The sequence below is a fragment of the Rhinoderma darwinii genome, chromosome 5, assembly GCF_050947455.1.
Source record: "Rhinoderma darwinii isolate aRhiDar2 chromosome 5, aRhiDar2.hap1, whole genome shotgun sequence".
Taxonomy (NCBI): Eukaryota; Metazoa; Chordata; class Amphibia; order Anura; family Rhinodermatidae; genus Rhinoderma; species Rhinoderma darwinii.
The window spans coordinates 286,558,720-286,702,898 of NC_134691.1; the positions used below are offsets into that span (position 1 = coordinate 286,558,720).

At 42.1% G+C, this 144,179-nt stretch overlaps 3 protein-coding genes and 1 long non-coding RNA gene across 6 annotated transcripts; 2 read left to right on the forward strand and 2 right to left on the reverse strand.

Annotated features, from left to right (window-relative positions):
* Positions 1-26,621: 26,621 nt before the first annotated feature.
* PLEKHA8 (pleckstrin homology domain containing A8) lies at positions 26,622-73,594 on the reverse strand. The gene is made up of 14 exons (XM_075827243.1): positions 73,409-73,594; positions 63,757-63,873; positions 61,456-61,611; positions 56,369-56,493; positions 55,460-55,621; positions 54,912-54,952; positions 54,128-54,288; positions 52,263-52,458; positions 51,790-51,875; positions 46,463-46,521; positions 44,103-44,233; positions 43,004-43,074; positions 29,735-29,796; positions 26,622-29,114 (listed from the first exon to the last, which is right to left on the reverse strand). The coding sequence occupies exons 1-14, from the start codon at positions 73,494-73,496 to the stop codon at positions 28,917-28,919; spliced, it is 1,653 nt and encodes a 550-aa protein (XP_075683358.1). The 5' UTR covers positions 73,497-73,594; the 3' UTR covers positions 26,622-28,916.
* Positions 47,964-61,693, forward strand: LOC142651946 (uncharacterized). Its single transcript, XR_012847741.1, has 3 exons — positions 47,964-48,464; positions 56,334-56,519; positions 61,491-61,693. It is a non-coding gene; the product is annotated as an uncharacterized LOC142651946 (long non-coding RNA).
* Positions 73,595-73,828: 234 nt separating the features above from the next.
* On the forward strand, positions 73,829-93,842 carry FKBP14 (FKBP prolyl isomerase 14). Of its 2 annotated transcripts, XM_075827245.1 has the most exons (5): positions 73,829-74,116; positions 77,078-77,229; positions 81,846-81,973; positions 91,143-91,341; positions 92,556-93,842. In XM_075827245.1, exons 1-4 carry the CDS (start codon positions 73,935-73,937, stop codon positions 91,299-91,301), a joined length of 621 nt encoding a protein of 206 aa, XP_075683360.1. In that variant the 5' UTR covers positions 73,829-73,934; the 3' UTR covers positions 91,302-91,341; positions 92,556-93,842. The 2 variants fall into 2 exon arrangements, with proteins under 2 accessions (XP_075683360.1, XP_075683359.1); XM_075827244.1 differs by lacking the exon at positions 92,556-93,842 and having other exon boundaries at positions 91,143-92,527.
* A 6,702-nt stretch (positions 93,843-100,544) lies between these two features.
* WIPF3 (WAS/WASL interacting protein family member 3) lies at positions 100,545-142,048 on the reverse strand. 2 transcript variants are annotated; one of them, XM_075827246.1, is made up of 8 exons: positions 141,830-142,048; positions 121,850-121,960; positions 111,289-111,424; positions 109,829-109,945; positions 107,723-108,427; positions 106,680-106,838; positions 106,058-106,159; positions 100,545-104,329 (listed from the first exon to the last, which is right to left on the reverse strand). In XM_075827246.1, the coding sequence occupies exons 2-8, from the start codon at positions 121,934-121,936 to the stop codon at positions 104,289-104,291; spliced, it is 1,347 nt and encodes a 448-aa protein (XP_075683361.1). In that variant the 5' UTR covers positions 121,937-121,960; positions 141,830-142,048; the 3' UTR covers positions 100,545-104,288. The 2 variants fall into 2 exon arrangements, with proteins under 2 accessions (XP_075683361.1, XP_075683362.1); XM_075827247.1 differs by lacking the exon at positions 141,830-142,048 and adding an exon at positions 141,544-141,716.
* Between the last annotated feature and the right edge of the window lie 2,131 nt (positions 142,049-144,179).

A 144,179-nucleotide genomic window follows, 5' to 3' on the forward strand; every position in this document is an offset into this window, starting at 1 on the left:
CACTGCCCCCACACTGTATGACTATCCTATCGAGCTGATCCCTGGTGTATCCCTTCCCCGTGGTAGCTTATATCCTCTCTCATTACCAGAGACTCTGTCCATGTCCGCCTATCTTAAAGAGAACTTGGAGAGGGGCTTCATACGGAAGTTTTCCTCCCCGGCAGGAGCCGGGTTCTTCTTCGCCAAAAAGAAGGATGGCTCCCTGCATCCTTGTATTGACTACCGGAGTCTTAACCAAATCACGGTGAAAATTAAGTATCTGTTGTCACTGATCTCCGAATTGTTCGATCGTATACGTGGTGCCAAGATTTTTGGGACTAGTGACCATTTTTTGGTTCACATAAAAGATGTGATCAGCAGCTGAACGAGTGTTTGCTTGTTCATTGGCTGATTTTTCCTCTGTTTAACCCTTTGAAGACCGAGCTCATTTTGGCCTTTAGGACCAGCCCCATTTTTTAAAATCTGACATGTGTTACTTTATGTGGTAATAACTCCGAAATGCTTTTGCCTATCCAAGCGATTCTGAGATTGTTTTCTTGTGACATATTGTACTTTATATTACTGGAAAAATTTAGTCAATAAATTCATTGCTTATTTGTGCAAAACACCAAAATTTAGAGAAAATTTGCAAAAATTTGGATTTTTCTCATTTTAAATGTATCTGCTTGTAAAACAGATAGTAATACCACACAAAATAGTTACTATTTCACATATTCCATATGTCTACTTTATATTTGCATCGTTTTTTGAACATTATTTTATTTTTCTAGGACGTTACAAGGCTTAGTACTTTACCATCAATTTCTCACATTTTCAAGAAAATTTCAAAAGGCGATTTTTACAGGGACCAGTTCAGTTCTAAAGCGGCTTTGAGGGCCTTATGTACTAGATAGACCCCATAAATCACCCCATATTAAAAACTGCACCCCTCAAAGTATTCAAAACAGCATTCAGAAAGTTTCTTAACCCTTTAGGCGTTTCACAGGAATTAAAGCAATGTAGAGGGGAAATTGACAAATTTTATTTTTTTTGCTGCAATTCATTTGTAATACATTTTTTTCTGTAACACAGAAGGTTTTACCAGAGAAACGCAACACAATATTTATTGCCCAGATTCTGCCGTTTTTAGAAATATCCCACATGTGGCCCTAGTGTGATAATGGACTGAAATACCGGCCTCAGAAGAAAAGGTGCACCTAGTGGATTTTGTGGCCTCCTTTTTTTAGAATATATTTTAGGCACCATGTCGGGTTTGAAGAGGTCTTGTAGTGCCAAAACAGTGGAAATCCCCCAAAAGTGACACGGTTTTGGAAACTAAACCCCTCAAGGAATTTATCTAGGGGTATAGACCCCACAGGTCTTCTGCTATATTTATTGGAGTTTGCCTGTGAAAGTGAAAATCTACTTTTTTTCTGAAAAAAATATATAAAAAAAAGATATTTGCAAGGAATAAAGAATAAAAAGCACCCCAAAACTTGTAAAGCTACTTATCCCGATTACAGCAATACCCCATATGTGGTACTTAACTGCTGTTTGGACCCACGGCAGAGCTCAGAAGGGAAGGAGCACCATTTGGATTTTGAAGCGCCGATTTTGCTGGATTGGTTTTCAGTGCCATGTTGAGTTTGCAACGCCTTGGAGGGAGCAAAACGGTGGAAACCCCCCAAAAGTGACCCAATTTTGTAGACTACACCCCTCAAGGAATTTTTCTAGGGGTATAGTTAGCATTTTGACCCCACAGTTTTTTTGCTGAATTTAGTGGAATTAGGTCGTGAAAATGAAAATCTACTTTTTTCTGAAAAAACATAGAAATGTTTAATTTTTACAATGAATAAAGGAGAAAAATCACCCCAAAATTTGTAAAGCAATTTGTCCTGATTACAGCAATACACCATATGTGGTAATAAACTGCTGTTTGGACCCACGGCAAGACTCAGAAGGGAAGGACCAATATTTGGCTTTTGGAGCTCAAATTTAGCTGGAATGGTTTTCGGGTGTCATGTCGCATTTGCAAAGCCCCTGAGGTACCAAAACAGTGGAAACGAGCGATCATTAGGTCGCTGGTACAATACACTGCAGTACTAATGTATTGCAGTATAATATCATTTTTACAGGCTCCTGTAACAGCGCGATCGCTGTTCCTGTCCATTAGTCCCGGGTGTCAGCTGTAATACACAGCGGACACCTGCAGAATATGGCGCGGGCGCAGCGCATGAGCCCACTCCATATATAACCCCCCGCACCACGACATGCTATTAAGTCGTGGTGCGCGAAGGCGTTAATACGCAGCGGATAGTGCAAAGTGAAAATTACAATTTTCCACTGATATGCCATTTTAACGCACAATATGTTGTGCCCAGTTTGTGCCACTGAAGACAAATACCTCATACAATGTTGAGCGGGTTCTCCCGGATATAAAATATCATATATGTGGACGTAAGCTGGTGTTTGGGCACGCTGTGGGGCTCAGAAGGGAGGGAGCGCCATTTGGCTTTTGGAGCGCAGAGTTTGCTTGGTAACTGTTCTGTTTGGGGTTTTGCTGGTATTTCAGTTTATGATGTGGGGGTATGTGTAAATTGGGCAGAGTACATCAGGACATAAGAGGGTATAATAATTCGGTAAATAAATAATAATCCGCAGATATGTGGCCAATGTCGCACTGATAAATGGCGCCCGATCATATCAGCTTTTGGTACACTGCACAATATCTGTCGCTATATTCTGAGAGCAAGAACTTTTTTTATTTTTTCTTCACCGGAGCCGTGCGAGGACTTATTTGTTGCGGGAAAATCTGTAGTTTTCATTGGTACCATTTTAGGGTACATGTGATTTTTTTTATCACTTTTTATTAGATTTTTTTTGGCAAGCAAAGTGACAAAAAAACAAATTCTGACAATGTTTTTTTTTACACTTTTCACTGTGCGCTATAAATTACATTTTACTTTATTCTGCGGGTCGATACGATTACGGCGATACCAGATGTATATAGTTTTTTTATGTTTTGTGGCATTTGCGCAATAAAATCACTTTTCGATAAAATTATTTATTTTTTGTGTCACCATATTCTGAGAGCCATAATTTTTTTATTTTTCAGTCAAAAAAGCTGTGTAACATTTTTATTACTTTATTTTTTACTTTTTACTTGTTTTACTTGAAGACTGGCAGCACTGATCGCTGCTATAATACATTACACTACCTAGGTAGTGTAACGTATTATAAACTGTCAGTGTGACGCTGAGAGTCACACTGACAGGAAGCTTATGAGGACCAGCCTCCGGTTGGTTCTCATAGGCTGCCGTGCATGGCAGACCAGGGGGCTGTTATATGGCTTCCGGTTCTGCCTTATAACCGACTGCAGCACCCGCAATCGGTCCCCGGGAAAGTTTGTTGTAGCAACAAACTTTCCAGTTTGTTGTAGTAACAAACTTTCCAGTTCGTTGCTACAACAAGCTTTCCCTGCGATCACATGACCGGGACCTGAACCAATTAGGTCCCGGTCATGTCTCCGGGACCAGAGGCAGGGGTTAACAGCGCAATCCGGGTGTCAGCGCTACTCTGAGACACCCGGATCGTGCTTTTAACACCCACCGTGAATTCACATCGGCGCTGCACAGAGCCCAGCAAATGCCGACGTGAATTTACTGTGGGCGGTCGGGAAGCAGTTAAGCATGGCAATGATCGGGAGCGAGCGTTCGTTCAACCGATCATTGGCCCATGTGAAAGAGCCTTTAGTGGTTGCGGCAGCTATGCAGATTTGGAGCTCTGTCAGAAAGAGATTCTATGTCCATGAAGGGTATTTGGAGCTCTGTTTCAGAAAAACAGGGGTCTGACCCCTGAGGTTTTTAAGCAGGTAAACAAATAGTTAAAGTGAAACCTCTATGAGATGATTACACAAAATTGCCGTGAAAAATGGTCCTCTTCAAGAACAAAGTATACAGAATCAGTGTAAAGGCTTTGGTATAGTAAGAATACACATACACTACATAAATACACATGCAATGATGAAACACAGAAAAATCCTGTCTCTTCTCATGTCTGTAATGATGTACAGTTTACATCCAGTATTGTATTGTATTATGCTAATACCCACAATTCCCTGCATCTGTGTGACACCGTACAACCACACCTAATCCTGTATCATATAATAATAATAATAATAATAATAATAATAATAATAATTATTATTATTATTATTATTATTTAAAAAAAAGCCAATATTTCAACAACAAACAAACAAAGTAACTGCTATTTGTTAAAAAAATTAAATCAAAATAAAAGCCATATTTGCCACAAAAAATTATGCAAATATCACTTTATTAACCTAAAAAAAGTTATAGACACGTGACTATTACGTGTGAATAATCAGAAAAATTGTTCTGGTCATTAAGGCCCAAAATTGCATGGATCTTTAGGTGTTAACAAGAAAATACTGTCTGCCTGAGGCCACCACAAGGAGGCGCTCAATGAAGATGGATTTAGCTGCATAAATCTGTCTTCAGTAAACTCCCCCTAGTGGCAGTGGCAGGCAGACAGTCAGCCAAAATTAATTATATGGCTGTGTGTATCTATCTACAGTTAGGTCCAGAATTATTTGAACAGTGACACAATCTTCATGATTTTGGCTCTACGTGTCACCACATTGGATTTGAAATGAAACAACTGAGATGCAGTTGAAGTGTAGACTTTCAGGCTTAAAGAGGCTCTGTCACCAGATTTTGCAACCCCTATCTGCTATTGCAGCAGATCGGCGCTGCAATGTAGATTACAGTAACGTTTTTATTTTTAAAAAACAAGCATTTTTGGCCAAGTTATGACCATTTTTGTAGTTATGCAAATGAGGCTTGCAAAAGTCCAAGTGGGTGTGTTTAAAAGTAAAAGTCCAAGTGGGCGTGTATTATGTGCGTACATCGGGGCGTTTTTAATACTTTTACTAGCTGGGCGTTCTGATGAGAAGTATCATCCACTTCTCTTCAGAACGCCCAGCTTCTGCAAGATCACGCTGTGACGTCACTCACAGGTCCTACATCGTGTCAGACGAGCGAGGACACATCGGCACCAGAGGCTTCAGTTGATTCTGCAGCAGCATCGGCGTTAGCAGGTAAGTCGATGTAGCTACTTACCTGCAAACGCTGATGCTGCTGCAGAATCAACTGTAGCCTCTGGTGCCGATGTGTCCTCGCTCGTCTGACACGATGAAGGACCTGTGAGTGACGTCACAGCGTGATCTGGCAGAAGCTGGGCGTTCTGAAGAGAAGTGGATGATACTTCTCATCAGAACGCCCAGCTAGTAAAAGTATTAAAAACGCCCCGATGTACGCACATAATACACGCCCAGTTGTACTTTTACTTTAAACACATCCACTTGGACTTTTGCAAGCCTCATTTGCATAACTACAAAAATGGTCATAACTTGGCCAAAAATGCTCGTTTTTTAAAAAATAAAAACGTTACTGTAATCTACATTGCAGCGCCTATCTGCTGCAATAGCAGATAGGGGTTGCAAAATCTGGTGACAGAGCCTCTTTAATTCAAGGGGTTGATCAGAAATATCCTGTGAAACGTTTAGGAGTTACAACCATTTTTCTACACAGCCTCCTCATTTCAGGGTCTCACAAGTAATTGGACAAATTAACATTAATCACAAATAAAATGTTTTTTTTTAATACTTTGTAGAGAATCCTTTGCAGGCAATAACTGCCTGAAGTCTGGAACTCATGGACATCACCAAACGCTGGGTTTCCTCCTTTGTGATGCTTTGCCAGGACTTTACTGCAGCCGTCTTCAGTTGTTGCTCGTTTGTGGGTCTTTCTGCCTTAAGTTTTGTCTTAGAGGGGTTATCCGGGGATCACAAAAAAATAAATAAAAACCCCACAAATATGTATAAGCACATTTCTACACTACTGCAACTACTCTGCCTGCACAAAATCACACTTCTGCAATGCTCACCACTTCTGAAGTAAGCGCTCACAAAAGTTTCAGGTAGGCGCGATAAGCAGTTTCAGCAAGCTCTGAAACTACAGTTCCTGTCATGCCCTTCTTTTCCTTATAGGCCCGTTCACTGATAAAGTGCGCATGCGCCGGGAAATGCCAGCCAGAGATAGGGCTGAGGAAGAAGGGGATTGGCTTACTTCCTCTGTATCGTCACAGTGCCAGCCCCCTAGCTGGCACATGCTTTGATGACGCGCCGACATCATGGAAGAGGGAGACCGCTATTTGTCACGTGGGTATGTGGTGGAGCGGCATCAAAGCAGAATGAACTACAGGACTTATAGACACATGACTGCGTTCCCAAACGGGGCATCGGCACAATATTGGAACTAAATGTTTATTAGTAAGTGTCTTTATTTTATGCATTTATAGCACTGAAATAAAATTTTCTGGCCTGTATAACTCCTTTAAGCAATTGAAATGCAGCTCGATCGGGTTGAGATTTGGTGATTGACTTGGCCATCGCAGAATATTCAATTTCTTTGCCTTAAAAAACTCCTGGGTTGCTTTCGCAGTATGTTTTGGGTCATTGTCCATCTGTACTGTACATCCAATCAACCTTGCTGCATTTGGTTGAATCTGAGCAGAAAGTATATCCCTGAACACTTCAGAATTCATCCGGCTGCTTCTCTCTTCAGTCACATCGTCAATAAGCACTAGTGACCCAGTGCCTTTGGCAGCCCTGCATGCCCATGCCACCACACTGCCTCCACCATGTTTTACAGAGGATGTGGTGTGCTTTGGATCATGAGCCGTTCCAAGCCTTCTCCATACTTTCTTCTTCCCATCATTCTGGTACAAGTTGATCTTAGTTTCATGCTGTTCCAGAACTGGGCGGCTTCTTTAGATGTTGTTTGGCAAAGTCTAATCTGGCCTTTCTATTTTTGAGGCTGATTAATGGTTTGCACCTTGTGTTGAACCCTCTGCATTTGCTCTCTTGAAGTCTTCTCTTTATGGTAGACTTAGATACTGATTCACCTACTTCCAGGAGTGTTCTTCGCTTGGTTAGATCATGTGAAGGGTTTTTTCTTCACCATGGAAAGGATTCTGCGATCATCCACCACTGTTATCTTCCGTGGACGTACAGGCCTTTTGGAGTTCACAAGATCACCAGTGCGCTCTTTTTTTTTTTTTTCAAGAATCTACCAAACTGTTGAATTGGCCACTCCTAACATTTGTGATATCTCTCTGATGGATTTCTTAATTTTTTTCAGCCTAATGATTGTCTGTTTCACTTGCATTGAGAGTTCCTTTGACCTCATGTTGTGGGTTCACAGCAACAGCTTCCAAATGCAAATGACAGGCCTAGAATCAACTGCAGACCTTTTACCTGATTAATTGATGATGGATTAACGAGGGAATAGCCCATGCAGCCCATTAAATAGCTTTTGAGATAATTATCCAATTACCTTTGGTCCCTTGAAAAAGAGGCAGCTACATATTATAGAGCTGTAATTCCTAAAACCTTCCTCAAATTAGGATGTGAATACCCTTAAATTAAATCTGAGAGTTTGCACTTTAAGCCCATATTGATTATATAACTGTATATTCAATATGTTTTGGTAAAGAGCTAAAATGCCAAAACTTGTGTCATTGTCCAAATAATTCTGGACCTATCTATCTATCTATCTATCTATCTATCTATCTATCTATCTATCTATCTATCTCTCTGTTATTGCTGTAACGTTTCTATTGATTGTAATAAGAGCCACACAGCAAATTCTCAAATAGTTAATACAAGAGCCTTTGGACTCAAAGTGAGACAGTCTGAAAATAGATGGTGAGAGCGATATGCTAAAATACATATACTGTATATATAAAAAGCCCAAAAAAAAAATAGATGATGTAAACTGAGATATTAACAAAGTTCTGCCTTCATTTTATTTTTTGTTTTCAAACATGAAGTACACATTGATTCTTAAGTCATTCATTTTCTTGAGATCTGTTGTACATGTGATATGAATGAGGAATAAGATACTATTGTACATGATAAGGAAATATTTCTTATCCCCAGGTTGTCAGCTACTACACATAGTATAAAGAATTATTCTCTCTGGCAGTGGCGTAGAGCAAAGATAAAAATTAGGTTACTTTCAGGTGCTGCTTGACGTCACCACACTCCGAACCACCCGCAATGGTTAGTCCATTACATTTACATAACTCCCAAAGACCAAGCTGGAATGGACCCCTTCTATGCCTCTGGTCTGCCTCTATGGAAGGTACACCCTTGTTTCAGGCTATTAAACTCAAGTTTTGTACACATACACTCCTCAACATTGAAATTTAAACACCAAGAAGAAAAAGTTTTGGAGTTGTGGAAATCACAGGATTGATAGACACATTATTGATATGCAAATGATAAAAAATGGAAACAAAATATTCCAAACATCTTGATTTATTCAGTATCGAGTATGAGCGCCACGTGCAGAAATACACGCACTTACAAGCCTTGACATGCTACCAATGAGGTAATTAATGGTTGTCTGAGGATTGTTATGCTACGCTAAATGCACTAGGGCACGCAAATCAAGATTGCCTGCTGGTGTCTCCCTTTGCATTTGCCAACAAATGACGTACCAGATGTGATCGATGGGAGACAAGTCTGGAGACGCTGCAGAACATGGTAGCACGTTTAGGCCTTGCAAGCTGCTCACAGTAGCATGAACAACATGTGGCATGGCGCTGTCCTATTAAAAAACAACTTCTGGGGTCCGCCACCTGGTGAACGCTGCCAGGGCCTGCATACCAGCGCTGTGGAGACAATCTGCTGCGCTGTCGCTCAGCATGTGGTTTAATAAGATACAGGAGATCATGAGGATGGAGGATCTCACGGCATCCATGAGAGGTACTCACGCCAAGTTCATGAAGACCTGGTATTACTGGGTCAGGTTTCAATCATCAGTGGAGTTCAGGAACATCGTGGCCTCCTGATTTGTACTCTTTGCAGGGCATATAACACCAGAATTCGTCCCTTACCCTCCCTCCCCTGTCTTTCCTTTTTTCTCCGCTCCTTGTTCTTTCCCCCTTTGATGTTATGCTTCACTGTGGGCCTAGTGCATGTCTGCAGGTTCGGGATGCAAGGGCCTAGCCCCAATTAATGTTGATATTTCTCTGTTTGCACACACATCATACAAGATGACCTCATTTTCCGGCCTGCGTGCCGAAGTGCTATATGCTTGCAGATTCTTTTTGCATCATCGTGTTATGTTTGGAAAATTTATAAATAAGAGAATTTATAAAAAAAACAAAACTTCTGGGACACTTTGGAGAAATAGCCGCACCACTGGTTCCATGATCAAATCAATGTAATGCCGACCTGTTAGTGTACCTGAAATGAAGACTAGAGCGGTCCGGCTACCGTACATTAATCCACCCCATGCCATAATCCCGGAAGTAGAACCGGTGTGACGTTCCCTTGTGAAGGCCTCTTCATGGCCTTGCCCACGTGGTCTCCAAACCAATCTCTGGCTATCATTGAGTCAGAGACAAAAGCGGGACTCATTGCTCAAGAGAATAGACCTGCATTCAAGCCTCCATTGCCATCTTGCTGTGCACCATGATAGCCTGATTGCCGCCCTAGGCTTGGGATGTGACGTCCAATTTTACTTGCAGTGCAGAATCAGATGATCTGTCCGTGCAAAGGTTCGCCTTTGTTCTTCCAACCTCCAGGACACGCAACGTTGGAGAGTGCTGACATCTCGGCCTAATCAAATAGCGATTTGCCAGAGAGATAAACCCCTCAGTTGGCGATAACTGGCACGGCGAAGAACAGGAGGCATCGCACAATCATCCCACACCACTTGATCCAATTTGTGAGGTTTCATATGTCTAAAAAACTTTGCTTTCAAGCTTGTTTTTCCCCCTCCCACGTACCACAGATTGGAGCTAGGTGCTTGAAAATTTGATAATTTGCAGATCTTAACGACACCTGGTACTTCCTAGATTTGCATAACCTTACTGTTAGGAAAAAACCTGTTCTCTTAAAGAGGCTCTGTCACCAGATTATAAGTGCCCTATCTCCTACATAATCTGATTGGCGCTGTAATGTAGATAACAGCAGTGGTTTTTATTTTGAAAAACGATAATTTTTGAGCAAGTTATGAGCTAGTTTAGATTTATGCTAATGAGTTTCTCAATGGACAACTGGGTGTGTTTTTACTTTTTACCACCTGGGTGTTGTACAGAGGAGTGTATGAGGCTGACCAATCAGTGACCAATCAGTGTCCTGCACTTCTCATTGTTCCAGCCCAGCTTCTTTCACTGCACAATCACACTGTGCTGTGGATCATGCTAGGCTGGAACAATGAGAAGTGTATGATGCTGATTGGTCACTGATTGGTCAGCCTCATACACTCCTCTGTACAACACCCAGGTGGTAAAAAGTAAAAACACACCCAGTTGTCTATTGAGAAACTCATTAGCATAAATCTAAACTAGCTCATAACTTGCTCAAAAATGATCGTTTTTCAAAATAAAAACCACTGCTGTTATCTACATTACAGCGTCAATCAGATTATGTAGGAGATAGGGCACTTATAATCTGGTGACAGAGCCTCTTTAAGGTCGCTACGACAGCCTGTCCAGCTTCTGGGTGGTTCTTCTTTTGCTTTGAGCCTATCTCTCTTCTCTGTCCTTCTGCCAATCTGCTGTGGGCTTGTATTTATACCTGTCTCTTCCTACCTGTCTTTGCTTGTGTATCTTCCTGTTTCCTGTTTCCTGGTTCCTGATCAAGCTACTGACAGCTCCTGCATTTCTGATTTCTGGACCTAATGTGTATACTGACCTCGGATTGTCTGTTGTTTACCCTCTGCTTACCGATTCTGATTATCCGCTCCCGACTGGTTTTTGACCGTGGCTTGTTTGATTACCTCTTTATTTTGTACGTCACTTATAATGAGTCTTTAAATCACGCTGTCTTGTTTAGGGTAGTTTGCCTTTTTTTAACTTGTAGACATTTTTTGTCCATTTGTGTAGAACATAATATAATTCATTGATAGATAACTATTAAGGCGAGAAGCATAAATTGAAGTTCCCAACTGCAAAACCTGTAACAAATTTTTTTCACCTAGTGCAAATTATATTACTGGTGCCTTCTTACGTGGCAGAGAGGGCCTTCACTTGAGATCCCCCTCTTTGAGGCAGAGAGGCGAGCCGTTGCAAAGAGTAGAGTCAACACAATCATCTACTACATAATCGTCCATTCATTTGACTTGGCTTTTTTTAATGCTATATTTCCTCTGCAGTGGCAGCCCGCAGTGTTTCACAGCGATAATCATTCAGTATAATGCACTGTAATGAATTTTGGATATTTAATAAGATAAACGCACAAAGTCTGATGTCAAGATGACACTTCCAAAATTACAAATCACCAAAGCGAATTCTGTGTAGATGTTGAGTCAGCATAGATATCTGAAAGATTTCAGCTCATGAGCCCGTAAGAGTTGTGAAAGCGACATAATATCAATATAAAAATTGTAAAATGGTGCTATATGGTGGATATACACTTTAAATGATCTAGGTACGACTATTCCATGGATTGCAATGAATGGCATATTGATATAGACTCTTTTATTAAGGGTAGCCAAGAGCCTAATTTGCATCTTGGGGGTTTTGATGTAGAAATCAATGTCTGAATCGATTGCTTCATTAGTATATATTTTCTTTTAATGCCAAAGGCACTTCCTATTGTAAATTCATTACTGGTTTCAAGGGTTTATCACAATGAAGTAACTCCCTTAGCTTTATTGGTATTCTTTGCTGCTTACGCTACATTTAGCAGCAATAATTGCTTACTAACAATTCCTAATGTTTCACATCAGTTTTCCTCAACAGCCTCGAGGTAATGTTTCAAGTTTAGGAGAAAAAAAAGCTCTACTGTAGAATATTAGAAAATGGTACAAAAGTCGCAATTTGAGCAAAAAAATTGCGACTTTTGTGCCATTTGCTCCGCTCATGCCCCTTTTCAAAAAGTAAGGGAGCTTGGCAGGAGTGGCTGGGCCCCAACAGGTTGACAGAAACTGACGTCAATTATAGCGCAAATCTACACCAGTTCATAGTCGGTGTAGATTTGACTTTCTAGCGCATGGACAGCCTGAGGTATAGCTAAATTAGTATTAGCATGTAGGCGGCGCCACTGGGCTCTGCCTTCTCTGTGCTCTGCTCTTAGTTACACACACGGAGTAAACAAGAGCCAATACAGAGGAGTGCAGTCCCTTCAAGAAGCCTTTGTGTATAGGTTCATATAGCACCAGATATGTGGAAGGATGGGTTTTTGCACGGATAGGGGCCCAACCCGAAGATGAGTATAAAAGAGTATCCGGCACACCAATTTCGAAACAAAAGGTAATTTTATTTTGTTTTTAATGCCAGTAGAAGAGTGCGACGTTTCGGTCTAAGCGACCTTCATCAGGCACTGAGCCGTGCTGGAAAAACTGCATAGACGAGCGCTTGCGGTACCGATAGCGGCAGGCCGCTGTGTCATGACAAAGGTCGCTTAGACCGAAACGTCTCACTCTGCTACTGGCATTAAGAACAAAATAAAATTACCTTTTGTTTCGAAATTGGTGTGCCGGATACTCTTTTATATTCAAGAAGCCTTGGCGCCTGTCAGCAAGGAGAGATGGTAAGTGCCTATGTGTGTCTATATGTCTGTGTATATATGTCTCTGTGTGCATATGTGTCTGTATGTGTATATGCTCCAGTATGTGTGTGTGTATATGTGTGCCTGTGTATCTATATATGTGTCTGCATGTGTATATATGTCTCTTTGTGTGTGTTCAGTGTTAGTAGAACAAATAAAATGAAGGTATCTGTGCTGCCCCTATACTATTCCGCCCCTTAAGGGAAACACCACACTGCCAAAGTGCCAATACCTAGTTTAATAACCACAGTATTACTGCGCTTAATTGGCCAGCAGACTCCCCCTGACCTAAACCCCATAGAGAATCTATGGGGTATTGTCAAGAGGAAGATGAGTCACCAGACCCAACAATGCAGACGAGCTGAAGGCCACTATCAAAGCAACCTGGGCTTCCATAACACCTCAGCAGTGCCACCGACTGATCGCCTCCATGCCGCACCGCATTGATGCAGTAACTCATGCAAAAGGAGTATTGAGTGCATATACTGTACATACTTTTCAGTAGGCCAACATATTGGTATTAAAAATAATTTTTGAAATTGGGCTTATATAATATTATAATTTTCTGAGACACTAAATTTTGGGTTTTAACTAACTGTTACCATAATCATCAACATTAAAAGAAAAAAATGCTGGCAATAGATCACTCTATGTGTAATGAATCTAGATAATATGAGTTTCACATTTTGAATTGAATTACTGAACTAAATTAACCTTTTGATGGTATTCTAATCCATTGAGAAGGACTGTGTGTGTGTGTGTGTGTGTGTGTGTGTGTGTGTGTGTGTGTGTGTGTGTGTGTGTGTGTGTGTGTGTGTGTGTGTCTGTGTATATATATATAGTTATCTGAGTGTGTTACCTGTGGTGTTACATAGGAGTTTTGGGTTTGTGGAGGGCAGCAATGTGGAGTCCCGTACAGGGTGCCAACCAACCTAAGGCCGGCCCTGCGCGTGAGCCAGTCTTAAAATAATCTCCCCAGTATCTCCATTGAAGAAGACCAGTGGTGAATGGCCATCCAATAATCCACGAGATCATAAAACATCCGAGAATGCCTTCCAAAGAACTACAGGCCTTTCAAACAGGTCAGTGCATAATACCACAATAAGGAGAGTAAACAGAAATTTATGGGAAGAGTAAAAAGGTGGTAAACACTGCCATATAAGAGTGCCGTCAATGCGTCAATCACATGTGCAAAAACAAAGAAAGTAATAACGTTCTATGGACAGATGAGCCAAGTAGAATTGTTTGGCTGACATGTCCTATCCAAAAGAAAGGACACACACCAACAATCAAACCTAGCAGTGGTACTATAATGGTAGTAGGAATGTTTTGCTAGGACCTAGACAACTCACCATTATAGAAGGAACCAGGATTTCTTCATTGTACCAGAAAATTCTTTAGGGGAATGTGCTATCATTGTATGCAAGCTGAAGCTCGAGTATCTCTGAGTTCTACAGCAAGAGTATACACGACACAAATTCAAGTCTACATCTGGATAACTAAGTAGAAGCACAACTAAGATTTTGTATTTGCCTAGTTGAAGCCTGACTAGAACCCATTGTAAATGTTGTGGTGGAACCTGCAACAGGCACTTCACGCAGGAAAGCCTACTAATCCATCTGAATAAAAGCAGTATACAAATAAGCTATAGATATTATTTTAATATGTCAATGTGAAAAAATGAAATAAAATTATAGGAAGCTTTTGGTTGCACTTATATCTGCTAATGGCGGCATAAACTTATATTGAGTTCAAGGAGGCCATTACTTTTTTATGTTGGTGTTGGATAACTTTTTTCTTGTCCCTCTCCTAAAAATTTTCTGCCCAAGGATAAGCATTGTTCCCTCTAAGTTCTGCGCTCTTGAAAATAATGAGTTAAAACAACTTTCTAGTTAAAGAGGCTCTGTCACCAGATTTTGCAACCCCTATCTGCTATTGCAGCAGATCGGCGCTGCAATGGAGATAAGAGTAACGTTTTTTTTTTTTTTAAAACGAGCATTTTTGGCCAAGTAATGACCATTTTTATATTTATGTAAATGAGGCTTTCTAAAGTCCAACTGGGCGTGTATTGTGTTCGTTACATCGGGGCGTTTTTACTTCTTTTACTAGCTGGGCGTTGTGTATAGAAGTATCATCCTCTTCTCTTCACAACGCCCAGCTTCTGGCAGTGCAGACACACAGCGTGTTCTCGAGAGATAACGCTGTGACGTCACTCACTTCCTGCCCCAGGTTCTGCATCGTGTCGGACGAGCGAGGACACATCGGCACCAGAGGCTACAGTTGATTCTGCAGCAGCATCGGCGTTTGCAGATAAGTCGATGTAGCTACTTACCTGCTAACGCCGATGCTGCTGCAGAATCAACTGTAGCCTCTGGTGCCGATGTGTCCTCGCTCGTCCGACACGATGCAGGACCTGGGGCAGGAAGTGAGTGACGTCACAGCGTGATCTCTCGAGAACACGCTGTGTCTGCACTGCCAGAAGCTGGGCGTTGTTTAGAGAAGTGGATGATACTTCTATACACAACGCCCAGCTAGTAAAAGAAGTAAAAACGCCCCGATGTAACGAACACAATACACGCCCAGTTGGACTTTAGAAAGCCTCATTTACATAAATATAAAAATGGTCATAACTTGGCCAAAAATGCTCGTTTTAAAAAAAAAAAAAATGTTACTCTTATCTCCATTGCAGCGCCGATCTGCTGCAATAGTAGATAGGGGTTGCAAAATCTGGTGACAGAGCCTCTTTAAGTTAACAAGCCGTTGGGCACAGTAGTCCAATTGCTTGTTAATGGCCGCTCGATGCTGCAGTTAATACTGCTAGTTACCTGCAGGGTCTATTTTTTAATGGTCGCATGATTTTGCAGGTAACCTGCAGTTTTACCTGCAACGCCGCACTGCCATTGACAAGTAATTTGAAAACTGCGCCGAACAGCGTGCTGGTGTGGAATTTTAGCCACATTGCGTTCAGGTCAGTGCTGCTCCGTGGGGCCTTACCCTAATAGCAGTTGTATTTGTCTGCAGGATTTTAAATAGTTAACTCCTCATTTGCAGTGCGCACAGCTTACAGGGAAGATTGACGGTGAGCATCCTAAAACATAAGTTACTCACCATTAAGGGATTGTTCGACGGCCCCAAATAAAAAGAAAAAAAATACACCTCAAACACAGACAAAATGCCTCACTAATGCTAATAGACCAATATCCAAAGAAAAAGTATATATTTGTGTCCGTATCCAAACCCCATTATCACGGCCCTAACGCTCACACATTTCTGGTTTGCAGGCATTACTTAGCGATTTACTGACGCTGCTTTACTACATGTCCCGTCATGCATTACTGCGCTATTGTTTGCGGCCCACAACCTTCCAAAGTACGGTCTCCCAAATATGTACTAGAGTCTTTGGAGGGATGTGTGAAGCGCAAAAAATTAGGACATGTCCTATTGTTTAACGGACCCTTCACACGGTCTGTTGAAACAACGTCCGTGTGAACGGCCCCATTGAATTACATAGGTCCGTGTTATGGCCACCGTTTTAATGGCCGTCATATGGACGTATTACACGTTCCTGTGAATAAGGCCTAATGCCGAATTCAGATGAACGTGGGGAAACTCGGTCGTGAAAAACTGTAGTTTTTCACTTCCGAGTTACCCCCGTGCGGGTCTCGTTTTCATAAATCCTCATAGACTTGAATCTATTGAGGGATCCGAGAAAAGGGAAGAAAATAGGACGTACTATTTTTCAACAGACCCTTCACCCAAACCATTGACACAACGGCCGTGTGAACGGCCGCATTGAAATACACGCGTCCGTGTGACGGCCGTTGTTTTAACGGACGTATATTACGGTCGTCTGAATTCGGACTAAGGCTGCTCAATACTTCTGAGAAATTAAAGCAGTGACAGCACTTCCCTAGAGTCATTATATAAAGTGATTCCGCGGTACCCAGAGATCCATTCAATTATGCTAATGACAGTGAGTTATGGTATATTGACTTATCTGCTCTTTGGCGATTTATGGCACTACTGATGATGCAAGATAATTAAATGAAGCTCAAGCCTGGAATGAATATATATATTATATATATATATATATATATATATATATATATATATATAACAAGATAGCAGTGCTCGCATCTGCTTCACTGACATTATACGGATGATATATAAATGGTGCAGTTGCTCACTGATATATCCTCCAAGGAATAATTCTTGTCTTTTCATTAGTGTATTGATGGCTGGCAGAAGGCCAGAGACTCATAGGCCAAAGCAAGAGCAAGTTTGCTGCATTGCCATTACATCTGCAGTTCCTGGGATCCAGAGAAGGATCAGCAGCCAATATGCAGAGAATAACAACCTGTGTAAATGATGTTAGAGGAAAGCACTCTTACATTAAACTAATTAGGCAATTCTGATGCTCCGTTATTTTCCATACTATTTAATGTGCACTGCAGCAAGAGAACATTAACTCCTTCATTGCTGGATGGAGAAGTACTGAATAAAACGGCAAAGTGACACTCCAGGCAAAAGCTGTATTTTCAGTTCTTGCCCACAGAAGAAGAAGCCTCTACTGCAAAGTCTCATCTACGCAGTGCCAAATTATAATAAATGGGGCCCTGGGTTCTCCCACTTGCAGTTTTGAGACAGTTGTTCTTTTTGTTAACTAAACATGTAGTTAGGAGATAGAAAGATTTTTTTATTAATATAAGTAAAATAAAGAAATTAGGAAACTTTGCTCTAAGACAGGGTTGCAAAAATAAGTACACCCTTGATTGAATGCAACAAATCAGTCACATTCTAGTACTTAATACATCCTCTGTTACTTTTAGGTACTTCCGTGCATTTTTCGTGACTTTTTCATGGCGTTTTGAACTGGGTGTTTTTTTTAGTGCAACCAGACGTTACATTAAAGGGGTTTCCCAGTCCCTAAAAATTGATATCCTCAGGATAGGCCATCGATAGCTGATGGGTCGGGGTGCCAACTCCCGGGACCCCCGCCGATCAGATGTTTTGAAGGGTGTGCAGTGCTCGTACAAGCGATGCTTCCCATTCATTTCTTCTTGCTCACTGTGAGTCGTCGACACGCATTTAGCGGCGATTCACAGGTAATGCAGCCTTCTTCTCCCATTGTAGTGAATGCGAGAAGACTGCAAGACTGTGAATCGTTGCTGCATGTGTATCAACGACTCACATTGAGCAAGAAGAAATGAAGGGGAAGTATCGCTCGTACGAGCACTGCACACCCTTCAATTTTTCATGCAGTTTATGTTCACACAGATTTTTTTGAAGGCAGAAAATTCTGCCTGGATAAGAGGTTTTGCACCACAGGCATTTATTGACGAGTTGTTTTCACCTATTTCTTCAACAGGCAAAAACCACGTCGGCCGTTCGCAGCGTTTTTCCCTTATCCTATTGTTTTCAATGGTGTTTTTGAGGCGGAAAACGCCCTAAGATAGGGCATGTCGCTTCTTTTTCCCACGAGCGTGTTTTTCTGCTTGGGGGAAAAAACACCACCACCGCCCATTGAAAACAATGGGAGGCAATTTCGGCAAAAAACTGTGAACAGGGCCTAAAATGCAATAAAAAAAATCTATGTGTGAAGGAGGCCTATGAATGAAGCAGTAGCCTTGGAAGAATGTTTGGGTCCTGAATGCTACAGGGAGCTTGTCATAAGACCATCTTTTTTTTACTTTCTATATTAGTTTTGCTACTGTGTTCCAGCTTAATAACAGTGATTTGGTACTATTCATGTACCCTTCTCCTCTTTTGTGCGATGAAATAATTTTCTTTCTCAAGTCTCCAGACAATTGTCTCCCATGTGGTGCCATGTTGTCAGCATTAAGTCTGAAAGTGATTCAGTGGATTAAGTGAAAGGGATATTCCCATCTCGTACATTTATGGCATATTCCCAGGATATGGCATAAACGCATGAAAGATGCAGCTCCACCTCTGGAACCCGAACCTATCTTTAGAACGGGGCCAATTACCTTTAATCACGTTTTTTTGGTCTTCATTTAGAATATATACCAGGAAAAGCTCCCGACATATATACGTGAAATATATCTCGTGACAAATGCCTAATAGTGTAATTTGTCACCCATAGACTTTTTATGTGATAATTTTAACGTATACGTCATGAACTCTCATGAGCTTTTCATGACATATACGTTAAACAGATCCCATATTAGTCTATGGGTGACGGATGCCACGGTTAGGCATTTGTCACAGACATCCACTATAGACTATTGTATACATTAAACAAATACCATGTCATGAAAAGCTATAAAAACGCTCATGACGTGTATGTTTAACGGATGCCTGTGACCTATGCCATACAGTGGCATACATTACCCATAGGCTCCTATGTTTAAAAAAAAAAAAACATATACTCCGTGGTAATATGACGTGAACAGGGCCTAATAAAGAAGAAAAAAAAAAGAAAAAATCTGAGAGACATTGCTGTATATTCGGTACTGTATTGGAATGTCACACATCAGTCCGGATCAACCATGGACACTCCAGTGCTGAGACTTGATTTTAGACATTTGTACAGTAAGAAACATTTAAACATCTAAAAGGGCACTTCTGTTGTATTAACTATTTTGTGGAGACTGCTATGGTATTTTTTATGGGTAGTTCTGTGCGTCTAGTACAATTCTTTGGGTAATTCAGAGTGGATTTTATTACTGTGCTGGTTCTACTGTTACCTCTACATCACTGTATGGGCATTGTAGTGTGGAATATTCACCAGATAGCACCCATGTGTAAGTACTATGTGGCCCCAGTGTGGGGACAGCCTACTTTGAGCATTATAATGTATTAATTCAGGTTGACCATGGTGTTACTTGGTCTGTTCATACATAGAACACAATATTGTCTTGAGATTGCAATCAGGTTGGTTTTGGATGTGGCCAGGGTCATATAAAGACGCCCACAGATTTTCTGATTGAGACTGCCGATTGTCACCTAGCTGGCCCCATTCTTTTATACTGCACATAACGGTTGTTACACGACCAGAATGAAACATATTTTTTCCATTAAAGAGGCTCTGTCACCACATTATAAGTGGCCTATCTTGTACATAATATGATCTGCACTGCAATGTAGATTACAGCAGTGTTTTTTATTTAGAAAAACAATCATTTTTGACGGAGTTATGACCTATTTTAGCTTTATGCTAATGAGTTTTTTAATGACTAACTGGGCGTGTTTTACTTTTTGACCAAGTGGGGAGAAGTGTATGATGCTAAACAATCAGTGACTAATCAGCATCATACACTTCTCTCCATTCATTTACACGGCATATAGTGATCTTATTAGATCACTATGTGCAGCCACATACACACACACGAACGTTACTGCAGTGTCTTGACAGTGAATATACATTACCTACAGCCAGGACGTGATGTCTATTCAGAATCCTGACACTTCGCTAACGTTTGTGTCATTTACAGCACAGCAAGCGTAATATCGCGAGATTACACTGTAAATCACAGCCCAGCGTGATCTCGATGTGCTGTGCTGTAAATGACACACAAACGTTAGCGAAGTGTCAGGATTCTGAATAGACATCACGTCCTGGCTGGAGGTAATGTATATTCACTGTCAGGACACTTGAGTAATGTTAGTGTGTGTATGTGGCTGCACATCTAATAAGATCACTATATGCCATGTAAATGAATGGGGAGAAGTGTATGACGCTGATTGGTCGCTGATTGGTCAGCGTCATACACTGCTCTCAACAACGCCCACTTGGTCAAAAAGTAAAACACGCTCAGCTGGTCATTAAGAAACTCATTAGCTTAAAGCTAAAATAAGTCATAACTCCGACAAAAATGATCGTTTTTCTAAATAAAAACCACTGCTGTAATCTACATTACAGTGCCGATCACATTATGTAGGAGATAGGCCACTTATAATGTGGTGACAGAGCCTCTTTAATATTGGTTTAGATATTGCAATATACACCGATCAGCCATAACAGTAAAACCCCCTGCCTAATATTGTGCAGGTCTCTCTTGTGTCGCCAAAACAGCTCGGACCCATCAAGACATGGACTTCACAAGACCTCTGAAGGTGTCCTGTGGTATTTTGCACCAAGACGTTAGCAGAAGATCCTGTAAATTGCGAGGTGAGGCCTCCATGGATCACAGATGATTGGTCGGATTGACATTTGGGGCATTTGTTGAACAAGTTAACACTTTAAACCAGTAGTGTAGCAAGCGGCGGGGCGGGGGGTGGCAGCCCCTGGGCCCACTGAGATGGTGGGGCCCAGGGCCGGTCCCCCAGAGGTGGTGTGTCCTAGTTTTATCTGTATCTGCGTAGTCAGTACGCAGATACAGTTTAATCCAAGCTGGCGGCTGCTTGCTCCAGCATTCACTGTGTAATGCCAGATCCAGCTGTGAGCGGCTCGACGCAGACAGGTGTGATGTAGTGACATCATCACGCCTGTCTGCTCAGAGCCACACAATGCATCAGAGTGGAGGAGCAGATGGATCTCCACCACTAATCGTGGGAACGGGGATAGGTAACTATTTATTTTATTATTTTTTTATTAGGCACTATGGGGCATTATACTGTGTGGTGGCAGCTAAGGGGGCATTATACTGGGTATGGGGAGCTGAAATAGGGAAGTATACTGTATGGGGCAGCTTTGGGGGCATTATACTGTATGGAGCAGCTATGGGACATTATACTGTATGTGAGCAGCTATGGGGCATTATACTGTGTTGGGACAGCTATAAGGACATTATACTGTATGAAAGGCAGCTATGGGAGCATTACTCTGTGTGGGGAGGCACTATAGGGGCATTATACTGTGTGAGGCCCACTAAGGGCTCGTTATACTGTGTGTGGGCCATTATACTATGTTGGGGCAACCATAAGCGCATTATCCTGTGGGAGCAGCTACAGGGGCATTATACTATGTCAGGGCCACTGTGTGTGGGGCCCACTGGGGTGGGACCCACTCAGGCTTGTTTTACCCCCCTCCCTCGATAAACCCCTAGCTACACCTCTGCCTTGAACACATTACCATTAAGTGGTGTATTTGATCTGCCACAATATTTAGGCAGATGGTTCACGTCAAGTATCCACATGAATGCCAGAACCCATTGCCCATATCACACTGCCTCTGCTAGCTTGCCTTCTTCCTATAGTGCATCTTGGTGCTTGCTATCTCTTCCCTAAGTAAGCGACACATACGCACCTGGCCATCCTCATGACATGATTCATCAGACCAGGCCACCATCTGCCATTGCTCCATGGTCCAGTTTTTATGCTCTTGTGCCCTAGTAGCTGCTTTCAGAGGTGGACAAGCTTTAGAATGGGCACTCTGACGGGTCTGCAGCTACGCAGTCCCAAACGCACCAAGTTGCAATGCACTGTGTCTTCTGCCACCTTTCTATCATAACCAGCATTAAATTTTTCAGCAATTTGCACTCCAGTTAGCTCTGTAGGATTGGACCAGACGGGCTAGCCTTCACTGCCCACGACCGCTAACGAGCCTTAGGCGCCCATGAGCCTGTCGCCGCTTCACCACTTGACCTTCCATGGACCACTTTTGGTAGGTAGTAACCACTGCATACCAAGAAATCCCACAAGACCTGCCGTTTTGTAGATGCTCTACCCCAGTCTTCTAGCCCTCACAATTTGGCCCTTGCTAAAGTTGCTGTCATTCACTTTTCCCGGCCAGTGGTTTTCATTTTATTGCTGAACAGTGTATACTGTTATTATAATACTGCTCCAAATAGAATTATCAAAATTAATTTTAAAATAATGCTCAAATCTTGTTGAGACAATATAGATTACACTTACTGCGAAACCAGTCATTTCATGCCAGCTGTCACTCATTGCAGGTCAGAAGGTTGGGCAATTACCATGAATGATGCTGGGAGTACACAAGGTTGTAAGGGGATACATAAGCAGATGGTGGTATAACAACTCTGGTGGCACTCTGGCAATTCTGTAATATTGTACATCCACATAAGGCTATGGGGGCACCACGTGGTGTTAGAAAAACTGGGCATGCCGCATTTGCACATATATCAATTTAAAGAGGGCACATATGATGCTTTGTATATGTAATCACAGTGACTAGTAACTATACCTGTAAAATAAGTTACACTCGGCCAGTGTTCGAGCAGAGCAGAAAACTAGCATAAATCTTCGTTGATCTGGAGACATAACACAACTGTTTTACTTTATTAAATTTCCTATGTGCTATTTTTAGTTCTTAGTTACAAATTCTTTTCCACACAGTAAGATTAGTGATTGCACTCGCTAATGTTTTTCTAACCTCCCTTCTGATTCATCACTCAGAGTATAAGTTCCCTCTGCTGGAAACAAGGAGTAGTACAAAGACTAGGCCAGTATCACACACGCAGTTTTGATGCAGTTTTTTGAGCCAAACACAGAAGTGGACTCAAAAGAAAAAAGATGCATCAGTCTTTTATTAAACAGGTTCCCGACCTCTGGCTGTATATAAACGTCCGGCGATACCCCGGACATAGTATATTTACGGCATGGGTTTTAGCTGTGCAGCGCCAAGTTATAGTGGAAAAACATGGTGTAAAAGAAGAAAAAAATAATAGTCCCACAAAGGTCTTTTTTAAACCTTTGAGGGACAGACCATAATAAAAAATATATAAAAGTAAACTAAAGTGCAAATAAACGAAATAATAAATACACATAAAATACCTACGTAAAAAAAACCTTTCCCCCTGCCAATCATTGTTGTGTTGCTAGACCTGACCCAATTACCCTAAAATAGACATGTAATAGATCAAAATTTATGGTAGACAATGGCAATAAAAGGTCTATTTTAGGGTAAAACGATATTAGTACCAGAAAAAGTTTACTGAAAGGTAAAAAAAGCATATTTTTTTACTATTATTTTCAAATTTTAAACCTGGAAATGCTAAAATAGCAAAAAGGATGTGTAAAAAAAAAAAAGTGATAAAAAAAAGAAACCTACATTGTTTCTGAAAAAAAAAACATTGCAAAAATCATGTAGTTAGCCCAACAAATTGAAACGTTTCAGCCGTTTAACGAACGCGTGCTAAAAATGGCTAAACCGTGTCTGGTCCTAAAGGCTCAAAATATCCCGGTCCTGAACCGGTTAAACTATTCCTTCCTTTTGGATCCACTTCTGGCTTTAATTTTAAAAAAACAACAACATAAAAAAAGCCAAAAACCTGAATCAAAACGGTGTGTGATTCTGGCCTTTAGGTGATTTTACACTGACAGACATCGCCCGTGTTTAACCACCTTTTAATGAGCAGCGATCGACAATGCAGCTTGTCAATCGGTGCTCGGTTGCTCCATTCACAAAGAGCAACGATGGTTAAAAGGGCACAAACAACGATCATTCTTCATCATGCATTTGCATCATGTCGGCATAACATCTCCCGTTTTACACATGCTCGTTCCCCGAATCATCGGCCCCTTTAAAATGGCCTTAACAGTAATTGGTTTGTAGTATTATAGGGAGTCTGTCACCACTTATGACTGCACCACACCCCTAAATATACATTTAAAAAAATTCGATACTGTTGTGGCTCTTGTTAGTTTAGATAAAAATGAAGTAATACGTATATCCAATTTTTCTTTTTGCTGTACTACGATTATTACAGGAGCTCTAATGTCTGCAGAAAAACGCCATGGTCGAGCACAGAAGATGTAAATAATGTACAGATGATTTATATGGAACGTAAGACTTTAATAAAAATGATAAATGTTATGTTAATTGAGCCGCATAATGAGAACTATAAAACAAGTCATTGATCTTTGGTCTTCACGAGAAAACAGCGATGGGTATGAATTTATCCTTAATTATTTAAACTAATTTAGCATCTGTTCCCCTGGTGTTAATATTATCAGCTCGTCTGTAGTCTTCCTAGAGTCGACATACCGTACATAGTTTCCTATAGGTCATAGTTTTCCACTTGGTTTTGCTCAACAGCTGGTACCCGGACTCCTTCCTGCAACTGAGAAGTGGTTCATCGTCTGGCTGAGGCCTGCTCCGTCTTCTCAGCAGCACACTTACAATCCCTCCACAGTAACCTGATAGTGGCCCTACCAGTATAAGTATACAACACCCTGCTAAACTTCAGATACAACTCTCTCCTAGGCATCATGTGACAGCTGAATTTTCTGAAAGAGCATGTTGTTTAAGAGGTAGAAATAATAGTTTCTTCATATATATACTCAGCATTGCACAATGCTATATGGCACAGATGCTGGACACCTCCTGATGCTTGATTATTTTCTTTTACACATATATACATAAATCTATACACACACACACACACACACACACACACACACACACACTACTGTGCAAACGTTTTAGGCAGTTGTGGAAAACAAATTATATATTTTTTAACAATTAACAAAATGCTAAGTGAATAAACAGAAGAGAAATCTAAATCAAATCAATATTTGGTGTGACCACCCTTTGCCTTCAAAACAGCATCAATTCTTCTAGGAACACTTGCACAAAGTCATGGATTTTGTAGGATTATAGTCAGGTGTATGATTAACCAATTATACCAAACAGGTTATAATGATCATCATTTTCATATGTAGGTTGAAATATAGTCATTAACTATAACAGAAACAGCTATTTAGGAAGCTTAAACCTGGGTGAGGAAGAGCCAAACTCTGCTACAAAAGGTGAGTTTGTGGAAGACAGTTTCATGTCAAAGGTCCACCATGGTATGAAATGAACCAAAGGGTTAAGTAGTTTACCCTAAAGCTAATTGGTTAAGCTACCTCTGCAATGAAGCTATACTTGTAATCGTGTGTGTGTCTTCGATTTGCTTTTGTATGTTATTTCCCTTTGGCATAAATTGTCCTGTATAAATAAACCGAACGGGGCATTATTCTACAGAAAATGCCACATGTGATACCGAAGCACTTGTCTGTGTCTTCTCTCCGATGCATCGATATCCTGATTTGGTCTCCGAGGCTGGATTCTTAGAGTACCTTTAGCTCTCCCAAACCCAGGCTACTCTTACAATGGCAAGATTGAACACAGCAACAAGACACAATGTATTTATACTGCATCAGCAAGTTATCTCCCAGGGAAAGATTTCAAAGCAGACTGGGGATTCAAGAATGTGGTTCAAGCTCTTTTGAAGAAGCACAAAGAAACCGGCATTGTTTAGGACTGTAGACTCAGCGGTTGGCTAAGGAAACTTAGTGCAGTAGATCAAAGACACATCTTTGTCCAGCAGTGCCATCAGCCCACAATTGGCAGAAACCAGTGGGACCCAGGTACACCCATCTACTGTTCGGAGAAGTCTGGCCAGACGTGGTCTTCATGGAATAATTGCGGCCAAAAAGTCATACCTTTGATGTGGACTGGGGTGCAGAAAAATGGCAGAGGGTTGTCTGCACTAATGAGTCAAAATTTTAAATATTTGTCTGTAACAGAAGGCAGTTTGTTCACCGAAGGGATGGAGGGCGGTACAATAATGAGTGGAGTGTCTGAAGGCAACTGTGAAGCATGGTGGAGGTTCCTTGCAAGTTTGGGGCTGTCTTTCAGCAAATGGAGTTGGGGATTTGGTCAGGAATAATGGTGTCCTCAATGCTAAGAAATCCAAGCAGATACTTATCCATCATGCAATACCGTCAGGGAGGCATCGAATTTATACTGTTCTGGTTCTCATAGACATTTTGGATTTCTAGACTCCTCTCCAAAAGCAAGAGTGGAGAGGTGATGCAAACAGCAGCTCTTGCTCTGGCTGACTCACCATGTTAATTTGAATGGCCACCATGTAATATTACAATTTCCCTGCAGCAGAAAAACATGGCCAGCCGGAGTTTCCACAGGAGATAACTGCTGATCTAGTAGCCGGACCTGCTTCAATCTAGAACACAGTTGCAATGTTCACGCAACCCCTTTAAATAACTACGTTTTCCACAAAACTAAAAAGGCTCCAATTATAAAAAAGTATGCAGAAAGTAGCAGCAGACGTGGCAGTAAGAATTCTATTCTCCCATTTATTAAATACCCTTCATAAAGCAAAGACCTATAGCAAAATCAATAGCCAACAAAGCAGGAGACAGAGCGTCCTGACAGCTGTAATTACATAGATAGAACATAAGCCTTATATCCCTTGATATTTAGACAAGTTTCCACCAGAGGTAGATAAACTATAGTAAAACTCACAGGTGGCTGAGGATCATGGAAGCCCGAAAAAGGCAAGTAACAATACACAATCCTATTAGACCGGAGCATATAAAAGAAAAAGAGAATCCAGATACTCTTCAATATAAATATAGTCAGTTTACTTTACCGCACTAATGGTCTGAAGTACCATGCGGATTTCTTTCGTTGGGAAACACCACTTTCCTTTACATCATATGGTAGGTATAGGACGCGGTGTGTGCTGGTCTGCGATGGTCTGGCTGGGTTCATGGTACTTCTCTCAGGAGTGATATTCACAGCTATTTTCCCAGGCAAACTTCCCTTTAAAAATATCAGAACACATAGAACAGTACTGCAAAAACATTGCATATTGTTATACACTGCGTTTAACAATACGCAATGTTTTTACAAATGTTTGTAGAATTGCCTGTTTGTTGCATTGAATATACCGCACCTGTGGCTATTTAAATTGACACCAATGCTCACGCCCTGTGTGCCCTGGAAGAAGCAGTCATGGCGAAACCTAAGGTTTATTTTGGTGTGCAGCACTTTTATGTGATTTTATATGCCCATTTTGCTTTTAACACCTTAAGGACATGGCTAATTTTCATTTTAGATTTCTCCTCCCCGCCTTCCAAAAGCCATAACTTTTTTATTTTTTCCTCAACATAGCCAAATACATAATGGACTGAGAACAGGGGAAAAAAATTATTTGAGAGGTGAAATGGCCAAAAAAATGCGAGAGCACAAATTTTTTTTGAGTTTCTTTGTTACTCCATCCATCATGCGGTGAAAAGTACATGTTTACTTTATTCTATGGGTTGATTTGATTAAGGAGATACCAATCTTATGTGTGTTGCCATGTTCTGAGAGCCATAACTTTTTTATTTTTCCATCGATTGAGCGATGTGAGAGCTTATTTTTTGCAGGGCGAGTTGTAGTTGTTATTGGTACCATTTTGGGGTACATGCGATTTTTTTGATCACATGATAAGGTGACCAAATAAAAAAGTTTGACTTAAAAAAGTTAAACTTTATTTTTTTTACATTAGTTTAGGGACAAAATGTGAAAAGGGGTGTTTTTTGAACTTTCCTAGGGGACTTGAACCAACGATTGTTGGATCGCTTATATGATATACTGCAGTTCTAATGTATTGCAGTATATTGTGTTTCTTACAGTCTCCTATGAAGGCAGGGCATCATAGGAGTACAAACTCGGCAGACCTGAGGGCCTTCATTAGGCCCCCAGTCTGCCATGATGACGTTCAGCACCCCGCAATCCTATAGCTGGGGGTATGGTACGTCGGAACGCGCCGCCCCCTCATTCAAACGCTTCAGATACAGCGGTCACGATTAACCACAGAATCTAAGGGGTTAAACGGGCGGAAGCAAAGTGATCTTTTATTCCGATCACTTTGCAGTAAGGTGGCGGGTGTATTACACAGCCGTCTCCCGCGAACTATGAAGTGAGCTCAACCCGTGAGCCCACTCCATACTTCCCCTTAACATTTGCTACGTCCATGTACGTGGGAAGTCGTTAAGAGGTTAAAACTTGTAAGTATAAATAAATACTTCTTTTGATAAAAAAATAAATAAAAAAAAAGCTATTTTTGCAGTGCTGCTCTATGTGTTTGGAGACCTTTTAAAAGGGGAATTTGCCTGGAAAAGGAGCTCTTGACATACATTTTGAGAAAAGTACCACTGAATCCAGCCAGGCCCTCGTGGATCATGGAAGCGGTCTCTTCAGATAAGCAACAAATTTGGATTTCGTTCTTAAAGGATCTATAGCGACAAGTCAATTTGTGATCCATTACTCCAATTTTTGATGTTCGTAAAAAACGTCTTTATAAAAAGCTGCATCTCATTATTAAATCCATAAATAAAACCGTTTTAAGACTATGATGAAGCGATCCTGAAGCACAGTTGTCCATTTTCGCTACATTTCAGGCACCTCCAAGATCAGATGATTCTTTCATACAAAACAGGACTGTGACTTACAGAAGAGTAAATTCTGGAGGCGACTTCTATCCACACAGAGATAAAGAAGCCCCAGTAGTCTGTCCATTCACCCCCCATCTAGTGGACGGTATAAAATGTAACATCCCAAATCCCTGAACTGGACAGATGTGACTGGTCATACAACTTCGTCTGATTCTAGACCATGATCTTCATACAAAGTGTCCAAAAGATTTAGCTGTTTCTCCATTGCGGACAGGTAAACGTTAAGGTCCCTCATCATAGCGTCAAAGAAACATTCATCTTTCTCATCTCCTTCCTTAACAGTCAGGGCAGCCACGAATCCCTCATATGTTGGGGCTGCTCTTAAGGCCAGCTGTAAGAAATGTGCAAAAAACATTCGTACATAAGTATTAATGGCTTTTTCCAAAGGCGGAATTAAAAAAATATATATTTTAGGGAAAATCAGGAATGGATGGCAGCAGATGGGATAGAACGCATTCCTGTTTTCCTTGCCTTAAAGGGAATATATATATATGTATAAAATGCTTTTAATACTGTGCTGCGGTGTGCCGTTCAAATGTGTGCTCCATATGCGAAAGACAGTACCACCCAGTCTGACTGGCTAAGGGTCACCATGTGGCACATAGACCACCAGGTGCAGTAATTGCCATATGGCACGCCCTTTTGAATGGCAACCCAAAATGTGAGTTTAAGCACAATACCATGAGCATCTTGTCATCTCATAAAACAAACAAAAAATAAAAAAAATATATAAAAAGGAACTGGAAAAAAGTTCCAGAAACACTTCCCTCAAAGATGGAGGCCTTGGGAACAAGACCTTACAGACAACAAAAACAAACAACTGTTTTATGCTGCCATCTACAGGCCTAAAACAGTACAGACAAAGCTAATGGTTTGTGTGGATAGCACTGGTCATGATAAATTCAATGTTACCACAAATAACTATAATTAACATACAGATAATACACTTACCGCAAATACACCTCTAACCACCCAGCCATGATACCGACGTAATGTCTTACCATATGCATTACCTGGAAAAGAGAATGGTTATATAGAATTTACTTTGTCACCTGAAGATGGGTAAACTTATCCGTGGTACTTTGTCTGCTAAATAATAAGCAGCAAAGTAAGATGACAAAGAATGTAGATATTCAGGTGGATGAAATATTTCATATATGAATCTCACATAGGACTAGACTTATAACGTGGAGCATTCGATTTCATTATTTGTCTAGGATATAAAAAAAAAAAAAGTTGCCTCCATTATCCTAATATTGTGAGGGTATGTTCACACGCAGAGTCAAAAACGTCTCAAAATACGAAGCTGTTTTCAAGAGCAAACAGCTCTTGATTTTCAGAAGTTTTTTGTGCCACTCGCGATTTTCGCTGCGTTTTTTTACGGCCGTTTTTGGAGCTTTTTCCAATGGTCTAAGGAAAACGGCTCCAAAAAACGTCCCAAGAAATGTCCTGCACTTCTTTTTCGCAGCCGTTTTTTTACGCGTAAAAAAAACGCAGCGAAAAAACGCTCCGTCAGAACAGGACGCAGTTTTCCCATTGAAATCAATGGGAAGATGTTTGGAGGCGTTCTGCTTCCGATTTTTCGGCCGTTTATGGCCCAAAAAACGGACGAAAATAGGCCGTGTGAACATACCCTAACACCGCCCATTTCATATATGTATCTAATAAAAATCCATGGTAACTGGAACAGCTTGAAATAGAATATTGATCCACCAGGATACAGACGTAAAAGGGCAACCGTTCAGCAACACCTCCTAGGTCTGACACAAGGGTCTGTGTGGCCAAAAAAACGGCAATATTACTGCTATGTTCTGATGAATCATATGAAAAGATAAAATTGTTTTCAAGACATTGTAGTGACTTGATTTGCCATTGAATATTAGTATACTGCATAACGCCCTCACAGGGACATTGGAAAAACCATCATTAAAGCGTCACTTTTTTTTTTTTAGTAAATTCTTTATTTAACCTTTTTCCAAAAATTTGTAAGAAAGGGGGAGGGGATCCAGAAATAAAAAGGTGTAATGGGAGGTCCCAATGGGTAGGGACAAAGAACTAAAACATTGGGGGGGGGGGGGGGGAGAAAACTTTTGTATTATAAACATACAAACGCAGTAATCCAAAATCATTATTAAGAACGGAGAAAAGTACAGAAGACAAAAGAGAGAGGTGAAAGGAGAAGAAAAAAAAAAAAAGGGGGGGGGGGGCGGGTGAACTCCACACCTGCAGAAACATGGTGCCACACCACAACGAAAGATGTGTCCTGAATCACCTCAGGCGGCTAAAATGGACTTATATTGTGAGGTGTCTTGGTAAACAATCCAATGATAACAGGAGTTGGAAAATATGTCATGTCGATCATTCAACTGGGAAGTGAGGTCCTCCATGCGTTTTATTTCCTCTATCTTGAGGAAGCGGAGTCGTAGAGAAGGAGGATCCGTCCGTTTCCACAGAGCTGACATACAAGCACAAGAACCGTTAACCAAGGTGTCTAAGAATCACATTTTTTGTAGGATGTCATGGGAATGTCGCTCAGATGAAGCAGGTTACAAAGCAGGCGTGAATAGTATGTAAAAGTCAGAGAAGGAGGAAGCTATTCTTCATACTTCTTGACAAAAAGGTACACTGGACAGTCCCAAAAATATGTAGGAGGGTACCCTCATCGGACTGCCAACGCCAGCAACGTGAAGAAACATTGGGGAACATGATGTGAAGTCTGGATGGAACAGAATACCATCTAGATAAAAGTTTGTATCCCGCTTCCTGAATGCGACTAGAGATAGAGGACCCGTGGGTCAAACTACAACTTAATAACTTTGGAATGCTTTACCTATCCAAGCGATTCCGAGATTGCGTTCTCGTGACATATTATACTTTATGTTCGCTAAAAAAAATTGCTCGATAAATTCAGTATTTGTGGAAAAACGCCAAAATTTAGAGAAAATTTGCAAAAATTATGATTTTTCAAAATTTAAATGTATCTGCTTGTAAAACAGATAGTAATACCACCCAAAATAGTTACTAGTTAACATTTCCCATATGTCTACTTTATGTTTGCATCGTTTTTTGAAAGTCCTTTTATTTTTCTAGGACGTTACAAGACTTAGAACTTTAGCAGCAATTTCTCTCATTTTCAAGAAAATGTCAAAATTCTTTTTTTTCAGGTACCAGTTCAGGTCTGAACTGCACCCCTCAAAGTATTCAAAACCACATTCAGAAAGTGTTTTAACCCTTCAGGCGTTTCACAGGAATTAAAGCAATGTAGAGGTGAAATTTACAAATGACATTTTTTTTGCTAAAATGTATCTGTAATACATTTTTTTCTGTAACACAGAAAGTTTTACCAGAGAAATGCAACTCAATATTTATTGCCCAGATTCTGCAGTTTTTAGAAATATCCCAAGCGTGGTAATGGACTGAAACTCCAGCCTCAGAAGCAAAGGAGCACCTAGTGTATTTTGGGGCCTCCTTTTTATTAGAATATATTTTAGGCACCATGTCAGGTTTGTGGTGCCAAAACAGTGGAAACCCACCAAAAGTTACCCCATTTTGGAAACGACACCCCTCAAGGAATGTATCTAAGGCTATAGTTAGCATGTTGACCCCACAGATTTTTTTGCTAAATTTATTTGAAATAGTCTGTAAAAATTTCTTTTTTTCTGAAAAAAACATAGAATTTTCACATTTTTACACGGTATAAAAGGAGAAAAAGCACCCCAACACTTGTAAAGCAATGTCTCCCGATTACGGCAATACCCCATATGTGGTAATAAACTGATGTTTAGACCCACAGCAGGGCTCAGATGGGAAGGAGCGCCATTTGGATATTGGAGCACAGATTTTGCTGGAATGATATTTAGTGCCATGTCGCGTTTGCAACGCACTGGAGGGACCAAAACAGTGGAAACCCCACAAAAGTGACCCCATTTTGGAAACTACACCCCTCAAGGAATGTTTTCTAGGGGTATAGTTAGCATTTTGACCACACAGGTTTTTTGCTGAATTTATTGGAATTAGTCTGTGAGGATGAAAATCTATCTTTTCTCTGAAAAAAACATAGAATTTTAAGATGTTTACAAGGAATAAAAGGAGAAAAAGCACCCCAACATTTGTGAAACAATTTCTCCCGAGTACGGCAATACCTCATATGTGGTCATAAACTGCTGTTTGGACACACGGCAGGGCTTAGAATGGCAGGAGTGTTACTTGGGATGCAGACTTTGCTTGATTGGTTTTTAGGCGCCATGTCGCTTTTGCAGAGCCCCTGAGGTACCAGTACAGTAGAAACCATTGAGAGGTGACTCCATTTTGGAAACTTCACCTCTCAGGGCATTCAACTAGGGGTGTAGTGAGCATTTTGAGCCCACAGGTGTTTCATAAATTTCATTAGAATTAGGCAGTGAAAATGAAAAAAAAAAAAAATTTCCCCAAAAATATGTAGATTTAGCTCCCAATTTTTTATTTTCACGAGGGGTAATAGGAGAAAAAAAAAACACCACACAGTTTGTTACTCAATTTCTCCTGAGTACGGCAATACCCCATATTTGGCGCTAAACTGCTGTATGGGCACATGTAGAGCTCAAAATAGAAGGAGCACCATTTGGCTTTTAGAGAGCAGATTTTACTTGATTGGTGTACGAGCCCCATGTCGCGTTTGCAGAGCCCCTGAGGTACCAGAGTACAGTAGAAACCCCAGAGAAGTGACCCCATTTTGGAAACTACACCCCTCAAGGCATTTATAATTTGTCTGGACATATAACAGAGCTCAGGAGTAAAAGAGCACAATGCGCATTTGAGGCCTATTTTGGTGATTTTCGCAGCATTGGCCCACAATTGCAGGGCTCCGAGGTCAAATAGTAAAACAAACCACCAAGTAGTGACCTCTATTTTGGAGACTGCACCTCTCAAGGCATTTAAGGGGTTTTGACCCCACAGTTTTTTTTATTTATTGGAAATGAACGCTCAGCGGATGGTGCATAGTGAAAATTTGGAGCACAGATTTAGCTTGGCAGTTGTTCTGTTTGGGGTTTCGCTGGTAATCAGTTTATAATGTGAGGGCATATGTAATCTGTGCGGAGAACATCAGGGTATACGTAAGCTTTGCGGAGTACATCAGGGTATAATAAGAGGGTATAATAATGCCGTAAATAAATAATAATCTGCAGATGTGTGCCCAGTGTCGCACTCATAAATGGTGCCCAATTAGGGATGCACGATGCATCGAAACATCGATATTGTTTCGATACTGTGCATCCCCAAACGGTTCGATACCGCCATTTCATGTATTTCGATACTTAGCTGCGCAGTCGCACAGCTAAGTATAGTTTCACATGAATGTATGAGAGCGGGACTACGGCTGTATAATACAGTCATTGCCCCGCTCCTGACAAGTGCATGCCGTCAGGATGATGCGATGCGGCCAGCGCTGCACTAACAAGTGGCGGCACTGAAGACAGAACATGGCGGGCACACTACAAAACACCCCTATGTTCTGTCCTCAGTGCCTGAACCGCCGCTCATTAGTGCAGCGCCGGCCGCATCTCCTCATGCTGAACGCGCACGCCCTTACTGTCAGCAGCGGGGCAATGGTTGTATTACACAGCCGCAGCCCCGCTCTACAACGGCGGAGATCAGAGAAACCTCTCATCTCCGCCGCTATTCCCCTGAATGCTGCCATCAAAGCTGACTGCAGCATTCAAGAGGAAAATGAGAAGGAGGGATGCCCCTTGGATCGCATCACAGGAATCCCTGTGATGCGATTGAGGGACATACCATATATAGGCAGACAGACTAGGGTCTAGTGAAGGACCCCTGGGCTGTCTAACCATATTTCCTGTTAGGGCATACTTAGGTATGTCTTAACAACTGCCTGTGTACTATTAGTACACAGGCTAATGTACTGGCATATATCTGATATATGTCAGTACATTAAAGTTTAAAAATAAAGTAAAAACATAATGTTAAATTTAAAAAAAATACACCTTTTTTACAATAAACATTAAAATAAGTCTCAATACATAAAATATACACACATTCAGTATTGGTGCGGCCGTAATAACCTGCACAACAATTTTTTTTGCATCATTTTCGATGTGTACGCTGTAAAAAAATAAAATAAAAACTGCTTTCTTTGACTTATTAATGTGAGGAGCGAGGTGCGATGGGGTTAATTACTATTAATGTGAGGAACATGGAGGTTAAATTCATCATGTACCTTACATATTAACCCATTATGACTGAGAAACATGATGGGATTAATTACTATTAATGTGAGGCACCTCGTGCCCCACATCAGAAAACGGAAGAACTTTTTTTTTTATTACGGTTGGCAAAGTATCGAAATCGCACTACCAAACGAAGTATCGCTATCGAAGTCCAAATTCTGGTATCGTGACATCCCTATGCCCAATCTTATCCGCTTTTGGAACACTCTGCACATTTTGCGTCGCCATATTCTTAGAGCCAGACCTTTTTGTTTATTCTCCGCCGGAGCTGTGTGAGGGCTTATTTGCTGCGGGGCAATCTGTAGTTTTTATTGGTACAATTTTGGGGTACATGCAACATTTTGATTACTTTTTATTCTGTTTTGGGAGGGGTGGTGACCTAAAAACAGCTGTTCACCGTGCGGGGGTGGGGGAAATAAAGTGATATTATAGTTTGGGTCGTTATGGACATGGCGATACCAAATATGTTTACTTATTTTTAATGTTTTCAGTTTTTTCCTATAATAAGAGGCTTATTATGGGAAAAAGGTAGTGTTTGTTTTTTTAACTTGAATTTTTTTAAGTTTTTAAAATTTTTATTAACTTTCTTTTACCTTTTTTTTTTTTTTTTTTTTATTGTCCCACTATGGGACTTGAAGGCATGAAGCCCTGATCGCTATTCTAATACACTGCACTACCTACATAGTGCAGTGTATTAGAGCTGTCAGTTATTCACGGACAGTAAGCCTAATAGGCTTCGCTTGCCGTCAGGGCCTAATAGGCTTCCGTACTAGGCAGACCAGGAGGCTATTGTTAGGCCTCCGGTTGCCATAGCAACTATCGGCAACAACACGAGTGTCGATCATTGCCATAGCAAACATCGGCTGCGTACTAACCACCTAGATGCAGTGATCGCTTTTGTTCACTGCATCTAAAGGGTTAATCGGCCGGTCTTGGCCAATACATCAAGATGTAACGAACAGCTGAGATCCGCGGATGCTGGCGCAGGCTCAGCTGCGGAGCCATCTTCTTGGCCCTGATAGTAAACCTTTTAGGCCCCGCCTCCGGGCAGTGGCTAAAAGACTTCTGTGCTTGGCATACCAGAGGCCATTGTTAGGCCTCCGGTTGCCATTGCAAGCACCAGCATCCCCCTGAGAGCGGCGCAGGGATGCAGACGGGCTACAAACCAGCTAGATGCAGCTTGATCGCTGCATCCAAGTGGTTAATCTGCAAGATCGGAGCCTAGCTCCGGTCCTGGCCGTTACAGTGGGATATCAGCTATAATATACAGCTGACACTTGCTGGTGATGGTGCGGGCTCAGTCTCTGAACCCGCTCCATCACCATCACGTACAGTTACGTGAGAAGGCGCTAACACATTAGCGCTGACGACGTAACTACGTGACTGGGCGGGAAGGGGTTCAAAACTACAACTCATCCTGCAAAAAAAAAACAACATCATATGCCTATGTCGACAAAAAAAAATAAAAAAATAAGTTATGGCTTTAAAGAGGCGAGGAGGAAAAACAAAAATGAAAAAGGATAAACAAAAAAAAAAAGATTGAAAAATTTCTGCGGCGGCAAGGAGTTTAAATACCGCTATACTTTTTGTATTAAAAAAAAAAAAAGAAGATAAAAACCACAAGAAGAAGAGTGACAAGAATTTTAAAACGGACATTTTCCTGTGCAGGGAGAAGCTGCTGCAGATTACAAGCAGCTCTCCCTGCGCTCGCACTGCTGCCTGCACTGTGCTTGGGCAAATCTGTGATGCACTTTACCTCGGGATAATCAGTATAAGGGTATGTGCACACACACTAATTACGTCCGTAAATGACGGACGTATTTCGGCCGCAAGTAGTGGACCGAACACAGTGCAGGGAGCCGGGCTCCTAGCATCATACTTATGTACGATGCTAGGAGTCCCTGCCTCTCCGTGGAACTACTGTCCCGTACTGAAAACATGATTACAGTACTGGACAGTTGTCCTGCAGAGAGGCAGGGACTCCTAGCATCGTACATAACTATGATGCTAGGAGCCCGGCTCCCTGCACTGTGTTCGGTCCGGTACTTGCGGCCGAAATACGTCCGTCAATTACGGACGTAATTAGTGTGTGTGCACATACCCTAAAGGTTACGTTCAGCAGGCTATTCATAAAGGGACCTAACAGAAGAAGTATATAAAAGACCCTTTATTGAGCATGAAAAATGTTCCTTCTATGTTAAGGTATCAGCGCTTGTAGTAACAGGTTTAACAAACTACTAACAGGTTCTCATGACCTCTTCTGCCTTGTTCACACATCTCACACATCCAATATCTACATGCTGTGGCTTGAATAGTAATTTATCTGTGTATGTGTGGACACTGATATAAATGATATGATCTGGAAACACAGTCAGCCTCATTTATTGAACCTGTTTAACCCCTTAAGGACGCAGCCTAGTTTGGGCCTTAAGGCTCAGAGCCCATTTTTCAAATCTGACATATTTCACTTTATGTGGTAATAACGTCGGAATGCTTAAACCTATCCAAGCGATTCTGAGATTGTTTTCTCGTGACACTTTGGGCTTCATGTTCGTGGTAAAATTTGGTCGATATATTCAGTCTTTATTTGTGAAAAATTGCAAAATTTAGAGAAAATTTACAAAAAAATCGCATTTTTCAGAATTTAAATGCATCTGCTTGAAAAACAGACGGTTATACCACCCAAAATAGTTACTAGTTCACATTTCCCATATGTCTACTTTAGATTGGCATCGTTTTTTGAACATTCTTTTATTTTTCTTGGACGTTACAAGGCTTAGAACATAAACAGCAATTTCTCATATTCTTAAGAAAATTTCAAAAGCCTTTTTTTGAAGGTGCCAGTTCAGTTCTGAAGTGGATTTGAGGGGCCTATGTATTAGAAACCCCCATAAAACACCCCATTTTAAAAACTAGACCCCTCAAAGTATTCAAAACAGCATATAGAAAGTTTTTTAACCCTTCAGGCATTTCACAGGAATTAAAGCAAAGTGGAAATTAAATTTGCAAATTTCATTTTTTCTGCTGAATTTCAATTTTATTCAATTTTTTTTTAGTAACAGAGAAGGTTTTACCAGAGAAACACTACTAAATATGTATTGTCCAGATTCTGCAGTTTTTAGAAATGTCCCACATGAGGCCCTACTGCGCTCGTGGACTAAAACACAAGCCCTAGAAGCAAAGAAGCACCTAGTGCATTTTGAGGCCTCTTTTTTATTAGAATATATTTTAGGCAGCATGCCAGGTTTGAAGAGGCGTTGAGGTATCAAAACAATGGAAACCCACCAGAAGTGACCCCATTTTGGAAATTACACCCCTCAAGGAATTCATTTATGGTTTTTGTTATCATTTTGACCGCACAGTTTTTTCACAGCACCTATTTGAATTGGGCTGTGAAATGAAAAAAATGATATTTTTTCCAATAAAATGTCATTTTTGATCAAATTTTCTTATTTTCACAGGGAACAACATACCCCATTTTGTTGCCCAATTTGTCCTTAGTGCGGCAATACCCCATTTGTGGTGATAAACTGCCGTTTGGGCCCATGGGAGGGCTCAGAAGGAAAGGAGCGCTATGTGTTTGTTGGAGTCCAGATTTTGCTGGATTGGTTTTCGGGTGCCATGTCGCATTTGCAGAGCCCCAGAGGTATCAAAGCAATGGAAACCCACCAGAAGTGACCCCATTTTGGAAACTACACCCCTCAAGGAATTCATTTATGGTTTTTGTTATCATTTTGACCGCACAGGTTTTTCACAGCACCTATTTGAATTGGGCTGTGAAATGAAAAAAATTATATTTTTTCCAATAAGATGTCATTTTTGATCAAAATTTCTTATTTTCACAGGGAACAACATACCCCATTTTGTTGCCCAATTTGTCCTTAGTGCGGCAATACCCCATTTGTGGTGATAAACTGCCGTTTGGGCCCATGGGAGGGCTCAGACGGAAAGGAGCGCTATGTGTTTGTTGGAGTCCAGATTTTGCTGGATTGGTTTTCGGGTGCCATGTTGCATTTGCAGAGCCCCAGAGGTATCAAAGCAATGGAAACCCACCAGAAGTGACACCATTTTGGAAACTACACCCCTCAAGGAATTCATTTATGGTTTTTGTTATCATTTTGACCGCACAGTTTTTTCACAGCACCTATTTGAATTGGGCTGTGTATTGAAAAAAATGATATTTTTTCCAATAAGATGTCATTTTTGATCAAAATTTCTTATTTTCACAAGGAACAACATACCCCATTTTGTTGCCCAATTTGTCCTTAGTGCGGCAATACCCCATTTGTGGTGATAAACTGCCGTTTGGGCCCATGGGAGGGCTCAGAAGGAAAGGACCACCATTTGGCCTACTGGAGCTTTTCTGGTGCTAAGTCATGTGTGCAGAAGCCCCTGAGGTACCAGTACAGTTGAAACCCCCGAGAAGTGACCCCATTTTAAAAACTACACCCCTTAAGACATTCATCTAGAGGTGTAGTGAGCATTTTGACCCCACAGGTACTGTGTAAAAGATAATGCGCAGCAGATGGTGCAGTGTGAGATTTGCAATTTTATATATGTATATGCCATTTCAGTGTCCAATATAGTGTGCCCAGCATGCGCCACCGGAGATATACACCCCTTAAATTGTAATGTGGGTTCTCCTGGGTACGACAATACCCTACATGTGGCTGTTATCAGCTGCCTGGGCATACGGCAGGGCTCAGAAGGGAAAGATGAGGGGGGTAAGCTGTGCGGAGTGCATCAGGGTAAATTGAAAATCAAGGGATGTATGATACATTTTAAAACAATCTTTTATACAGAGCCCTGGTTTTTCGGGACACGTGTCACATTGGTATATTGTGTTCTTCCTTATCCCCCTCTTATAGCAGACTCTGCACCTCTTTTGACTCTTTCCCTTTCCACCGGTTTGGGGACCTTCTCCTGGAAAGTGTTGCCCTTGTACGATGCGCCCCCCCTTCCTGGTCCCTAAAGATTAGATCTTGAAATTCCAGGAAAGTTCCCCTCTGGCCTGCACATCGACGTAGCACATACGCATTGTACAAAGCCATCTGTATGATGTGCCCGGCCAGCTTCTTATACTACACCGCATGGCGCTGTAGGGCTTCAGGACTTGATTTGACAAGTCCATCCCTCCCATGTACCTATTGTAGTCCAGGATGCAGTCTGGTTTGGGGGTGGCCTTTCCTTCATATATCCTAAACCTGTAGGTATACCCTGATGCACTCTCGCACAGCTTATACATCTTCACGCCATACCTTGCCCTCTTACCTGGCAGGTACTGGCGGAATTGAACCCTCCCTTTAAAATGTACCAGGGACTCATCAATAGAAAAACACTTCTCGGGGGTGTATGCTTGGGAAAACCGGGCACTGGAACGGTCTAATAGGGGTCTCCGTTTATACAAACGGTCAAAACTGGGGTCATCTCGGAGTGGGCACGGCTCATTATCAGTATAATGTAAGAAGCGAAGTATTGCCTCATTTATTTATTTTTTTAGGTTCCAGTTCATTTCTGAAGTTGCTTTGAGGGGCCCATATATTAGAAACCCCTATCAAACACCCCATTTTAGAAACTAGACCCCTCAAAGTATTCACAACAGCATTTAGAAAGTTTATGAACCCTTTAGGTGTTTCACAGAAATTTAGAGGAAAGTAGAGGTGAAATTTACTCTTTTTATACCATTTTTTTTATTACACAAAAGGATTTATCAGAGAAACGCAACTCAATACTTATTGCCCAGATTCTGCAGTTTAGAGAAATATCCCACATGTTGCCCTCGGGCGGTAATGGACTGAAGCACCGGCCTCCGAAGCAAAGGAGCACCTAGCGGATTTTGAGCCCTCTTTTTTATTAGGCACCATGTCCGGTTTGAAGAGGTCTTGTGGTGCCAAAACTTTGGAAACCCCCCAAAAGTGACCCCAATTTGGAAACTAGACCCCTTGAGGAATCCATTGTAGTTTTCATGGGGTGCATGCGGCTTTTTGATCAGTTTTTATTCCATTTTTAGGTGGCGTGGTGACTAATAAACAGCAATTCTACTATTGTTTTTGTATACTTTTTTTTTTACAGCGTTCACCGTGCGCTATAAATGATATATTAACTTTATTCTGCGGGGCGATACGATCACGGCGATACCAGATGTTTATAGTTTTTTTTTATGTCTTATGGCGTTTGCACAATAAAATATGTTTTGTAAACAATCATTCACTTTTTGTGTTACCTTATTCTAAGAGCCATAACGTTTTTATTTTTCAATCAATAAAGCCGTGCGAGGACTTATTTTTTGCGTAACGAACTGTATTTTCCATCAGTACCATTTTTAGGTACATGCGACTTTTTGATCTCTTTTTATTCCATTTTTTGGGAGGTGAAGTGACCAAACAATTGTGATTGTGGTACGGTTTATTAATATTTTTTTTTACGGCGTTCACCGTGCGGGATAAATAACAAAATAATTTTGTAGTTCAGGCCGTTACGGACGCGGCGATACCAATTATGTATAGTTTATTTGTTTGTTTATATATTTTTATTAATAATAAAGGCCTGATAAGGGAAAAAGTGGGACTTTTACTTTTATTACTTTTAAAACGTTTATTTTCTTATTTTTACACATCTTTTTTTAACTTTTTTTTTACTTTATTACTTTGTCCCACTAGGGGACATGAGGGCAGGAGGCCCTGATCGCTATTCTAATACACTGCACTACATGCGTAGTGCAGTGTATTAGAACTGTCAGCTACTCACTGACAGCAAGCATAGTGGGTCCTGACGTTGTCAGGACCCACTAGGCTTCCGTCTATGGCATAGCCGGACGCCATTGTTTGGTGTCCGGTTGCCATAGTCACCATCGCCGGCCGCTATCGCGTAGCAGGCCGGCGATGGCAGCTTAACCCCTAAAAAGCCGCGATCTCTATAGAACGCGGCTTTTAAGGGGTTAATCAGCGGGGACACAGCGATCGGTCCCCGCTGTAGGAGCTGTGACAGCTGCTGAACAAGACAGCAGCGTCACAGCTCCTGTATGTGTCGGGAGGACGGCCGAAACGGCCGTTACTCCCGTGACGTACTATTACGTCATGGAGCGCGAACGATACAGCTGCCATGACGTAATAGTACGTCAAGGAGCGGGAAGGGGTTAACAAAGTGTCATGTTGCTTATAGCCCAGAGTCCATGTTTCATTTTTTAAAGCAGTTTAAAAAATTAAAGCCTATCCGGGGTTAATATACAGTTTTTTACCAAAAAAGAAAACCCAAAAATAGAGAAATAGTGTCATTCTATAGTGAGTAACATTGTATCAACTTGAAACACAACCACGTAGAACAAAAATAAATAAAATGGTTGAAGTGGTATTCTGATTATAGACATTTACGGTGTATCCTAGTTTAGGCCATTAATGTCTATGATCAGAACATCCCTTTAAATAATAGCAGCATCTGCCTAAGGCCTCATGCCTACTTCAGTTTTTTCGTTCAGGGTGCTATCCGTTTTTGTCACTGATAGCACCCTGAACCCATTCATTTCAATAGGGCCATGCACACTTCCATTGTTTTAACGGAACCGTGCGCCCGTTCCGTCAAAAGTAGTGCAGGTCCTACTCCTGCCCAGATTTGACGGAACAGTCTCGGCCTTTGGATTGAATTTGGTCCGTGAAACAACGGGCTGCACACGGAAGCCATCCGTGTGCAGCCCGTGTGTGGCGAGACCGTCATTAACGGCCATACAACGGCCGACGGAAGTGTGCATGAGGCCTTTAAGCGACAGGCTGCTGCATTATCAGAGCAGGAGAAAATCCTATTGTTTATTGTGACTTTATTGACATCACTATAAAAAATGCATATTATAAAGGAAAGATTGGAGGAACGCTCACATGGCCGTCAGAATATGTTATAATGATGGAGGAAGGTGCATGCTGACGTATTATACTGACGGAATAATCTGTCCTCAAGTATAAAACATCATAAACAACTTAATAACTTCAAAAGATTTCCCACTTACTTAACGCTGTTTGAATGTTCGTTTCACCAGTTTTCACTTCGGAAAGAAATTGAAACAGGAACTTTAGTCCTCTGTAATAAAAAAAAAAAGAAAGTAAGTTTGGTTTGTCTCAGGACTTGGTCGAAACGTACGGACTCTTAGGCCCTGTTCACACCGAGTTTTTGGGCATGTTTTTTGATGCAGAAACCGCACCGAAAACACCTCCCATTGATATCAATGGGAGACGGAGGCGTTTTTTCCCCAGCGAACAGGAAAAAAAAAACGCTCGCGGGAAAAAGAAGCGTCATGCCCTTTGTTTGAGCGTTTCCATCTCTGACCTCCCATTGACATCGATGGGAGGCAGAGAAAGCGTTTTTTGCGGCTTCTTTGCCCACAGAGCTCAATGGCTGCGGCCGAAAAACATTGCGAAAGACGAGTGCTGGCAACGAGTGCTGGCAGGTCAAAATCTGCCTCAAATTCCTGATGGAATTTTGAGGCAAATTTTTCTGCCTGCAAAAAAACTGTGTATGAACAGGGCCTTACTCTGGCTTCAAAAAATAATAATATTACTTATATTCTTAATATTGTATGACTTTAGTAAAGGCATAGTAGCCTGTCTATTTACATGATGGTGGTGATAAGCCTGATGTTACCATTTTACTACAATAAATTTGTTATTACTAATTATTATACATGAGAAATTTTCAAAGTCGGAGCAGGAGTTGAACAGTGAAAACATAATGGGGGAAGTCGATAGATTAGCTTGCCGACTCCACAGCCCTGGTTTGTCTAGCGCTTTTGTGCTTGTGGTCTATTCACTATCTGCCATCAGATTTCAGTAAAGACCCATCTACTTGTTTTCTTACATTATCTTGAAATTGTTACAAGCAAATGATTGACGTTTACATCATTACAACCAATGTACAGTCAGAGACCGATTCACATAATTGGCGGAAATAATAATACGGTACGGTGGACGATTGCCTATAAACCGTTACCAACCCCTACGCATACCCTTATAGCTACAGTTTCTGAGCTCTCACACCTACAAGTTATGAAATCTAGACAATCCCTTTATGCAGTCACTGGTAGAACTGATCAGCCGACACGTTTCGATCACCTTTTCAGCCACAACAGGGCTTCAGTTGCAGAATTCCGAACTTGCGCCAGGTTATTGTTAACTTCATGAAAAACGATCTTCTGAAGGGTTGTCAATTCTTCTTTATTAGTTATGTATTTCTGATTTATTTTCTGAGAAGTTAAAAACAGATATGATCAGACCTGAGGAATAATAATGTAGCACAAAACTGCCATATCTAAAGACCAGCCAAACCCGGGCTACAAGCCTAAAGGGAAGCCACGTGACAGGGGTTATAGGAAGGGGAGGAGCCAGGGGTGGAACCAGGGTTAGGTCAGGAGGCGCTCTGGTTTGAGCACTAGTCTGACACCAAAGGAGCGGGTAAGCAGTTGTCCCTCCCTCCGTCCCTGGTTCTTGTTGGTGGTTGTTTTATCATTTCTGGGTCCTTGGTGTGGAGTGTACATAGTTGGGGAATTTTGGTGCGCGTTGCCAACTGTAAATGGCGGTGTCGCGGCAGTGGGTGCCGAGTTTGGGGGTGTCCTTAGAGTTGGTGTAAAATTTGTGGGGGAGGGATTCATCATAGGTATGGTTCCTCCTAAATTTAAACATTATTGGGGGTTCTGGCTTATTTGGGCTCCTGCTGGGTGGTGTCCCGAGGAGCATTCATGATTTTAGACATCTGCAGTTGGTCACGCTGCCCCTGAGCCTCTGGTAGAATAGCTGGTGGCATAATAGAGGTATAGGCAGAATGGCACCAGATAGTTTCTTAGCTCCAAGGACCTCCCTTTCCAGGTTAAGTTTATTTAATTTGTATTTATTGATGATTGACAACCAAACAGGTCAATAATAAATAAAATGGCTGCGGTGGCCAATTCATTCAAAGTCTTTGCGTTATTATTTTGAGGGGATGGGGGAGACAAGAAAGAAGAAGTAAGGGGACGTGGTTTTGAATAGAAACCCCAGGTCATGTCCATTCACCGTAAAACAGAAGAGTTAAATAGAATAGGATGGGATGGGAACGCTATAAAGTATAATAAATGCTACACAAGACTATAGAAAAGGGAACCAATAAGTGCCACAATGTGTCCTGGATTGTGTATGCTGTATTCTCTACATCCTTAGCAATCATAAACAATTCTTAATGGATATTTTCCTAAAGTAATTAGAGACGAGAGAGAGCTTACGGTATACTAATGCTGGTCTGAACAAGAACCACATTTAAAGGGATTCTCCGGGACTTTACCACTCATGGCCTATCCTTAGCACAAAAAAGGGGCCCCTGTGAGCCCTTCATTGTTTTCATAGGCACAGAGGCTCGCCCATATGGCAGCTGTGTCTGTGGTACTGAAGCTTGTCCCATTAATGTGTCTTTAAAGGCATTTCTATGTCAGGCAACACCATTGAGCAAACCTAAAATTTTACCATCTATCTCCCATCTCCCCCACTATATCTATCTCCACCTCACATTACAATTGTAATAAAAATATTTCTCATTAAACATCTGCAGATGGAAAATGCTCGGTCAAATGGTGGGAATGCTACAAAGGCAGCTCGAACGATGAGCAAGGGTTGTCCGGAGAAACAAAAACTTGACCATTGCTCTTTTAATATAAATAAAAAGCACTAAATTAGTTCCCATTTGCGAAGATGCCATCCTGTGTGTGTATTCGTAGCGCTGTTTTCCCTGGTCTACCACACACTCTGTAGTATGCCGTCCCAACCCATTTTGGTTGTGTGATTAGTGAAGTGCCGACACATACGGTACAGATGGGGTGGGGGCGGGGGGGGTGCTGTGGCAACATGTCACAGCTTTCTGAAAATCTACTAAACTTCTGGGATCACGTGACCGTTCCTTCGTATGGGCGATCATTAAGGGTATGTTCACACGCCCTATTTACGGACGTAATTCGGGCGTTTTACGCCTCGAATTACGTCTGAAAATACGGCTCCAAACATCTGCCCATTGAAATCAATGGGGTTACGATGTTCTGTGCACACAGGCTTTTTTTTTTACGCGCCACTGTCAAAAGACGGCTCGTAAAAGACGCCCGCATCAAAGAAGTGCATGTCACTTCTTAAGACGTAATTGGAGCAGTTTTTCATTGACTCCATTGAAAAACAGCTCCAATTACGTCCGTAATTGACGCCGCGAAAAACGCGAGTACGAGCAATTACGTCTCAAATTCAGGATCGGTTTTCGCCTGAAAACAGCTCCGTAATTTCAGGCGTATTGGACGCTGCCGTGTGAACATAACCTAATAAGGGCAATAATCATGTCTTTGTTTCACTGGACAACCCTTTAACTATGGGTGGCTCTATACACACCTACAGCAGGTATGGATGGATTAGAATAAAAAAAATAAAAAAAAAGTCTGAATTCTGAAGATTCATCCTTAATTTACCTTTATGTTCCCAACAAAATCCATTTTTACAGGTGCAAATACAGTTGGTCCAAGCTTGTCTGTGAAGATACAAAAACACATAAAAAATGAATTACCCCTTTTATCCAAATGCTTACTCCCATGAAGTTGCTTAGGAACCACAACTTTAAAGTGGATCTGTTACCACACTATGCTGCTCAGTTTAAGGGCAGCGTATTATGCGGACAGGTCAATTTGGGACCCCCCTCTATTAGCCATAATGAAGAGCCACTCTGGCGGACTTGAGCCGTCCATGTATTACATAGACAGCCATTCTGCTGAATGCCATCCATGCAGGGGAATAGTCTGACCAGACAAGCCTTCCCCTGGCACAATTAGCTGTTTGATGGGGGTGCTAGGAGGCAGCTTTAAACTAAAAAGGGGTTTGTTTCTGATGAGACAACCATTTAAAGAGAATATATATATATATACACAAAAAGACAACACTTAAAGAGGCTCTGTCACCACATTATAAGTGCATACATAATATGATCGGCGCTGTAATGTAGAGAACAGTTTTTTTTAATTTTTAAAAATGATCATTTATGCAAATTACTTTCTTAATGCCAAACTGGGCGTTTTTTAACTTTTGACCAAGTGGGCGTTGTAAAGAGGAGTGTATGACGCTGACCGATCATCGTCATACACTTCTCTCCATTCATGTCCATTTGTACTCAGTACAGCGTGATCTTGCTGTGCTGTCACATACACCCACATTAACTGTACTGAAGTGTCTTGAGAGTGAATACGCTATAGGGAAAAAGGAAACAAAGCGCACATAGTGCATGAGCCTGTATTAGGTGAGAACAAAAGGAAAAAAGTGGTCAATTGTGCTGACCTGATGTTGTTATGCTCGGAGCATAACATCCCAAGGTGCGTGTCCAAGTTAGACTTAGGTAGAGACAGTTGCAGCCCAAATTCCGGTTTGAAGATTGGTAAAAATCCACTATGTAGATCCAGGAGATAGGGAGATAAAAAATGGAATATCCGAGGGCGCAGCTGTACTGGAAATGGCTTTTATTTGTACAACAACAACAACAATGTGTTTCAAGGCCGTACCGGCCTCTTCGTCAGGTTAGGTACAAGTGTTAGGTCTATTCATGATGACTGTGCATTTATAGCTGGCCTAGGAATCAGTACCGGGTTAAGTTACAGGTCAAAGTTCAATTGTGTAAGCAAGGTACGGCAGTGACGTATAAAAATTATTCATTTAGAAACAAAACAGTTTTTCATTCATATTAAAGGTATAGACAAAGATACAAAACAAGGATCGTAGGTTCAAAAATATGAATAAGCATTTTTTACAGAATGATAATAATATAAAAATAATAATATTAAATAAAACAATGATTAAAAAACATTAATGACAATATGTATAAATGTATAAAAAGATCATAGATGCATTTCAAGTGGAATGTCTCCGCAGTGTGTTTATTCGTTAGTTGTAGTATGAAGTTTTTTATTATTGTTTTGTATTTTCAATTTAAAACATCGTTTATTCCAAACTGTCAGTGGTGTGTATCATCGTCATGGTGATATGACGCTCCTAGGTATGAGTCATATTAGCAAAGTGCGGTAATGAAGTGTGTAAGTTGTTCCCTATCAGAGAGCAGAACCGTTTTACATTAATATTCAAAATTTGTGCAAAAAGATAGAATAAGCATATCATATATAATCATGGAAAAAGTGATTTAGAAATATATGTAGAAATATATACAAAAGCCTATTAGAGATGGAGCATCTTTGAAATGTGTATTTATTCAATGGGGGTGTTTATTTTTTGTTTATGTGTACTTCAAATGTTTGGTGCTTATATTTTAGAGTATCGTTCTTTCAGAGCTGTCAGTGGTGTGTATCGTTGTCATGGTGATGTGACGCTCCTGGGTATGAGTCATTCATGCAGAGAGTGCTGCTGCCGACTCAGAGAAGGGAGCCGTGCGGTTCGAGGAAGATTGATCGGAACAAGAATACACAGCAGCCACGGGTGAGAGAATTGCATGTATTCTAGCGCACAAATGTTGGTATATTCGTTTGTGTATATATATATAGGATGATTCCTATATATGTTGCTCTTAGGGTTGTAAAAACGGAGTTACATAATGGTCTCTGTTACTTCATTGAGACCTGTTGGTTTTAATGTCTTGAGTTTATACATCCAGAAGATTTCTCTTCTGCAAAGAATATTATAACGGTCTCTTTGGTTTTCCTTAATGTGATCGATCGGGGTGATGGTGAAGCAGTTAAAATCACTATCATGTGCTAGTGTGCAATGTCTGGATATACTGTGGAGTAAAAATTTATTTTTGCAGTTGGATCTATGTTTGTTTAATCGACAATGTAAGGGTTGGATTGTTCTTCCCACGTACTGAACTCCACATTTACAGTTTATGAGATAAATCACGAATTTTGACTGACAGTTTAAGTTTTCATTGATGTTAAATACTTTTCCTGTTTGTTGAGACCGGAAAGTGTGTGTTTTATCAGTAATCCAAATGCTTACTCCCATGAAGTTGCTTAGGAACCACAACTTTAAAGTGGATCTGTTACCACACTATGCTGCTCAGTTTAAGGGCAGCGTATTATGCGGACAGGTCAATTTGGGACCCCCCTCTATTAGCCATAATGAAGAGCCACTCTGGCGGACTTGAGCCGTCCATGTATTACATAGACAGCCATTCTGCTGAATGCCATCCATGCAGGGGAATAGTCTGACCAGACAAGCCTTCCCCTGGCACAATTAGCTGTTTGATGGGGGTGCTAGGAGGCAGCTTTAAACTAAAAAGGGGTTTGTTTCTGATGAGACAACCATTTAAAGAGAATATATATATATATATACACAAAAAGACAACACTTAAAGAGGCTCTGTCACCACATTATAAGTGCATACATAATATGATCGGCGCTGTAATGTAGAGAACAGTTTTTTTTTATTTTGAAAAATGATCATTTATGCAAATTACTTTCTTAATGCCAAACTGGGCGTTTTTTAACTTTTGACCAAGTGGGCGTTGTAAAGAGGAGTGTATGACGCTGACCGATCATCGTCATACACTTCTCTCCATTCATGTCCATTTGTACTCAGTACAGCGTGATCTTGCTGTGCTGTCACATACACCCACATTAACTGTACTGAAGTGTCTTGAGAGTGAATAGACAGGATGCGATGTATATTCACACTCCCGACACGTCAGTAAAGTTTGTGTGGGACTTAATCGCTGCACAGCGTGATCTCGCGAGATCATGCTACGAATGACAGTACAGCGAGATCACGCTGTGCGGAGTACAAATGGACATGAATGGAGAGAACTGTATGACTGCCGTATGACACACACAAAGATAAGTCTCAATATATAAAATATACACATTCGGTATCGTCGCGACTGTAATAACACATTTATAGCGTCATTTATGTTTACGCGGCTATAAAATATAAAACTGCTTTCTTTCACTTATTAATGTGAGGCACGAGGTATTCTGAATTTTGAACCTCTGTGTGTCTCACATTAATAGTAATTAACCCCATCATGTACCTTACACATTAACCCATTAGGACTGAGAAACATGATGGGGTTAATTACTATTAATGTGAGGCACATGGAGGTTCAAAATTCATCACCCCACGCGCCTCAGTCACATCAAAAAAACTGAAGAACTTTTTTTTTATTTTTTTTTTATTATTGTTGGCAAAAGTATCGTTTTGGTATTAGAGTATCGAAATACTACACGAAGTATCGGTATCTAAGTCTAAATTCTAGTATCGGGACATCTCTAATTAAAAGGAAAATGCACCTTTGACCCCTTAATGCCATCCATCGTACATTTATGGCACTGTCGCCATGTACCTAGAAACAAGCATCATAAATGTACGGTGCGTGGATAGTGCAGGCACAGCAGCTGTGCCTGAACCATCTGCAGCGGGTGTCAGCTGTATATTAGAGCTTGCACTCTTCTGCAACGACCTGGATCGGAGAGACCGCATCTTCTAAGTGGTTAGACAGAGGAAGAGGGCTCCCTCTGTCACATCATTGCGGGTTGCCGATGGGTTTCCATGGCAGCCTGTAGCATTGAGAAGGCCCCCAGTTCTGCCATGTGTGTGTGTGTATACCTAAAAGGCCCTGCCAGAGGAATATATAAAAAAAATAAAAAATAAAAGAGTGAAATAAACAAAATGTTCACAAAATAAAAATAAAAATCTAGAAGTAAAAAAAAACAAACGAAAACTTTAACCCCCTTTTACAAAAGGCTTTATACATATTTTTTAAAAAAAATACATAATTGGTATAGCCGCAACTGTAATTACCCATAAAAGCGAAGCATTATTTAAACCCACAACTTTTTGATCACTTTAATCAAATTTTTTTGAGGACAGGATGAACAGAAAACAGCAATTCTGGCACTTTTTTAATGTGTTCACCGTGTGGCTTAAATAATGCAATCGGTTTATAGCTGGGGTTGTTACGGATGCGGCGATACCAAATGTGTGTAACTTTTTACTTTTTTCCATAATAAAGTATTTTGTAAGGTGAAAAAGTGTGTTTTTGATTTATTTTTTTTTACTTGGGAGTTTTATGAATTACAAACTTTATTAAACTTTTTTTTTTTACGTTTTTTAGTTCCACTAGGGGACTTCACTATGCGATCTTTTGAACGCTTTTAGAACACATTGCAATACTTAAGTATTACAGTGTATTATTGCCTGTCTGTGTAAAACGGACAGGCATCTATTAGGCCATGCCCCTATGCTGCCATAAAAACCATCGACACCCCGCGATTTCATTGCGGGTTTGACGGTGGGGTTAGAGAGGGAGCCCCCTCCCTCTAAAACCACTCAGATGCGGCGGTCGCTATTGACTGCCGCATCTGAGGGCTTAAATAGGATTGGAGACCACTGCTAGTGGTCTCCGATCGTTGTCCTGAAGCCCAAGGCTGTTAGCAACAGCCTGGCCTTCAGGTGCACCCCTCCCGATGCGGGAAAAGTTTTTCTGAAGTGCACTCGGAAGAGTTGTGGCTCTCGGAACAAAAAAAAAATAATAAAAAATAAAAATCGCTGAGTCCTTAATGCAGAAAATAGCCCCGTCCTAAAGGGGTTAAACTTCTTCTAGCAGGTCACGGTGTCCCACTTTCATCTATTTATGTCAATGAGGAGTAATGATACCAGGTATTACTACATTTTTCTGTCCCGGTTTTAGACAAAACAATAATACGGAATGGCAACGGTAATGGCCATAGATCGTGGCCATATAAACAAACCGTGCAGATGATTTTCTCATATAGCACAATTATAAACAAGAAGCTACATGAACACATACCTAAAACAGGGACTATTGCATAGCAGGAATCCAGGAAATATTCTGTGGGTATACCTTCTTCACCTTCATATACAAGATCACTGAATCTGTAAAAAAAAAAAAAAAACACCATTACACAGATCAGATTATGAGAATTGTGCTGTATATACGGGTCAAATTCAGCTAAAACAAAGAATAAGAAACAGCCAAGGGTCCGCCATGACACGGATCTCATTGGTACCCCATGAATCAAAATTGTTGCCTTATAGCCAAATCAATTTTAATTCAAACAGAAAAAAAGCAAAAATCGCCTTCTGTAGAAAACCCTAGTCAGTGTTACCCATCAAATCAATGTTTCCAATCGAATGCAATCGCTAATTAGCCTAGTAATTAAAAAGGGGGGGGGGGTTGGGTGCAAAACTATCAAGTAGTGTGAAAAATGATTATTGTGACTACATCTTCTTTAAATAGTTAACGTATTTAAGCTTTCATACCTGTGAGTCATTGTGCTGAAAAAGGTTTGGGGCAGATCTCGATCATTGCCGCCTCCTTCATCCACAATCCCTCCTCCTTCATCTTGTTGCAAGGTATCAGTCACTATATGTAAATCTGTATATATGTCATTCACGTCATCTTGTAGGTCACAGTCTCCTATTGTGGGTGGAATTATGTCAGGATCACCTTCAGTTCCTGTAAGAGAATAATCATCAGCAGTTGTTGCTCAGACGTGATATGACCAGAGCTTAACATCAAAATATTAACCCCCTTAAGTACCAAGTCTATTTTCGTTCTTTCATTTATCCCTCCGTGCCTTCCAAGAGCCATAACATTTGTTGTTTTTCCATCAATATTTCCATATGAGAGCTTGTTTTTTGCGGGATAAGTTGTATTTTCAAATGGCACCATATAATGTACCGAGAAACTTTTAAAAATGATTTTGTTGCTATGGACCTCTAGCCGAAGATTCCGGCCCTGGGGAATCCCTTGACCTCACTGTCCATATATGAACAGTGATGTCAAAAGCTTTACAATGCCGGAGTCCCCAGTCAGAGTGCTTGCGATGCTTTAGCCGGGAACTCCGGACCTAGAGAAGCCCCAGAGTTCCCGGCCAGAGCATCACAAGTGCTCTGGTGAGGGAGTCCGGCCCTGGGGAAGCCATTGACATTACTGTCCAAATATGGACAGTGATATCAAGAGCTTTACAATGCTGTCAGGAGCTTCCCAGGGCCAAAGTCCGTGGGCAGGGGGCTTCCAATGCTCTGCCAGCGGATTCAGCCTTGGGGAAGCTCCTAACATCAGACATTAAAACAACGGCCATCACACGGACCCATGTAATTCAATGGGGCTATTCAGACATGCGTTGTTTTTTCACGCAGCGTGCGACCGCTGCGTGAAACTTACTGCTATTTGTTAGATCCTATTTCTGTGCGTTTTTTGCGCACCACACAGCCCATTGAAGTCAATGGGTGCGTTAAAACAAAGGACAGCACACGGACGTCATCAGTTTGTTGTCCGTGATTCACGCACCAGTTAAAAAGAAATGATGAGGAAAAAAAACACCACCTTCAGTTTTTTTTGCAGTCGTAAAAAACGAATGACATACGCGCATAAAAAAAACAAAAAACGCAGACAAGCACACGTACACGGATGCCACACGAAACTGCAATGCAAGAAAAACGCTGCGTTTTTTACGTGTGCAAAACTGACACGCTCGTGTGAATCTAGCCTTACTGTGAATAAAGACCTATATCAATCAACGGGGGGTGGGCCGAGATAGCGGAAATTATGTAGTCAATTTGAATGTACTTGGGTGTATGTAGTGATTGTGTGTATGAATGCATGCATGTGTTTTGTGTATGTAGTGTGTGTACTGTGTTTGTAGCGTGCAGTGTGTATGTAGTGCATATGTAGCGTGTGTTGTGTTTATTTATTCACAGTAGTGTGTGAATCAAGACATAAAAGACAAGACAAAGAGCTAAAACTGCCCTGTTTGAAAACCTATAATGTATAGCTATGCCCCAATGTTGCTGGCTATACTGCTACATTACTAGCGACCTGCCCCCCAGCGGCACCGTGCAGCTCACAAGATCCCCCTGTATAATTTTTAGCTGTAGGCCCACGTGGCCCTTAATCTGGCACGGTTGTAAAGGACAGAGCGGAGTGGCGCGATCGATGGTATATTATGCTTATTCTCAGGAGACAATAGGGCAACTAGAGCCTATTGACAACTGCATCCTAAAACGTGGAGATACCATCTGATAAAAATTTGTACATTTGTATTAATTAGTAGACATTTGTGGCAATAATAACGCAGAACTTGGTCGTTCAGTACCACCAGTCTAACAAATAAGATGATTACCTTTTAAGTCCTTAGATTTTTCATTTTCCTTGGAAGACATAGGGAGAGTCTCGGAAATTTCCATACCAAGGACACGAATATTTTCAATCATGGAATGCTCGTAATGATTGGTCTCCTCTTTAAAAGAGTCATTTTCAAGGTTGTTATTCAGCTCCATTTTCCTAAAGGATCGTGTAGCAGAAAATGTATTTTTAAATAAGCAGCAACCGTAAAAAATTTCATACATACATTAAAAGTAAAAAGACTTTATTGGTATAATTCTAAAAAATAGGGCACTAATGCCCAACAATCTGAGTATAGGCGTTGGCAAAACAGATCCAAGATCCCTGATAAAGTGTCTGACATAAATAAGTAAAGTTTAGTAGACTCTTATGTCAATGCAACACTAGACAGGTGTAGGGATTCACACTACTAGTCCATTTGCGCATTGTTTCCGGAAAAAAATCGACTGACACCCTGACGGAAAGGCGATGGAACCAATTAAAGTCAATGGGTTCCGCCGGCCACCAGTGGTGTCCGTGTTGCAATGGAACCGTTATGTACAGAATTTTCTTGTTCTGCTTCTCTGACGGAGGACAACTCATCCAGCAAAACACAAGCCCTAAAATAGCTACATCAGAAAAATAAATAGTTATGGCTCTTGGCATGTGAGGATGGAAAAGATTAAGAAAAATAAATAAAAATGGTGACAAAAATGGTGCACATCTAGAGGAAATGGTGAGCAACGGAATGCCAAAAATACATTAACCAATGTTAGCAAATGTATTATTTTATACACACTTACCTTTGTGCTGAAATTTGACTGGACAAAGTAGAGCGACGTACCTAAAAAAATAATAATTTAAGCCGTAAGTAACCAAAACACCAGCCAGTCAGCATGAACGGGTTATAAAAACGGATAGCCTATCCTCAGGACATGCCATCAATAGTAGATCGGTGGGGGTCCGACTGTCGATCAGCTGCTTGAAGAGGCCGAGTCGCTGCACATCTTCATTGTTTACATGATTCTTCTATCTGTTCATATTTGCACCACCGTTACATTTGCACCACTGACCCATTCACTTAAACGGGATAGTAGTGCAATACCTTGAATGGCCGCTGCTCTGCTGATGGTGGGTCTTTCTTTTGAGGATGTGCGGTCATGAGGGGAAAGCCCCTTTAATTTTTAAAACATCGGTTTTAGTTTTTTCTCTTTTCAGGCACAGGGGCATGACATACTATACAATCACAAACTATAAAAATGTACACAAAGCTAAACCTGTGACCTTGACTTTGGAGTGGTTATTCATGCCGCTTATGACTAATGCAGGTGTGTTAGTTGTCAGACAGTACCTTGTTCAGTCTAAGGGCAGAGAGATGTGGAGATCCTGGGGGAAGGGTGGCATACACCTGGTGAGACGTGAAGGTGTTATTTGCGATCTGCATACACTCCTCCAGGGTTTTCAGGAAGGTATTGCATGTCGACTTCAAAAGAGCTCCAATATCAAGTTTATCCTATTACAACAGCAAAAACACATTTCCTGTTACACAGTAGTTCTCCATACACCATATATCATGACGTCATTCAAAACACAGGTTCACGCAACTTGTAGACTACCCAATGTAAGTAATAAATACGTTGGACACAAAGGAACATTGAGGGGTCTTGCCAGATTATTGATCATTTATAGTAAGGGGTCTATTATGCTTTAATTCCACAAGCTGCTGCAGAACTTCTTTTAGAAGAAGAATGAGGAGCTAGACTGACAAGAAGCTGACGCTTTTCCTCATCAACAGATATTTGATCCGCTGGGATGTGTATTATACTGTGGAGAATCTCTTTGGGAAAGGTTGGATGTAATATACCAATTGCATGTGACTTCTACAAACAGAAAGGTGCTTATCTCGAAGACACAGGTTTATGAGATTTTGCGTACAGTAAAAAGTAGTTACTTATTAACACCATCAATTCACCACTGCCTTATTATAAGTGTAGCTACAAAGAGATAGAAAACCTTTAAAAGGGTCCAGGATTAGAAACACATGGCTACTTCTTACAAAAAAAGAGTGCCACACCTCTCCACAGATTGTGTCTAGTATTGCAGCTCAATTGAAGTGAACGGGGCTGAGCTGCAATACCAAAAACAACCTGTAGACAAGTGTAGTGCTGTTTTTGAAACAGACTTTTTTCCTAATCATGGACATCTCTTTTTTTTTTTTTTTTTAGATTAAATGACGTAAGCCTGGTTCAGATGTACCTACCTGAGATTCCGATGTACCTATAATAGAGGTGTCTTTGGTCTTGTTTACTTGCTGGACCAAGATATCACAATACAGCCTCAATTCTGACATCTTCATTTTAAGAGTTTCTGTGCTGTCACTAAACTCTGTAGAACAAAGATAAAACACTGGCGTAAGTATATAAAGAAATAAAATAGTAATATTAATACAACTCAAAAGATACAAAAGATCATAGAAGAATTCTTGAAAAAGTAATCTTTGTATTACTAGGAGTGAACGTCATACAAATACAGGACAATCGTTTTAATGCAATTGTATAACAATTGATAATCAAACAAAGCTTCTAAAAACACCTGAATGGGACCGGGCTTCAGTACTAGTCGCTGCCGCCCGTATGGACATCCCTCTGTTGCTGTGTAAAGAATAAGGGGGACATGTGAGCGCCACAGCCCCTTTATTGTGCTGATCGGTAGGGTGCCGGAAGTCGGACCCCCACTAATCAGGTCCAGGAGGACCTGTATATAAAAACAATAATAATAATAAAAAAAAAAAAGTCTACATAACCAGCTGGAGAATGTTAGGTCGCTGCAGAATTATATCCGGTCTAAATTACAGGCTTTGACGAGATGGCAGGTCACCAATTTAGAGATTTAATCTTCTGATTAAATGTGTAATCTACAGTTCAACAGACGTGACAGCAGCACATGCAACAAGCAGAAAGTAAACCGAAGCGTCATCAGGGTGTCATGTGAAACACGAGAAATATATATATATATATATATATATATATATATATATAAATAAATACATTTCCATTTTAATTCAATCTAGGATTAAAATCACATACTAGGGACCATTTCAATTAGCAATGTTTTTCCATTCTGTTAAAGAGGCTCTGTCATTAGTTTAGTGATGCCCAGTCTCCTAGCTAATCTAATAGGCACAGTCACACTAATAATTCCAGTGAAAATGGTGTCCAAAAACGTTTATTATTTTAAAAGTTCTGAGCTTATTTCTAAATATGCAAATTGGGCTATACTAGACAAATGGGCGTCAACACCAGCAATTCTGCTGAGGTGGAGCTGCCACACAACCTCTGATGCTGTCCTATCAGCATGAAGCTGCTTCACACAGTGTGAGAGACTGAGGCTGAAGGGAAAGGGGGGGGTCACTTAAAGAGGCTCTGTCACCAGATTTTGCAACCCCTATCTGCTATTGCAGCAGATAGGCGCTGCAATGTAGATTACAGTAACGTTTTTATTTTTAAAAAACGAGCATTTTTGGCCAAGTTATGACCATTTTTATATTTATGCAAATGAGGCTTGCAAAAGTACAATTGGGCGTGTTTACAGTAAAAGTACAACTGGCCGTGTATTATGTGCGTACATCGGGGCGTTTTTACTTCTTTTACTAGCTGGGCGTTAGGAATGGGAGTGTATGATGCTGACGAATCAGCATCATCCACTTCTGTTCGTTAACACCCAGCTTCTGGCAGTGCAGACACACAGCGTGTTCTCGAGAGATCACGCTGTGTCGTCACTCACTTCCTGCCCCAGGTCCTGCATCGTGTCGGACGAGCGAGGACACATCGGCACCAGAGGCTACAGTTGATTCTGCAGCAGAATCAGCGTTTGCAGGTAAGTAGCTACATCGACTTACCTGCAAACGCCGATGCTGCTGCAGAATCAACTGTAGCCTCTGGTGCCGATGTGTCCTCGCTCGTCCGACACGATGCAGGATCTGTGAGTGACGACACAGCGTGATCTCTCGAGAACACGGCTGTGTCTGCACTGCCAGAAGCTGGGCGTTCTGAAGAGAAGTGGATGATACTTCTCGTCAGAACGCCCAGCTAGTAAAAGTAAAAACGCCCAGATGTACGCACATAATACACGCCCAGTTGTACTTTTACTTTAAACACGCCCAGTTGGACTTTAGCAAGCCTCATTTGCATAAATACAAAAATGGTCATAACTTGGCCAAAAATGCTCGTTTTTAAAAAATAAAAACGTTACTCTTATCTACATTGCAGCGCCGATCTGCTGCAATAGCAGATAGGGGTTGCAAAATCTGGTGACAGAGCCTCTTTAAAGAGGCTCTGTCACCAAATTATAAATGCTCTAATCTCCTACATAATGTGATTGGTGCTATAATGTAGATAACAGCAGTGGTTTTTATTTTGAAAAGCAATCATTTTTGAGCAAGTTATGAGCTAGTTTAGATTTATGCTAATGAGTTTCTCAATGGACAACTGGGCGTGTTTTTACTTTTTACCAACTGGGTGTTGTACAGAGGAGTGTATGACGCTGACCAATCAGTGACCAATCAGTGTCCTGCACTTCTCATTGTTCCAGCCCAGTTTCTTTCACTGCTGGGCTGGAACAATGAGAAGTGCAGGACACTGATTGGTCACTGATTGGTCAGCGTCATACACTCCTCTGTACAACACCCAGTTGGTAAAAAGTAAAAACACGCCCAGTTGTCCATTGAGAAACTCATTAGCATAAATCTAAACTAGCTCATAACTTGCTCAAAAATGATCGTTTTTCAAAATAAAAGCCACTGCTGTTATCTACATTACAGCGCCGATCACATTATGTAGGAGATAGGGCACTTATAATCTGGTGACAGAGCCTCTTTAAAACAGCCATATCTCGGGCTGTGAATCACCTAGAACAGTGCTTCTAGTGGCATATGAAAGATGAGATTCTAATCGTTCATAGGCAACAAGATTGCTAGCTGTGAAACAACCGGAGGTATCACCAGTTGAAAACACAGTCAGGAATGGAAGCTGTATAGTATATGATCACGCTGTGTTGCTGGACAGGGAAGGGGGAGAAGCTGTATGCTGATTGGACAGGGTCATACAGAAAACATTACACTGCACAGAGTGAAACGAAAGAGTAACCTCCCATTTGGCAAGTATAGCTACATTAGCATATTTAGAAAAATTATAACTTTGCAAATAAAAGTTTTTGAAAAAAAATCTATACACTAGTTATCAGCATCACAGTGCCTATTAGATTAGGTAGGAGATGGGGAATTAATAAACTAGTGACAGATCCTCTAATCTCTACCAAGTGCAATGATACATTTCCATGCATGGGAGATCAATGAAATGTTTATGCATGAATGAGAACGATCATTTTAACCCCACTCCACCTCTACCCTCCCTATCTAAGTAAACTCTGTCCACATCTGCTCTCTCCAACCGCCAAGTGGCCATCATATACCGACCACCAGGCCTTGCGACCATTTTACCAAACTTGCTTTCAACTGACATTCCCACTATCATCCTAAAACACTTCAACATCCTCACTGCCACATCCCATTCAGCTGCCTCCAAACTGCTATCACTTGTCTCCTCCCTTGGCCTCAAACAATGGTCCTCCACAGCCACTCACAAAAAGGGCCACACACTAGACCTCATTTTCACACGTAATTTTCCAAAGAGAAGGACAAGACCATGTGTATTAAAGGCACATGCACACCAATATTAATGCAAAAAATACAACGTTTATTTAGACCAGAAGTACAAAAACACATGTGAGCTCAAAAACTTTTAAAAATACATATTCCTCCCACATGAGTTAAGCCTAAATGGGGATAAACCCCTTGTATGAATGTTACCAGTCACAAAATACAAAAGGTATGATTCTGGTTGCCCATAGTATGACATATATCAAGCCCATGGAGAAATAAAATAGTTATGGCTCTCAGAATATGGCGACACAAAACATTTTTTTTTAGTAAATACTTTATTTTTTTAAAAGTGGGAAAACATAAAACAAAACATATGAATATGGTATCACCGTAATCGTATCAACCTGTAGAATAAGGTGAATATGTTGTTTTACCGCCTGATGGACGCGATAAAAGCAAAACCCCCAAAGAAATTACATAATCGCTGTTTTTTGCCCATATCACTCCACAAATATTTTTTTTTTCAGTTTCCCAGTACAATAAATGGTGCCACGAAAAACTACAACTTGTCCCGCAAAAAACAAGACCTCATATGGCTATCTCGACGAAGAAATAAAAAAAGTTTTACTTTCGGGTTTTGTGGCTCTGGAAGAGACGGGTGTATGGGGGGCTGCAATTAAAGAGCAGGAAGAAAGATCCCAGCCTGTTACTGTCATCTCTCCCCGTACAGCCTCCTGTGACCCCCAGAGGGTGTGATGCAGGCAAACTTCTTCACGTTATTACCCCTCTTACCAATAATAGAAGATATGTACTCTCTGATTTAGGGGGGGGGGGGGTCTTCTTTTTTTCCTACTATAGAGGAGATTGGAGATTATTAGTCCCTTCTGTTCTGATGATTTTGTGAAGATCTACGCATGTAGACATAGATATATGTGGCAAGTATGAACTCTGCACATATTGAACTTTTAGTTTAAGGGGCTGTAGTGTGTCTTAGGCGAGTACCTGCTTGGGTCAGACGTAACTACAAACTTCACGCCTCATTCACACGAGCGTATCAGATTCACGTGCGTACATCGCATCCGTGTGCTTTGCGAGTGGAATGCGTTATTCATGCACTCGCAAAACACATTTTTTTTTTTTTTACATTTTAATTTTATTTTCAACTGAATTGATGCGCAAATCATGCACCGCACACGCATGTGCATCCATGCGCGGATTTCACGCACCCATTGACTTCAATGGGCGCGTAGGTGCGTGAAAACGCACCAATATAGGACATGCAGTGAGTTTCACGCAGCGGACTCTCGCTGCGTGAAAAATCACGCACGTGTGAATGGCCCCATTGAAATCAACGGGTCCGTGTGCGGTGCATTGTTTCAACGCACAGCACACGGACGTGATCCACGCTCGTGTGAATGGGGCCTTACACTGCTCCTTCACCATCTAAAACTTATTTAACAGTTGCTCTTATTCTACAACTATTCCTTCATTATCTAAAACTTATTTAACAATTTCTTTTATTCTACACACAAGGGCTTTTCAAGGGGACAATGGAAATGTATACAAATGCTAAATAATCTGGATTCCCCAATCAGATAAATTTCACTAAAAACAAAAACCCAAAAAAGTTTCAGTTAGGAGACCTTTCTATTATTGGAATACTAGATTTTGTTTTACAGAATCCTCACCTTTCTCTTTCTTTGTTCTGATATCTGTTATACAGGCTTTTGCAGAACCCAATGCAACCAGCCACTGTTGCCGCTCTGCAGCCGTCCTGGCTTTCAGATAGAAGTACTGCTCCCCCGGTATTGCTAGATCCATCCGAGTGTTGTCTGTGGCATGTACTGTCGTAAAGAAATGAATATACTGATACAATGTACAGGGCATTGAGGGTAGTTACAGAATAAATAATAAAGACAATAAAGAACTGAGCATAACAACCATAAAAAGTCTGAGAAGCGTTAATCTACATGTGAAATATCCATCATAAGGTCCAGTTCACACAGAGTTTATTGACACGTTTTGTGATGCGGAAACCGCGTCAATAAAATGGCCGCACATGCCTCCCATTAATTTCCCACGAGCGGAAAAACTGTCTCGTGGGAAAAAGAAGCGACATGCCCTATCTTCGGGCGTTTACTTCTCTGACCTCCCATTGACATCAATGGGAGGAAGAGAAAGCGTATTTCGCTGCGTTTTTTTGCCCGCGGCGCTCAATGGCAGCAAGCAAAAATCACAGCGAAAATCGGCGTGCAGGCAGATTTTCCGCCTGCAAAAAATTCTGTGTGAGCGAACCCAGCCTAAAGGTGGCACTCAGGGTAATTCCCTAGGTATCCAAGAAGTCTATGAATTCTGTGAAACACTTTCTAAGAGGTCAGGTGAGACAATGCTTGGGTCAACCATTAGAATAATGTACATTCACTTGCATTCCTAGGAAGATATTCACCAACAGGGCCCGGGCAGATTACCCAAAGGCCGCTCTAGCAAGTTACAAAATGGGCTGCCCATTAGCAGCGAATCCCGGGCTGCCCATCCCACAAGTAGAAGCTAGTCAGCGTCACGACATTCTATGCTCGATAGTGGCTCCGCCTCCCTTTCCGGACCTCCTCCTGCTCAAGGCAGCTGCCAACTCCGCAGGTGGGTAGTCCGGGTCAAAACTGCATCCAGAGCAGCAGTGGAGTGAAACGGTTTTCTGCTTTGAGGGTCAGACACTTTTCTTGGGACCTCCCTATTATCTTGCAGCGCTGCAATCTGTGCAGTTTTCCCTCAGTCATTGGCTTATTTCCCTACAACTTTTAGGCCCCATGCACACGACCGTATTTTTGTCCACCCGTAAATACTGGCGTAAATACGGGTCCTTGGTCACACGTATTCAACCCGTATTGCACCAGTATTTACGGACCCGTGCCCGTAAATACAGGTCCGGTGTCACCCGTATTCGCTGCAAAATTACACTGCAGTAATCGGCAGCCCCTTCTCTCTATCAGTGCAGGATAGAGAGAAGGGACAGCCCTTTCCGCAGAAAAAGTAAAAGAAATTCATACTTACCCGGCCGTTGCCTTGGTGACACTTCCCTCTCTTGACATCCAGCCCGACCTCCCTGGATGACGCAGCAGTCCATGTGACCGCTGCAGCCAGCGATTGGCCTGTGATTGGCTGCAGTGGTCACATGGGCTGAAACGTCATCCCAGGAGGCCGGACTGGAGGAAGAAGCAGGGAGTTCTCGGTAAGTATGAACGTCTTTTTTTTTTTTTACAGGTTGATCTATATTGTGATCGGAAGTCACCGTCCAGGGTGCTGAAACAGTTACTGCCGATCGTTTAACTCTTTCAGCACCCTGGACAGTGACTATTTACTGACGTTGCCTAGCAACGCTCCAGTAATTACGGGTGCACACACGTAGTCACCCGTAATTACGGGAGCCCCATAGACTTCTATGGGCCTGCCCGTGCCGTTGTTACAGCCTGAAATAGGACATGTCCTATATTTTTCAATGACACGGGCACCTTCCCGTAAGCATACGGGGAGGTACCCGTGGCCAATAGAAGTCCATGGGCCCGTAAAAACGTGCCGTAATTACGGGCGTTTTTACGTTCGTGTGCATGGGGCCTAGACAATTAATGAAACTAGACTGTTTCCACACAACACAGATTAATCGGAATTTCTCTGCGATCTTTAGAAATTAAGGCAAAATGGCGGCTTTATTGCGAATAAGTCATGATGTGAGGAGACAGGCTGCGTTTTCAGCACTGCTCCAACATCCTGGCCCGCAGAGGAAGGAACTTGCAAGTATTACTGTGTGTCTGTACGTATGTGTGTATACATATGTCTACTTAGGTGTATGTATGTATGCATGTATGTATGTATGTATGCATGCATGTATACATATGTCTACTTAGGTGTATGTACGTATGTATGGATACATAAATCACTCCTGTAACAGACAATATGTTGAGGTCGTGGGTCAATTTTACAAAATTGAAAAGTACCTTGAATTTCACAGACAGCCATCTGGATGCTTCCCTTACAACCCTTCCATGCATCTTCCCTTGAGTCATAATAGGAAAGAATTCCTCCACAAAGAAGAAACCATCTTGGCTGCCATCCTAGAAGGAATCGTGAGAAAGACATGGCATTAATACTTACTAAACCAAAACCATATCAAATATTCTAGTATTACGCACGTTCTCTATATAGGAATATAAATCCATGAAATAAATAGGCCCACCACTTTGGGAACCATACTTGCAAGTGTATGGGGTGGAACGTACGTCTCTGTCTATATGGATGTAATTCATACACACATCCCTATTTTTGAATGGACACGTATGTGTTGCATGTGATCTGTATCCCGTGACAATGCTCTATATTTTATTTTTATCTACTGCATGCATTTGATGTCACGCTTGTTAAAGGGGGTTTCCAGTCTAAAAAAGGGATGGCATTATGCAATAACTTTTTGATTGGTGAGGGTCCGACTGCCAGGACCCAGATTGATCAAAGAATGAAGGGCCCATGGGTTTCTTCCCACACAGCTGATCTCCTGGTCACCCACTGTGCAGGAACTGCAGCACAGCTGCCTTCATTCGCAGGATCATTGGCGCTCCCGGTGGCAGACTACGATATTCCATGCAGAAGCGTGCAGTAAAAAACATAACCATGCGGTATATATTTTTTATTTTACTATGGGGTTCTATGAACGACGCATGCCAAACGAAGCCTCCAACATAGAAATGAATATAGCCTAAGTCTTTTCAGGGTGTAGTAAATGCAAGACCATCCATAAATAAATGTCACTTACAAAGTCACGGGGCTAAATAAAAGTATATTATAAAACAACGCTAAATGCTTATGGATTGCTCCACAGGAATTGGCTGTAGGCAAAAAAACCTTAAAAACATGTTAAGGCTAGCTAAAAGGAAAAGATAAATCAGCATTGAATGTTGTATTCCACCCATAACACATTACACGTCACTGTACTGCAAACACGACATCAGTGTACTGAATAAAAACACACTTATGATAAACGGAAAATACTAATTATCTCACTAACAAATTCACCAACAAGCCAAATAAGGCTATGTTCACACTACCGTCGTTGTTTTCTTGCATTTTTTCGTGGAATCATGACTGGTATGACAGATTCCTTTCAAACTGACATACCCCATTCAGCCCCAACATTAAAACCACTGAGGGTAAGCGCTCATGTTGCGGTGGTCACATGCAGAAGAAGCCATGATCACATGTGGTGGCCAACGGCAGCATGATTTTGCTGGTAAGGGTATGTTCACACAGCTTATTTTCGGGGCGTATACGGACGAAAAATTGGAAGCAGAACGCTTCCAAACATCTGGCCATTGATTTCAATGGGAAATACGGTGTTCTGTTCCGACGGGGCGTATTTTTTCGTGGCCGTTTTGAAAAAAACGGCACGTAAAAAGAAGTGCATGTCACTTCTTGAGAAGTCTTTGGAGCCCTTTTTTCATTGACTCTATAGAAAAACAGCTCCAAAAACGGCCGTAAAAAACACAGAGAAGAACGCGAGTTTGCTTAAAAAACGTCTGAAAATCAGGAGCTGTTTTCCCTTGAAAAGAGCTCCGTATTTTCAGAAGTTTTTTAGTAAGCGTGTGCACATACCCGAATACCACAGTGTTACTGGTAAAATCATGTGCCCATTGGCCACCACATGAGGGCATGGTTTTGGCTGCATGCGGCCACCACGTGAGAACGTACCCTGACAAGTGATTAACAATGATTATCGGGTTACAATGGCGCCTGTCAAGTGCTGGAAAATATTAGGCAGCAAGTGAACAGTCACTTTTTGAAGTTGATGTGTAGCAAGCAGAAAAATTTTCAAGTATAAGGGTATGTTCACACGCTTAGCAAAAAACGTCTGAAAATACGGAGCTGTTTTCAGAGAAAACAGCCTCTGATTTTCAGGCGTTTTTGAAGCTGAAAATGAAGCTTCTTTTAATTTGGAGCTTCTTTTGAGGCGTTTTTCATAGTGTTCAATGGAAAATCAGCTCCCAAAACCGCCTCAAGAAGTGACATGCTACATCTTTTTACGCTCCATTTTTTAAAAGAGGCGTAAAAAGACGCCCCGTAAGAACTAAATGCTGTCTTTCCAATTCATTTCAATGGGCAGAAGTTTGTAGGTGTTCAGATTCCGTTTTTTTCAGGCATTTTTCGAGGCGTTAAAGCCCCGAAATACGCCTGAAAACACTGCGTGTGAACATACCCTAAGGATCGGAGTGACTCTGACAAGTGCCAAATTGTGTTTGCCAGATGACTGGGTCAGAGAATCTCCAGAACAGCAGGTTTTGTGGGGTGTTCCCAGTATTCTGTGGTTAGTTCCTACTAAAAGTGGTCCAAGGACCAGCCCGTCTTGTCCGATTCCACCAAAGAGTTAATGTAGCCCAAATTGCTGAGAAAGTTAATTCTGGCTATGATACAAAGCTTGCTGCAGTTTGGGCAAACCAGTCAGTGCCTACGCTGGCCACTTTACACCACCGAAAGTGCCTACAATTGGCACATGAGCATCGGAACTGGACCAAAGAGCAATGGACGAAAGTGGCCTGGACTGATGAATTACGTTTTCTTTTACATCATGTGGATGACCGGGTGCGTTGGCATCGCTTAGGCTCTATTCACACATGCGTTGTTATTTCCGTTTTTCTGTGCGGATATAGAAACAGAAAATAACTGGGGTGCTGGATCTCACATGACGGACAGCCACGATGCCAGACGGAAACCCATTGACTGTAAATGGTTCTGTCGGGTTACCATCTTTTTACTGGACAAAATGCTGGGAAGCCTTGGGTCCTGACATACATGTGGATGTTTTTTTCACACGTACCACCTACCTAAAGATTGTTGCAGACCAAGTACAAGCCTTTATGGCAACGGTATTCCCTAATGACAGTGGCCTCTTTCAGCAGGATAAAATTGTTCAGGAATGGTTTGAGGAACATGACAAAGTGTTCAAGTTGTTGACTTGGCCTCCAAATTCCCCAGATCTAAGGCTGGATTCACACGAGCACATTACGTCCGTAATGGACGGACGTATTTCGGCCGCAAGTCCCGGACCGAACACAGTGCAGGGAGCCAGGCTCCTAGCATCATAGTTATGTATGACGCTAGGAGTCCCTGTCTCTCCGTGGAACTACTGTCCCGTACTGAAAACATGATTACAGTACGGGACAGTTGTGAGGCAGGGACTCCTAGCGCCGTACATAACTATGATGCTAGGAGCCCGGCTCCCTGCAGTGTGTTCGGTCCGGGACTTGCGGCCGAAATACGTCCGTCCATTACGGACGTAATGTGCTCGTGTGAATCCAGCCTAAATCTGATCGAGCATCTGTGGGATGTTCTGGAGAAACAAGTCTGATCCATGGAGGCCCCACCTCACAACTTACAGGACCTGAAGGGCTAGTCCTGGTGCGGGGCTGTTTTTTTATACTGATGACCAATCCACAGATCGGTCATCAGTATATGATCGGTGGGTGTCCGACAACAGAGCGCCGCCCCGATCAACTGTTCCGGCTGCCAAAAGCAAAAGGCTCCGACCACTGTATAGCGGCCGTGCTGCAGCTCTGCTCCCATTCAAGTGAATAGGAGCAGATCTGCAGTAACCCAGCACGGCTTCCGGCACAACCACTGCATTAGGGATGCACGATGCATAGAAACTTCGATACTGTTTCGATACTGTGCATCCCCAAACGGTTCGATACCGTTATTTCATGTATTTCAATACTAAGCTGTGTGGCCGCACAGCTCAGTATTGTAATACATGAATGTATGAGAGCGGAGCTGCAGCTGTGTAATACAGCCATTGCCCCGCTCCTGAGTCCTGACATGTGCGCGGGGTCTGGATGATGCGATGTGGCCAGCGCTGCACTATTGAGCGGCGGCACTGAAGACCGAACATGGCGGGCGCACTGCAAAACACCCCCTGTTCGGTCCTCAGTGCTTGAACCGCCGCTCATTACTTCAGCGCCGGCCGCATCACCTCATGCTGACCGCGCACGCACTTAATGTCAGGAGTGGGGCTGTATTACACAGCCGCAGCCCCGCTCTATAACGGCGGAGATCAGAGAAACCTCTCGTCTCCGCCGATATTCTCCTGAATGGTGCGATCAAAGCTGACCACAGCATTCAGGGGAAAATGAGAAGTGGGGATGCCCCTGGATCGCATCACAGGGAATTCCTATTACGCGATCGAGGACAATACCATATATGGGCAGAAAGCCCAGGGTCTATTGAAGGACCCCAAGGCTATCTGACCATATTTCCTGTTGTTAGGGCATACTTAGGTATGTTCTAATAACTGCCTGTGTAATATCTGTACACAGGCTAATGTACTGGCATATAGCTATAGGCCAGTACATTAAAGTTTAAAAATAAAGTAAAAACAAAGTAATAATAAATGTAAAAAAAAATACACATACCCATTATGACAGAGAAACATAATGGGGTTAATTACTATTAATGTGAGGCACGTGGAGGTTAAATTCATCATCACACCACGCGTCTCACATCAGAAAATGGAAGAACTTTTTTATTTTTATTACTGTTGGCAAAGTATCGAATTGGTATCGAAATCACAATACTACACAAAGTATCGGTATCGAAGTCCAAATTCTGGTATCGTGACATTCCTACACTGCATGGCTTGAGGCAGCCCGAACAGCTGATTGGTGCGGGTTTGTCGGACCTGAACCGATCATATAATAATGAACAATCCTGTGGATAGGTGATCAGTATAGAAAACAGCCCCCAGCCTGGACAACCCTTTTAGGGTATGTTCACACGGCCAAATTTCAGACGTATACGAGGCGTATTATGTCTGAAAATAGGGCTGCAATACGTCGGCAAACATCTGCCCATTCATTTGAATGGGTTTGCCGACGTATTGTGCAGACGACCTGTAATTTACGCGTCGTCGTTTGACAGCTGTCAAACGACGACGCGTAAATTTACTGCCTCGGCAAAGAAGTGCAGGGCACTTCTTTGCCACGTAATTTGAGCCGTTCTTCATTGAAATCAATGAAGCACGGCTCAAGGTTTACGAGCGTCTCAGACGCCTCGTAAATTACGAGGAGGAGCTTTTACGTGTGAAACGAGGCAGCTGTTAACAGTCTGTCTTTTCACACGTAACTGCCTCTCAGCGTGTGAACATACCCTAAAAAGACCTACTGCTAAAGTCTTAGGGTATGTTCACACGCTGAGCCAAAAACGTCTGAAAATACGGAGCTGTTCTCAAGGGAAAACAGCACCTGATTTTCAGACGTTTTTTTGCGCAACTCACGTTTTTCACAGTGTTTTCTACGTCCGTTTTTTGAGCTGTTTTCATTGGAGTCTATGAGAAAACGGCTCCAAAAACGTCCAAAGAAGTGCCCTGCACTTCTTTTGCCGAGGCTGTATTTTTACGCGTCGTTGTTTGACAGCTGTCAAACAACGAAGCGTAAATTACAGGTCGTCTGCACAGTACGTCGGCAAACCCATTCAAATGAATGGGCAGATGTTTGCTGACGTATTGTAGCCCTATTTTCAGACGTAAAACGAGGCATAATACGCCTCGTTTACGTCTGAAAATAGGTCGTGTGAACCCAGCCTAAAAGAGGCTCTGTCACCAGATTTTCAAATCCCTATCTCCTATTGCAAGTGATCGGGGCTGCAATGTAGATAACAGTAACGTCATGCACTTCTCATCGTTCCCACCCAGCTTCTTTCACTGCAGACACACATCTGCTGTTCGTGTAGTTCTAAAAAAGTTAAATATTATTGTTGTCGGCAGCACATCTTGGTGCGTAAGCAGGGAGACGCGCTGCCGACATGATAACGTATGGGGATGAGCGATTGTCCCCATACATAGCTCCTTGTGACCAGAGCAAACGAGCGCCAATCAACAAGCTAGAAGGAACAAGATGTGCTTAGAGCACATCAAAACCAATTTCCCAATTGCTAAACAGTGTAGTTAAAATATAACTTTTATTATTTTGCTATTAAAGATGTCCATGGGGACATAACACTCAGCACGAACGGTTAAAATTAGTAGCCAATCTTGCTTCAGCACACGCTCTGTATTCACTCGGTCTGCATGTGTTGCCAGACGGAGTGTAAAATACTCAGTTGCCAAGTCTTATGTCAGCAGCTGCAGACTGCCGAACTATAGTGGATACGATATGGTATGCGTGCTCAGATTGCCAAGCAGGTTAGGCTTTTTAAAATAATAGATTTAGCCCCCCCGACATGTTTCGCTGTCAACACAGCGTCCTCAGGGGATCAAAACGGGGCTAGTGAGCGCGCGTGTAGATTGTCAGTCCCTTTAAAAGTTTACGATTATCCTCACACAGGGTTCACCTGTGTAAGAACCAATCGGAGCTCAGTACAAGGACCGAGCCTCCACAGTGAGAGATTGACACATGTGTTGGCCAATATGAGAGCCGTGTGTGTGACCAATAGGGCTGTGCTAAGTGCGCATGGGCACCAGCAGCACGGCTGGACTTAGTAAATTCTCCTGATTTTGCACTGTTTTGGCGCCTGCGTACAAGAGGCACCGAGGATCTTATCCGATTTTCAAGGTTGGTAGCGGCATGTGCGCATGTCTAGGCACTTAGAAATAAAGATCGCTAGATGAATCTCTATAATAGAGATATACCATCTAGTTTGACCACTATAAAGAGAATATAAATAACCTACCAGGATGCCGATCACGTTTATAGATAACATGACCACGGACAGGCTTGGTGGAACGTCCAGAGATAACTTGGACAGTATCTGAAATAGGGGTCTGAGTGTATTAGGAACACAATGGTACTGTATTCGCAATCATATTTAACTAAGTGCTCTGAAGTTTTAGAGCGCATGTCTAGGCACTTAGTGAATACATCAGCAGGGAGTTCTCCTACCGATGGGATACGCATTATAATAAATGCATATATTGTCTATATTACAAGTCCACCTATACATTGTCACTTCCACAGGGAATACGGCTCAGCCTCACTGTATTGGTTCAAGTAAAGAAAGGAGGGGAGAAGACGACAGGGACGGACAATTAGTCCAATGGACTTAATAGACTCCTTGAGTAGTCAATGTAGAGATATATTGTCTCTTTTTTCAAATAGAGATAAGCATTGGTCTTAATGACCAGATGACATCTGTCAATATATACATATGTGTATACCAAGTGTGGCATTAGAGATTAGGGCGATTATAAAAAGGCTGCAAAGGTGAATCCTTCATTTAACCCATTTGGGCTTAGGGATCTGAGCCTATGAATCCATTTTGCTTCTTCTTGCAATAGTTTTTTATCAAGATTCCCAGCTCTGGGACCCAGCTTGACTTGGGTGATGCCCCAAAATTTAAGAGCATTGATGTTTCCTTGGTGGTGAAGTCTAATATGTTTGGAGAGAGGTGTGTCCTCCTTCATATTGATCGTACTTTTGTGCTTCGAGATCCTTCTACGGAGTTGTTGAATGGTCTTGCCCACGTATAATTTTGGGCAAGGGCACTGTGCAGCATAAACGATACCACTACTTTGACAATTAATGAATTGTTTTATGGTAAAGATCCTCCCATCAACTGGGTTGGAAAAGGTTTTGGTCGTCGGCATCAAAGGGCAGAAGGAGCATCTGCCACAGGGAAAGGAGCCCTGTATTGGGGGCGGAAGCCACGTTGTTTGTTCAGTTAATGGTCTCGAATAGTGACTATGTGTTAGATATTCACGGAGGTTCTTACCTCTCCTATAAGTGATGTTGGGAATATCAGAGATTGTGTCACAAATGTCACTGTCTGCTAATAAAATAGACCAGTGTCTCTTTAAGATATTTTTAATTTGATATGAGCAATTATCAAAATTCCCTATGCATCTTGTGAGGGAAGATGGTTTATTAACAGCAGGAATGGATTTATCATTCTCCTTTTTTCCATGTAGTAGATCATCCCTCGATGTTGCCCTAGCCCTAGCATAGGCTCTATGCAGGGTTTTCTTTGGGTATCCACGCGCGAGGAACTTTTTATATAATGTATCACATTCTAATTGGAAGGTGATTTCTTCAGAGCAGTTTCTTTTTGCTCTCAAGTACTGTCCGATAGGAATACCTTTTTTGAGGGCCGGCGGATGGAAGCTTCCCCAATGCAGGAAACTGTTTGTTGCAGTTTCTTTTCTGTAGAGATTAGTTTGTACTGTCCCACCAGGATCCAGGGAAATTTTTAAGTCCAAGAAGTTAATTTCATTTGTGTGTATAGTGTAAGTGAATTTCATCCCAATATGATTGTTGTTGATGATATCCATGAAGTCGGAGAAAAGTGCAGTGTCCCCCTCCCAGAAAATAAGTATGTCATCTATATATCTACCCCAAAAAGAAATGTGACAAGTGAAGGGGAGTAGATCGTCGTTAAAAATTAAAGTGTCCTCCCACCACCCCAAAAATAAATTTGCGTAAGTGGGTGCACAAACAGTGCCCATGGCCGTGCCTTTAAGTTGGTGGTAGAATTTATTATCAAAAAGAAAGTAATTGTGTGTGAGTAAAAATTGTAATAAAGATACAGTGAAATTATTGTGTGCCTGAAACTGAGTCCCCTTAGTGCTCAAAAAGTGTCGGACAGCGCTAAGACCCAGATCGTGATTGATATTGGTGTACAGTGACTCAACATCGATAGTGGCTATTAGTGTAGTGGAAGAGACGTTAGTCCCCTGGATCCTGGTGAGGGTGTCTTTTGTATCTCGTAAAAACGAGGGCAGGGCTGTAACAAAGGAAGACAATATTTCGTTTACGTATGTACTGATGCCTTGCGTTAAGTTGTCATTACCGGAGACAATTGGTCTACCAGGTCAACAAGCTGTCTCGCTGATCGGCGCTCACTGCACGGGTCATAATCGGCTGGCGTAATAGGGCCTTTAGTGCTGGATGCCACCTTCAGCGGTCTTGTGGCGTCCATGCCTGACAGGTGTTACCATTCCTCTTGTCAATAGGGTGTGTCCTTTCAGTCTCACTCTGTCAGCACTGATTGGCCAGCTTCACTGGACACACCCTCAACTGGTAACACCCAGTTATCAAATTATTCATACATTTCTAGGACTAATGGAACAACGCAGAGTTCTAAGGCCCCATGCACACGGCCGAGCCTGTAATCACGGCCCGCGATTATGGGCACATCTGGCCGTGGAAAGCCACTCGCATTTTCGGCCCGTAAAAGGCAAAAGAACGGTCCATAATTTGCGGTACACTTGTACGGCACGGACATCTTATATATGGGAAGGTGTCCGTAGTCAATAGAAGTGAATGGGTCGGTAATTGTGAACCGCAATTATGGACATTTTTTACGGTCGTGTGCACGGGGCCTAAGAAAAGATGATCCAGAATTGTTAGTTGATGGGGAATACAATTATTCATTATAATAGACAAGTCAGAAGAGGTGACACGTCCTGTTTAATAAAGTAATCGAAACTATAACATTCCAGACAACAGAAATATAGGTCGCTAGTTATTCTATGGTTTATCAGTTACAAGAATAAATAAAAAAGAGGAAAATATTTGTATACGGTAATAAAAGTCCATCACATAGGGAGAAGCAGCAGCCGCCGCCATGTGATGACCTCTGTCATATAAAGCCATGACTGGCACAGTGACTACTTACCGCTCAGATAATTCGTCCACTTGTATAGGATCCCTTCCATGTTGCTGGGGGGGAGACAACCAGATTCACATGGCCCGCACTCTGGCATCTCTCCCCAGGGATTACGTGCCAGCTCCCTAGCACAAGTTGGCACTACCCCAGCGCTGGTCAGAGAGCAAGCAGTGACAGGCAGCCCAGCCAGCAGCGCATTTCCGTTGTGAATAGCAACAAGCGGCGGCAGCTGCAGTTCACACTGCACAGTACAGACGTCAAGAAACGCCCCTCTACGTCTCCATCAGCAGAGCACAAACATTCCCATTGTCACCACCCATTCGTCGCTTCCCGGAAGCGTTCTTGACCAATCATAGTTCATAACTTGACCAGCTGACTTATCCCATTGCCCAATGGTATATTTCCACTATAACCACACCCACTCTTCCAGCCTATAGTGTGGAGCGCTGTATAGTTGAATAGCCCAAAAGCGGTAGAAAGTGAAGGCCGTGCCACGTCTGCTGGCGCTGGAGGTGTTGATGTAAGTCGTGGCACAATGATGCTGGTGGTGGCGGCTCTGCTGGCATGTGCGGGCGCTGCGCTTATCCCTGAGCCTGAAGTGCAGGTCAAAGTTCTGGAGAAGCCCTTCCTGTGCCAGAGGAAGACCAAGAATGGGGATGTGTTGCTTGTGCATTTTGAGGGGTTCCTAGAAAGTAATGGAACGCAGTTCCATTCAACGTGAGTACTCTGAGCAGGGCGTGGTTTGTTCCTCCAGCCGCCTTTATAACTCCTCCTACTAATTATCTAATAATGATTGGATGCCATTCTTGTATTTTTAGCAGTGTAAGTAAATGTAACCCTGACTCCTAACATTGCAATGTTCTCCACTATTAATCGGATCGTATATTTTTGATGCATAAACGTTCCCATAATCCGGTTGAATGTAATTAAAAAAACCTGTCGAATAAAAATCCAGGACTTGCCACAGCGAGAACTCACGAGTTGTCAGATTCCATCACATCTATAATGCTATATTCACATGTTCTCACCCGAGCGCTTCAGCTGCTTCGTTCTAGTGATCGGTGGGGGTCTCAGTGCTCAGACCCCCACCAATCCAAACTTTTTGACATATCACTATGACATGTCAGAAGTTTGTCAAACATTTAGTTATGCTTTAAAGCTGGGAAATTTTTTTGTAACGAGAGAGTGCATATCTATGCGGTTGTAAAATATTTGAAGGAAACGTCACAGATTAAATGTTTATGGTTATTTACTATTTAGAATAATTGAAATCAAAGCATACATTGCCTTCTAAAATAAGGTCTCATTCCTTCTATTCAAAGGTCAAAACCCCAATACTTGCTGAGCTTCCAGATGTGTAGTATAATATATATATATATATATAATTCATTCGGCACCCTACTCCTGTATGTACATGTGCATATAGCAGACATACATCAGCAAGATGCATAATATAGTATATACAGACCGGCGACTGTTCTGTTACTATGAGTCTGCTGTATACGACAGTATATAATATATCCCCTGAGCCTGCTGTATACAGAAGGTTTAGAGTCAGGGGGGTATACGTACAGCATAGATTAGTATACAGCAGGTAGGCTCAGGGGGTGTATATTATATACAGAAATATACCATTCCGCTAACACTTGGCTGAGGCATCTCGGTGCACAATGTTCTCTTCCCCCAGATGGTCCCCATGATTTCTGCATTGTTTAACAAAGCTGAAAGCATGGGGACCGACCGGGGGGATGAGCGGCGACGGCAGCAGAGAGCATGTGGACCGACAGGGGGGATGAGCGGTGACGGCAGCAGAGCGCATGTGGACCGACCGGGGGGATGAGCGGTGACGGCAGCAGAGAGCATGGGGACCGACCGGGGGGGGGATGAGCGGTGACGGCAGCAGAGAGCATGGGGGCCAACCAGGGGGGATGAGCAGCGACGGCAGCAGAGAGCATGGGGACCGACCGGGGGGAGGAGCGGTGACAGCAGCAGAGAGCATCGGGACCGGCCGCGGGGATGAGCAGCGATGGCAGCAGAGAGCATGGGGACCGGCCGGGGGGATGAGCAGCGATGGCAGCAGAGAGCATGGGGACCGACTGGAGGGATGAGCGGCGACGGCAGCAGAGAGCATGGGGACCGACCGGGGGGAGGAGCGGTGACGGCAGCAGAGAGCATCGGGACCGGCTGGGGGGATGAGCAGCGATGGCAGCAGAGAGCATGGGGACCGGCCGGGAGGATGAGCAGCAACGGCAGCCGAGAGCATGGGGACCGACTGGAGGGATGAGCGGCGACGGCAGCAGAGAGCATGGGGACCGACCGGGGGATGAGCAGTGACGGCAGCAGAGAGCATGGGGACCGGCCGGGGGGATGAGCAGCGACGGCAGCAGAGAGCATGGGGACCGACTGGAGGGATGAGCGGCGACGGCAGCAGAGAGCATGGGGACCGACTGGAGGGATGAGCGGCGACGGCAGCAGAGAGCATGGGGACCGACCCGGGGATGAGCGGTGACGGCAGCAGAGAGCATGGGGACTGTCTGGGGGGACGGGGTGAGCGGCAACAGCAGCAGACAGCATGGAGACCAACCGGGGGGGGGGTATGAGCAGCGACAGCAGCAGAGAGCATGGAGACCGTCTGGGGGGATGGGGGTGAGCGGCAACAGCAGCAGAGAGCATGGGGACCGACCGGGGGGATGGGGGTGAGCGGCAACAGCAGCAGAGAGCATGGGGACCGACCGGGGGGGTATGAGTAGCGACTGCAGCAGAGAGCATGGGGACCGACTGGGGGGGGTATGAGCAGCGACGGCAGCAGAGAGCATGGGGACCATCTGGGGGAGGGGGTGAGCGGCAACAGCAGCAGAGAGCATGGAGACCGTCAAGGAAGATCCCCCATCTTCCTTGACGGTACCCATGCTCTCTGAGCGGCGGCTGACCAAAACAAAGTGTTAGTAGACTAACTGTAAATAGTGCAGCGACGGCACTGCTCGTGTGGGGGGCCACTCTTGGCACAGGCAGGGCCCACCGGGTGATTTGGTGGGTCTGCTTGTGCCTATATATCTGCCTCCGCAACCAGCCTGCAGCTGCTGTAACTGACTGAGCTCATATGATGAACCCTGCACTCCAGGCAGCCATGCGTTGCGGAAGAGTAGTGTCGATGCCGTCGCATTAAGCCTGAAATTGCTATCTCAAACGTCAGTAACTGTATGCTATCCAATAAGAATCGCTGATATGTTAATCACATATCAGCGATTCTCATTGGGTAGAATACAGTTACTGACGGCAGAGGCTGGGCTGCATGTAATAACTGAACCGAAATGCGAAGATTACGTCGGTTATCCGCGCCGAATTTCAGTTATTTTGTAACTAATTGCTCAGCCCTGGGATGTAGGAGTGCTGACATCATTGTAACATGCTGCCGCTTGTCCATGTCACAAATTCTGCAGTTTGCTGAACAATGTATGCATCTCTGCTTGCTGAATAGAATGCCCATCAAACGACTTGAGATCCATATTCCGTACTAGTAGTGTTAATATATCATATGCCCACAGCGCTACGTTAATGGCATCCATCCTTTAAACTCTGAACTTTGTTCCTTTTTTAATAACTACAAAATGGCTAATGTGATCTCTATTTCAACTGGTTTGCCTCAAGACAAGATTTATCCTACTTTGTAACTTCCAGGTATGTGGAGAACAATGGTCAGCCTGTGTGGTTTACACTTGGTATTCGAGAAGTCATAAAAGGCTGGGACAAAGGCCTGAAAGACATGTGTGTGGGTGAGAAGCGGAAGATCACTGTCCCTCCTTCTCTGGCATATGGAAAAGAAGGAAAAGGTAACCCGCTCCTCTACTTTCTAGCACTAGTTGTGGGCGTCCGACTAGTCCACCATAAGATCAGCAGTGGCTGTTTTATGTAGAGGTTGAGAACGTGTTTCTTGTGTTAACCCTTTGGTCCATACACTCATACATGAGCGTATTGGTAAGTGAAGTTCTCTTAGGAAATGTATGTAAAGCAATATCTGATTGTTGATGTATTGCCCCACGGTTGGCGCCACATTACGCTGCCTGGTGTTAAGATGGCAAATCACCGGAGTAAGCAATGAGCAGACACTGAAAACCGCAAGAAATGCCAGTAAATCTCCGCTCTGTAGCCTGATGAGTTGTGACTGCAGCTCTGTACTGTAATATACAGGCTGTAACTCACGAACAGTACACTAATGTATTTGCAAAGTTAATCAACTTTTTATATCGATTTAAAGGGGTATTCCCAATCACCGATCCCGTGATCGTGAGAACGCTGTGCCGAGGACATTGAATAGTTGAGCATCTGCGCTGTTACGCCATTCAGTCTATGGGAGTGATGGGAACCGCCAAGTACAACACCTGTAAATACTGCAGATTTTCCGCAATGAATTTAGTTGCAGATAATCCGCAGCATAAGGGCTGATTCAGACGTGCGTGGCTTTTTTGCGCACGTAAAACACGCGGCGTTTTGCCTGCGCAAAAGCCACATACCTGCTCCGTGAGGCAGCATCATATGAGGCGCGGCTGCGTGCTTTTCGCGCAGCCGCCATCATTATGACACGCCATTCGGATGTTTGTAAACGGAAAACGTCCCAAGAATTGTCCTGCACTTCTTTTGACGAGCCGTCACTTTACGCGCCGTATTTTGACAGCAACGCATAAAATAAAGGCTCGTGGGAACAGAACATCGTGATTCCCATTGAAAGCAATGGGCAGATGTTTGTAGGCATTTTTTTTAGGCGTAAAACGCCCGAATTACGTCAAACCACTGCATGTGAACATACCATGACTCTGCTCTGAAAGGACCAGAGCTTTTACTACTAGATTAGGAAGGAAACGTTTTAAAGTGACCCTCCATTCAAAAGCAAAAAAATTACCTCTAAACTGTAAAAATATAGTTCACTTACCTGGTGACATTCTGCTTGTTCTTGGCTCCTTTTCTGCATACCGTGGTGGCCATCTTGGATACTGTACAATGGGGACCAGAAGGTAGGAACAAGCCGGAGAAGGCTTCCAGGTATATTAGCTATATTTTTGCAGTTAATAGTTTTCGAAAATTATTATTTATTTTTTTTGACTGGCGTTGCTTTAATGTTCCTAATATAAATTTGAGAGGTTTTACATTTTGGTCTTTTTATTACTTTATGACGTTTCCTAACATCGTGGTGCTTTGTTATAGCTCCCTAAACAGTGGTTGCCTGTATATCCTAGTGATATTCCACCAATCTTTGAAATGTGGATATTTTGCGAGCCGTGCTGCCATTATAAAGTATAGCAGCACGGCCCGTAAAATAGAAAAATAGAACATGTTCTATTTTTTTTAACGGCACAGGCACCTTCCCGTGCGAAAACGGGAAGGTACCTGTGGCTAACAGAAGCATATGAGCCCGTTATTGCGGGTCGTAATTACGACCCGCAATAACGGGTGTTTTTACGGTTGTGTGCATAAGGCCTAAAATGTGGTATTAGCTGTAAATAACAGGTGGCCACTTGTTTTTGTACTCCTTTTGTGTTCCACGTTTACTTGTAACTGTTTTACTGCTTTATACCACTGTGTAGTATATATTCACATTAATGTTGGCAGTAAGGCCTCATTCACATCTGCGTTGGAGGCTGTTGTGCCGGGTTTCCACGTAGTGTAAACACTGCGGAATTTCCGCAATGTAATTCTGTGCGGAAATTCTGCCGTATTTACAGTAGCAGCAACGTGAATGAGATTTAGAAAATCTCATGCCCACGCTGTGGGGGAAAAAAAAGCACAAGTCGTGCAGAAAGTGTTCTGTGGTGCGTTTTTCAATTCCGCAGTATGTCCGTTTATGCTGCATGTTCTGTGCAGAGATGCTGCGTGTTTGGCCTATAGACTTCAATGGGGAGTAGAAATTCCGCAACAGATTTATGTTGAAACACAGTAAAAAATGCTGGACATCTGCAGGTGCACATATACTTTGCTATAACCAATGTTTAACACTAAATCCCCATGTAAAACCGCTGCGGAAATAAACGCAGCAATATGAGCAGAAAAACGCACTGTTTGGTGTGGATTTCTGTGACCGATTTACCAGTGTTTTTCTAGAGATTCTGCTGAAGATTTTCTGCAGCGTATCCTGTGTGTGGGAACATAGCCTTATGGTCCTCCTTCGCATATCCAGCCGAGATTACCGGAAACCATAACCCAGCATGTTGCGCTATTTTTTATTTTTTTTTCTTGTAAAAGTCGACGTAACCCATTAAAGTCAACTGGTTCCGTCGGCCGCCGGTGGTGCAGCGGAACAGTCTCTTCCGGTTTTCCCTTCTGCTCCCCTGGCGCAGGTGTAAACATAGCCTAATCTCTGCCGAGCACAAATATCGGTAAAACCAACAAATGCATAAGTCTTCTTGGCTGCTATATGTATACTGTATCGTCTTCACTTATACTAACCTCTTCTGTTTGTGTTGTACTTAATCCAAAGTGCGGTCTGGTCTTACATGAATGTGCTCTTTTGGAAAACACCTCTTGGTCCCCACAGAACTAATGCATGTGGATCCCCACCCTTTTAATAAAACCGGTAAGCTTGTTGCACGGCATAAATTGTCCCTATGGTTCCAGTTAGAATGTGGTTTCATGTAAAAGTTTTATATTCTGAGCTCTTGGTGGACTTGTACCCATAATTCCATTCAGTGGGGAGGATATAGTCAATTAGATTGGTACTCTCCAATATTCATGGTTCCAACCTTCCACTGTCCGGTTTCCACCCATTCTGTATGTACAATTACTGCTCAGTCTCCGTTCTGCTTGCTACGGATTTCTGTGTGAGGCCCCATGCACACGACCGTAGATATCGTCCGGATTTACGGACCCATTAGTTTCTATGGCCGAATGACCCCTTCCCGTATATTTACAGGAAGGTGTCCGTGCTGTAGAAACCTATAGGTGTCCTATATTTTTATTTTACGGACCATGCCCCCATAGTTTATAATGGAACCACGGTCTGCAAATCCGGACGACGGTCGTCGGCCGTGCCCGTAATTACGGACCGTGATTACGGGCACGGTCCTGTGCGTGGGGCCTTGGTCAAACTTCCATGAGGAGGAAGGCAAGGCAAAACCAGGCCCCACCGTTTCTAATTCAATGACAGAAATTGTACTATACGACATGCTTTTATACAAGTTTATTTTCTCTAGTCAGTCTTATAAAATCCAAAGGGATACGTTTCTAATATGGTTCCACGCAATCTACTGTTCGCGTTCTCCCAAAATCCCCAATTTTTTTTCCTTAGTGCTGCTTAGGCCAAACTGGTGATGATTCACCTGTGTATGGGCTGCAAATGCCAACTGGATCAAACAAAGAAGCTGAACGTTTGATCAACACAGCGATCCGTAGCAGCAGCAACTGTCACTGAGCGGTAATTGTACACACACCGAACAGGTGGAGAATGGAGAGTAGCGAGACTGAGTCTAATTGACTATATCACCCCCTACTGTATGAAATTATAGGTAAGAGTCTCCACTAAGAGCTCAAAGTCCAAATTTTCTTATTATATGTGATTACTTATACTCTACTGCAGAACTCCATGAAGGACTTGTGTCTAGAGCTATAGCGGGTGTCTTGCTCTGTTTCGGTTACCTGTTTTGTATTTTAGAATTTTGGTTTCACAACTTTTCCTACTTTCAGGAGGACTTCAGATGTAAGGTTTGAGCTCTGTCACATTATTCATGCATGTTAACCTGTCACAACATGGCTTAGGGTACATCTTCATTTCTGCATGTGTTGTGGATAAGTAGTATTGGGGATGATTGTCATGATGGTAAAATACAGAGCAGGCAGATGTTGAGAACTAACGGTCTCTAGAACTTGGCAGAAGCATATAAATTAGTTGTTTCTTTCTTTTTGGTGTATTTACACCATGACTGTGTTCCAACTATTATCACAATTTTTTATATTTTTAAGTAGGTGAAAAAAAATTAAAAACCACAAAACCCTTAGCTAGATATTGTGTTTACCTTAATGACTGGCTATATTACAACCTTAAAGTGGCACTCCGAGCAAAAGCTGAAAATCCAACTTTTGTCCAGGGTGGAGGTGCACACTCTAATCAATGTTTGATAGCTGTTCCCCACTGTTTCCAGGCAGTGGTTGTCATAACCCTACCAGGAACCTGTATGGTAAATAAGTCTCTGCTCATGATATATCTGCTGCCCAGAACCGGAGTGCATCTGCAGGACCTGCCAGAAGGCGCCTGCGTATCACCAGATTGGTGGGGAACAGGTAAGTGAATCTTTTGGGGTGGATACCTCCTTTCTGGGCAAAAACTGGATTTTTGAGAACACTTATCATTGATTGCGGCAAAGTTTTCCTTACTCCTTATGTAGAAACTGCATTTGATAAAGTATCTCTTGACGCACTAGTCCTTTCTTATACCTACTCTTATCAATCTTTTGCTTTCTAGGAAAAGTCCCCCCGGAGAGTACTTTAATCTTTGATATCAGCCTTATGGAGATCCGTAATGGACCAAGGTCCCATGAGTCGTTCCAAGAAATGGATCTCAATGATGACTGGAAACTGTCTAAAAAAGAGGTACAGGAAAATTCTCTCCTATGCCTTGCAGAGAATACACGGGTTGAATTCCTACTGATCTCAGCCTGGATTTGGGCTTAATGATTTGTGTGTCCTACATCAGAGGGGGGAGGCTCCTGCTGCAGCCAGTTGTCTTAGGCCGGATTTACACAAGCGTGTGCAGTTTGCACGCGCAAAAAATGCAGCGCTTTGCGCGCGCAAAAGGTACGTAATAGCTCCGTGTGTCAGCAGCATATGATGCGTGGCTGCGGGATTTTCGCGCAGCTGCCATAATTATGACACTCTGTATGTTTGTAAACAGAAAAGCACGTGGTGCTTTTCTGTTTTCATTCATTTATACTGCTGTTGCGCGAATCACGCGCGTCACATGGAAGTGCTTCCGTGTGCAGCTTGTGATTTTCACGCACCCATTGACTTCAATATCGGACATGTGAGTTTTACGCAGCGGACACGCTGCGTGAAACTCACGGACAGTCTGCACGGCCCCATAGACTAACATAAGTCCGTGCGAGGCGAGTGAAAATCACGCACGTTGCACGGACGTATATCACGTTCGTCTAAATAAGCCCTTAGGCTTAGGGTATGTTCACAAGGAGTGTTTTCAGGCATATTTCTGGGTGTAAACGCCTGAAAAAAACTGAAGCAGAACACCTCAACATCTGTCCATTGATTTCAATGGGAAATACGGCATTCTGTTCCGACGGTGTTTTTTTACGGCTCGTTTTCCAACATCGCGAGTGGCTTAACCCCTTTAGGACTGAGCCTGTTTTGGCCTTCAGGACGAAGCCGATTTTTCAAATCTGACGTGTCACTTTATGTGGTAATAACTCCGGAATGCTTTTACCTATCCAAGCGATTCTGAGATTGTTTTCTCGTGACATATTGTACATTATGTTAGTGAAAAAATTTGGTTGATAAATTCAATATTTATATGTAAAAAACACATTTTTGAGAAAATGTGCAAAAATTAGCATTTTTCGAAATTTAAATGTATCTGCTTGTAAGACAGATAGTAATACTACACAATATAGTTACTGGTTAACATTTCCCATATGTCTACTTTAGTTTGGCATCGTTTTTTTAACATCCTTTTATTTTTCTAGGACGTTACAAGGCTTAGAACTTTAGCAGGAATCTCTCATATTTTCAATAAAATTTCAAAAGGCGATTTTTATTTATTTATTTTTTTTTATTTTTTTTTATTTTTTCCAGGCACCAGTTCAGTTCTGAAGTGGCTTTGAGGGCCTTATATATTAGAAAGTCCCCATAAATCACCCCATTTTGAAAACTGCACCCCTCAAAGTATTCAAAACAGCATTCAGAAAGTGTATTAACCCTTTAGGCGTTTCACAGGAATTAAAGCAAAGTAGAGGTGAAAGTTACAAATTTCATTTTTTTTTTTTTTTACAAAATTCATTTGTAATACATTTTTTTTCTATACCACAGAAGGTTTTACCCGAGAAATCTAACTTATTATTTATTGCCCAGATTCTGCAGTTTTTGGAAATACCCCACATGTGGCCTTAGTTCGCTAATTTACTGAAATACAGGCCTCAGCAGCAAAGGAGCACCTAGTGGATTTTGGGGCCTCCTTTTTTTTTTTTTTTTTTTTTTAGCATATATTTTAGGTACCATGTCCGGTTTGAAGAGGTCTTGTGGGGCCAAAACAATAAAGACCCCCAAAAGTGACCTCATTTTGGAAACTACACCCCTCAGGGAATTTATCTAGGGGTATAATTAGCATTTTGAACCCACAGATTTTTTGCTAAATTTATTTGAATTAGTTTGTGAAGATGAAAATCTACTTTTTTTTCTGAAAAAATGTAGAAATTTTTAATTTTTTCAAGGAATAAAAGAGAAAAAACACCCCAACATATGTAAAGCAATTTCTCCTGATTATAGCAATACCCCATATGTGGTAATAAACTGCTGTTTGGACCCACAGCAGGACTTAGAAGGGAAGGAGCACCATTTGGATTTTGAAATTCTGATTTTGCTGGAATAGTTTTCAGTGCCGTGTCGCGTTTGAAATGCACTGGAGGGAACAAAATAGTGGAAACCCCTGGAAAGTGACCCCATTTTGGAAACTACACATCAAGGAATTTTTCTAGGGGTTAAGTTAGCATTTTGACCCCACGGTTGTTTTGCTGAATTCATTGGAATTATTCTGTAAAGGTAAAAATCAACTTTTTTTCCTGAAAAAAGGTAGCCATTTTTAATTTTTACAAGGAATAAAGGAGAAAAAGCACCCCAACATTTGTAAAACAATTTCTCCCGATTACGGAAATATGCCATATGTGGTAATAAACTGCTTTCTGGACCCACAGCAAGGCTTAGAAGGGAAGGAGCGCTATTTGGCTTTTGGAGCTCAAATTTAGCTGAAATGGTTTTTGGGTGCCATGTCGCATTTGCAAAGCCCCCGAGGGACCAAAACAGTGGAAACCCCCCAAAAGTGGAAATTAGAACCACTTAAAGAATCTATCTAGGGATATAGTGGGCATTTAGACCCCACAAGTCTTTTGCAGGATTTATTAGAATTAGGCCGCGAAATTGAATATCAACATTTCTTCCACTAAAATGTTGCATTTTTTCAATTTCACAAAGGATAAAGGGGGTAAAAGCTGCCCAACATTTGTAAAGCAATTTCTTCCGAGTACGGCAATACCCCACATGTGGTCATAAATGGTTTTTCATTAGAAAGTAATTAACCCTTTCTGGACTGATCCATTTTTTTTATTTTCCCTTTTTAGTTTTTTCCTCCCCGCGTTCCAAGAGCCACAACTTTTTTATTTTTCAGTCAATAGAGCGCTCATCCCTCAATAAAATAGCCCTCATACCGGTCGTTTTTATTGGTACCATTTTTTGGTACATACAACTTTTTGAGCACATTTTATTACATTTTTAGGTAGAGCGAAGGTGACCAAGAAAACAGCGATTTTGCCATTTTAAATTCTTTATTTTTCACGTGAGACGCTCCATACATCACCCCCCACACTAAGACATGCTATGTCGTGGTGCGCGAAGGGGTTAATGCGCAGCGCATGGTGCGGAGTGAAAATTAAAATTTTCCACTCATATGCCATTTTAGTGCACTGTTATGCCCAGTTTGTGCCACTGAAGACAAATACCTCATAAAATATTAACCGGGTTCTCCCGGGTATGGCGATGCCATATCTGTGGACGTAAACTGGTGTTTAAGCACGCTGCAGGGCTCAGAAGGGAGGGAGCGCCATTTGGCTTTTGGGACGCAGATGTAGCTTGGTAGTTGTTCTGTTTGGGGTTTTACTGGTGTTTCAGTTTATAATGTGGGGGCATATGTTATCTGTGCAGGGTACATCAGGGTATAATAATGCAGTAAATAAATAATAATCCGCAGATATGTGGCCGGTGTCGCACTGATAAATGGCGCCCGATCTTATCTGCTTTTGGACACTCTGCACATTTTGCATCGCCATATTCTGGGAGCCAGAACTGTTTTTATTTTTTCTCCACCGGAGCTGCGTGAGGGTTTATTCGTTGCGGGACAATCTGTAGGTTTTCATTGGTACCATTTTGGGGTACCAGAAATTTTTTTGATCACTTTTTATTCCATTTTTTGGCAAGCAAGGTGACCAAAAACCATCAATTCTGACAATGTTTTTTTTATTCGTTTTTTTTATGGCCTTCACCCTGGGCTATAAATGACCATTTTACTTTATTCTGCGGGTCAATACGATTACGGCGATACCAGATGTATATAGTTTTTTTTATGTTTTGCAGCGTTTGTGCAATAAAATCACTTATTTACCATATTCTGAGAGCCATAACTTTTTTTTATTTTTCAGTCAAAAAAGCGGTGTAAGGGCTTGTCTTTTTCGGGACGGGATGTAGTTTTGTATCGGTACAATTTTGGCGTACATGCGACTTTTTGATCACTTTTTATTGTATATTTTGGGAGGGTTGGTAACCAAAAAATTGATTTGGGCACTGTTTTTTTCATTTATTGTTTTCGCGGTGTTCACACTGCAGGAAAAATAATATTACAGTTTTATAGTTGGGGTCGTTACGAACGCGGTGATACCAAATATGTGTACTTTTTTTTACGTGTTCATTTTTTTCCTATAATAAAAGACTTATTATAGGAAAAAAAGCATTCTTTGTCACTTATAACTTTTTTTTATTTTTACACTTTTTAAAAACATTTTTATTATCTTTTTTTACTTGTCCCACCAAAGGACACTTAGACTTGCAGCTTTGATCGCTGCTGGAACACATTACACTACACACGTAGTGTAATGTGTTCTAACTGTCATTGTGACGTGACAGTCACACTGACAGGAAGCATCGGAGGACCGGCTGGAGGCTGCTCCTCCTAGGCTTCCGTACATGGCAACCCGGAGGTCATTGTCTGGCCTCTGGTTGCCATGATAAGGATCGCCAGCACCCGCAAATACATGTGGGGGGCTGCCGATCCGCTGTAAACCTCTTCGATGTGGTGATCGCAATCGACCACCGCATCGAAGGGGTTAATTGCCGATTTCAGTGGCGACAGGCCGCTGATCGGCAACGGGGAGAGCAGGGCAGACGCCCTGCACAGTTAACCGCCGCTGCGGTGTAGCGCCGCGCGGCGGTTAACTGTTAAAGCGCGGACGTAACTGCACGCCCAGGTGCGCGAAGTTACTGCTCACCTGGACGTGCATTTACGCCAAGGTGCGGGAAGGGGTTATACGTCTGAAAATCAGGTGCTGGTTTCCCTTGAAAACGGCTCTGTATTTTCAGATGTTCTTGATTTTGTGTGTGCACATACCCTTATAGCCAAGCACAGGATTGTGAAGTTGGGAGGGGATTGCTGATCTGGGACAATTCTTGATCAATTGCATTAATATGGAGAAATGAGGCCAAATAGGATCAAAGGAAAGGAGGCGATAAAGGAGAATCTGCTGGAATATTCTTGTGCATCTTGTATGTTTTTAATGTCCCTTTTTAAAGTGTAGCTAAACGTTTAACAAACTTCTGACATGTCAGAAGTTTAGATTGGTGGGGGTCCAAGCACTGAGACCCCCACCAATCGCTAAAACAAAGCTGCAGAAGTGCTCGTGTGAGCACTTAGGGTATGTTCACACGCTGAGCCAAAAACGTCTGAAAATCAGGTGCTGTTTTCCCTTGAAAACAGCTCCGTATTTTCAGACGTTTTTCGCTGCGTTTTTTCGGCCGTTTTTGGAGCGGGTTTCAATAGTCTATGAGAAAACGGCTCCAAAAACGTCCCAAGAAGTGTCCTGCACTTCTTTTGACGAGGCTGTAATTTTACGCGTCGTCTTTTGACAGCTGTCAAACGACGACGCGTAAATTACAGGTTGTAGGCACAGTACGTCGGCAAACCCATTCAAATGAATGGGCAGATGTTTGCCGACGTATTGGAGCCGTATTTTCAGGTGTAAATCGAGGCATAATACGCCTCGTTTACGTCTGAAAATAGGTCGTGTGAACCCAGCCTTAGCCGCTTCGTGTCTGTCTCGGCTTTTTTCAGAAATGAATGTATCTGAGTACTGACTCAATAGAAAGTCTATGAGCTCGTACTCCGCTACATCGGCTTTCCGGAAAAAGCCGCACAGAAACAAAGCAGCTGAACACTCACACGAGCACTTCTGCAGCTTTGTTTTAGCGATTGGTGGGGTCTCAGTGCTCGGACCCCCACCAATCAAAACTTCTGACATATCACTATGACACATCAGAAGTTTGTTAAACGTTTAGCTACACTAACTGTTGTAATAAGAATTTACTCATAAGGTCGGAATATTTGAGCTGCCTTTTTCCAAATATTAGGTTGTTCTGTTATGATGACCAACCTGGTATCTATACGTTAAGGAATTGTTTAACCCCTTAATGACCGGGCATGTTTGTACCTTAATGACCAAGCCAGATTTGTCAAATCTGGTATGTCTGACTTTATCAGAGAATAACTCTGTGAAAGTTTTGAATATCCAAGTAATTCGGACATTGTTTTTTCGTCACATGTTGTACTTTATTTTAGTGGTAAAAGTAGACTGATACGATTTGTGGAAATTAATTAAAAAATAGAAAAATGGAAGAAATTTTGTAAAAATTACCATTTTCCCCTATTTTTAACTGCAATATGTCACATATGTACACACATACTGTACAATTTTTTTAATTAAATATATATTTCTATCTCTTTACTCCATTTTGGCAGCACTTTTGAAAAAATAAAATAAATTTTCAGCAATTTACAGGACTTACAAATTGAATAATAATTTTATAAATTTTGAAGTACATTTTGTTTTCCTGCACCAAGCCAGGTTTTCAGAGGCTCATAGGTGTCAGAATGGTGGAAACCCCCACAAATGACCCCATTTCGAAAACTAGACCCCTTAAGGTATTTACCTAAGGGTATAGTAAGTATTTTGACCCCACAGTTTTTTGCTAAATTTAATACATAGCAGGTGAAAAAAAAAATAATTTTGCTTTTTTTCATAAAAGTATCAGTTTGAAGACCAATTTCTTTGTAAAGCGACAATGAGAATGAAGAAACACACCACAAAATCTATCACCCTGTTTCTCCTGTTTTCAAAAATACCAACATTGTGGCCCTAATGCGCTGCCTGGACACACGGCAGGACCCAAAAGGAAGGGAGCACCCGGAGGCTTTCAGGACTCATATTTTGCTTGAAAATGTTTTAGGCCCCACTGTACATTTGGAGAGGCTTTGAGCTGCCAGAACGATAGAAACTCCCCATAAACGACCCCATTTAGAAAACTAGACCCCATAAGGTATTTATTTAGGGGTATAGTCATTATTTTGACCACACAGTTCTTTGCTAAATTTAATGCATATCAGGTGAAAAAAAAAAATAATTTCACTTTTTTCATAAAAGTATTTGTTTGAAGACCGATTTCTTTGTAAAGCGACCATGAAAATGAAGAAACACACCCCAAAATCTATCACCCTCTTTCTCCTGTTTTCAAAAATACCCACATTGTGGCCCTAATGCGTTGTTTGGACACACGGCAGGGCCCCAAAGGAAGGGAACACCCGGAGGCTTTCAGGACTCATATTTTGCTTGAAAATGTTTTAGGCCCCAATGTACATTTGGAGAAGCTTTGAGCTGCCAGAATGATAGAAACTCCCCATAAACGACCCCATTTCGAAAACTAGACCCCTTAAGGTATTTATCTAGGGGTATAGTTAGCATTTTGACCACACAGGTTTTTCGCTAAATATATTGAAATTAGTCTGTAAGAATTAAAATGTACTTTTTTTTCTGAAACAACATAGAAATTTTTATTATTTACAAGGAATAACAAAGAAAATGCACCCCAACATTTGTAAAGCAATGTCTCCCGATTACGACAATACCCCATATGTGGTAATAAACTTCTGTTTGGACCCACAGCAGGGCTCAGAAGGGAAGGAGCGCCATTTGGATTTATGATTTTGCTGGAATGGTTTTCGGTGCCATGTCGCATTTGCAATGCACTGGAGGGACCAAAACAGTGGAAACCCACCAAAAGTGACCCCATTTTGGAAAAACCTTCAAGGAATTTTTCTAGGGGGTATAGTGAGCATTTAGACCCCACGGGTCTTTTGCAGAGTTTATTAGAATTAGGGCGCGAAAATTAATATCAACATTTTTTCCACTAAAATGTTGCATTTTCTCATTTTCACAAGGGATAAAAGGAGGAAAAAACAACCATTTTTTTTATAAAGCAATGTCTCCCGAGTACGGAAATACCCCACATGTGGTCATACGTTTTTTCATTAGAAATGAATTAACCCTTTCAGGACTGATAAATTTTTTGCTTTCATATTTTAGATTTTCACTCCCCGCTTTCCAAGAGCCATAACTTTTTTTTATTTTTCCATCAATAGAGTGGTGTGAAGGCTTATTTGTGGCGGGACAATCTGTAGTTTTCATTGGTACCATTTTGGGGTACATGCGATTTTTTTTTTTTTTTTTTTTTTTTTTTTTTTTTGATCACTTTTTATTCAATTTTTTTGCAATCCTGAGCAAAAAACAGGAATTCTGACACCGTTTTTTAGGGGTTTTTTTTGCGGCGCTCACCGTACGCTATAAATGACATTTTTACTTTATTCTGCGGGTTGGTACGATTACGGCGATACCATATGTATATAGGTTTGGTCCTTTTTTGACTTATTTATAAAAAAAATAATTCTGTGTCCCCATATTCTGAGAGCCATAATTTTTTAATTTTTTAGTCAAAAAAGCTGTGTAAGGGCTTGTTTTTTGCGGGACGGATAGAAGTTTTTATTGGTACTATTTTCGGGTACATGCGACTTTTTGATCACTTTTTATTCTTTATTTAGGGAGCGGTGGTGACCCAAAAAATTGCGATTCTGTCGTAGTTTTTTATTGATTTTTTTTTTGGGGTGTTCATCGTGCGGGAAAAATAACATTATAGTTTTATAGTTGGGTTCGTTACGAACACGTTGATACCAGATATGTGTACTTTTTTAACGTGTTCATTTTTTTTCTATAATAAAAGTCTTATTATAGGAAAAAAAGCATTTAGTGTTTATAGAACTTATAACTTTTATTTTTACACTTTTTTTAAAACATTTTTATTACTTTTTTTAACTTTTTTTTTTACTTGTCCCACTAGGGGACACTTAGTCTTGCAGCTTTGATCGCTGCTAGAGTACATTACACTACACACGTAGTGTAATGTACTCTAACTGTCATTGTGACGTGACTGTCACACTGACAGGAAGCAGAGGAGGAACGGCCGGAGGCTGTTCCTCCGAGGCTTCCGTACATGGCAACCCGGAGGTCATTATCTGACCTCCGATTGCCGTGACAAGCATCGCTAGCCCCCACGATCACTTCGTGGGGGCTGCTGATGTGCTTCAAACCACTTAAATGCGGCGACGGCAATTCGTCGCCGCACTTAAGGGGTTAACTGCTGAAATCAGCGGCGATGGTCCGCTGTCTGGCAAGACTGATGTCTCAGCTGTCGGGGACAACTGTCAGCGCGGGTCTGTCACTCTGTGTATACACAGAGTGACAGTTTGAAATGCGGACGAAAATGAACGTCATGGTGCGGGAACTAGCAGCCGACCATGACGTTCATTTTCGTCCTTGGTCGTTAAGGGGTTAAAGTCTTAGAAAATACTTTTTAAGTTTATGATGTCTGTCTGTTCTTGAATTTACAGGTTAGGGCTTACCTTAAAGCAGAGTTTGAGAAGCATGGAAGCACTGTGAATGAAAGCCACCATGATGTCCTCGTTGAGAGCATATTTGACAAAGAGGACGAAGACCGTGATGGATATATTTCTGCCAGAGAATTTACATATGTACACGATGAGCTTTAAAGTGCACCTGTCACAATGAGTATACTGCTCCAGATGCATGGTAATGGTTATAGAATACATTTCCTAATAATCTTAGGGCCTGTTCACATCCACATTGGGAGGGGCCTTGTCACAGTTCTGTCCGAAAATACTGGAAACAGCGCAGCATGCTCTGCTATTGTTTCCAGTAATAAGACTGACCCCATAATCGAAAACCAACTGAATCCATTAATATCAATGCGTTCTGTTGAGCACCGATGGTGTCCGTCATGCAACAGAACTGGCGCTTCTGGGATTTTCGTTCTGCTCCTCTGACGTAGCAGAGCAATGAAAACACCAACTTGGATGTGAATTGGGCTTTAGTGGTTGAAGCTCTGTTTCTTTTTATACAAAGCTCTGAATTGTCTGCTTCAAACACGGCATGCGTGGTAGTAGAGCTTGCACTGGACACTAAGGCCCCATGCACACCACAGTAGATTTCGTCCGCAATTACAGACCCGTGCATTTCTATTCCCGAGTGACCTCTTCCTGTATATTTACGGGAAGGTGTCCGTGCCGTGGAAAGCTTCCATCAAAAAAGAAAATAGTGTTATTTTCTTTATTTTACAGACTGTGCTCCCATACTTTATAATGGGAGCACAGCCCGCAAATGTGGGTGACTCTCAGCCGTGCCCCTAATCACTAACAGTGATTTACAGGCACGGTCGTGTGCATGGGACCTAACACACAGTGGATTTCCATGAACATTAATACCAACTTTAGATAGTCACAGACTTTGCCATGCTGGTCTGGTAACCATTCTAATAAGAAACATGACTTAAATACAATAACCCTTCTGTCACTCTGAATTAGGACAACGCTATGTGCATCTCTGCCTCTGCTGCATAGCCCACATTGGGCACTTGAGAATAAGTCTGTGGGATAAATAAACTACTTTTTAAGCTTGTATGAATTTTCAGGGAATTATGTGCAATAGTAATGCGCTAATTCATACACTAGACCCAACGTTTAAATGGAGCATAATGTATGCCATGTCTGTCACTTTCATAAACTGCTCAAACTTTGCATCAAATAAAAGTATAAACCATTTTGTCTTTACTAGTAAAACAAACTTGAGTAACATTTTGTTTCTGTAGTCTTAGGCCCAGTTCACACTGAGCTTTTTTGACGTGTATATACACGGTGTTCTAAATTATTATGCACATTGAATTTACGTGTCATAAACATTTAATTATTAGTTTTGCAATTAAACTCATGGATGGTATTGTGTCTTAGGGCTCTTTGGATCGTTGTAATCAATCTCGGACACCTGTGATAATTAGTTTGCCAGGTGTGCCCAATCAAAGGAAAACTACTTAAGGACGTTCCACATTATTAAGCAGGCCACTGGTTTCAAGCAATATGGAAAAGAAAAAGGATCTCAATGCTGCCGAAAAGCGTGAAATTATGCAATACCTTGGACAAGGTATGAAAACATTGGCTATTTCAAGAACACTTAGGCGTGATCATCGTACTGTGAAAAGATTTGTGGCTGATTCAGAGCACAGACTGGTTTGTTCAGATAAAGGCATAATGAGGAAGGTTTCTGCCAGACAAATTAATAGGATTAGGAGAGCAGCTGCTAAAATGTCATTGTAAAGCAGCAAACCGGTAATTGAAGCTGCTCGTGCCTCTGGAGTCCCGCGAATCTCAAGGTGTAGGATCCTCCAGAGGTTTGCATAAAGCTATGATTCGGCCACCCCTAAACAATGCTCACAAGCAGAAACGGTTGCAGTGGGCTCAGAAATACATGAAGACTAATTTTCAAACCGTGTTGTTTACTGATGAGTGCCGTGCAACCCTGGATGGTCCAGATGGATAGAGTAGTGGCTGGTTGGTGAATGGCCACCATGTCCCAACAAGGCTGCGATGTCAGCAAGGAGGTGGCAGAGCCATGTTTTGGGCTGGAATCATGGGGAGAGATCTGGTAGGCCCCTTTAGGGTCCCTGACTGTGTGAAAATGACCTCTGCAAAATACATAGAGTTTATGACTAACCACTTCCGTGGTACAAAAAGAAGAACTGTGCCTTCCATAGCAAAATTATCTTCATGCATGACAATGCACCATCTCATGCTGCAAAGAATAAGAATACCTCTGTGTCATTGGCTGCTATGGGCATAAAAGGAGAGAAACTCATGGTGTGGCCCCCATGTTCCCCTGACCTCAACCCTATTGAGAACCTTTGGAGCATCCTCAAGCAAAATATCTATGAGGGTGGGAGGCAGTTCACATCAAAACAGAAGCTCTGGGAGGCTATTTTGACATCCTGCAAAGATATTCAAGCAGAAACTGTCCAAATACTCACAAATTCAATGGATGCAAGAATTGTGAAGGTGACATCAAAGAAGGGGTCCTATGTTAACATGTAACTTGGCCTGTTACGTTTTTGTTTTTTTGATTGAAAGAGCTTTTGATTTCTGTAAATATGACCTCTTGATGCTGCAAATTCAACAAATTATCATTTTAGTTCTCTTTACAACCTTTAAAATGTTTTGATCTCTGTTGTGCATAATAATTAGAAACGGTGCATTTTGAGTTTTTTTACTACTAAAAAAAAATCTGTTATTAGGAGATTTGATCAATAAAATTTGCATTATACTCCAATGGTTGACGGCTTGAAGATTATACTGACTGTCATTTGCATCGACTATTTAGGAAAATCAGTGAAAAATAACATTTGCATAATGATTTGGAACGTGGTGTAGGAATCAGCAGCACAAAATGTCAAATATCCCACCCTATTGAAATCAATGGGAGGGAGAAAAAAGCCTAAAAGCGTGGGCAGGTGAAAATATGGGCAGGTTTTTTTGCGGAGGAAAAAAACTGTTTGAACAGGACCTTTTTAAAATAAAACGTAATGAGCATTTGCAAGTAACCATAGATGTGGAAAATGGAAGTTTTATTAGGCATGCACCAAAAAAAATTAAAAAATGAAACTTTTTTTCCCCAACTTGCTATTTACTCAGGGACACATTACTATAACTTATACCAATGCTTTCATTCAGAAATAGCGAGTTTATGTAATTGTAAAGCTGTTTTACCTCACACACTGAACATACGTATAGCGCACTACCTTTCTTGAAGCATGAAACCAGTCATTCAGGGAGCAGGGCAGAAGATCATGTGAACAGAATAAGTCAAAGCAAAAATGAAACAAGCCACAAGGGTAAACCCAGGGTCGGACAGGAGACTTAGCGTGCCGCATGCTCTTATTGTTTTATGTGCTTTTACGCCAGTCCTAATAAACAATTCGCTGGAGTAAGAGGTGACAAATTTATTAAGTAGCGAGCAGTTCTTAATAAATGTGTCGCATGTTTGCTGGCTGGGTGCCACAATTGTTACATAATGACTGCACCCCATCTCCTCCCCCAAATAACGAAGCAGCACGAACAGCAGCTAGATGGGCAGGGAGTGACTCAATAAGGTGGTCTCAGGTATCTGGAGCCATGCGGACTGCAGTGCATACCACATTTGCTGATCGAGGTGGTCCCACAGATGTGCAATTGGGATCAAGTCTGACCAATTAGGGGGCAAGTGAAGTTCTTCCAGCAGTGGTTGCAGGGTGTTTCTTCTCTGATGTTGCTTGCCTGACACGCTAACGTCCATCCATTAGATGAAGCAGAAAACGTGACGCAACGGAGAAGGCAACCCTTTGTCAATCATTGGTGGTCCAACTCCGATACGGCCGTGCAAATTGAAGCCTTTTTTTCTGATGCACCTTTGTTAGCATAGGAGCAGTGACAATCCGTCTGCTTCAGAGCGCCCTACGCAGTAGGGTTAGCTGAACTGTAGTTTTAGACACACATCAGGTAGCCCCCTGGTTAATTTTTAGTGATCTGCTCCACTGTAGCGTGGCATTCGGCCCCCGTGCACCTTCGTAGCAGACATTTATTTCACATCATTGGCACGTGGTAATCTGCAGTTTCCACGTTGGGTATTTCCAATGGTGCCATTTGTCCACTTATGATACGCTTTCACCACAGCAGCTCGCGAACAATTCACAAACTGCGCTGTTTAAGAAATACTGCCACCCTTGGCCCCAAAGGCAATAATCATCCCTTTTTGCAACTAATAAATTGCCCCTTTCACCCATGGCAACGAGTGATATGTGTTCAGACAGCCTATCACACACCTTATATACCCACCAAGGCAGCCAACGACATCACTTCCTTCATGGACTACGCGCCGATGACGTCAAAAGTAGGAGGTGGTCATAATAATGTGTATATATGACTGCCGGCTGCCAGCAGAGCATCCTCTGTGCTTCCTCCAGACTTGTACCTCACATGTATACTGTACATCCTGTGGCTACCACAAAGTGTCCAAGAAATCCAATAATCTGCAATAACACAGAGAAGATCACGTGACCCTCACCAGAGATTACAGCACATAGCAGACAGTCACAGGAGACGGATTGTTATACGTTTTGTGCAGTTATTGTGATTTGACATTTACCATCTGAAGACATAGCACAGAACTGCGTTTTCACACACCTAGAGCATGTTTGCGATTGTAAGGGTATGTTTTCGGGTGAAAAATTGGAAGCAGAACGCCTCCAACATCTGCACATTGATTGCAATGGGAAAAACGGCGATCTGTTCCTACAGGCCATTTTTTACACAGCAGTTTTGAAAAACGGCCGTGAAAAAGAAGTGCAGGTCACTTCTTGGGACGTTTTTGGAGCCATTTTTCATAGACTATTGAAAACAGCTCCAAAAACGGCTGTGAAAACGCAGCGAAAAACGTCTGAAAATCAGGAGCTGTTTTCCCTTGAAAACAGCTCCGTATTTTCAGACATATTTTGTTAATCGTGTGAACATACCCTAAGGGTATGTGCACACGATAGCAGGCATTTACGTCTGAAAAGACACTGTTTTCAGGAGAAAACAGCTGCCTCGTTTCAGTCGTAAATGCTCCTCCTTGCATTTTGCGAGTCTTCTCTGACAGCCGTAAATTTTGAGCTGCTCTTCATTGAGTTCAATGAAGAACGGCTCAAATTACGTCTGAAAGAAGTGTCCTGCAATTCTTTTGACGAGGCTGTATTTTTACGCGTCGTCGTTTGACAGCTGTCAAACGACGACGCGTAAAATGACAGGTCGTCTGCACAGTACGTCGGCAAACCCATTCAAATGAATGGGCAGATGTTTGCCCACGGATTGTAGCCCTATTTTCAGACGTAAAACGAGGCATAATACGCCTCGTTTACGTCTGAAAATAGGTCGTGTGAACCCAGCCTTACAGTCCAAGTGCAGTTTACAGATAAACGGCAATTGGTAGTTACGTGAGGCAGAGATGTGATCAGGAAACAGTCTAAGGCTGGGTTCACACGACCTATTTTCATGCGTAAACGAGGCGTATTATGCCTCGATTTACGCCTGAAAATACGGCTCCAATACGCCGGCAAACATCTGCCCATTCATTTGAATGGGTTTGCCGACGTACTGTGCTGACGACCTGTAATTTACGCGTCGTCGTTTGACAGCTGTCAAACAACGACGCGTAAAATGACTGCCTAGTCAAAGAAGTGCAGGACACTTTTTTGGGCGTAATTTGAGCAGTTTTTCATTGAATTCAATGTAGAACAGCTCTAAATTACGTCCGTCAATGACGCCTCGCAAAATGCGAGGACGAGCAATTACGTCTGAAATTACGAAGCTGTATTCTCCTGAAAACAGCTCCGTAATTTCAGCCGTATCGGACGCTGCCGTGTGCACATACCCTTAGTTTGGTACAAGGATAAACTGCAATAGGTAGTAAAGTGAGGCAGAGAGAAACTATACCACAAGAAGGAATCTCGATAATCTGGCAAGGAGGTACTGCAAGGTCCAGGTTTATATATGAGCCACAATGGTGAGACCAGTCAAGGCAATCAATCAAGAGCCGCTAGACTGGCTCACCGAGAAGACCTAGTGCCTGGGATCTCTGGGTTAGAATCATAACCAATACGGTAGATTATCAAATATTTATCAGCTTTGCGAGTTCTTTTACATGGATTTTCAGTTTAGTACAAGTCTAGTTACAATTGTTCCATAAATCATGCTTGTTCTATATTACTAAAAAACAATTTTTAAATAAACTGTCCAATGATTTGAAATTTTTAAACTCGAAAGAACAGAATTAAAGAGGGGGAGCATTGGCTTGGGGTTCTAGAGGGCGTTTTTTTTAACCTGCATTTGTTTATGTAATGCCGCAACAAAACACTGACTAATGTTCTTCTATGTAGTTTTCTAAGGCTGGGTTCACGTTCAAAAACGCCCTGTGGAATCCCAGCTTTAGAAGCAATTGTTTTATGCAAGTAGAAAAGTGTTGGAAAACTTTTATAAATAAGTCACACTCAATGCAACTTTGAAGTCCCGCCCATTTTTCCCAAAATAATTGTATGTGTTTGAAAAAGTGGCACAGGAGACAGGAGACAGGAGACAGATTTGAGCTGCTGATTTATGATTATTACAGAAAATTGGCTAGACTGGACACAATTGTAGGAAACTGAGCTGTGAGAAGTGATAGGTATTTTCCAATTCAATGACAGCCTTAGGGCATGCCCAGACGTGGCAGAGTTCTTCCGCCACTGTCCGCATCAATGCCGCACAGAATCTGCGTTGCAGATTCTGTTGCGGCTTTGCCTAAAATGGGCATTAAATTGATGCGGACTAGCCGTTGCGTATTGAGGGGAAGAGGGCTTCCCTTCTCTCTATCAGTGCAGGATAGAGAGAAGGGACAGCCCTTTCCCTAGTAAAAGTAAAGAGAAATTCATACTTACCCGGCCGTTGTCTTGGTGATGTATGTCCCTCTTTCGCCATCCAGCCCGACCTCCCTGGATGACCGCTGCAGCCTGTGATTGGCTGCAGCCGTCACTTAGACTGAAACGTCATCCCGGGAGGCCGGACTGGAGGAAGAAGCAGGGAGTTCTCGGTAAGTAGGAACTTCTAGTTTTTTTACAGGTTGATGTATATTGTGATCGGAAGTCACTGTCCAGGGTGCAGAAACAGTTACTGCCGATCGTTTAACTCTTTCAGCACCCTGGACAGTGACTATTTACTGACGTCGCCTAGCAACGCTCCCGTAATTACGGGTGCACACACGTAGTCACCCGTAATTATGGGAGCCCCATTAACTTCCTCAGTCTTGCTGTAGACCTAGAAACACATAGGTCCAGCCAGAATGAAGAAATGTCATGTTAGTAAAACCAATACGCTCCGCAGCACACATAACATCTGCAGACTTCATTGCGGAATTTTGACTCTCCATTGAAGTCAATGGAGAAATTCCGCAATGAGTCCGCAACAAGTCCGCTACACGTCCGCAACAACCAGTGTATGCTGCGGACACCAAATTCCGCACCGCAGCCTATGCTACGCAGCGGAATTGTCCGCAACGTGTAAACGATCCCAACCACAAAGCTGTGGAAGGCAATGGAGAGACGTGTACGCTGCGGATTTCCGCTGCGGACTGTCCGCAGCGGAATTCCAGAGCAATTCCGCCACTTCTGGTCATGCCCTTAGAGATCTTGAAAAACCTGTGTAGTAGAAAGGGACATAATTATCATATTTAAAAAATGATTGCACTTTATTTACATAAAACCAGAGAAATGGTACTGGTATTACAGCCCCTCAAAGTTATACTGCTAATTGACTGACTAATTGACTTCCAAGAGAAAAATCTGCTAGTTCAGCACCTTGGTGGTCAGAGTGCGCTAGATTATTAGAAGTTTAATGTGCTTTTCATACTAGAAAATATAATCTGTGTGAAGCCATGGATCAGTAATCTTTCAAAGTTACACATTACATTAAAATACAAATATATTAGTACATTTTTTTCTTCTGGATTTTGGATTAGTCTGTTGCTGATATATAGATTTATATGTTTCTAGATGTGCTTCTTTCATGTGGACACTGACGGTTCCAAATCATATTTGATCACAAATGGGCACTCTCATGGATGACCAACCTGTGTACTGGATTGTGGACTTTACGTAAAATTTTTTTATCTTTTACCTACTAATTTTCTCATGGGACAGAAAGTGACTACACAGATATCAGGGGGTTAAATCTGAAAATGAAAATCTATAATAGCATCTGGTCTGTAATCTCTTAAGTAACCTGAAATGCAATGAACAGGAATGAGTTTCTAACATGGCCATATTAGTGACAAACATTAAAAGCCAAATAAAAAATAATTTTCCCTGTAGAATATACGTCATATTTCTTTTAAAATTATTTATTTCCATTAAATCACATGACAAGCAAATAATAGCATAACTTGTGAATGATACAACATAGGATATTATACACTGCGCTATTATAAACAATACACTGAAGAGTTATAATTTACTATTAAAAACAATAATAGTTACATAAGGATTGATCATAATGGTAATTAAGCTATGTAGAAAAGCACTTACAAAAACACACAATGATGTTCTCAAATTGTGACGATTTCAGGTTTCACCAATATACATGATGTTTTTATTCATCAGAGATCATTAACAAAACAGATCACAACAGATTTTAAAATGAAAATGTTACTTTTCAACAAATATGTTCAGTAGTTTTAGTGATTCAATCCTTCTGATAAAAGTTAAATGGATAGTAAATAAAAAAAAAACAGTATCCTCACGGTTAATCTTGTTCGGTCTAAAATCACATTCTGCAGGATGAGCAATTAACAAGTCTATATGTGTCCCAGGATACATTCATTCTGACTGCCCCTATTTTACAGCGCTAGTGCATGTGAAACAATACATTTGGGAAGGGAGACAGTGTTAGGGTATGTTCACACGGCCTATTTACGGACGTAAATCGGGCGTTTTTGCCCCGAATTACGCCCGAAAATAGCGCCTCAATAGCGCTGACAAACATCTGCCCATTGAAAGCAATGGGCAGACGTTTGTCTGTTCACACGAGGCGTATATTTACGCGCCGCTGTCAAATGACGGCGCGTAAATAGACGCCCGCGTAGAAGAAGTGACCTGTCACTTCTTTGGCCGTAATTGGAGCCGCTATTCATTGACTCCAATGAATAGCAGCGCTAATTACGGCCGTAATTGACACGGCGTTCAAGCGCCTGCACATGCCGGTACGGCTGAAATTACGGGGATGTTTTCAGGCTGAAACATCCCCGTAATTTCAGCCGTTACGGACCCCCGCCGTGTGAACATACCCTTAGGGTATGTTCACACAGCCTATTTTCGGCCGTTTTTCGGGCCGTAAATGCCCGAAAAACGCCCGAAAACTCAGGAGCAGAACGCCTCCAAACATCTGCCCATTAATTTCAATGGGAAAACGGCGTTCTGTTCCGATGGAGCGTTTTGTGCAGGTGCAGGTCACTTCTTGGGAGGTTTTTGAGCCGTTTTTACATAGACTATCGAAAAAAGCTCCAAAAACGGCCGTAAAAAACGCAGTGAAAATCGCAAGTGGCTTAAAAAAACGTCTGAAAATCAGGAGTTGTTTTCCCTTGAAAACAGCTCCGTATTTTGAGACGTTTTTAGTTTGCGTGTGAACATAGCCTAAAGGCTCCTTTTACTGGGAGGCAGTTTGCTGTGACAGAAACCTTTCACACTGCTCTACCTGTATTAAAAGGAGAGACAAGTTAAATTGGACCCCTTAAACACAGCAACCCCTCAGCCAGTCCCTAGACACAGATGGACGCCCGTCTGATTTAGTAGTTTGCAAGGCTGAGTTCACACCTGTGTTGTCAATTCCCTTGCTCTGCTTAGTCATAAGTGCAGAAAAACAAAATTGACAGAGTGGCTGATCTGTCACATGAACTTCACCAACGACTCCTGACCAACCTCACGGACTTATAATGGGGTCCATCGGGTTCTGTCATTTTCATGGGAAGAATAACAATGGATGCTGCGTTATTCTTCCTAAAAATATGATTAAATCTGCGACGGAGACTCCTGATAAAGCCTCCGACATATAGTCGTAATGAACAGGTCTTAAGTCTTTCAGACTGACAAATATGTATTACAGATGTGTCCACCTTTAACTTTTCTTGTATTACGTTAAGTTATACAATTTGTCTTGATATTTAATAAATTCTTGCATGATCCAATAAAAACCATATGCAATAACGTATACGTGTTTTTAACACTGGAGACTATGGCCTTCGAATGACATCAGTCACAGGAATCCAGTAAAAAAGCAACGTTAAACGTATAATTTTTAACATGGGAGTCTGTGTGCAACGGATCGCTGGCGGAGGTATACGGTTTTCTTTACACGATTGTTTGACATCTTGCGCCACACATCTTGGGATATGTCGGGTCCAGAGATAGGTTAAGGAAAGACACATCTGTACCTTGTTTTATCACTCATATCTTTGCTTAAAGGCTAGGTAAACCTTTGAAGACTTTTTTTTTTTTTACTAAAAAAATGTATTATAATGTTTAATGCAAGTTTGTAATGGGTTTTTATTAGAAAAAGTTTTCACTTTTTGAGATACAGCTTCTATGTATCCTGGATACATAGAAGCTGTATCTTGTGCTGAAACCCAAATCCGTCAGGTTCGGCGGGACTGATGACTGATGTTTCTGACATGCAGGATCCAGCCGTTATCGATCACATCTAAGTTCATAACGTAGATGTGATCGATAACAGGTGGACCCTGCGTGTTTCTTGAGGGTGTTTACTTTGCTGCATGACAGACAATTTCAGTAATCCAGTCATAAGGAGTGTGATATGAGTTGATAATCTTCTGCGTGTTTATGATAATAAAAAAAATTATTGGACATAATGGAAAATTTCTCTTATCATATTGATATTACCGATATTAAAGCTTTGGACACCTTTGGGCCATATTTTTGTTATTGCATTGTCTGTTTTATGTCAAATTCTGCAGCCTGCATGTATTCTAATACATAGCAGACTGCAGAATGCCTAAGGGTATGTGCACACGATGAGAGGCTTTTACGGCTGAAAAGACAGACTGTTTTCAGGAGAAACCAGCTGTGTCGTTTCAGATGTAAAAGCTTCTCCTCGCATTATGTGACGCTCATAAATCTTGAGCTGCTCTTCATTGACTTCAATGAAGAACGGCTCAAATTACGTTGCAAAGAAGTGCCCTGCACTTCTTTGCCGAGGCAGTCAATTTACGCGTCGTCGTTTGACAGCTGTCAAACGACGACGCGTAAATGACAGGTCGTCTGCACAGTACGTCGGCAAACCCATTCAAATGAATGGGCAGATGTTTGACAGACGTATTGTAGCACCAATTTTCAGGCGTAAATCGAGGCATAATACGCCTCGTTTACACCTGAAAATAGGTCATGTGAACCCAGCCTAAAGGTGAAATCCGTCGGACTGTTTGTCTAACGGCTCTCTCTCTAGTTCTTTCCTCTCCTGAATGATTTGCTAAGCTGAATTATGATTAAATTTAAAATGGAACTTTGATTTGGACATAAATCAGCTTAGCAGATCGTTCAGGAGAGGAGAGAGAAAGGGGCTTGAGAACGAGCTGTCAGACAAATAGTCTGCCGGATTTCACTGTGGACAGCATTTAGTAACAAACCATTGTAAAAGTTTTTTTGCACAATACAACCAATGCAATAAAAATGTATCCATAGCCTTCAAGCTTGTAACATACGATTGTAGTGGGGACACCAAAAACAGGGACTTCCATGTGATCAAATAATGATTTTTGCTGTATTCATAATGATATTTCATGGATAAATCTGATCACAGACACAAACCTTCAGCAATAAATAACAAACATATCAATTCTATTTCTGTGAGCAAATTCCCACAAACTCAAGAACAGCTTACAGATTCCATGCCAATGGGTCTGTTTAGTGACACCTTATTAAAGGGTTTGTCTAGAATTGCACTTCTGTCCCATAAACTTGAATTGGGATGAACTGCAATACCAGACACAGCCCGTGGACAGACGTGGTGCCGGTTTTGTTTTTGTTTTTTAACATTTTTTCTAATTCTGGAGAACCCCTTTAAATCTTGCCAAACTATATTTGAAATATAGGTAATGTAGACAAAGACCTTTGGCCCAACTTTTCAGAGGCAGAGTCAAAATTGTTTCATCATCAATTATTTCGCTTTTCTAACTATTTTGTGTTTAGTTTTGCTATTTCATCCTTACATTTCTACTGTAGAATATGCATTCTGTACATATCCGTATACTAAAATGACTTGCCAATAGATATTTTAGAGGAAGAGTTGTGAACTGATAACTTTATAAACACAGCATATCCATTACCGGGGCAGCTTCAGCTCTACACCGGTGTTTTTCAAGGTGCAATAACATAATAATCACACAAACTGTTCAATAAAAACTTTAACAAGGCACTCGACTCAGCATTATCCCTCACTGAACAGATAAAGCTCTAGAATAAGAGACAGCGTAGTAGATAGGCAGCATCACAGTTGTGTTGTTGATGTCCAATTCAACCGGACTGGTGAACAGATTTTAGTCCATTCTTTACAGATTTCTTAATCATACCATTGTACAATACAGTGATAAATATCCTTTAGGCCTCATGCACACGACCGTAGCCGTGTGCACGGCCGTGATTTTCGGGTCGGCCGGCTGCGGACTGTCAGCCGCGGGCCGCCCGCAAATCGTAGGACATGCACATGGCCACCGTCATTGTTTTCAATGAGCCCGGACCCCAGAAGACGGCCGTAATAGGACATGCCCGTTCTTTCTGCGGTGCGGGTTCCCGGGCCGTGCAAAGACTGCAAAAACTACGGTCGTGTACATGGCCCCACAGAAATGAATGGGGTTGCAATTCTCCAGTGGATTTTCAGGGGAATTGCGGCCGCAAAAACACGTTCGTGTGAATGTGGCCTTACTTTGTAGATTTTTATGTTTAGGAAATCTTTTATACAGGTCTGTTTATAGGTATAACTGTACAGTCACATACTGGGCATATCCCCAAATCTGATAATTCACACTAAAGAAGCTTAATTCTTCATAGATTCTTCTCTTGTGCTTCAGTAGTAATGAAGAAATTCTCATCTCATCTGTGGCCTCTGGGGTGGTGGGCCAGATGGTGCTAATAAAAAAAACACAATATTAACACTAAATAATTTCTTTAAGGTAGAAAGCATGTTCTTTAATCTCATACAACCTCTTAAACAGCACCACTCTTGTACACGGGCTGTGTCTGGTAATGCAGCTCAGCCCTATTTAAGTGAATGGGACAGAGGTACAACACCAGACACATCCCATGGAAAGGAGTGGCGCTGTTTCTGTAAGAAAGCAGTCATGTTTTTCCAATTGCTAAACTATAACAAGTGGGGTTTTCATTTTTTTTTTTTCGTTTCAATCTTGTGATACAATGTGCTGCGGGAGACCACTATTCACAGGATACCACCTTAAAAAAAATGGATGACCAAACTAAAGCAATGTAACAACACATAAATATCTGGGACCCGTATCTATCTGACATATATGGCATATCTGCGGATATACCATAAATGTCCCTGATTGGCAAACCGCTTTAAAAGAAAGCCTACCTCCAATAACGCGCTCAATAACCTGTTAAGATATCCACCTGAATGTTGAAATCTAAGTTTCTAATCTAGAATTTAAAAAAATGAGTGCTCTATGCGGTTTATTATCTTCATTCATTTCAAAATGGTGCAGAGACTGGAATCTTTACAGCACTTTCTGTCAGCAGAGAGGAAGTAGAGAGATAGATACTACTGAAAGGGAATTGTGAGCTGTTTGCGTGTTTTTAGGGTATGTTCACACGAGGTCATTACGTCTGTAATTGACGGACGTATTTCGGCCGCAAGTACCGGACCGAACACAGTGCAGGGAGCCAGGCTCCTAGCATCATAGTTATGTACGACGCTAGGAGTCCCTGCCTCTCCGTGGAACTACTGTCCCGTACTGATAACATGATTACAGTACGGGACAGCTGTCCCGCAGCGAGACAGGGACTCCTAGCGTCGTACATAACTATGATGCTAGGATCCCGGCTCCCTGCACTGTGTTCGGTCCGGGACTTGTGGCTGAAATACGTCCGTCAATTACGGATGTAATGACCTTGTGTGAACATACTCTTAGAGGGAACTTGCTAGCTAATAAAGTCCTGTTATTTCTGCAGCATAGTCGGCGCTGCTTACAGCAGGCAGTCTCTTTCTCTCCCTGCAATGTGAGAGGGGAGCATGAGGATGGAGAAGCAAAGTAATGTCAGCTAGCAGGCTTGTGTAAACAGTAACCTCGACCAGGCAGTGGCTCCACAGTTTTTTTTTTTTTAATGTACTTAAGCCCTCTTAATGTTCATGAAGAAGAGGGCTAAATAAAATTAAAAAAAATTGAGAAAATAACATACAAATTTCATGCAGTCACTTCAAATACTTTACTGTAAAGTGATTATTGTCATGAATCCCTTTACAAGTGGGAGCCATACTAATAGGCAAGGTGAACTGCGGGCACCATTCCCGGATTCACGAATGGACTACTTGAGTGCCTGGCAGCACACATTTATTCATGCAATGCTTATAATGCAATTCCCAAATATATAATGTAAAGTGGCTTATACAGGATACATCATATACATTCATTCCTGGTGTATCCTAATTAACCATAAATTGCTCCAGTATTTAACACATACATGGAACTAATACATAATGTACTAGTAATGAAAAGGTTGCAATACAAATACACATGAAGTTTCATTTTTAGTATCCCAAAATTAGAATGTGTGTATATTGTATTCACGAAAAGAAAAAGAAATATCCGCTCATGAATATATTCACAGCAAAAGACATACCGGCATAGCATTTGCTAGGGTAGATCCGTTCAAATGGTTCATACAATTCCGGTGGCGGCAAGTCCTCCGCTGAATGAAAGGTGAATTTAGATTCAAAGTCATCTGTAAGAAAGATAACAGGAGTCGGATATTGTCCACATAAGAAAGGCAAAACTGCACAGGGCTCTTCACAGCAGTACCCAACACAGTGCCACTCTTATCTATGTGCTCGTGGCTGGTACAGAAGCTCCGCCCCATTCATATTTATGGGGCTGAGCTGCAGTACCAGACACAGCCATACGGATATGGGCAGCACTTTGTCGGGAACTGCTGTGAGGGGGCTGCAGCCCTTTGTTTCTGCTGATCATGAAGGTACAATGGGTCGGACTCCAGCCAGTCACACGTAGATAGTTCATCAATATTAAATCCTGGAAAACCCCTTTAACCTACATGGAACATACATGAAATAATACTTTTGTATACAGGATTATGCTTCCTGTTATTATTTTACTCCACAAATTCTCACCAATGAAAACTTTAGTCTTTTGGGATTTTTCTCCCAATAATGGTTTCATACATTTAGATTTTTCTATGTGTTTTGTAACAAATACAAATCTCTGAAACTGGACTACTAGAACATTACCTAGAGAGTGCACATTTGCAGGACTAGGAGGGCAATATGCCTGCTTTGCTGGATTTCTATTAGGAGTCTGCTGATTACCCTGCTGTCTGCTGGAAAGCTCTGTAGATGGGGAGCGTGCGGGAGGAAGTGGGGGAGGAGCCAATCGTCCTCCGCTGTTCACTGATGGAAAAAAAAAGTATAAAAATACCACATTTTGCAGTTATAATGTTACTATACAAGAATATATAGATTTAGAAGGTTTCACATATTTATAAGATTCCCCACAAATATGCCTTTTGGGCAGACATGATACACAGTAGTTTCCATATATTAATGTATCATTGATAAATAATTAAAACATTTGTAGATGATATCCTGAAATTATGACAATTATAGCTGATGTAATGAACTAGGGCCGGGCGATTATGGCCTAAATCAAAATCACGATTAATTGAACATGTAACCTCGATTACGATTAATGAACACTTATTTAGGCCACACCCCTTTTGCATGCCACGCCCCATATTTGCGTGCTACGCCATTGAATTAGTATTTATCCCAAGCCTGCTGTATGCTACTGTATATAATATACACGCTATAACTGCCCTCCACTGTATAATACCCCTATAGCTGCACTCCACAAGTTATAAGTCCCCCATAACTGTCCTCCACACAGTATAATTCCTCTATAACTTCCCTCCACGCAGTATAATACCCCTATAGCTGCACTCCAACCATTATAATGCCCCATAACTGCCCTCCACACAGTATAATGCCCCCCATAGCTGCCTTACGGACCCCTGCTCTACCATTGGCTTCAACTGTATCTGCGTCCTGAAGATGGAGATACAGTTTAAACAGGAAAAAAAATAATTGCTAAAACCAAAATGCACAAGATGATGTTGGTTAATTGCGCTGAATTTCGTTTTAGTTTTTTTCCCATTAATTGCCCAGCCCTAGAATAAACCATTCAGGAATATAAGAGATATATAATTCTACGAGATCAGATGCTTGTCTCAAACGATTGTTTAAAAAAACCTCAATAAATGCAAATCAAATCTTACCTGCAAGTTTTTGTGGCCTTCCATGTCCAGGTACAGGTGGAATAGAAGGCCTTAGAGGAGGCCCCTTTGATGGTCGAGGTGGAGCATTACTGTGTTCATTGACAAACACTGGTGGAGGTGGCAATGGCTCAGATAATCTTCGCCTAGTAGAAATTGACATTTGATGAAGGGGAGGTGGCGGAGGTGGTGGAAGATCCCTGATATCAGGCGGTGGGGGGAGGAAGTCTTCTTCTAACCGAGAGTGCACAGAAGGATGTGCTGGAAGTCCTGAATGATCTCTGACATCAGGTAAAGAAGGTGAAGGGCTTCTCCTACCAGGATAACTTGGCGGTAGTGAAGGTGGAGGATGAAGAGGAAGTGGTGGTGGGGTAGATGGAAAACAATGGGAAAGAGGTCTTTGAGGTCTTGTTTTGTCTGGAGAATTTAATGAAAATGGAGCATTTGATCCTACTGTTGGTTTTTCGAATCTCTCTTTAAAAAGAGGGGGCTTTGGAGAAGATGGCATCAGTTGAGGTTTGTTGCTTGATGGTGGTATTGGAGGAGGCACTGGTGGTGAATGGCCAAGGATAGTTGGACGTGGTGGAGGAGCTCTAGCTGCCACAGTGTGTGGAATAGGTCTTGGTAGATCAGCTTTAGTGGGTACTTGATCTAGTTGTTTAGGCACATTTCCTTTCATTCCGGGAAGCTGTGGAGCATTTTTGTTTCCTGCAATGACAATATCAACAAGTGTTAACACTTGAGTTGTACTAAGTCAATAGTGAACACACTGCTGTAAAAAAAAAAAAAAAAAATTAATAAGGATGCAATAATGTTTTCCCAAAACCCAATCAGAAGCTTGTTTGAATTGTCTATTCTTCAAGGAAAATTCCACTTTAGAACCACAATTTACAATATTACAGTTTAAATCTGCATAAAAAGTAAATATTTTTCTTAGCTCATTTTAGCCTCTTGTACGGCATATTAATTACATTATGTTTTATATTCCACTGAAACAGAGCTCTTGATTCAAAAGTCTGCGGAATTCATGTTAACTGATAATGTATAGTGGGAACAAAGGTGCTCTTAAATATTACATAGAATTTATTCAAAATGATGGATTTTGACAGATTGAACTAAGATTTGTGGAGATCTTGAGAAAACAATTATTTTGGATGTCCAATACCCAACAAATATCTGCTCAAAAGACAGTGGGTCAACTTGAATTATTTTTTTTTGTCGTTAATCAACAGCAGTGGTATTTATCTGGGATTGTTAGCTGAAAGTGTGAGGGTATGTGCACACACAAAATCAAAAACGTCTGAAAATACCGAGCTGTTTTCAAGGGAAAACAGCTCCTGATTTTCAAAAGTTTTTTAAGTCACGCCCGATTTTCGCATAGTTTTTTACGGCCGTTTTTGGAGAGGTTTTTCGGTAGAGTCAATGAAAAACGGCTCCAAAAACGTCCTAAGAAGAGGCATGCACTTCTTTTTCGCGAGCATATTTTTATGTGCCGTTTTTGGAAAACGAGGCGTAAAAATAACTCCCCATCGGAACAGAACGCTGTATTTTCCCATTGAAATTAATGGGCAGATGTTTGGAAGCGTTCTGCTTCAGTTTTTTCAGGCGTCTTTCGAGGCGTAAACGTACCCCAAGACACACAGTAGATTTAGCAACATTTTTCAGCAAGGAAAATATGGAGACACATTTTATAAATATGCGCCCCAAAGTATATTAGAAACTTTTCATTATACAGTGACTTTTATAAAACCAGGAAACTCCTTTAAGTTGTTAGTTCACATGTCTGTCAATGGCATAAACCATAACCGCTAAATGGTCGAAAGGTAACTGGCAGAATTTTGTTAACGTTTTTTATTTATGTATGTATGTCAGTGGTTCCCAACCGGGGTGCTGCGAGAACCGTCCAATTCAGCTAGAGGTATACAGCTCTTTCTACTTTGTGGTTTTCTACTTTGATCCACTCGTTTTAATCAAGTAGTCTGCTACTAGCTGCTCAGTGACCTTTGCTGCAAGGAAAATCAATCCATTTCCCCCTTTATTCATTTGAATAAAAAGGTGAAAGTTTTTCAAAGAAGACAATACCGTTAATATATATTTGTCTGTAGTTACCTGTTACATCTCTTTGGCCTGAAGGCTTTAGCACTGGGAATCCTCCAGCAAAAAGACCACCAGCAGGTGGAGCAATTGCATTCCTACCATTTCCTGTGCCACCATTTTTCTTGGCATCTGCACAAAAAGGCAATTGAGAAAATACAATTGAATTTTCATATCCAAATTATCTGATTTGTAATGTTCTTAAGCAGGTAATATTGCAAAATGTAAGTTCAGAAGAACATTATGTCCAAAAAAAAAGTATAGATTAGCTACTTCTTCCAGATATATTGCATAGCTGTTATCAATATTCTTCATTTATGAAGCATTAACATAGTACACAGGTTAAGCCGCTATGTGTTTTAAAGGTTTTGCCTGATTTAGAAAACTTATTTTCAAATACCCGATTAGGGCATTCTGTTTTATATTAGACAAAAATCCCTTATTCGGAACCCCCATAATTTAGCCGGAGCGGAGAGCAGCTATAAAGAGCATCTCTATCTCTGGAAGACCCTGGCACATTCCATGTATTACAACTTTACCATATAATACTTTCCCTACGGTGGCGCTGCAGCGGATTGAACATTTGCTCCCAGGTTCCCCTGCAGCTTACAGTAAGATCACTAGAATTCGAGGACTTCATTGTTCTATGATCCTCTGATAGGTTTTTAACTTGGGAATTGAAGCAATGAGTCAACGCCATTACTCATAGAAACATTTTAAATAAGTTAGGTGCTCTATGTAGAGCAAATTCTGGGATTGTACCATCAGGACAACACCTCCTCAAAAGACACTACGCTGAATAAGTTAAGACGTCGCAGAATTTTTCCGCCGCAAATTCACTGCAATTATGCAACGAATTTGCAGAAACATTTTCATATTTGACAAGTAACTCAGACGTTGCGGATATCACAGCAGACTTGCTGCAGATTTCAGCCTTTGAAATCTGCAGCGAAAATCCGCTGCTTCTCCGCAACATAATGTGTATGCTGTGGAGTGAAAATTCTGCACCGCAGCCTAAATTGCGCACTGTTATTTTCCAGGAGACCCCTATCTATGACATCCATATGCCATAGCAGGACAACCACTTTAAATAAATTGTCTAAATTATGGCAATAAATAGCATTTTCCACTACTAGGTCCAAGATACCCTCTTGGTGCCAGTCACATCTGCCACCTCCACTAAATGTTAAATGCACTGGGATTTATTTCACATGTACAACAGCTATTTTCCCATCATATTAAACAAGTAAATATGATACAGATCAGAGTATTTGCTTAGCCATGCTATAAACTCTGCCCTTTGCAGCTGAAATCCAGATATTCAAGTAAAGCAGCTTTCAGCAGAGCATATTAGCTAATATTGGCCAGATAATTGGCACATTGCGCTGATCTGAAAGATAGTAGAGTACATTAGAGATACATAAAAATAGCAATCCTCTGCCTTTTCCATAACTGATACGGCTGAAAACACTCACTCTCAATTATTGGAGAACTCCGATCGTTGACCTCTGTTACTTTCTTGAGGCGTGCCCCTTTATGAATGTCTGACAGTAACGCAGATCTCCCTCCTCCTCCTGTCTCCTGTTTCAGTTTTGGAGGCGCTGATCGACCCTGGTAAAAAGAAATAATAAAAATTAAAATCATGAATCATGAATACTGTAATCATGTTTTCATTACGGGACAGTAGTTTCACGGAGGGGCAGGGACTCCTAGAGTCGTACATAACTATGATGCTAGGAGCCCGGCTCCCTGCAGTGTGTTCGGTCCGGGACTTGCGACCAAAATACTTTCCGTCCTTTACGGACCGAACATGCTCGTGTGAATCCAGCCTTATATATCACTATTGAGTCATTTACACACAATGACAGGGCTGATAATGTCTTATTTGTTTTCTAGAATAAGGGGATTTTACACTGGGCGATTATCGGGCAGACGAGCGTTCATAGTGTAAACAGGGAAGCGATCAGCAGATGAACGAGCAAAAGCTCGATCATCTGCTGGTCGTATCGTCTTAAAAAGGTAAAATATTATTGTTGTCGGTAGAACATCTCCCTGTGTAAACAGGGAGACACGCTGCCGACATGATAATAACGTATGGAGACAAGCGATTGGAGTAACGACCGCTCGTCCCCAGCCATAGCTCCGTGTGACAGGAGCAAACAAGGATGTCTCGCTGATCGGCGCTCGCTGCATCGGCTGATTATCGGCCGGTGTAAAAGGGCCTTAAGGCTGCTAGTTATCATTCATAATAAACCTGCTGTATCACCGGTATAGGAAGTGGATTGCATTCATACATTTACAATGGCTGTACAGTATATAATAATAAAGCAATATAGTATTGTGTATTTTAGTGGAATTAACCTATAAAAACTATGTAAGACTCTGTTCACACTTCCATCCTGGCTTCCATTCTTAACTAAGCAATGACTGTTCCGTCTTCAAACAGGTCATAAAAAATCCTGACAGATTCTGAAAAGGCTTGTGTTGGCACTGTATACAAATGCAGTGCTGCTTAGAAAGTGCGTGCAAGAACAAATGACTATCTACAGAGCTATCGTCCAGTATGAATTGTAGTTAAAGGCTATGTAAACCTTTGAAAGGCAAATTATTATTTTTTAATAAAAAGGTGTGTTTTGTGAAACTTTGTAAATACCTTTTATTAAAAATGTTTTTTTTTACTTTCTTAGATTCAGCTGCTCTATATTCTGTATAGAGAGCAGCTGTATCTAGCGCTATTCATTGAATCCGTCAGTTCCATGGACCTGACGGGTTCAGTGACAGCAGTGTGTCAGAGACAAGATGGACAAGCTGACACTGAACCCGTCAGTCCCACAGGTCTTAGCGCACGATACAGCTGCTTTGTATACAGGATACAAAGTTGCACCAAACATATTTACAAAAAAAAATATTTCAAAAAGGTGCACATAACCTTTAATTATTATATAGTAATGAAATTCACACAAGTTGAACATAATTCTATTTACTAAATTACTTAATTCATCCACAAGATGGCAGTGTTTAATATGAAAGTGCTTCATAAATGATTCCAAACTATTTTGGGGATCTACTGAAATCTATTGATTCCATCAAAAAAAAACGGAACCCTTTCACAATGGTTTCCAATTGCCTTTCCGTTGAGGGGGTTCCCCGACGGAAAGCTCAGACGGAACTCCCTAAACAGAAAGACAACACGGATGTGAACAGGCCCTTCCTCCTACCCCGACTACAAAGAAGATCTCTTTTGGAGCAAGCCAAGAATTCCATACTTCTGATTCTACAATTCTGGTCAAGAGTCAATGACTATCTTCTGAGCAGGCTGAAAATCAATCAAAACTCAATACATAGAGAATATTTCAAAATGTGAGCACATAGTGGGCTCAATTCAATACATTCTGATTATCACTGGGCTTTCTTTAACACTGAACTGCCTCATACCCAGAATGTTGTAAAATATAATTACTCACTTTAAAAACATTATTGCGCTATTGTATGTTTTAGGGAACTACAAGTAGAAACTAGCACTCTAACTGCAGATAGCCATCTGCGGACTCCCTTCTTTTCAGCCATCCTTGCTGAGAATTACACACACACACCTAGTGATGTGAGGATAGGAGTATAATTCCCCTTTAAGGATGGACCCTGCTTAGGGAAGATTTCATGGCAGCATGTATGTGTTATGAGGGACTGTGCCAGCACATTTCCGCTGAAACAGAGTGGGAGCATGACAAGGAATGTCAACTGAGAACAGCGGGAGGAAAAAGAACCAGTGTGATAACACAGCTCATGTTCAGTGCAAGGAAACAGATCCACAAATAAATAATACATGTTACCTGCTATCCCTTAGATGTACAGCATTGTACACATTAGAAGTGACTATTGTGCTCTGCTTGTGCTTAATAGTAGCTAACCTACAGCATAGAGTAAAGTAGCTAACCTTCAGCAGGGAGTAAAGAAGTTAACCTGCAGCTGGGAGTAACATAGCTAACCTGCAGCAGGGAGTAAAGTAGCTAACCTGCAGCAGGGAGTAAAGTAGCTAACCTGCAGCAGGGAGTAAAGTAGCTAACCTGCAGCAGGGAGTAAAGTAGCTAACCTGCAGCTGGGAGTAAAGTAGCTAACGTACAGCAGGGAGTAAAGTAGCTAACCTGCAGCTGGGAGTAAAGTAGCTAACCTGCAGCTGGGAGTAAAGTAGCTAACCTGCAGCTGGGAGTAAAGTAGCTAACCTGCAGCTGGGAGTAAAGTAGCTAACCTGCAGCAGGGAGTAAAGTAGCTAACCTGCAGCTGGGAGTAAAGTAGCTAACGTACAGCAGGGAGTAAAGTAGCTAACCTGCAGCTGGGAGTAAAGTAGCTAACCTGCAGCTGGGAGTAAAGTAGCTAACCTGCAGCTGGGAGTAAAGTAGCTAACCTGCAGCAGGGAGTAAAGCAGCTAACCTGCAGCAGGGAGTAAAGTAGCTAACCTGCAGCAGGGAGTAAAGTAGCTAACCTGCAGCAGGGAGTAAAGTAGCTAACCTGCAGCAGGGAGTAAAGTAGCTAACCTGCAGCAGGGAGTAAAGTAGCTAACCTGCAGCAGGGAGTAAAGTAGCTAACCTGCAGCTGGGAGTAAAGTAGCTAACCTGCAGCAGGGAGTAAAGTAGCTAACCTGCAGCAGGGAGTAAAGTAGCTAACCTGCCGCAGGGAGTAAAGTAGCTAACCTGCAGCAGGGAGTAAAGTAGCTAACCTGCAGCTGGGAGTAAAGTAGCTAACCTGCAGCTGGGATTAAAGTAGCTAACGTACAGCAGGGAGTAAAGTAGCTAACCTGCAGCAGGGAGTAAAGTAGCTAACCTACAGAAGGGAGTAAAGTAGCTAACCTACAGAAGGGAGTAAAGTAGCTAACCTGCAGCAGGGAGTAAAGTAGCTAACCTGCAGCTAAATTCACACGAGTGTGATTGATTTACGCGTGTAAAAAAACGTGCGTAAATATTTCAGTGTGCATTGCGTTATGCATCAGTGTGCTTTGCGTGTGGCATGTGTTTTTCATGCACTTGCAAGCACTTCTTTTTTTTTTTAATGTAGTTAATGCGTGAAACACGGACAGCACACAGATGTGCGCCCGTGTGCCATCCATGGTGAAAACGCACCAATATAGGACATGCAGAGAGTTTTACACAACAGACACTCGCTGCGTGAAAACTCACGCATGTGTGAATAGACCCATTGAAATCAATGGGGCCATGTACTGTGCGTTGTTTCAACGCAGAGCACACGGACGAGAATCACGCCCATCTGAATGAGCCCTAATGGCATGTTCAGACGAGGCTTATTTACTGCTGATTTGTTGTGCAGGTTCCGCAGGGCAATTCGGCAGCAATTGACAATACAATACAAGGGGATAAGTTTTTCAAAACTCCATCTACATGTAGCGGAAACAACCTGCACTGAAAGCAGAGCATGCTGCAGGTTATTAAATCCGCGGCATGCACAGTCTGTTGTGGAGAAGCAGTGGATTGTCACAGCGCATTTAACCTTTTGCAAAGCAACGCCTTCAGGAATTTTGGGGCATATTTTGATCTGCCGGCAGAAGATTTTCCGAAAAAACGCAATCTCTACCTCCTATTGATGTCAATGGGAGGTCAGAGATGGAAACGCCGGAAGAAAGGGCATGTCGTCTCTTTCTCCCGCGAGCGTTTTTTTCACTGCTCGCGGGGAAAAAACGCCTCCACCTCCCATTGAACTCAATTGGAGGCGATTTCAGGCGGTTTTTTTGGCACTGTTTGCGTGATTTCGGGTGTTTTTTTGGCACTGTTTGCGCATCAAAAACAGCGCCAAAATACTCAGTGTGACCATACCCTAAAACCTGTGGCAAATCTGCTGCAAAATGTGCCACATCTGGATGCACCCCCACATATGCGGATTTTACACTAGATCCGTTGCGTAATTTGCAGCAAGGTCTGCAGTGGAAATTGTCCGCCACATCTGAACATGCCCACGACCGTAAGGATTTTTACTGTCCGCATATACGGATCGGCAAATATGGATGCACATCCATAGCCGTCTGCAATTGCGGAAGCACCCATATACTTCTTTGGGCAAGTCCGTGCCGCAATTGCGGACAAGAATAGGACATGTCCTATATTTTGCGGATCATTTCTACGGCCCGGACACACAATCTGCTGTCTAGGAATGTAGAGTGACATCCCCTTGTGGGGCCGTAATTGTAGCTACACAGTAACTCAGCTTTACCAAAATAGATAGAATTAAGAAACAACTGATTAGAAATTTCTCAGAAGAAAATTCAAGGATTTTTAAATTTGCTTGTGCTAGTTTTATGGCCATTCCCTATAACATATCTAAGAGAGATTAATTCTATTAATAAGCACACCTGTAAAATGTTTTTTAGGCTTCAATACTTATTTTAGTTTTGGCCATACGTGGCCATGTTAATACCAATAAATGAACTTGACATCAAATATATTTCCATCGTGCGGGGGCCAAATGACTTTGTCATGTGGCTGTTTCATCCAATCGATCTGGCACCATATCTATTACTATTAGCGGTAAGTTTCCTTTGGCTATATACAGGGAATAGGGGGGATCAATGTAAGGAATGAGTTGCAGCTGAATTGCTTACGCACTAACAATCCCAGACTAGGGGGCAAAAATTCTGCAAAATATTTAAAACACATAAAATACATGGTAGATTTATTTGCATTAACATGGCTACGTATGGCCAATATAAAAAAAAAAGTATTGAAGCCCTTTAAGCCAGCTATACACTTGACAGCTGTCAGTCAAACAATTGTTTGGTGAATAGATGTATAGACTCCCAGATAAAAATGTGAGCTTGGATCGGCAGAGCACGTCTGTTTATTTCATTAACAAAAGGAGGATATGACATTGCCAGAAACGTCTTAGCGGATCAAAGGATCCAGCATGCAGAACTTTCTTCTTCCTGATGACAGAAGAGGAAACCATGCACATTATACTGTTGGCCGAGATCAACCAGATGTGGCATGTTCACGGTACAGTATAGATGTACTCAGGTCTGTATGGGCATGTAAACATATAACCCCCACCACACACAATGCAGTAGTAAAGCCCTGAATTCTTATACTATGTACAGATGATAATATGTGGAAAATACGCAGGGGAAAAATTACCGAATTCGACCTTTTCACACTTTAGACTTTCCTGTAGTTCCTGCTCAGTAGACTATTACATTATTGTATTATAAGACCATCTCTCTTCCTCTTCCCTTGCTGTTCCCGGAGAGATAAGCTCTGCATGGCTATCATGGGACAAAGCCTTGCCAGGAACTTTTGTCTTCACGCCGTGTGCCACAAATAGTAATTTTTTTCATCATAAAGAATGATACAGCAAAAGCAATTTCAACTAGACACCCAGAATAAATCAATGCTATTGATTAGTAAGTGAAAAGTGATAAAGGAGGTGATGTATAAAACAAGGGCCTTACCACCGGTGACCTTGCCTGTTATAGCAGGATTGCTATGTAGACAAGGTTATGTTATATCCAGACTAAATGGTGGACTTTAGTATTGTCAGAAGATGACTAGACCCAAGCGATCACCACATAACCTGGTCATATCAGATCCTGACTGGGCATAGTAAAGTCCCTTTTACACGGGCCAATGTTCGGACAAATGCTCGTTCATCGGCTGTTCTGCTTGTTTATGCAGCATTAAACAGGGAGAGGTGCTGCCGTCATGATGGAAATTTATTTGGACGAAAGGCGCAAACAAGTGCCGATCAATGAGCTGTCTTGTTGATCGGCGTTCATTTTTACAGCCCATATTGGGCCGTGTTATAGGTCCTTAAGACAAGTAAAACAATGAACAATCAGAATTTAGTTTTAAACAGTGCGCAATAGTTTCTCTTCAATGGAAAAAATTATTAGTAGCAACATGAAAAATTTCTGGACCAAGTTGATTGTCTACTGTAAATCCACGACTGGTCAATGCGTCTCAATTGGGTTTTTATTTATTCATAAGAAATTTAATATAACTTAAGACGAATCTCTAACCGTTGTTCACCAGAAAGCTGGCGTAAATTCCTAATTACAATTTTCACAAAAAAAGTCGAACATTTTTTTCCACCACATTTCAGGCACACAGCCCTTAATAAATTCACACCATTGCCTGTCTTTCACTCCCAGACCTGAGTGACTGAGTGTGAAGTCACGGCCCAAAAACCACAACCACACAGGACTGCAGTAGTGATATCAGTATGTATGGCGCATAACTGCTGCGACAAGTGATTAACAGCAGTGGTTACATGACATCACTACTTCGTCAAGGTTAACAGGGACCGACAGAAGAAGTGGGGGAGTTAAAAAGAGAGTATGTGTAAATTTGTTACTTTACACCATAAGCAGTTGCCAGATATTTATGAAGAGGACCTGTCACCTCTCCTGACATGTCTGTTTTAGTAAATACTTGTATTTCCCATGAAATAACAATTCTGGAACATATTTTTCTTAGCCCTCTGCGTTGTGCCATTCCTAAGTTATTCCTCCTAGTATTTTTTTTTCAATAAATTGACAACTGGGTGTTACCATTCACCTTGTCAAAGGGGTGTGTCCCTACACATTCTCACTCTGTCAGCACTGATTGGACATTGTCAGTCTGTGTAGGGACACACCCCCAACTAGTAACGCCCAGTTGTCAATTTTTTCATTAAATTCTCGAAGGAATAACAGAGGAACGACACAACGTAGAGTTATAAGAAAATATGCTCCAGAATTGCTATATCATGGGAAAACAGACATTTCAGAAGAGGTGACAGATCCTGTTTAAGACTGGTAAACCCCTTTAAAGTGTGCTGATGTTTGGTTAATATAATGATCACAAAAGCAACTAAGATTAAGTAAGCCACTAATGTAATATAATAAATGAGTCATGTAGAAAATGCATGGTGAATACTTGCGAACAGTTTCTGAGAGTTTGTTATTTCAGTTCAGTTCTATGCATATACAATACAAAATTGAAGATGCAACTGAGATACATCTCTTTGTATATAATTACAGGACATATCACCATGCATTTAAAACATCTTTCTGGTCTAATACATTTCTCAAATTTCAGTTTGATGGTATTTCAAGAGGACATATGCAGACTATGCTTGATACCCAAAAACGCAAATCCAGGCAAAAACTGTATTCCGGAAGGGAGGCAGGGACTCCTAGAATCCTAAATAAATATGAGGCTAGGAGCCCGGCTACGTGAACTGTGGTCGGACAAGGAAATACTGCCGACATACAGTCCATACATCACGGACCGAACACGGCCGTCTGACTGAGGTCTAAAGCTATACAATATTAAACAGCATTTAACGCCGTCATAAAATACGTACTGATGCTATGGCTTGGCACAGGCCCGCAGTACTTTGGTGTTGAGCTAAAGCAAGTATAATCAGTACTTTACCATGAGAGATACTCAGCAGCAGCTTTACAATGAATCAGATCACAAAGTCACAATGCACTTTAGGCCAGTGTTAGCAAAAAAAAACAAAAAAGTTTTATTGGTTTATTGTAAACTTTCTAAGATGGACCGTAATAAAAACTAATTGTAACTATTACTAGTGGATTGAAAGTGCCACCAAATGGAACAACTGCAAGTGACACTCCTTTACTATACGTTACATCCACCTGCCAAGAAGATACTTATGGTCTACACCACTACTCCATATGCTCTTGTGGACAGCTGTACATTGTGTGCTGCATACTCTGTACCTACATTACAGCAAGAAAAGAAAAGCTGCTGACTCTATCCCAAGCACAAGACAGCTGGAGGAGCAACACATGGCAGCGGCTGTCACATTCCTCCGTTACATGAGAAGAGGGTGGAAGTGGGATGTTGTGCTAAAGTCATTATTTTTACTAATTGCAACAACTGCCTATGATGGAAAGGAAACAAACATTCTTTACAAAAACTGTTACCTGTCATTTTCAATAACAAATAGCGCTTCTATTTTTTTTAATGAAAAAATATAATGTTAAGACTATGTTCACACCATACAGCGGCATACATCGGAGGTTTCCGTCTGAGGTATAGGTCTAGAGCATTTTTAGCAGTATACCTCTAACTTACACTGCAAACGCAATGGGAACGGAGCCTTAGGGTATGTTAACATGGCTTATTTTCAACCGTTTTTCGGGCTGTAAACGGGCTGAAAACGCCCCGTAAAAAAGAAGTGCATGTTACTTCTTGAGCCGTTTTTGGAGCCATTTTACATTGTCTCAATAGAGAAAAAGCTCCAAAAACGTCTGTAAAAAACGCTGGATGCATAAAAAACAGCTGAAAATCAGAGGCTGTTTTTCCCTTGAAAACAGCTCCGCATTTTACGGCCATTTTTCGGTTGCAGTGTGAACATACCCTTAGCTACACATAAATTACCTGAAATATTGTGCCGTGTATTTGGAGTTATTGAGTGCTACTGACAATCTTATGTGCACGGTACAGATAACAAATTGGATAATCTTTGCTATTAATCATTCCTAATAGACCCTAGATAGACCAGCAGATGAAAAGGTGGCATCAACATCCATAGGTGTCAATGAGACATCTCACAATGTATGGTCAGTTTTAATGTAATGGGACAGAATCTACCGAAATCCATGAAGACTGTAATGTCGGGGTAGGGAAACAGACAAGTGAGCCCTAATCTACCCGCCACTCAGTCCCTGCCTACTTGAAACGACCCGCCCTAGGCGACGGGGTACAACTGGGCGACGGTCCCTATTCTCAATAGGTGCACGACAGACAAACAGACAAGGGTACAAAGAAGCCAGGGAAATGGGGAAGTTGCCCACGGGAACACCGTGAGCACCAAGCGTGGTGAACGAGCCGAGTCAAACCAGGAGATGAGTGAGGTACAAAAACGCAGAGCAGAAGAGTGGTCAGAAAAGCCAAGGTCAATCACAAGCAGAGGATCAGTAGTTCAAGAAGCTGCAGCAGGGCCAGGAAACAAACAGAGAAGAATCACAAGCAAAGGAGGAACAGGAAAGGCAGGTATAAATAGACAGAGGGCGGGAGCTAGCTCCGTCTGGCCAGGCTGTGATAGGCTCTCCCACTCCTAAGCCTGCCATCCTGGGTGGTGGAAGATGGAGTCAGTCTCACAGACATAGAAGCAGGTGCAGACTGATTACCTATGGGCGTCGACACAGAAGTTGTGTCTGGCAGATCCTTTACAAAGACATTCAGCTCAGTCTCAAAATGTTCTTACCAAGTGTTACCTATGACGCATTGCTGCTTGCTTTCACACATGAATTGCATTAAAGGGGTTATCCAGTCATAAGAAACTGATGGCCTATCCTCAGGATGGGCTATCAATTTCTGATCTGTGGGGGTCTGACTCCTGGCACCCCCACCGATCAGCTATTTTGAAGGGCCCACGACGCTCATGCAAGCTTCTTACTCTTCATTCCTTATCTGCTCGTACTGTGAATTGCCAACACATTTGTAGCAGCGGGTTCACAGTATTACAGCCTTCTCCTACTGAAATGAATAGGAGAAGGCTGTGAACCGCCGCTTCAAGTGTGTCGACGATTCATAGTACAAGCAGATAAGGAATGAAGGGGAAGTAGTACTCATACAAGCGCCGTGGCCCCTTCAAAACAACTGATTTGCGGAGGTGCCGGGAGTTGGACCCCCACCGATCAGATATTGATGGCTTATCCTGAGAATAGGCCATCAATTTCTTTTGACTGGACAACCTCTTTAACGCAATTCAAGAAAAGTTAAGGGTGGAGACATCTGTATTAGTACCAAGCAGTATCCAGTTTTATTACTATGGTGTCAATTACAGCCATCTTAACAGTTGCTAGACTATACTACTAAACAGCCGTACATCTCACAGTTGCCTTACTTGTTTGTATAGGTTTAGACATCAGGCTGTCTAGTCAAGAAATTGGTTGTTTTATATTGTCTGTATTCTGTATTAGGTACATTGAATATGATTTTAATAATTCCCCAGGAATGTATAAATATATACAGACAGTATTTTTCTGTTGTATCCATCGTTCTGTAGAAAATGAGAATACAGTACCTGGGAGAAAGCAGGTGGTGGAGGTGGTGCAGGTGGTCCACTTGGTGCAGGTGGTGGAGGAGCCGGAGGTGGTGGAGGCACTGGCATGGCTCAGGTTACTGCTTGTCACCCCTAGAGTATAATGTAAGAGCATTTATTATTTATTACAAACATCCTATAAACTTTCTATGGTTTCCTTCTATATCTTTTTGCATATGCAGTGTTTATATAGTGTATGCATCTTCCTTAGGAATGCAATGTTTACACTGACTAGGGAAACTGGATTGGAGCTTCGGGCTCATGACAAGGTAAAGATTTTAAGAACAGTACAATTTATTAAAACTACTTGTGTTTCCAACCAAATTTTGTCATAGAAAAAGCGCAAAATAAAAGAAAATGTCCCCTTTTTATGTTTGATGTCATCATTAGTGTTGCAGTCGATCACCCTGTGTGGAATGATGATAGTCAAGAGATCAAAGCAACTTGTCATCTGTGATTACAAAAGTGCAGGTTACTCTATGGAAAAGTTAATACAAAGAGTGAAAACAGTGGTGCTGCCCATGACAGCCAATCACTGGCTTGTAATTGTACTGTTATACACAAGGCGCCCTGTTCCCTATTGTTGCTTATAGAGACTCTGACACCAGTTTATTAATTCCCTATCTCCTAACTAATCTAATAAGCGCTTTGCTGGTGATAACTAGTCTGATTTGTTTTAAGAAATGTTTATTATTTGCAAAGTTATGAGCATTTTTCTAAATACGCTAACGTGGCTCTAATAGCCAAATAGGAGGAGACTCTTTCTTTTCACTCTGGGCGGTGTAATGTTTTCTGTATGACGCTGTCAAATCAGCATTCAGCTTCTCCCGCTTCCCTGCCCAGCAACACAGCCTGATCTTATAGTATACAGCTTCCATTCCCGACTGTGTATTCAACTGGCGATATCTCCGGTTGTGTCACCGCTAGAACCGCGATCCTGGTGTCATATAAAAGATTAGGATCTTTCATATGACACCAGAAGCACTGTTCTACGTGATCCACAGCCCGAGATATGGCTATGTGAAGTCATCTCCCTTCCCTCCAGCCTCAGTCTCTCATACTGTGTGAAGCGGCTTCATGCTGATAGGACAGTGTCAGAGGCTGTGAGGAAGCTCCACCGCAGGAGAATTGCTGCTGTTACCTCCCAGTTGTCTAAAAAAGGCTCATTTACATATTTAGAATAAAGCTCATAACTTTTAGGCCGGATTTACACGAGCGTGTGCGTTTTGCACGCGCAAAAGGTACTTAGCAGCTCCGTGTGTCAGCCCCGTATGATGCATGGCTGCGTGATTTTCGCGCAGCCGCCATTATTATGACACTCTGTTTGTAAACAGAAAAGCACGTGGTGCTTTTCTGTTTTCATTCATACTTTTTACTGCCGTTGCGCGAATCACACGCGTCACACGGAAGTGCTTCCGTGTGCTGCGCGTGATTTTCACGCACCCATTGATTTAAATGCGTGACACACGCTGCGTGAAACTCACGGACAGTCTGCACGGCCCCATAGACTAACATAGTTCCGAGCGAGGCGCGTGAAAATCACGCGCGTTGCACGGACCTATTATACGTTCGTCTAAATAAGCCCTTAAAATACTAAACGTTTTGGGACACAATCTTCACTGGTATTATCAGTGTGAAAGTGCCTATCAGATTAGCTAGGAGATAGGGCATTACTAAACTAGTGACAGATCCTCTTTAACGCAATCGACATCCTTCCCAGAAGTTTTTTAGTACTCCATATCTCATTTATAGGTGTTACCTTCCCTACTTGTCATATGAACTTTGTTACTTCCAATGGACTGTGAAATGTATGAGTTAGATAAGTCAGAGCCTCCCTGCAGCACCTCAGCTGTTTCAAAGGGCAAGAAACACAATAAAATTGAGTCAATACAAAGACAGAAACATTAGACAACATTTACCACTGGTACCAAGACAACAAACCAGAAACAGGAACATAGAACAGCTCTTTACAATTTACAAACCATAAAACAGTGCTACCCTGCTACTTTATCTATATGAATGCATGTATAATTTGTATATGTTCACCAAGTGCATTTCAAGGTCATGCCGCTTAAAGTGAAATTCTGTCCATTAGTTCACATGGTGTAATACATTCCAATAGTCTAAGGCCTCATGCACACGAACGTGCTTTTGCGGCCGCAATTCCCCCGAAAATCCACGGAAGAATTCCAGCCCTATTCATTCCTATTGTGCCATGCACACGACCATGGTTTCCACGGTCCGTGCATGGCCCCAGAGCCCGGACCGCAGAAAGAACGGGCAAGCCTTATTACGGACGTGTTCTGCGGTCCGGGATCATTGAAAATAATGGCCGCGGCCATGTGCACAGCCCGCGATTTGCGGATGGCTCGCGGTTGACACTCCGTGGCCGGCCAACCCAAAACTCACGGCCGTGCACATAGCTACGGTCGTGTGCATGAGGCCTAACAGTTCTATTGTTACTGACTGTCTCCTTGGTTAATAGTTATACCACATACTAATACCACTTTATAAACATTTATACGATTTGGCTGCAGAACACATCATAGTCATAGCTAGGCTATCTTTCACCCAGGGATAAGATTCAATTTGCTGTCCTAACCCTGTATTTAAACATCTTTATATATATAAAATATATTTGAGTATCTTCTTGGCGAACCCCCACCCAGCAACCCCTTTCGGCAATAAAACTTATGCCAAAATGATACACTGCCATATGTTGTACCCATAGACAGGTGACAGGTGAAGTGAATTACATTGTTTATCTGGTTACAATGACGCCTTGCCGAGTGGTGGGATAAATTAGGCATTAGGTGAACAGTCAGTTCTTGAAGATTATGTGTTGTAAAAAGGAAAAATAGTCAAGAGTAAGGATCTGAGCAATTTTGACAAAGTCCAAATTGTCATGGCTAGAAGACTGGGTCAGAGCATCTCCAAAGCGGCAGATCTTGTGGCGTGTTCCCGGTATGCAGTGGTTAGAACCTACCAAAAGTGGTACAAAGGAGGACAATTAAAGAGCTGACGACAAAGACATGGGCACCGAAGGCTCAATGATGCGTGTGGGGAGTAAAGGCTAGCCCATCTGGTCCGATCCCACAGAAGTACTATTTTAGCACAAATTGCTGAAAAAGCTACTGTGGCTATGATAGAAAGGTGTCAGAACACACGTTGCATTGCAGTTTGACAAAGAGTTCAAGGTGTTGACATGGCCTCCAAATTCCTCAAATCAATCTAATTGAGCAGCTGCGAGATGTGCTGGGAAAACAAGTCCAAATCATGGAGGTCCAACCTCACAACTTACAGGGCTTAAAGGATCTGCTGCCAACGTCTTGGTGCCAGATAACACAGGACACCTTCAGAGGTCTTTTGAAGTCCATGCCTCGTCCATATTTTGGCAGCACAAAGGGGTGGTAGGCAAGTGCTTTTAATTTTATGGCTGAACAGTGTACATTTAAAGTGGATCTGTCATCTGAATATGCTGCATATTACAAGGACAGGTTCTTTCTCCTAGCCAAAACAGCACAAAAAATATTGGTGTATTAATGAGGAGCGCTGGCTGAGATGGATCTGCATACACAGCAGCCGTCAATCTCTGGGGGGAGGTGAGCAGAGCGCTCCCCTTATGAATGCACTAGATTCAGAACTATGAGTCCATTGTATTCTTTGATCGCTCCTCTTAGCCAAACGGCACCATATTTTTCGTGTATGTCTCATCAAACTGATTGTATCACTTTATATGCAATTTAACTATACAAATCAGTCATAATATTTTAAGTAAAATACAGGATTACTAATCATTGATTTAAATAAATTAAATTCCACAAAACCTTTAATTAACCATTAAAACATGAGCCCAAATTTCAACTGACGGCAATGTCAGGACATGTTTAATATAAATGACAGTGTTGTTGTAGTAATTATGATAAATTACCTGTTGTCTACAATTACCAGTCATTTATGTATTGTGAAAATTATATTGATATAATTCTTTATTATATTTCTATGCAGGTTTCACATTACAGCGCAGCTTCTCAACTTTATACTAGCGGGCCTCATCTGACAGAATAGTGATGCCTGGGACTCACAATTGATTGATTTAAAAAATGTACCTCAATGTATACTTTCTTCATGGTTTTTGTTAGGGGATGAAATATATAAGGAATACACATTATTTTAAAGACACTTGCTTGGGCCTTTCACATCAGCGTTTGGTTTCCATTCATGGGTTCCATCAGACCTTTCCGTCGGAGGAACCCCTCAACGGAAAGGCAAACGGAAACCATAGCGTCTGTTTGGATTACCATCGATTTCAATAGTAATGATTCCGTTGCTAATGGTCTGTCTCATTAAAGAGAACCTTTCACCTCCCCATACATGTGCAGCTGATAGCAGCATGTAATGGGGAGGGCTGCACAAACCCTGGGGCACTTTAGAATTTTTTTTTAAAGTGCCCCAGGGTTTGTGCAGCCCTCCCCATTACATGTTGCACTCAGCTGCACATGTATGGGGAGGTGAAAGGTTCTCTTTAATTCTATATTGACAGTTTTTGGTGACGTGGCTAGGGGGTGGGTTGGCGGCACGTGGCCTAGGTGCTGGGTTCCAAGAGGGGCGCCAACAAGCCACTCTGCCTTGGCCAGACTATTTGAATGTAGGGCTAGGTTAGCAAACTAAATTTAAACTAAACTAAAAGTCTAGCTTTGTCTTCGACCTAGGTATGCCCTAACAGGCTATAATGGAAAGACAGCCTGAGCTCCATTCAAGTACAGGATGGTTTGCTGCCTATATATATGACAAGTCTGATTGCGTCACTGGAATGCCTGGTGACGTGATCAGGGAGATGCCACTGTGGATTATACTGCAGCCAGTATTGACCATGGCGATGAAGGGAACAAACACCCAGGTTCAGAGGTTTATCTGATCCTGGTATTTGCAACTGCTGTGCCAACGCAATCTCAGCACCATACATTCATGGAGCGGGAAGGGGTTGATGTGGGAACTCATGTCTAAGGTAACATGCATGGATTGTAATAGGATCTCATGTCTAAAGTAAAATAGATGTGTTGTAATGGATAGATTGTAATGGGATCCATCAGGTTTCCATAATTTTTTTGTAGATTAGAAGATTATGCTATTTTGCCTGCCAAAGCAGATGAAAAGGAATAGAGGCTCACTGAAGTAAAATGATGGCACACGTTTTTCTGCAAAAATAACAGAATAGAATCTTGCAGAAACAAACATCAGTGGGAATAGAGATTTAAAGTGGTTCCACTATATTAGGCTAGGTTTACACTGTTTTTGCCCTTTACCCCTTTTGTTTTGGCTGCGTTCATATGTTTCAGTAGTGACAGTTTGTGCTTTGATTTTCGCAAAATTGCAGAAAAAAATGCTGCAGTTTTGTAAATAACCGTGTCAAAGACCACAAAACAATCGCAACAGCCTTAGGCTGTGTTCACATCACCGTCTGAGTTCCGCTGAGGGGTTCTGTCGGAGGTTTCCGTCGGGTTAACCCCTCAGCGGAAAGGCAAACTGGAACCTAAGCTTCCGTTTCCCTCACCATTGAATGTTGTGACGGAACCCTGTCACAACGGTGACAGAGAGAAACCATTAGCTAGGTTTCCGTCACCATTAGCTAGGTTTCCGTTTGCTTCCGACGGTACCTCTCAATGGAAGGGCAACGGTGATGTGAACAGGCCCTTAGAAAGAAGAAAACGTATACTGCAAAAGGGGAATGCAGTTGTAAACCAATTGGATACTTTTTTGATGGATCTATAAAAAGGGGATATAGTTGGTATACAATTGCATACTTCCATTATAAAAAAAAGTGTATTGTAATGTGCACAATATTTTGTGGTTGTTTTAAAAGTGTAGCAGCCTACGGTTTCAGAACTAAAAGAAAAACCAGATATCCAAAGGTCAACCTGCCAGATGTATGCCCAAAGGAAACACTTGTATATATCTGCCATGTTGACGCTTATGTGTACTGTACAGTTTACATATAGGATATATTTTTTTCTAGACTTCCACTGCTAACTGTATGGCCAAACATGTGTGAACAGATGTCTATTCTTCGGCTACAAGTCGACTTTTAGACTTCTAGAAATTATACAACAGTCACAAGGGCACTTGCTATTGTTTTCCCCATAGGATGATCACTGAAAGTGTCCGCGTAGCCCCCGCCAGGATCATACAAGTGGTGAAGTATAACTTTTAATTGTGAAATATGTTTAATCCGGAAAACAACTTTTTAGAAATACATTTCTCAATAAACAATAAAAACTTTTGTATATACTTTGCTGATAACCTAGTGGCCAACATGCAAAACTCTGCAACTCACTACTGAGTAAGAAGGACATGTGTTGTTTATGTGTCCTGTCACATGGAGCAGCTGTATATACATAGCGCACCTGTCATGGGCAGCTGTCAGAGATGTAAAAGTGAAAACCAAATCACTGCTTTACATCTCAATAGAACCTTACATTAAATAAGCTTTACTAGTAGAACTGCAGATGTAGAATTATATTCAGGACACAACTATGCAGTCCCAGTATCAATCATTTTGCTGTTTTATGTACCCAGAAAAAGCACTCCAAGGCCTTGATCACATCTGCGTTAGAGTCTCCGTTAGGGGCCTCCGTCGCAATTTTGGCTGAGAAAACTGGAAACAATAGCGGCCCAAAAGTCAATAGGTTCCGTCGGCAGACGGTGGTGTCTGTGTTGCAACGTAACTAGTGCTTCAGATTATGCCTTTGTTCTGCTCCTCTGACGAAGAAGAACAACGGAGTGGTGAACGAGGCTTAAAGGTGTAATATATTAAAATGAAGCTTCACTTTTGGGGCCACATTTTAAAGTGTGGTAGACGACATACATGTTGCAGAATTGCATTTAAAATGATTCCCTAATATATTTACCTTATTAAAAAATTTAGCATTTCCCTAAAAATACATTTCATATTATAGGTACAAAAATACATTCTGTCCAAATCACTACAGTCTTTGGAATCTCTGCTGGTGACTAAGTCTGAGGCCTCATTCACATAGCACAGAGGCTGTATGTGGCGCACAGAATCCCGCACAGCTCCGTACTGCGTGTGCTCCATTGGGTGCTATATGTACGCCACTATTTTCCCCTAGAAGCAATGCGTCACTATGGATGGAATGTCAGCATGCACGAAGGATCAACAAGAGCAGCGCGGGGGGGGGGGGGGGGGGGGGTTAACAGCAGCAGAATTAGAGAGGTGTGAATGTATATCACTATATTGTCATTTTTTACATTTTGTCCCATATGTGGATATTTTAACATCTTAGTAGACCCTTTTAAAATGATACCATGTAAAAGATACCAAACACGGGTACACTGTTCAATGTTTGAAGTTGCTATAATGTCCCAGAACAAAGGCCCCCATTTTCATTCTTGCATTTCTTACTCACTTAGCTGGTGGGATCTAAAATGTGAACAGAATTTTTTATCATAGCAGACAGGAGTGGCTAACACAAAAATCAGCGATGACAGATGAAATATGTGAATTTGGGGCAACATATATTCTGTGCAATAAGCATGTATTGTCGTATGGAGGCATAACCGCCTTATCAAGGAGTTCATGTCATAAAGGATGATCATGATAATATATTCAATGGTCAGCCCTCTGGTTAAGATTCCTTATACCTGGTAGGGACTTCGTTCTATCAATTTAGAAGATCACGGCACTCGATCCATTGCAAGTAAACAATTATTTTAATTGAATTCTAAATATTCCATGTATGTTTCAACAATTATTTTTGACATATACCACAGTAAGTAAGGTGTGCCAACATTTCGGTCCTGCTAGGACTTTAAGGCAGTGACCTGTGGTATTCTATTAAATAATGAACAGAGTAAGCGCCCCATAGAAAGATAAACGCCAAGGAGACATTGGTTCCTTCATTGTCAGAATCAGGATCAAGGAGGTCAGACCTCCACTAATCCTAATGTTATGGCATATCCTAAAAATATCATATCAATATAACATTATATGGTGGGAATACCCCCTTTAACTGATGGTACAGTATTTTACCAAACATTTACAAGTCATCTATAATAGTAATAGAATACTTTAGGTGACTCCACATGTAATCCAGAAAGTTCTTCACCCCAACATGTAAATGCATTACACAAAGGGACTATTGATTTCAACAGACACTATGTAATGCATCATTTATCCTGTGGAGGCACTGCAGGAAAATGAGAACACTTACTGTTGGGTTCCCCATAGATTACAGAAAAAAAGGGGATTAAGAACTCCTGTAATAAACTCCCGGCCCAGTTCTGGGCTCCACAGGAGCTGCTGTGCCTGCTATGCTGGGGGTTATCCTCTTGACAGTACCTTTATAGAAAATATGGAAATTGTCCTATGCCTACACTATGCCATGCAATCATAACTGCCACTTTACTCTTGGCCCACAAATTTAAGAAAATTATGCTTAAAAGGCCTAACCCAAAATTGAAATCAGTCTATAGATTGGCATTTATGACAGTTTACAGTAGCAAGTGGGCTCCAGACCACAGTCGTAATAAAATAGAAGCCAGTCAGCGGGGAAGCCTACTCTTTTACTATGTGCCACCTAAACTTTCTCTTCTATATTGTTATTGTTATTAAAGATGCATGCTCAGTAAATATACTATGACCATCAAAATCGGAATAGAATTTACCATACATGTGGGTAATGTCCAGCAGTAAAATAACGCGCAAAAACTGTAATAACATCTTACCAGTTATGTGCACTTGCAGTACTTTTCCATTATTAGTCCATTTTTATTTGTTTTTAATTATGTATTATAATTGGTTATTTCTATGCTAATCTAATGCTAGGCCAAAAAACTGGACAATCTGTCTAATGCATAAGAAGAACTGTGTCAGGGGAAACATCACTATATAAATAACTTTGCTATTCAATACTAAGGAAAACTGAGTGACAACCACTGTCATTGCAGCCATATTGGTTGTCACCCAGCTATGACTGGAGGGATTGGCCAGGACTATAAAAATGTTTTTATTTAAGAGATAACAAAAATCTAAATGACTGATTTACTAATATAGATTATGTTTAGATAATTAATGCCCCTGTTGATGTCCTCCAAATTATAAGGTGGAGAACTGCATTGTCTCCGGCTTCATCGTGTTTTTGCACATACACTGAGGCTCTGTCTGTGATCTGCAGAGGCCATTCACTTCGTGGTCACATGATTTTATGACCCACTAAGGGCTTGACATTATCTGGAAGGACTTCACCCAGGTAAATGATAAGTGTGAAGATGTGAAGAGGAGAATTGTTTTAACCATAATAACAGACCCTCCATGTGTACCTATTAGGGAGGTACATTGCTTATTCTAATTGATCTGTTCCTCTCAAATCACGTGATACTCTTTTACAACTTTCTTCAATCCAGCCATTCATCTGAGCTTCAGGCATCCTCTTGTCTCACAGTATGGAAGAAGTTTGGTAAAACGTTGTTCTTAGGCCCCATGCACACAAACGTGTTTTTGCGTCCGGAAGTCCCCCGAAAATCCACGGGAGAATTGCGGACCCATTCATTTCTATGGGCCCATACACACTATCCGTGTTTTCACGGGTCCCCGCATGTCCGCAAATCCGTGCCGCACAAACTCAGGACATGTCTTATTACGGCCCGCAAATTCGATGCGGACATGCCCATAGAAGTCAATGGGCCCGTGGAAAATGCGGGTACACCTCCGTGTGTCAACCGCAGTTTGCGGATTTGCGGAAGTGTTGCTAGGCGACGACCGGGAATGAGTTCTGTCGTCATCCTGTTTTACCTAGGCTTTTTTTTTTATCCGCATTTTGCGGATTACATACGGATGAACTGCGGATTACATACGGATGAACTGCGGAGGACATTTCACGGAACACGGTCCTGGAATTTGCGGACCAGAAAAACACTACGGTCGTGTGCATGAGGCCTTACAGATGTTCTAGGTAAAACATAGTAGTACATAACAAACAGGCACATGTAATGAACACTGTGTGCCAGCATTAAAAACAAAAACTCTTCTATTCCCACTCCCCATGCCCTCTGTGCCTACATGGATTAGCACACGGGTGAAGGTATTCCCACACTTGGTTAAAAACCCTTGCATTGTAGCCTACATTATCCCTTGGAGCTATCATTGCAAATTCCTCCTCTAAGGCCTTATTCACACGAGCGTGTCCATTTTGCGTGCGCAAAAGCTCCGTGTGGCATCTGTATATGGTGCGTGACTGCGTAATTTTCGCGCAGCCGGCATCATTATGACACTCTCTTTTTATGTTCACAAACATAAAAGCAGAAGGTGCTTTTCTGTTTTCATTCATTCTTTTACTACTGTTGCGCGAGTCACGTGCGGCACCCGGAAGTGCTTTCGTGTGTGATTTGCACGCACCCATTCACTTCAATGGGTGCGTGCGGCGCGAAACACGGCCAAGTATAGGGCATGTCGTGAGTTTTACGCAGCGCACATACGATGCGTGAAAATCAGTGACAGTCTGAACGGCCCCATTCACTTACATAGGTCCGTGCTACGCGCGTGAAAATCACGCATGTAGCACGGACGTATTATACGTTCGTCTGAATAAGCCCTAACACTGTTTCGGGACACACCCTATTGCCAAGAGGAATGGTAATGCTAAGTAGTCAATTAATTCATACATTTCCAGGAGAAATAACAGAGGAACAGAACAACATAGAGTTCTAAGAAAAGATTCTCCAGGATTGTTATTTTATGGGGACTGGCAAGGAAAGCTGACATGTCCGGCAGTATTTTGCTACAGTATTTTGAAGCCAAAATCAGTAGTGGTTCCAAACACGTAAGGGGTGCAAATCTTTCCATTATACTTTTTATACAGTATTGCCTCGTGAAAGTGGCCTTAGGCACATCTTTATAAGCAACTTTTGAACAAATAATGATTTAAAAGAATTCTATAAAGTAGAAATAGGAGGGAACACCACATCAGCACTTGCCAGATACTGCTACATTTTTCAGCGCTGATTTTGTTGCAGAAACCATGTTGGAACCAGCACCTAGAAACGCCCCAAATCACCTCCCATTGATTTCAATGGAAGGCAGAGGCGTTTTTTTTACCCAGGCAGGTTTTGGCAGTTCAATGGAAAAAAAATCAATGGGAGGCAGAAAAAAACCTGCGGCGCTCATTTGGAGCATTTTTTTTCCCCGCAGTTTTTGCCTACGATTTTTGCATTCGATTCATATGGCTGAAAAAAGATTCTGCAGAAAAAGGCGGGAAAAAAAGCTTTAAAAAACGCTGGCATTTCAAGATCTGCCTCAAAATTCCTGAAGGAATATTGAGGCAGGAGTTTTGTGCTAGACAATATACACAGTGTGATCTAGTGACAGGTCCTCTTTAAAACATCAGGCACTTACGAGGACTGTCTAATATTAATGAGATACTAGTTGGCAGTAAATTAAAAGTCTTGAGTGTCAAGAATATGAATCCACACGCAAAAAGATATTTTCTATCTCTTTAGCTCATAGGTTCACCATAAATGACCCTCTATGTAAACCACTTACTGCTCTTCAGAGATGCACATCATAGATTACTAGTTATCTATACTTTGTATGTAATCTGTTATACGGTGTACTGTAAAGTGTGGGCGATTGAAAGCACATTCTCTTAGTGCGCAGTATGGGGGATGGGTATAGTACTGCATTATTACAATAAATCAGAACATAATGAAGCTTTCAACTTGATATTACTACTAAAGCTAAAAAAGATCTATTCTGTACCTGTGTACTAAGAGAATTCCCTGCAGCGATACTGAAGCAGCGGTGATTACATAGAGAGCTCCAGCAGAGTCTATAATACTAGCTCTTCACATTACGTTACAGTCTCACATGGTCTATTATTTCATAATTGTCAGGAAACTTGCACAACTGGTATTACAATGTGTTTTCTCTCCTCCTAATGGTGTAGGTATTCGGTCTGTACAACAACATGCAACAAATATTATTTGTAAATGCTAAACAGATAGGGCTACAGTTTTTAAAAAATGATGGGTGCTGGAAATAGAAAGATTTGCCAACAATCTGACCATCACTCTAGGGTTTATTCAGACGAACATGTTATACGTCCGTGCTACGCGCGTGATTTTCATGCGCGTCGCACGGACCTATGTTAGGGAAATGGGCCGTTCAGACTGTCAGCGAATTTCACACAGCGTATGTGCGACACGTGAAACGCACGACAGGTCCTATATTTGGCCGTGTTTCGCGCAGCATGCACCCATTGAAGTCAATGGGTGCGTGCAAATCGCGCTCGGCACACGGACGCACTTCCGGGTGCCGCTCGTGATTCGCGCTACTGTAGTAAAATGAATGAATGAAAACAGAAAAGCACCACGTGCTTTTCTGTTTACAAACATAAAAACAGAGTGTCATAATGATGGCGGCTGCGCGAAAATCACGCAGCCACGCATATGCTGATGACACACGGAGCTTTTGCGCGCACAAAACGCATACGCTCGTGTGAATGCGGCCTAAGGATATGTTCACATGGCTAACTTAAAACGGCTGTAAAATACGGAGCTGTTTTCAAGGGAAAACAGCCTCTGATTTTCAGCCATTTTTTATGTATCAAGCGTTTTTGATCCTTTTTTTTATGGCCGTTTTTGGAGCTGTTTTTCTATTGAGGCAATGAAAAACGGCTCCAAAAACAGCTCGAGAAGTGACGTGCACTTCTTTTTTATGGGGCGTTTATTTATGCGCTGTTTTTCCCATTGAAATCAATGGGCAGATGTTTGGAGGCGTTCAGCCCCTGTATTTTCAGCCATTTTTCGGGACGTTTACGGCACGAAAAACGGCTGAAAATAAGCTGTGTGAACATACCATAAATGTTTTTGCAACTGGCACATAGGTCACTAATATACATAAAAAGATATCTGAAGGAATGGGAATCTTCAAATTGGACCTGGCATTACAATGTATGTTATCACTAGAAAACTGATCATACCGTAAAGGTCAAACGCAACTGCGCCAATATAAGCGGTTCTATGTTGAACTCGTGTAGGAGCCCCGTCTCCAATTCCCAGAGAAATATCCAACAAACATATGCTTCTTCATAGAAGTCAACCAAGATTAGTGACATCACGTGGTAAACGTGCCTACTGACAATTTTGCCTATAAAAGGTTTGGTGGCAACTGTTTATACAGCTAGACGAAGGCTACTGTGGCCAAAACGTTAAATAGTCTTTAGCTTGAAAAATCGCTCCGAATATCTGATTTCAATCAGAACAGTCACCGTTAGGCCCAGCAGGTACAGGTCACTGTTGAGAGAGGTACAAGTACTCACAATCCATGTAGTTCAACAATAAATGAACGTTTTATGCTCATTGTAAACCAAGCCATGACAGTTATGGCGAATCCGTTGAAGAATGGATCCAATTGAATGATAATGGATCTGTCAAACTAAACTATCCTGGCCATCAAACAAGCTGATGATATATTAATGCTTTACTGTTTTGTATTGTTTTTGAGTTATTTCATGATTTTTCCATTCATAAGCATAGTTGTTTTTGAAGTTTTGATGGTTGTTCTTTGAAACGGACAACAGTTTATCTCCACTCTGCTGCTTTACATGTGGACTAAAGCATGGCAGATTTTTTTTGCAATGGTCACAAGATCAATTTCAACTTTTTTTCCCTTTGAGAACATTGATGTTGCTCCCCGGTCATCCAGAGATTTTACTGCGACTAGTCTAAGGCCCCATGCACACGAACGTGTTTTTGCGTCCGCAATTCCCCCGAAAATCCACGGGAGAATTGCGGACCCATTCATTTCTATGGGCCCATACACACTATCCGTGTTTTCACGGGTCCCCGCATGTCCGCAAATCCGTGCCGCACAAACTCAGGACATGTCTTATTACGGCCCGCAAATTCGATGCGGACATGCCCATAGAAGTCAATGGGCCCGTGGAAAATGCGGGTACACCTCCGTGTGTCAACCGCAGTTTGCGGATTTGCGGAAGTGTTGCTAGGCGACGACCGGGAATGAGTTCTGTCGTCATCCTGTTTTACCTAGGCTTTTTTTTTTATCCGCATTTTGCGGATTACATACGGATGAACTGCGGAGGACATTTCACGGAACACGGTCCTGGAATTTGCAGACCAGAAAAACACTATGGTCGTGTGCATGAGGCCTAAACCACATATATCTAAGGCCTCATTCACACGGCAGGGTTTCCCGGCCGGGTGCCGGCCGTTCATAAATCGGCCGGCACCCGGCTGCATTAGGAATAATAGACCCCTAATGGGGCTATTCACACGACCGATTTTTTGACGGCTGAGAAAACCGCCCGTCAAAAAATAGGACATGCTCTATTTTCGCCCGGGTACCCGGCCGCCCGGCTCCCATAGAAGTCTATGGGGCCGGGTAATACCCGGCCATCACCGGGATGTGTCCCGAGTGACGGCCGGGTTTTCCGGCTCTTGAGCTCTATCTCCTCCTTCTCACAGCGCAGAGTGCATGTGAGGAGGAGGAGTTGATGCCATTCTGACGAATGGCATCGCTGTATACGGTGTGGCAGGGCCGGGGTGTACAGCAGGTGGAAGGGAGCGCTGCGCTGGCTCCCGTCCCCTGCTTGTTTTCCTGGCCCAGCGACACCTTCGATGGCGCCGCTAGTAGCAGCAGCTGCTGCTGCTGCGGCTGCTACTACTGCAGCGACGCCACTATAGCAGAGCAGGGAGGTATCTCCCCGCTCTGCTATGTGCTAGCCGCACTTTAGCTCCTTGAAGGAGCGGAATCCCCGTGTGTTCGGGGATTCCGCTCCTGGACAGAGCGCTTGATGTCTCTGTCCATATCTGGGCAGTGACATCAGGGGAAACTCCTGAAGCGGAATCCCCGAACACATGGGGATTCCCCTTCAGGAGTTGCCGATGATGTCACTGTCCGGATCTGCCCGGCCCGGCACGGACGCATAACTTTATGCAAACCGGCCGGGCAGAATGGCCGATTTTACCGGCCGGCACTCGGGCTCGGACGCGACCCGGTCGTGTGAATCCCGCCTAAAGATCTTTGAACTAATATTGGAGTAATTTTCCCATGGACATAGATAGGATGGATTTACACATGGCCTATTTTTATACCACGGATTTGGCCGCATGTTTTACATGCAGATTATGTGGCGGATTTAAATGCAGATTTGCAGCAGAATTGCTGCAAATTTCACCCTTTAAATTGCAAGTCCAAGGCAAATCCGCAACAAAATCCGCATTTGATATACGTGGATTTTATAAGGAATTCGCTGTGGCTAAATCCATGGCGTAAATATACGCCTCATGCTAATCCACTCTAAGGGTAATTGCACACGTAGTGTTTTCAGCCGTTTTTCGGGCTGTAAACGTCACAAAAAAACGGCTGAAAAATCGGAAGCAGAACGCCTCCAAACATCTGCCCATTGATTTCAATGGGAAATACGGCGTTCTGTTCCGTCGGGGAGTTTTTTACACGGCCGTTTTTCAAAAAGAAATGCATGTCACTTCTTCAGCCGTTTTTTGGAGCCGTTTTCATAGACTAGAAAAACAGCTCCAAAAAACAGCCATTAAAAACGCTGCGAAAAACGTATTTTGAGACGTTTTTTATTTTGTGTGTGCACATACACTAACTGCTCCAATCAAAATAGATATGGCTCTGATTATTAGCGGCTGTGTGGCAAGTGCCGTGCGACCATAAACCGCTCGGCAAAACCGCATGTGGTTTTACCACGCAGCCAGTGGATTTTACAGGTGAAGCACCTTTTCAATGTGCAATCCATGCGGCCAAAAACTGTATCACAAAACCACAGGAATTTACACTAAAACCGAATGCAGTTTTTCAGAGCCTTTCTTGGCCACGTGGCACTCTACCGCTTACAGAGGCCGCTACATGAACGGGCACCGCGTCTTTTATACAAAATTTATATTCAACTAAATACACCAAAATAACTCACAGTGAGAGTATGGCCTCTTTCACACGCCAGTATTTTGTATCAGTATTTTTAAGAGTTGAACCTGCACAGAGAAAAAGTATAATGGAAAGATTGGCACCTTTTCTATGTTTTGGACCCAGTCCTGGTTTGGGCTTTCAATTACTGTAGCAAAGTACTGACCAAACCACTGCCGTGTGAAAGTGATCTACCTCAGCTCACCATACTCTACTACCTGGATGGATGCCATAAATAAGTGACGGATAAAAGCTCAGAGATTTATATGCAGCATGTATTGTAGTTATATGTCTAGAGTCTAGAAATCAATGTAAGGGACTCATTCAGAGTCAAATTATTATTTTGGTATGTTTTTCTACATTTGGGCCATTGCTTAACCACGTGCAACATAGATGGCACCTCCATAGCACCATGTTCTTAAAATATGAATGTGTGTCTTTTTAGTAAATCACTTCTGAGGGCAGAAGAATTATAGATCACAAAATGTGCGCTCCATGTACTCGCAGCACACAACCATATCTGGCCCATCTGCTCAGCATTTTCAATTTTTCAATACTGCGTCTGTTCAGATCTTGTCTTGTGGGCCTGCTCCCGTCAATCAATGGTTTGTGACAATATGTTAGTTTCACTGTTATTTTAAATATAATAAACTACGATTGAAAAATAAATTCACATGAGATAGCGGTCGGCAGCAGCTTTCTCTCACGACATGAACGACATGGATGCTTAGATCGGCCAAGTGAACATGTTTATTTTCATGAGGAGAGGAAGACGAGCTGTTACCTCAGCATGCCCGATCCTTCTTTCCCCTGTCAAGCTGCCCCCATGCACATTAGATAGTAGGCAAACACGCCAAGTTTAATCGAATGCGTATCGCCAGGTTTAGGGCCACAACACATACCCCTGTACCTCAATACCACCTCCCCCTGCAAAATGTGCCATAGTTTTTGCCATGTTTTTCCCCTAAGGTAACAATTGTTAGAAATGCTCAAGGAAATGCTACTAAGGCTATGTTCACATCTGCGACAGGACTCCGTTCACGGGTTCCGTTGGACCTTTCCATCAGGGGAACCCATGAATGGAATCCAAACTGAAACCATAGGTTTCTGCTTGCGTCACCATTGATTTCAATGGTGACGGATCCGGTGCTAATGGTTTCCGTTTGTCATCGTTGTGTAAGGTTTCCGATGTTTTGACGGAATCAATAGCGCAGTCGACTACGGTATTGATTCCGTCAAAACAATGGAACCCTTACACAACAGCGACAAACGGAAACCATTTGCACCGGAACCGTCACCATTGAAATCAATGGTGATGCAAACGGAAACCTATGGTTTGCGTTTGGATTTCGTTCATGGGTTCCCCTGACAGAAAAAAGTCTGACGGAACCCCTGAACGGAGTCCCGACACAGATGTGAACAAAGCCTTAGTAACATCCTGTATTGTAGGCTAGAGCTGTAAGTTTAAGACCTGAAACCTCCCAGGATTCTTTGCTGCCCCTCTGACTGTACAGCGTTTGTTCTGGCAATTATCACTCTGGGAAGTGTGATCTTCATACCAGGAACGGAGTAGTAATGTGATAAGAAAAACTAAGGACGAATACACACCACGTTAAGCGTGTACGCCAGGAAAGCTCCCGACATACACACTAAACGGGTCCATAGGGAAACATTAGCCTGACTTAGGCCAAGAGAGTGTCCTTTTGGCCTCTGTTGGGCCTGTATATGTCGATATACCACAAAAAAATAAAAGCATGGAATAGCTTAGTAAACTACACTATTACATACAACAGGATCCCGTCCAAAAACGTTGCAGTGCGATATACTTTTACAAGGGAGCCTATGGGGGACGGATGCCGCTATGGCATACCTCACAGGAATCCGTTTAATGTATACATGAGCATTTCATGTTAACGTTAAACGGATGCCATAATAACCCATGGGTGACGGATGCCTATGATAGATGCCTCACACTGGAGTCTGTCGCCCATAGGCTATTGTGGCATCCATTTAAATTTATCCATTTACCATAATTAATATTTATCACCTATATAGAGGATAGAAGATAAATATCTGATCAGTTGAGTTTGATCGCTAGGACCCCCACTGATCTAAAAAACGCGCTTACCTGGCCGTCCCTGTGCGCCCCATATGAGTGGAGCAGTAGTGCGCATGCTCGGCCACAGCTCCATTCACGTTCTATGGGGCTGCCGAGTGCTCTCTCCAGTAGCACCACAGAAAATAAATAGAGCGGTGGACCCTAGCCAACATCCTAGTGATATGCCATCACTGTCTGTGATGGGAATAACCCCTTAACAATACCGATGGGAAAGACAATTATCATTATGTGTGTATTGTTAAAGGAGTTGTCCGGTTTCTGCAAATTAATGTTATTTTTTGGGATAATTAAAAGTTATACAATTTTCATATTAATTCCTCACGGTTTTCAAGATCTCTGCTTGTTGTTAGGCTTAGTTCAGATTTCGTTTTTACTGTACGTCTGACGTGCATGTTTTGACATGAAAAAACATGCACCACAGCGTGTACATTGATTTCTATGGTCAGGACGAATGACCTAATGGTGTCGTTTGTGCTTACGTTTTGTGTGCTTACTTTCGATCCTTTTTTTTCCCCATGTCCTGAAAAGCGTAGTCTAAGTACTTTTCCAAAACGTATTCCACACGTATATATTTTTATTTGTATTGAAGTCAATGGCGACGTATGCAAACTTAAACCCTACATTTGCATACGTAAAACTTATACGTTTTTGTCACCATATATGGGAAATCTTGACTTTACAAAGTTTGATTCAGCTCAAAATCGTTAAAGTTTTTAGAAGTAAAAACGGACAGAAACGTATACGACGTATACTACAAAAAACGTAAGTGTATGTTAGAAAAGCATACGTTTTTGTAACTTTAAAAACGTATACGTCGTCGTTGTATACCACAAACGTGTGCACAAAACGAGATGTGTACTTAGCCTTAGCCTAGTAGGAACATTCATTGTTTACTTCTTGGGGATAAAATTCTGTCCATGGTCATGTGATGCACACACAGGTGCACGGCTCGTTACAGTTACAGTATGTGTATCAGAGCTGTGTCTACTAACGATCCCCACACCTGTGTGTCCATCACATGACCATGGACAGGATTTTATCCACTGGAAGTAAACAATGAATGTACCTACTGAATGACAACAAGCAGAGATCTTGAAAACCCGGAGGAATATATACAGAAAGTGGATTGGAACAGTAATCTGCAAAAACCGGACAACCAATTAAAGGATAGGGTAACTATTGGTTTCGCGACAGTTGCAGTAAGAACACGAGTTACCATACGGCAACCTTAATGTCTCACATTTACGTCTTTCTCTCCTATAAGGAAACATTGTGGGTTGCCGCGGTCCTATATCAGGTAACACATAATCGCAGCAACGGTTTAAACTAAGACTGGCGAAGGGACCAGGGAACCATTGGCGCTGGAGCAGTGGAGGATTTAAAAGGGGAGTATAGATTATTTTTTTAGATTTTAGCACATATATATACTGCATTTAAAATTGTGTCCAATCCTGGACACCCCATTAATGTGAATGTTACAGATCTCCTGCAGTGTATGCCCCTTTAACAATCAGCGTCCCCACAATGACAAATAGAGCCGGTGGGATCGGGGTAAAGTGACCCGTGTAGTGCCAGGGACTGAAAGAAACTCACCTACAAACATTGTCGTCATACGCCAGCTGTGCCCGCCTACTCCTTATATCGTGTGTGGGCAGCGGAGGTGCCAGGAGGTCTTGTCAGGAGGAATTACTGCCATGTCCCCCCCCTGCCCTGTGTCATGTACTGGGTATTAGCACAGAACGAGGCACGTACGGTGCCCGGCTCCCATGACAATACGTTGCCCGTCTGTGGGCTATATATTACATGGCAACCTTTGCACCTGCAGTAATGTACACAGTTATAAGTGCAGCTCAGCCTGTAGCCGGGCACCAGAACTCACCGGTCACACTGGCGGCGTCACTCTCCGGTCACACTCACACTGTCCCCTTTGCCGTGCCCGGAGACCTGCGGGACAAGGCAGTTACGTGCTCCCGGGGCGGCGCTGGATACGAGCTGCAGGACTGGGGCGGAGGTTACAGTGAGGCCGCTCTTATTTCCAGGGGAGGGGACACAGTGCAGGACACCTGCTGTATGGCGGCGCAGTCCCTCCCAGCTGTAACATGGGGACAGGAGTGAGTGACACACATAACAGCTGCACCTTCCCTCCCTAACCTGAATATCAGCTCAGATAATAATGACAAATGGCAGACTGACTATTATATAATGTACGTACATGTACGGACCTGACCACTAGAGCACATCTGTGTGGCCACTTCATGGCTGGCCGATTGCTGAGAGTAGGGTGCCCTCACCTGCCAACTGTCCAGGATTTTGCGGGACAGTCCTGGATTCAGGGCGCCCTGTTGTATGTCCCGCTGTCAACTGTATCTGCGTCCAGGGCCGGCCTAAAGGGTAGATGGCGCTCCGTGCAAAATTATCTTTCGGCGCCCCAAGCCAGTATAAAAAATGCCCCATAAAAAAGCATAATTCCTCCCCACAGTATAATGCCCTATATAGTGCCCCCACACAGTGTAATGCCCCTTTAGTGCCCCACACACAGTATAATAAATAATATTTAATAATGTAATATATTATAACGCCTTCAAGGACACAGTATTTTGTCCTCTAATTGTGCCCACACAGTGTTATGTCCCCTAAGTGCCACACACATTATATTGCCCCTTGTGGTACCGCTACACAGTATGATGTCCGCTTAGTGGCCTCCACAGAGTATAATGCCCCCACAGTCCCCCTTGTAGAAAGTCCCCCCTGTAGATTGTGCCGTACAGCCTCCCTGTAGACCAGGGATCTCAAACTCGGCCGGGTAAGTGGGCCGCATATTGAAAAAATGGGAAGTTGACGGGCCGCATTACTTTAAAATTTGATACAATACAAAATTATTATTAATCAATTCGTTATTTGAACTACAATAACACTATATTAATATAATAATAATAATACTACATTACTATAATAATACCACTAGGTTTAAAATGTTAGATATTTCTCCACGTGCTTATTTCAACAATCCAGTTTTCCAGTTTAAGTGTCCCTAAATACAGTCCGGCGGCTCAGTTAGCAGTGTTTGGCAGACACACATGTCAAGATTGGGCAGCCCCTTTTTAGATAGTGCCACAGTGCCCTCGGTGGATGCTGCCGCAGCGCCCTCTGTGGATGCTGCCGCTGCGCCCTCTGTGGATGCTGCCGCTGCTCCCTCTGTGGATGCTGCCGCTGCTCCCTCTGTGGATGCTGCCGCTGCGCCCTCTGTGGATGCTGCCGCTGCGCCCTCTGTGGATGCTGCCGCTGCGCCCTCTGTGGATGCTGCCGCAGTGCCCTCTGTAGATGCTGCCGCAGTGCCCTCTGTAGATGCTGCCGCAGTGCCCTCTGTAGATGCTGCCACAGTGCAGTCTGTAGATAATGCAACACACCCCTAGATAAGGCCACAGTGCCCTCCGCAGATGCTACCACAGTGATGTCAGGGTCTTGCCCAGAGCTGGAGTCCCGGAGCAGAGCCGCTTCTAGCACTCGAACTACAGTAGATTTGTGACTGCATCTCTGGATTTGTTTGGAGTATGGGACCTGATGTTACAGTACAGTTGTGACTGCAGCACTGGATGTGACTGGAGTATAGGACATGATGTTACAGTAGAGTTATGACTGCAGCTCTGGATGTGGCTGGAGTATAAGACATGATGTTACAGTAGAGTTGTGACTGCAGCTCTGGATGTGACTGGAGTATAGCACTTTATATAATAGTAGAGTTGTGACTGGAGCTCTAGATTTGTTTGGAGTATAAGGCTGGGTTCACACGACCATGTTACGTCCGTAATGTACGTAACGTATTTCGGCCGGAAGACCCGGACCGAACACAGTGCAGGGAGCCGGGCTCCTAGCATCATAGTGATGTACGACGCTAGGAGTCCCTGCCTCTGCGTGGAACTACTGTCCCGTGCTGAAAACATGATTACTGTACGGGACAGTTGTCCTGCAGGGAGCCGGGCTCCTAGCGTCGTACATAACTATGATGCTAGGAGCCCGGCTCCCTGCACTGTGTTCGGTCCGGGTCTTCCGGCCGAAATACGTTCGGTACATTACGGACGTAACATGGTCGTGTGAACCCAGCCTAAGACAAGATGTTTGCATCTGCATCTACTGATCTTGCAGTAGAGTTGTGAGTGTAGCTGTGGATGTCTCTGGAGTATAGTATATGATGTTACAGTAGAGTTGTGAGTGCAGCTCTGGATGTGACT

Excerpts from the sequence above, each read along its gene's own strand:
- WIPF3 (XM_075827246.1), bottom strand. The coding sequence starts at position 121,936 with ATGCCAGTGCCTCCACCACCTCCGGCTCCTCCACCACCTGCACCAAGT. Across the intron at positions 108,428-109,828 it reads AGGCCAAAGAGATGTAACAG|GAAACAAAAATGCTCCACAG; the intron begins GTAACTACAGAC and ends TTGTCATTGCAG. Across the intron at positions 104,330-106,057 it reads CCCTAGCAAATGCTATGCCG|CACCATCTGGCCCACCACCC; the intron begins GTATGTCTTTTG and ends TTTTTTTATTAG.
- PLEKHA8 (XM_075827243.1), bottom strand. The coding sequence starts at position 73,496 with ATGCCAGAGTGCGGGCCATGTGAATCTGGTTGTCTCCCCCCCAGCAAC. Across the intron at positions 54,953-55,459 it reads CTGCCCTTAGACTGAACAAG|GTACGTCGCTCTACTTTGTC; the intron begins GTACTGTCTGAC and ends TTATTTTTTTAG. Across the intron at positions 43,075-44,102 it reads GCCCTGTTGTGGCTGAAAAG|AGGACTAAAGTTCCTGTTTC; the intron begins GTGATCGAAACG and ends TTTTTATTACAG.
- FKBP14 (XM_075827245.1), top strand. The coding sequence starts at position 73,935 with ATGATGCTGGTGGTGGCGGCTCTGCTGGCATGTGCGGGCGCTGCGCTT. Across the intron at positions 74,117-77,077 it reads GGAACGCAGTTCCATTCAAC|GTATGTGGAGAACAATGGTC; the intron begins GTGAGTACTCTG and ends TGTAACTTCCAG. Across the intron at positions 81,974-91,142 it reads GGAAACTGTCTAAAAAAGAG|GTTAGGGCTTACCTTAAAGC; the intron begins GTACAGGAAAAT and ends TTGAATTTACAG.